The sequence below is a fragment of the Scyliorhinus torazame genome, chromosome 8, assembly GCF_047496885.1.
Source record: "Scyliorhinus torazame isolate Kashiwa2021f chromosome 8, sScyTor2.1, whole genome shotgun sequence".
NCBI lineage: Eukaryota > Metazoa > Chordata > Chondrichthyes > Carcharhiniformes > Scyliorhinidae > Scyliorhinus > Scyliorhinus torazame.
In genome coordinates this window covers 192,318,861-192,463,039 of record NC_092714.1, presented here as the reverse complement: position 1 = coordinate 192,463,039, position 144,179 = coordinate 192,318,861, and the positions used below count along the sequence as shown (strand labels likewise).

The 144,179-nt window shown below is 49.3% G+C and overlaps 1 protein-coding gene across 1 annotated transcript; it reads right to left on the bottom strand.

Annotated features, from left to right (window-relative positions):
- Positions 1-28,788: 28,788 nt before the first annotated feature.
- LOC140428313 (protein-glutamine gamma-glutamyltransferase 2-like) lies at positions 28,789-136,018 on the bottom strand. Its single transcript, XM_072514652.1, has 13 exons — positions 135,844-136,018; positions 135,353-135,532; positions 101,774-102,016; positions 100,294-100,412; positions 95,363-95,491; positions 83,750-83,927; positions 65,806-65,941; positions 57,883-57,986; positions 53,106-53,348; positions 51,044-51,316; positions 49,753-49,913; positions 41,901-42,037; positions 28,789-30,725 (listed from the first exon to the last, which is right to left on the bottom strand). Exons 1-13 carry the CDS (start codon positions 135,851-135,853, stop codon positions 30,569-30,571), a joined length of 2,070 nt encoding a protein of 689 aa, XP_072370753.1. The 5' UTR covers positions 135,854-136,018; the 3' UTR covers positions 28,789-30,568.
- Positions 136,019-144,179: the final 8,161 nt, after the last annotated feature.

Here is a 144,179-nt window from a genome sequence, read left to right as displayed (position 1 = left end):
TCCCAGAGCCAATCACATCCCATCAAGCTCGGTCCCTGTCCTGACACCACCATCAACAGAAGCTGTGTTGACTGCTGTCCATAACTTACTTGAAGTAAACTCTCCATAGTCCACTGGAAAATGGCACAAGCTAATGAAACCTCAAAGGATAAACATGTTGATTGATACAGTCCTTTGTGGGTATTTATGGTGACATAATGGGAAAGCTGGGTATAGAGGGTTATGGGTCAAATGTGGGCAATTGGGACTAGATTAGTGATAAAAACTCGGCGGCATGGACAATTGGACTGAAGGACCTAAATTCATGCTGTAAACCTCTATGACTCTAAGTCACAGGGGTTGTAGTTGTTACTACTGTCTTTATAGTCTTTCTGGCAATTTTGCTGTGGTGTTTAGCAAATTTAGGGGTTGAACGCATTCTTTCAGAGAGTGGTAGGTATGTTCATTTGTAATAGTAGTTGATGCCTCTGTGTGCACCTCCATTTTTAGTGGCCAGCCGTTTACTATCAGCATGACTGTGATGTTGGCTAACTTTCCCTCTTCCACATTGTTTATGGACATGACTTTACGTTCTCCCACTGATCAATTCCTATGTCTACCAATGCTTGATCATTGCTCTGTTTGTACTGGGCTGGCCCTGCATGCTCCTGCATTTGTGCCTTAGATGGCCTCTTTTCCCATACCCATAGCGCTCGGGTCCTTTAGATTCCCACACTGAAAGTACTTTGTATTCCTCCTAGGCTGCTTAAATCTTCAGTATTTACTGATTCTTTCTGCTAGTGTGCTCACTTCACTGCCTGAGCCTGATCCCACACCCTCATTTCTGGCACCATTACTATCACGGTTTTCCACCCTTACTGGTGGATGTCAAAACTTTGTTCACCTTGTAACTCATGGGCGGCCTTTTCAAAGCTCTCAATTGCTGTCCCCATTTTGAATGCCTTCTTGAATGTCAATTTGGACTCAGCCAACAGCTTCTTTTGTATGACTACGCTATTCAAACCACATACTAGCTGATCTCTTAGCATATCATTTATAGCCGGTCCAAAGTTGCAGTACTTTACAATTTGCTTTCGCCTGGCTGCAAATGCTGTGATGGTCTCCCTTGGGGTCCTCTCCATAAAGTTAAATTCATATCTTTGCAGTGTCACAGAAGCTTTAGGGTGTTAATGCCCCTTTGCTTGTTCCACTAGCTCTTACGACTTAGTATCAGTAACCTCTGGAGATATTAAACTATGAATCTGATTATAACTCTTGGTCCCACACGCGGTAAATAAAATCACTTTCTTTCTACCTGCCCCCTCTATTCTGGAGAAAATACTCCAGTCGTTCGATATACTGCAGCCAATTCTCAGTAGTCGGGTTTAAGGCTTCTAGCTTCCTGAAGAGAGGCATGTTCTCTTTTCCTCAGGCCTGGAACAATCTGATTCACTGTGCATGTTTTTTTTGACAGCGCTCTCAATTAATTCCTCGCTGCTAACAAAGTTGCTCCGATTTATCTAATTGCCAATGTAGAAAAGGAAAGATTGGCAACCACCAGTCAGTATGTATAACAAATTATAATGATTTATTTACATAGTCTTACATGATGTTATCGCTACTAGCTCTTTCTGCTACAGCCCACATACATGACCAAACATGATCTTGTGCTGGTCAGATCATTAAATATGCATCCATGTGGAGCACAGTGAATCTCGGACAGGAAGTCGCTATCCCCATTGTTACATTATGGGATTGAATATCTGGCGCCATCAGGCAGCTATTCACTTACTGCAAGCCAGGAGCTTTGATCTGGCAATCCTTAATTGACCCAGAGAAGAAAACAACCTGCAGCCTCGTGATCCAGCGAAGCCTCCCTGGAGACTCTCTTTCAGGCTGTCCAGGATAGGCGGGAAGTGTTGTTTCCCCAGGATGGAAACAGGAAATCCGCCTGACTGTGTCCAAATTGACAGCTGAGGTCTCCGGCACTCAGAGGACTGCTGGAGGCAAAGCCCTTGATCTGATCCTTGAGGAAGATAAATCTCTGGACTTGACCCTAAGAGACATGTTGGAGATTCAAAGACAGGCAGGGGAACATCGGGTACAGTTGTTCGAGGCTGGAGGAGTCCGTCTATATTCTGCCCTATGTCCTGCTCCGCAGGCAAGCACATAGCTGCCTCGATGGCAAAGATGGCGGCCTCCTTGACGACCCATGTCCAGCAGAACGCACAGTGGCTGCCAGATGTGTGGTCACACCTAACCATGATTGCAGTACAGCAGTGATTAGGTGAGAAGGGAACAGGGAACTACAGTTCAGCGGAGGCCATTCAGCCCATAGAGTCTGCACCAACCCTCTAAAAAAGCACCCTACCTGGGCCCGCTATCCCACCCGATCCACACCTAACCGTTAGATACTAAGTGGCCATTTAGAATAGCCAATCTATCTAACCTGCACATGTTTGCACCTGTTCCCTTCTCACCTAATAAAGCAGCGGGAATTCACAGAGAGTCCATAAAGCATCGGGAGTTCACAGGGAGAGCGTCTATAAAGCAGCGGGAGTTCACAGACAGAGTCCATAAAGCAGCGGGAGTTCACAGAGAGAGAATCCATAAAGCAGCGGGAGTTCACAGAGAGAGAGTCCATAAAGCAGCGGGAGTTCACAGAGAGAGAGTCCATAAAGCAGCGGGAGTTCACAGAGAGATTTTAGACCCGGAGTGCTGAGTGGAACAGAGTGCATCTGAGTTTAGGTGAGTGACTGAGTTCGGGTGAGTGGCGAGAGAGGGCTGTGTTTTTGTTGGTGTTCGGGTTTATCCTTGAGGTGCTATAAAAAACAAATTTAAATTATTTTAATTAATTAACTAGTTGAATATGGTTGGACAGGTGATGTGCTGTTGCTGTGTGATGATGGAACTGGTGGATCCCATTGAGACCGTCAGTGACCACATCTGCAGCAAGTGTTGGCTGCTCGAGGAACTTCGGCTCAGAATTAGTGAGCTGGAGACCGAGCTGCACACACTGCGGCACATCAGGGAGGGGGAAAATTACCTGGACGCTTTGTTTCAGGAGGCAGTCACACCCGGTAGAATAAGTACTGTTAATTCGGTCAGTGGTCAGGGACAGAGTGGTGTGACTGCAAGGGAGGCAGGTAGGGGGATCCTGAGTTTAGGAGTTGAGGAGCCTCAGCCCTTGACCTTGTCCAACAGGTATGAGGTACTTGCTCCCTGTGTGGATGAGGAAGAGGGCTGTAGGGAGGATGCGTTGACTGGCCACTGCACCGTGGTACAGGAAGCCATTCAAGAGGGGGGAGCAAAAAGACAAGTGGTAGTTGTAGGGGATTCTATAATTTGGGGAATTGATGGCATCCTTTGTAAGCCAGGTCGTGAGTCCCGCATGGTATGTTGCCTGCCTGGTGCCAGGGTGAGGGACATTACTGATCGGCTTGAAAGGATTTTGGAGAGGGAGGGGGAGGATCCAGTTGTTGTGGTCCACGTTGGGACTAACAACATAGGTAAGACTAGGAAAGAGCACCTATTTGGGGATTATCAAACACTAGGGACTAAGTTAAAGAATCTCTCGATTACTACCCAAGCCACGTGCCAATTGGCATAGGGTTGAGAAAATTAGGGAAGTTACCACGTGGCTAAAGGAGTGTTGCGGGAAAGAGGGATTCCATTTCATGGGGCATTGGCATCAGTACTGGGGCGGGAGGGACCTGTACCGTTGGGACGGTCTTCACCTGAACCATTCTGGGACCAGTGTTCTAGCAAATAGGATAAATAGGTTGGTCACAAGGACTTTAAATTAGCAAGTTGGGGGGAAGGGAAGGGTAAAGCTATGGACAGTATAATGGTTAATGGAGAGCAAGGCAACAGGTTACGTGACAGGTTATTATGTAGAGATATGGGTTCAAAGACAAGGAAAATTAGGAGAAAGGGTAAGAGGAAAAATAATTTGCGAAAAGTTACTGATCAAGGTGTGAGGATTCATAACAAAGACATAAAAAACAGCATAAGTGTACTTTACCTGAATGCTCGTAGTATACGGAATAAGGTGAATGAGTTGATGGCGCAAATCATCGTGAATGACTATGATTTAGTGGCCATTACTGAAACATGGTTAAAAGATGGTCACGACTGGGAGTTAAATATCCAAGGGTATCAGACTATACGAAAGGATAGAATGGACGGTAAGGGCGGTGGTGTAGCTTTGTTGTTTAAGGATGGCATCCGGGCAATAGTAAGGGATGATATTGGTGCTATGGAGCACAAGGTTGAATCAATTTGGGTGGAAATCAGGAATAGTAAGGCGAAAAGGTCACTGATAGGAGTAGTCTATAGGCCACCAAATAGTAACAGGATGGTAGGGCAGGCAATAAGCAAAGAAATAACGGATGCATGTAGAAATGGTACAGCGGTTATCATGGGAGATTTTAATCTGCATGTCGATTGGTTTAACCAGGTTGGTAAAGGCAGCCTTGAGGAGGAGTTTATAGAATGTGTCCGGGATAATTTCCTGGAACAGTATGTAATGGAACCTACAAGGGAACAAGCGGTCCTAGATCTGGTCCTGTGTAATGAGGCAGGATTGATTAATGATCTCATAGTTCGGGATCCTCTTGGAAGGAGCGGCCACAATATGGTGGAATTTAAAATACAGTTGGAGGATGACAAGGTAAAATCAAACACTAGTGTTTTGTGCTTAAACAAAGGCGATTACAATGGGATGAGAGAAGAACTAGCTAAGGTAGACTGGGAGCAAAGACTTCATGGTGAAGCAGTTGAGGAACAGTGGAGAACCTTCCGAGCGATCTTTCACAGTGTTCAGGAAAGGTTCATACCGACAAAAAAGAAAGACAGTAGAAAGGGGAAAAATCGACCGTGGATATCTAAGGAGGTGAGGGAGAGTATCAAATTGAAGGAAAAAACATACAAAGTGGCAAAAATTAGTGGGAGACTAGAGGACTGGGAAGTCTTTAGGGGACAACGGAAAGCTACTAAAAAAGCTATAAAGAAGAGTAAGGTAGAATACGAAAGTAAACTGGCTCAGAACATAAAAGCAGATAGTAAAAGCTTCTACAAATATATAAGACAAAAAAGAGTGGCTAAGGTAAATATTGGTCCTTTGGAAGATGAGAAGGGAGATTTAATAATAGGAGACGGGGAAATGGCTGAGGAGCTGAACAGGTTTTTTGGGTCAGTCTTCACAGTGGAAGACACAAATAACATGCCAGTGACTGATAGAAATAAAGATATGACAGGTGAGGACCTTGAGATGATTGTAATCACTAAGGAGGCAGTATTGGGCAAGCTAATGGGGCTAAAGGTAGACAAATCTCCTGGCCCTGATGGGATGCATCCCAGAGTGCTAAAAGAGATGGCTAGGGAAATTGTAAAAGAACTAGTGATAATTTATCAAATTCACTGGACTCTGGGGTGGTCCCAGACGATTGGAAAGTAGCAAACGTGACACCACTGTTTAAAAAAGGAGGTCGGCAGAAAGCGGGTAATTATAGGCTGGTAAGCTTAACTTCGGTTGTAGGGAAAATGCTGGAATCTATCATTATGGAGGAAATAATGGGGCACCTGGAGGGAAATTGTCCCATTGGGCAGACGCAGCATGGGTTCATAAAGGGTAGGTCGTGTCTGACTAATTTGGTAGAATTTTTTGAGGACGTTACCAGTGCAGTAGATAACGGGGAGCCAATGGATGTGGTATATCTGGATTTCCAGAAAGCTTTTGACAAGGTGCCACACAAAGGTTGCTGAATAAACTAAAGATGCATGGCATTGAGGGTAAAGTGGTAGCATGGGTAGAGGATTGGTTAACTAACAGAAAGCAGAGAGTGGGGATAAATGGGTGTTTCTCTGGTTGGCAACCTGTAACTAGTGGGGTCCCTCAAGGATCAGTGTTGGGCCCGCAGTTGTTCACAATTTACATAGATGAATTGGAATTGGGGACCAAGTGCAATGTGGCAAAGTTTGCAGACTAGTGACGTTATGCTGAAATTGTATAAGGTGTTGGTGAGGCCACATCTGGAGTATTGTGTTCAGTTTTGGTCTCCTTACCTGAGAAAGGACATATTGGCACTGGAGGGAGTGCAGAGGTGATTCACTAGGTTGATCCCAGAGTTGAGGGGATTAGATTATGACAAGAGGTTGAGTAGACTGGGACTGTACTCATTGGAGTTTAGAAGGATGCGGGGGGGATCTTATTGAAACATATAAAATTATGAAGGGAATAGATAGGATAGATGCGGGCAGGTTGTTTCCACTGGTCGGGGAAAGCAGAACTACGGGGCATAGCCTCAAAATAAGGGGAAGTAGATTTAGGACCGAGTTTAGGAGGAACTTCTTCACCCAAAGGGTTGTGAATCTCTGCAATTCCTTGCCCAGTGAAGCAGTTGAGGCTCCTTCTTTAAACGTTTTTAAGAAAAAGATAGATACCTTTCTAAAGAATAAAGGGATTTGGGGATATGGTGTACGGGCCGGAGAGTGGAGCTGAGTCCGCAAAGATCAGCCATGATCTCAATGAATGGCGGAGCAGGCTCGAGGGGCCAGATGGCCTACTCCTGTTCCTAGTTCTTATGTTCTTATGTTTGGACTGTGGGAGGAAACCTGAGTACAGGGAAAACATGCAAACTCCACATAGTCACCCGAGGTCGGAATCAAACCCAGACTCCTGTCGCCATGAGATAGCAGTGATAACCCTGTGTTATTCTTCTTCAACATTATCAGCATAGCGATTACTCAATAAGCCTATATGGGCCTGCTTGACCATAAATCATGAAAGCCATTACTTGCAGCTCACCGTGTTCTGACCAGTGAAAATGTGTTCAGTAAAGTCATTGCATCTCCTGCAGATGTTGGCCTGCTGTCAGATTTGGTGGGTGACATGAGTCTCAAAATCAGTTTAATTTGCTTTGTGAGTTTCAAGGTACAATACAAGTGTGATCTCACAGCTAAGAGAGTTAGGCCGGGATTCTCCCGCAACCGGCGGGGCGGGCCATACCGGCGCCAAAGAGTGGCGTGAACCACATCAGTGTCGGGCCGCCCGGAAGGTGCGGAATTCTCATCACTTCTGGGGCTAGGCCGGCGCTGGAGTGGTTGGCACCGCGCCAACCAGTGCCGAAGGACCTCCGCCGGCCAGCACGAGACGGCGCATGCGCAGGAGTGCCAGCGTGTTCTGGCGCATGTACAGAACCACTGGCGTGATCCCTGCGCATGCGGAGGGGGTTTCTTCTCTGCGCTGGCCATCGTGGGGCCTTACACAGGCCGGTGCGGAGGGAAAGAATGCCCCCACTATCAGATTGGCATGGGCCTATCTGCCATGTCATACTCCTGCTCGGCCTACGTGCATGGCTCGGTGACATCCTGATCTTTGTGCATAGATATGTGCAGGCACATTACAGGACATTATAAGGTACCTTATAAAGCATTGCTTTTGGCTCATCTGTAGATAGGTGCACCACCTGCAGTATACCCATGGTCAGGCTAATGCTTGTCTTTACAGTGGACTCTGTTCGCCAGCATCCTGACTTTCTTGGGGTCCCGCTGCCTCATGCTGTTCTGGGCATTGCTCCTCCTGGTCTTATTCCAACTTGCAATAGGGCCTCCTTCTCCTCATCTGGATGAGAGCCAATAGAAAGGCAGGGTTGCCTGGATTTGTATCATTTAGGCTTCAGTGGCCATGTGAACAAATTGAAGTAATAAATGTAGTAAGCATATTCCAGGTTCGCCTCCATCTCACAGCCAACAAGTCAGTGCTAAACGCTGTGCCTGGCTTCCTCCTGGACTTAGTACCCAACCCCACCCCTTCCAGGTGAAGGACATCCTGGAGGATCAGAGATGGGTGTTCTTCCCAACCGTGTATGGAGACTTGACTCTTTTGAACAAATTAATGATAGCCAAGTCCAAGAATCCCCCATCAGACATTATTCAGTTTGCATCCACTACGCTCAGAACTGCATAAAGAGACCATTACCTCCCAGGAGGATAGATGTTTGGAGTAGCAAATTTGCTGCTGTCCACCAGCTTTGTCCACCTCCCTCAACTGTTGCCCTCCCCCCCCCCCCACACACACACACACTCCCCTGCTCCCTCCTTTCAGCGCTGTCTCTGGCAACAGCAGGTGACGAAATGAACAGCAGCTTCACACCTTGCTGGGATCTCACGAAACCCACGAGTCGGGGAGCAAAGTTGCTGCAATGAGGGCTACACCATGGTGAGGAAGGCGCAACTGAGGAGAGTCCTTACACAGTTTCTTCATGATTATTAGAGTAACGCTTTGGTTGATCAATGATTCTGTCCTTGAGCTCCCCTTCCACTTCAGTATTACATTGCAGTTTTACATCGACTGCATTGCATTGCTGAGAATCACAAAATGGTGCCTGTTACTTGCTCCACAATTTTCTACCCTCTCCCTGTCATTCATCAAATTTTCCCCATTACCCTTAAGCCACCAATATAACTATTCCTTTCCCCTCTGTCACTGGTACCTCCTCCCTGGTATATTACTCTTTGGTAATATCGTTACTCTTTGCTTCATAATCCAGAATGGTCTGATGGTATGATTCTAAAGAAACCACCAATCTCCAACAAAGTAAAACTGATTTATTGAATAACGATAAATTATATTGAGTTTGCCCACTCCACAGAACTATAATTATTAATAAAGTAATCTATGTTTAAGTAATAACTAATGTACTACATGTGCTACTTCTACCTAGTCTTAACTATTCTGTGATCTATCTCCCTATGCTGCTAACACTTAACTGACGACCCAAGATTCCCTGAGTTCTTATATTTATACTGGGAACCACTGGCGCCCTCTAGTGTTTTTATTACACTGAGATGGAATATTTAACCCTTTGTTTGTATACATATATACATATAATTAAACACCCCATTACCCTTAAGCTGCTGACCATCCACATGCCTTCACTCCTCTCTGAGCTTGCATCCATAGGGAAGGATTTTATGGTCCTTCTGGCTGGAGAGATCTTCTCAAGTCAACCACCACCGTAAATTCCCCAGGGCGTGACAGGCAAACCATGCAAATTGCCATTGACTTCATCAAGACTGGAAAATCCCACCGGCAGTCGATGGCAAGCCCCCTCCGCCACAGGAAAACCCGCCTGGGGGGGGAGGAAAATTCTGGCTGTTACTTTTCACATGCCCAGCCTGAACTTTCTAAATTTATAAAACAGTTTTTCAATGCAGCTGAAACTGACGTCAAACTGTACTAAACCTTAACGCTGGAAATAGTTTAGTAGTTTGCATGGCTGCACCGATTGGTGTTTGGCTGCACTTCTTTAGTCTCTCACAGGGACTAAAGGCTCCATGACATTATGACATTCATATTCTCCATTCTTCATTATCTGAGCTAGCTATTTAAAACCCTCCTCCACCCAAATGAAACTTTGAGCTACCTAATATCCTGGACCTGTCACCCTACTGCATTCTGCTGCCCAACTCAGTGTGACTGTGCCCTCCCCTCCACTCCACAATACCCTCAGTTCAACATTCAGAATCCCACAAAGAGCAGCACAGACCCCATCCTCATAGACCAGTTCTATCCCACCATCTTTGTCGAGAAACCCACTCCTCCCCACCACCCAGCCAGCCGCAGTAGTATCTGACTCAATAAGATCGTCCTTTACCTCCATCTCACGTCACTGTGCCCTTGCATTCCCTTTCTGCTTCACCCCCAGATAGTCTATCACTTCTCTAATAAGTCTCCTTCCCTCCCCTCTCTGCCTGCATCCCTTGTACCACCTCTCCGTCCAGCCTCCACTCCCTCGTACTACCCCTGCCTCCCATTGTCCAGCCTGCACTCCTCCGTATTAGCCCTCCCCCCCCCCGTCCAGCCTCCACTTCCCCGTACTACCACTGCCTCCCCGTCCAGCCTCCACTCCCCCGTACTACCCCTGCCTCCCATGTCCAGCCGCCAGCCCCTTGTGCAACCCCTGCCTCCCATGTCCAGCCGCCACTCCCCTGAACTATACCTGCCTCCCATGTCCAGCCTCCACTCCACCATACTGCTCCTCCTTCTCCTGCCTCCATGTCCAGCCTCCACTCCACCGTACTACCCCTGCATCCCATGTCCAGCCTCCATTCCCCCGTATTAGCCCTGCCTCCCCATCCGGCTCCACTCTCTCGTACTACCCCTGCCTCCTCATCCAGCTCCACTCCCTCGTACTACCCCTGCCTCCCCATGCAGCACCACTCCCTTGTACTATCCCTGCCTCACCTGTCCAGCTGCCACTGCCCCAAACTATATCTACCTCTCATGTCCAGCCTCCGCTCCCCCATATTACCGCTGCCTCCTATGTCCACCCTCCACTCCACTATACTGCTCCTCCTTCTCCTGCCTCTCATGTCCACACTCTACTCTACCGTACGACCCTTCTTTCACCCGCCTCCCTTGTCCAGTCTTTGTGTAGCTTGTCCCACCAGCACTCAATGTGAGTAAGGTTGTGAGAAACATCCCCTGCTCCCTGCCAAGGCCAGAGCTGTGTGTACTCACCTCAAATTTGTGGAAGTGACGTTCGCCTAGTGCATAACGCTTGTCTACAGTCTTAAAAGTGAAGGTTCTAATTTCTGACTGTGGAGAACTTCATCCCATCAGGGTAAAATTTTAATGAGAATGCATGACATACGAGTGCATGCAAAATGGTGTCCTGACATTGTCATGAAGCTTGTCCTGCCTTTAAAATCTCAAGACTACCTAAAGTTCATCCCAATGTCAGGAAAATTATTTTTGGCTTCACATGATGTTTCCCTGCCGGCCAAGCTTCCTGGTTCTGTCAGGGCTGGAAGTTACCGTCCTATGTTACTCTGAATTACACAAATGCACGGTCAGTGCAGTAACAATAATGATCATGTGCTAAAACTGTACAACTTTTTATTGAGATAGCACCCACAAGTCTGAACGCTGGAAATAGTTTAATACTGTTTGATTGCACTTCTTTAGTCTCTCAGAGGGATTAGAGGCTCCATGACATTATGACATTCACATTCACCATTCTTCATTATCTGAGCCAGCTATTTAAACCCCTCCTCCACCCCCCCCATGAAACTTTAAGCTACTTAATACCCTGGACCTGTCACCCAACTGCATTCTGCTGCCCAACTCAGTGTGACTGTGCCCTCCCCTCCACTCCTCAATACCCTCAGTTCAACATTCAGAATCCCACTGCTAACAGCACAGACCCCATTCTCGTAGACCAGTTCTATCCCACCATCTTTGCCTAGAAACCCCCTCCCCCCACCACCCAGCCAGCCACAGGACTATTTGACTCAACAAGGTCGTCCTTTACCTCCATCTCACGTCACTGTGCCCTTGCATTCCCTTCCTGCTTCACCCCCAGATGGTCTATCACTTCCCCAAAAAGTCCCCTTCCCTCCCCTCTCTGCCTGCATCCCTTGTACCAGCTCCCATGTCCAGCCTCCACTCCCCTGTACACCCCTGCCTCCGCTAACCAGCCGCCAGCCCCTCGTACTACCCTTGCCTCCGCTAACCAACCTCCACTTCCCCTTACTACCCGTATCTGCCATGTTCAGCTTCCACTCCCCCCATACTATCCCTGCCTCCCATGTCCACCCTGCACTCTCCCATACTACCCCTGCCTCTCATGTACAGCCCCGCTCCACCATACTGCTCCTCCCTCTCCTGCCTCCCATGTCCTGCCCCCACTCCCCCGTACTACCCCTGCCTCTCATGTCCATCCTCCACTCCCCGTACTACCCCTGCCTCTCATGTCCATCCTCCACTCCCCGTACTACCCCTGCCTCCCATGTCCATCCTCCGCTCCCCCGTACTACCCCTGCCTTCCATGTCCAGCCTCTGCTCCCCGTACTACCCCTGCCTCCCATGTCCAGACACTGCTCCCCCGTATTACCCCTGCCTCCCATGTCCAGCCTCCGCTCCCCCGTACTACCCGTGCCTCCCATGTCCAGCCTCCGCTCCCCGTACTACCCCTGCCTCCCATGTCCAGACACCACTTCCCCGCACTACCCCTGCCTCCCATGTCCAGCCTCCACTCCCCCGTACTACCCCTGCCTCCCATGTCCAGACACCGCTCCCCCGTACTACCCCTGCCTCCCATGTCCATCCTCCGCTCCCCTGTACTACCCCTGCCTCCCATATCCAGCCTCCACTCCCCCGTACTACCCCTGCCTCCCATGTCCATCCTCCGCTCCCCCGTACTACCCCTGCCTCCACTCCCCCGTACTAACCCTGCCTCCCATTTCCAGCCCCCACTCCACCATACTGCTCCTCCTTCTCCTGCCTCCCATGTCCTGCCCCCACTCCTCCGTACTACCCCTGCCTCCCATGTCCAGCCTCCAGTCCCCCATACTACCCCTGCCTCCCATGTCCTGCCCCCATCCCCTGTACTACCCCTGCCTCCTATGCCCATCCTCCGCTCCCCTGTACTACCCCTGCCTCCCATGTCCAGCCCCCACTCCCCTGTACTACCCCTGCCTCCTATGTCCTGCCTCCACTCCCCCGTACTAACCCTGCCTCCCTTGTCCTGCCTCCGCTCCCCCGTACTACCCCTGCCTCCCACGTCCTGCCTCCACTCCCCCGTACTACCCCTGCCTCCTATGTCCATCCTCCGCTCCCCTGTACTACCCCTGCCTCTCATGTCCAGCCCCGACCCCACCATACTGCGCCTCCTTCTCCTGCCTCCCTTCACTCCACCGTACTATCCTTGCTTCATCTGCCTCCCCTGTCCAGTATTTGTGCAACTTGTCCCAGCACTCAATATGAGTAAGGTGGTGAGAAACACCCCCCGCCCCCTGCCAAGGCCAAAACTGTGTGTACTCACCTCAAAGTCGTGGAAGTGATGTTCGCCTAGTGCATAACGCTTATCTACAGTCATAAAAGTAAAGGTTTAATTTCTGACTGTGGAGAACTTCATCCCAGAGGGGGAACCTTTTAATGAGCATGCATGACAATGTCCTGACATTGCCGCGTTGTCGACGCCATCTGTCACGGACGAACAAAAATTGAGTCTCCTCCATGCACGGATGAGTCACCGCATTTCTGTGCATCTCGAAGAGGCCACCTCATATACCGCCGCTCTCGCAATCCTCGAGCGCATCTACATGCGGCCTGTGAACGAGGTCTATGCACGACATATTCTCTACTCGCCGTCAGCGCCCCGGAGAGTCACTCGACGACTATCTGCGCGACCTTAAAGCCGTCACGCGCAACTGCAACTATCAGGCCGTTACGGCCACTCAGCACACGGAGCTCGCCATCCGAGACGTCTACGTTGCGGGGGTCAGATCAAATTACGTGCGGCAGCGACTGCTCAAGGGGCCCAGGACCTGGACGAGATGGTGAAACTGGCGACGTCACTGGAGGTCGCTTTCCAGAGCCTCACTGCATTTCCGGCCGAATACTTGACCCCCTCGTGGACTCCCGACCAGAGACTACACCAGGCCTGTGCTGCGCGCCCACCCGCTCATCATGCGGGGTTGCCTTGTTATTTTTGCGGCCAGCCTCAACACCCTCGACAGCACTGCCCAGCCCGCAATGCGCACTACAACAGTTGCGGCCAAAAAGGGCACTTCGCCAAGGTCTGCCTCGCCAAGCCTAAGCACGCAAACACTCAGACCCGGACTACCGACTCTCAGGCCCACAGACCTCGCAATGTGGCAGCGTGCCTGCCGACTCTGCACAGCACGTGCGACTCACGGGGGCCGCCATTTTGGCTATCCTCCCCCACACGACCGGACAAGTGCAATCCATGGGGGTCGCCATCTTGGGTGCCATCTTGGACGCCATCTGCTACGCCGCTCGATGCGTACGACCTGCTCGGACAGTCACCGGGGGGCCGTCCCAGCACAGCCAACCACGCCACCAGTTACCCTCAACTCAGCGCAGCCACCTTGGACCTGTCGCGACGCAAGCACCTCAAGAGATCAATGATGTCCGTCCGGGCTAACGGGTATGAAACACCTTGCCTGTTCGACTCCGGGAGCACCGAGAGTTTCATCCACCCGGATCTGGTAAGCCGCTGCTCACTCCCGTTATTCCAGGCGCAACAAACAATTTCCCTCGCCTCCGGGTCGCACTTTGTACAAATCCGGGGGTCCACTATTGTAACCTTAGCGGTACAAGGCGCTGAGTACACTAATTTCCAGCTGTACGTGCTCCCAGACCTCTGCGCCCTCCTCCTTTTAGGGCTCGATTTTCAATGTAATCTCAAGAGCCTGGCGCTTAGCTTTGGCGGACCCCTGCCCCCACTCACTGTGTGCAGCCTAGCCACTCTGAAAGTCGACACCCTCCTTCTCTCTTCGCTAATCTCACCGCTGATTGCAAGCCAGTAGCCACTCGCAGCAGGCGATATAGTATGCAGGAAAGAATATTTATTAGGTCTGAGGTCCTGCGTCTCTTGCGGGAAGGAGTCGTAGAGGCCAGCAATAGCCCCTGGAGAGCTCGGGTGGTGGTCGTCAAGACCGGGGAGAAGCTCCGGATGGTGGTTGATTACAGCCAGACCATTAACCGGTTTACGCAACTTGATGCGTACCTCCTTCCCCGGATTGCAGACATGGTCAATCAGATCGTTCACTACTGCGTGTTCTCCATGGTGGATCTGAAGTCTGCATACCACCAGCTCCCAATCCGTCCGGAGGATCGCCACTACACGGCGTTTGAGGCAGACGGCCGCCTTTTTCATTTCCTCTGGGTCCCTTTTGGAGTCACGAATGGGGTTTCGGTGTTCCAACGAGCAATGGACCGAATGGTGGACCAGTACAGGCTGCGGGCCACATTTCCGTACTTGGACAACGTCACCATCTGCGGCCATGATCAGCAGGACCACGACGCCAACCTCCACCGATTTCTCCAAACCACCCAAAAACATAATCTCACCTATAATAAGGAGAAATGCATTTTCCGCACCACCAGGCTAGCCATCCTCGGCTACGCCGTGGAAAACAGAGTCCTAGGGCCCGACCCTGACCGTCTGCGCCCCCTCCTGCAACTCCGTTTCCCTCACTGTCCCAAGGCCCCCAAGAGGTGCCTTGGATTATTTTCCTACTACGCCCAGTGGGTCCCCCAGTATGCGGACAAAGCCCGCCCACTATTTAAGGCCACCCTTTTCCCTCTGGCAGCCGAGGCCTGCCAGGCCTTCAACTGCATCAAGGCGGATATCGCCAAAGCCAAGATGCGTGCGGTGGACGAGTCCGTCCCCTTTCAGATGGAAAGCGACTCATCAGAGGTCGCTCTCACCGCCACTCTCAATCAAGCAGGCAGACCGATTGCGTTTTTTTCACGCACCCTCACCACCTCTGAACTTTGACACTCCTTGGTTGAAAAGAGGCTCAAGCTATCGTGGAAGCCGTACGGCACTGGAGGCACTGCCTCGCTGGTAGGAGGTTTACCCTCGTCACCGACCAACGATCGGTAGCCTTCATGTTCGACAATATGCAGCGGGGCAAAATCAAGAACGATAAGATCTTGAGGTGGAGAATCGAACTCTCCACCTATAATTACGATATAGTATATCGCCCTGGGAAGCTCAATGAGTCCCTAGATGCCCAAGAGGACCGACTACGAGCTATCCACGACAACCTCTGCCACCCGGGGGTCACCCGGCTCCCCATTATATCAAGGCCCGCAACCTGCCCTATTCCACCGAGGAGGTCAAAGCTGTAACCAGGGGCTGCCAAATCTGTGCGGAGTGTAAACCGCACTTCTATCGAACAGATAAGGGCCACCTGGTGAAGGCGTTCCGGCCCTTTGAACGCCTCTGCATCGATTTCAAAGGGCCCCTCCCCTCGAATAACCGCAATACCTACTTTCTCAATATTATTGATGAGTTTTCCCGTTTGCCATCCCATGCCCCGATATGATCACCCCTACTGTTATCAGAGCCCTGCACAGTATCTTCACCCTGTTTGCTTTCCTCAACTGCGTCCACAGCGACAGGGGCTCGTCGTTCATGAGCGACGAACTGCGTCAGTACCTGCTCAGTAAAGGCATCACCTCGAGTAGGACTACCAGTTACAACCCGCGGGGAAACGGACAGGTGGAGAGGGAGAACGCGACGGTCTGGAAGACCCTCCTACTGACCCTACAGTCCAGGAATCTCCCAGTTTCTCACTGGCAGGAAGTCCTCCCCGATGCGCTCCATGCTATTAGGTCCCTCCTTTGCACGGACACAAACCAGACTCCTCATGACCGCTTGTTTATTTTCCCGAGGGAGACTACCTCAGGGGCCACGCTCCCATCCTGGCTGATGGCACCGGGTCCGGTTTTCCTCCAGAAACACGTTCGGAGCCATAAGACCGATCCCCTGGTAGAGAGGGTCCAGCTCCTGCACTCAAATTCGCACTACGTATATGTTGAGCACCCCGATGGTCGACAGGATACCGTCTCCCTCCGAGGCCTTGCGCCCGCAGGCTCTGCCACCACTACGTCCACAGTATCCCCCGCGCTGTACCCTGCTCTTTCTCCCATGCCCAGCGTCCCCGCGCCCATTTGGCCCTCGCGCTCCCTTCCACCCAGCACACCAGTCTGCAGGAATGAAGCTCAGGAAGAGCCAATCCTGGAGTCCACCCCTGAGGCTGCACCGGACCCACTTCCACAGCCACCTGAAGCGGCTGCAACACCAGTGCTTCGGCGGTCGCAGCCGGACCGGCTGAACTTGTGACCCATCACCCCTGCCGGACTTTATTTTTTTACTGGGGGTGAATGTGGTGAATGTAAATAGTCAATTCACCAGTTATGTTCTATGTTTGTAAATACAGTCAATTCACCAGTTATGTTCTATGTTTGTAAATACTGTTAATTCACCAGTTATGTTCTATGTTATTAACCCTGTGGGTTTTATCTGTGGGCCATTGTATGGCTTCACCCACAGGGGGAGATGTTGGAGGATGTTGGAGCATGTACGAGCTCCGCCCATGGCTCCGCCCCTTTGAAGGAGTATAAGAGAAGCTGACCTGTGGGACTGTCCTCAGTATGTACCAGTCGCAGGCAGGCAAAGTTTTTTTAAAAATATAGTTATTAACGTTTTTTACCAACACAATTTTTCCCCCTTACAAACAATAACCCCCCCTCCCCCCCCCATAACAAAATAACACAAAATCGCACTGAGCAAGATATATACATGGCAAAATGGTATATTTACATAGCTTTATACACTGGCTCTCTCCCGCACGTGCCAGTTTCCCCCACCCTTCATGTTATCTCCTGCTCATCCATCCCCCCAAGCAATCCCCCATTCCCCCCCACCCCCCCCCCACCCCCCCAGGGTTCCTGCTGCTGCTGACCGACCTTCCTCTAACGCTCCGCAAGATAGTCTAGGAACGGTTGCCACCGCCTGTAGAACCCCTGCGCAGACCCTCTCAAGGCAAACTTAATCCTCTCCAGCTTTATGAATCCAGCCATGTCGTTTATCCAGGCCTCCACGCTAGGGGGCTTCGCCTCCTTCCACATGAGCAAGATCCTTCGCCGGGCTACTAGGGACCGCAAAGGCCAGAATGCCGGCCTCTTTCGCCTCCTGCACTCCCGGATCGTCCACTACTCCAAATATTTTTAATATTTTTAAATTAGTGTTTTAGGCGGGAACAGGAAGTCGACCCGCGGACGTCTGGGAAGACCCTCACCAATAAATTCTGGTGGAGAGGAAACCCGAGACACTACACGAGTAGTGTCTCCCACCTGCCCTCCTCCTCTAACCTAATAATAAAACCCATTGGTCTGAGGTAAGTACCATATTTTATTATATTATTATTATTTTTTATAAAAAATTTAATTTAGTTGTTAGCCAGATCTTGGTAGAAAGTTAGAGGAATGGCAGGGAAGGGAGTGCAATGTTCCTCCTGCAGGATGTTTGAGGTGAGGGATGTAGTTAGTGTCCCTGCTGATTTTACCTGCAGGAAGTGCTGCCATCTCCAGCTCCTCCAAGACCGAGTTAGGGAACTGGAGCTGGAGTTGGAAGAACTTCGGATCATTCGGGAGGCAGAAGGGGTCATAGATAGCAGCTTCAGGGAATTAGTTACACCAAAGATTGGAGATAGGTGGGTAACTGTAAGAGGGACTGGGAAAAAGCAGTCAGTGCAGGGATCCCCTGCGGTCGTTCCCCTGAGAAACAAGTATACCGCTTTGGATACTTGTGGGGGGGGGGACTTACCAGGGGTAAGCCATGGGGTACGGGCCTCTGGCACGGAGTCTGTCCCTGTTGCTCAGAAGGGAAGGGGGGAGAGGAGCAGAGCATTAGTAATTGGGGACTCTATAGTCAGGGGCACAGATAGGAGATTTTGTGGGAGCGTGAGAGACTCACGTTTGGTATGTTGCCTCCCAGGTGCAAGGGTACGTGATGTCTCGGATCGTGTTTTCCAGGTCCTTAGGGGGGAGGGGGAGCAGCCCCAAGTCGTGGTCCACATTGGCACTAACGACATAGGTAGGAAAGGGGACAAGGATGTCAGGCAGGCTTTCAGGGAGCTAGGATGGAAGCTCAGAACTAGAACAAACAGAGTTGTTATCTCTGGGTTGTTGCCCGTGCCACGTGATAGTGAGATGAGGAATAGGGAGAGAGAGCATTTAAACACGTGGCTACAGGGATGGTGCAGGCGGGAGGGATTCAGATTTCTGGATAACTGGGGCTCTTTCTGGGGAAGGTGGGACCTCTACAGACAGGATCGTCTACATCTGAACCTGAGGGGCACAAATATCCTGGGGGGGAGATTTGTTAGTGCTCTTTGGGGGGGTTTAAACTAATGTAGCAGGGGCATGAGAACCTGGATTGTAGTTTTAGGGTAAGGGAGAATGAGAGTATAGAGGTCAGGAGCACAGATTTGACGTCGCAGGAGGGGGCCAGTGTTCAGGTAGGTGGTTTGAAGTGTGTCTACTTCAATGCCAGGAGTATACGAAACAAGGTAGGGGAACTGGCAGCATGGGTTGGTACCTGGGACTTCGATGTTGTGGCCATTTCGGAGACATGGATAGAGCAGGGACAGGAATGGATGTTGCAGGTTCCGGGGTTTAGGTGTTTTAGCAAGCTCAGAGAAGGAGGCAAAAGAGGGGGAGGTGTGGCGCTGCTAGTCAAGAGCAGTATTACGGTGGCGGAGAGGATGCTAGATGGGGACTCTTCTTCCGAGGTAGTATGGGCTGAAGTTAGAAACAGGAAAGGAGAGGTCACCCTGTTGGGAGTTTTTTATAGGCCTCCTAATAGTTCTAGGGATGTAGAGGAAAGGATGGCGAAGATGATTCTGGATAAGAGCGAAAGTAACAGGGTAGTTATTATGGGAGACTTTAACTTTCCAAATATTGACTGGAAAAGATATAGTTCGAGTACAATAGATGGGTCGTTTTTTGTACAGTGTGTGCAGGAGGGTTTCCTCAAACAATATGTTGACAGGCCAACAAGAGGCGAGGCCACGTTGGATTTGGTTTTGGGTAATGAACCAGTCCAGGTGTTGGATTTGGAGGTAGGAGAGCACTTTGGGGACAGTGACCACAATTCGGTGACGTTTACATTAATGATGGAAAGGGATAAGTATACACCACAGGGCAAGAGTTATAGCTGGGGGAAGGGCAATTATGATGCCATTAGACGTGACTTGGGGGGGATAAGGTGGAGAAGTAGGCTGCAAGTGTTGGGCACACTGGATGAGTGGGGCTTGTTCAAGGATCTGCTACTGCGTGTTCTTGATAAGTATATACCGGTCAGACAGGGAGGAAGGCGTCGAGCGAGGGAACCGTGGTTTACCAAGGAAGTGGAATCTCTTGTTAAGAGGAAGAAGGAGGCCTATGTGAAGATGAGGTGTGAAGTTTCGGTTGGGGCGATGGATAGTTACAAGGTAGCGAGGAAGGATCTAAAGAGAGAGCTAAGACGAGCAAGGAGGGGACATGAGAAGTATTTGGCAGGAAGGATCAAGGAAAACCCAAAAGCTTTCTATAGGTATGTCAGGAATAAGCGAATGACTAGGGAAAGAGTAGGACCAGTCAAGGACAGGGATGGGAAATTGTGTGTGGAGCCTGAAGAGATAGGCGAGATACTAAATGAATATTTTTCATCAGTATTCACTCAGGAAAAAGATAATGTTGTGGAGGAGAATGCTGAGCCCCAGGCTAATAGAATAGATGGCATTGAGGTACGTAGGGAAGAGGTGTTGGCAATTCTGGACAGGCTGAAAATAGATAAGTCCCCGGGACCTGATGGGATTTATCCTAGGATTCTCTGGGAGGCCAGGAAAGAGATTGCTGGACCTTTGGCTTTGATTTTTATGTCATCATTGGCTACAGGAATAGTGCCAGAGGACTGGAGGACAGCAAATGTGGTCCCTTTGTTCAAAAAGGGGAGCAGAGACAACCCCGGCAACTATAGACTGGTGAGCCTCACGTCTGTAGTGGGTAAAGTCTTGGAGGGGATTATAAGAGACAAGATTTATAATCATCTAGATAGGAATAATATGATCAGGGATAGTCAGCATGGCTTTGTGAAGTGTAGGTCATGCCTCACAAACCTTATTGAGTTCTTTGAGAAGGTGACTGAACAGGTAGACGAGGGTAGAGCAGTTGATGTGGTGTATATGGATTTCAGCAAAGCGTTTGATAAGGTTCCCCACGGTAGGCTATTGCAAAAAATACGGAGGCTGGGGATTGAGGGTGATTTAGAGATGTGGATCAGAAATTGGCTAGCTGAAAGAAGACAGAGGGTGGTGGTTGATGGGAAATGTTCAGAATGGAGTACAGTCACAAGTGGTGTACCTCAAGGATCTGTTCTGGGGCCGTTGCTGTTTGTCATTTTTATCAATGACCTAGAGGAAGGCGCAGAAGGGTGGGTGAGTAAATTTGCAGACGATACTAAAGTCGGTGGTGTTGTCGATAGTGTGGAAGGATGTAGCAGGTTACAGAGGGATATAGATAAGCTGCAGAGCTGGGCTGAGAGGTGGCAAATGGAGTTTAATGTAGAGAAGTGTGAGGTGATTCACTTTGGAAGGAATAACAGGAATGCGGAATATTTGGCTAATGGTAAAGTTCTTGAAAGTGTGGATGAGCAGAGGGATCTAGGTGTCCATGTACATAGATCCCTGAAAGTTGCCACCCAGGTTGATAGGGTTGTGAAGAAGGCCTATGGAGTGTTGTCCTTTATTGGTAGAGGGATTGAGTTCCGGAGTCGGGAGGTCATGTTGCAGCTGTACAGAACTCTGGTACGTCCGCATTTGGAGTATTGCGTACAGTTCTGGTCACCGCATTATAGGAAGGACGTGGAGGCTTTGGAGCGGGTGCAGAGGAGATTTACCAGGATGTTGCCTGGTATGGAGGGAAAATCTTATGAGGAAAGGCTGATGGACTTGAGGTTGTTTTCGTTGGAGAGATGAAGGTTAAGAGGAGACTTAATAGAGGCATACAAAATGATCAGGGGGTTGGATAGGGTGGACAGTGAGAGCCTTCTCCCGCGGATGGATATGGCTGGCACGAGGGGACATAACTTTAAACTGAGGGGTAATAGATATAGGACAGAGGTCAGAGGTAGGTTCTTTACGCAAAGAGTAGTGAGGCCGTGGAATGCCCTACCTGCTACAGTAGTGAACTCGCCAACATTGAGGGCATTTAAAAGTTTATTGGATAAACATATGGATGATAATGGCATAGTATAGGTTAGATGGCTTTTGTTTCGGTGCAACATCGTGGGCCGAAGGGCCTGTACTGCGCTGTATTGTTCTATGTTCTATGTTCTATGTTCTATTGCTAGCCCCAGCTTGGCTTGACCCGAACTTTCACCACCTGAGATATTGCTCCCGCCACTCCTCTCCAGAACCCCTCCAGTGCCAGGCATGACTAAAACATATGGACATGGTTCGCCGGACTCCCTGAACACCTTCCGCATCTGTCCTCTACCCCAAAGAACCTACTCAACGTCGCCCCCGTCAAGTTGGCTCTGTGAACCACCTTAAATTGTATCAGGCTGAGCCTGGCACATGAGGAGGAGGAATTAACCCTACCCAGGGCATCAGCCCACAAACCTTCCTCGATCTCCTCCCCCAGCTCCTCCTCCCATTTACCCTTCAACTCTTCTGCTAACGCTTCCCCCTGTTCTTTCATCTCTTGGTGTATTGCCGAAACCTTGCCCTCCCCGACCCATACACCCGAGATCACCCTGTCTTGAATTTCTTGTGCCGGGAGCAACGGGAATTCCCTCACCTGTCGCCTCACAAAAGCCCTCACCTGCATATATCTAAATGTATTTCCCGGGGGGTAGCTCAAACCTCTCCTCCAGTGCCCCTAGGCTCACAAATGTCCCGTCAATGAACAGGTCCCCCATTCTAATCCCCGCCCGATGCCAGCCCTGGAACCCCCCGTCCATCTTCCCCGGGACAAACCGGTGGTTACCCCTGATTGGGGACCACACCGAGGCTCCCACTGCACCCCTGTGCCATTTCCACTGGCCCCAGATCCTTAACGTTGCCGCCACCACCGGGCTCGTGGTATACTTTGCCGGTGAGAACGGCAGCAGTGCCGTCACCAACGCCCCCCAAGCTCGTTCCTTTACAGGACGCCATCTCCATCCTCTTCCATGCCGCTCCCTCTCCCTCCATAACCCACTTGCGGATCATCGCCACATTTGCTGCCCAGTAGTAGCTCCCTAGGTTTGGCAACGCCAACCCTCCTCGGTCCCTACTGCGTTCCAGGAACCCTCTCCTTACTCTCGGGGTCTTATTCGCCCACACAAACCCCATAATACTCCTACCTACTCTCTTAAAAAAGCCCTTGGTGATCACGATGGGAAGGCACTGAAACACAAACAAAAACGTCGGCAGGACCACCATTTTGACCGACTGCACTCTACCCGCCAGCGAGAGCGGTAACATGTCCCATCTTGTGAAGTCCTCCTCCATTTGGCCCACTAACCTCGTCAGATTCAGCTTATGTAGGGCCCCCAACTCCTGGCTATCTGGATCCCCAGATACCGAAAACTCCCCACCGCCCTCCTCAGCGGTAGGTCCCCTATCCCTCTTTCTTGGTCCCCTGCCTGTAATACAAAAAGCTCACTCTTCCCTACATTGAGCTTATAGCCCGAGAACTCCCCAAACTCCCTAAGAGTCTGCATGACCTCCACCATCCCCTCCATTGGGTCCACCACGTACAGCAACAGATCATCCGCGTATAGCGACACCCGATGCTCTTCTCCCCCTCGGACCACCCCCCTTCATTTATTAGACTCCCTCAGTGATATGGCCAATGGTTCGATCGCCAATGCAAACGACAGGGGGGACAGGGGGCACCCCTGCCTCATTCCTCGGTACAGCCGAAAGTACTCCGACCTCCGTCGGTCTGTCACTACACTCGCCACCGGGGCTCTGTAAAGGAGCTTAACCCAGCTGATAAACCCTCCCCCGAACCCAAACCTACGCAACACCTCCCAGAGGTACTCCCACTCTACTCGGTCAAAGGCCTTTTCCGCATCCATAGCTGCCACTATCTCCGCCTCTCCCTCCTCCGATGGCATCATTATCACGTTCAAGAGCCGCCGCACATTAGTGTTTAATTGCCTGCCCTTTACGAATCCCGTCTGGTCCTCATGAATCACCCCCGGGACACAATCCTCAATCCTCGTGGCCAGCACTTTTGCCAATAACTTAGCGTCCACATTGAGGAGCGAGATCGGCCTGTACGATCCACATTGCAGTGGGTCCTTGTCTCGCTTTAGAATCAAGCAAATTGTCGCCTCCGACATTGTCGGGGGCAGGGTCCCCTCCTCTCTTGCCTCGTTAAAGGTCCTCACTGGTAGCGGGGCCAACAGACCTACGTACTTTCTGTAGAACTCCACCGGGAACCCGTCCGGCCCCGGGGCCTTCCCCGCCTGCATACTCCCCAAACCCTTGCTCAGTTCCTCCAACCCGATTGGTGCCCCCAAACCAGCCACCTCTTGCTCCTCCACCCTCGGGAACCTCAGTTGGTCTAGGAATCATCTCATCCCCTCTTCCCCCCCCTTGGGGGCTGGGATCTGTACAGCTCTTCATAGAAGGCCTTGAATACCTTGTTCATTTTCGTTACACTCCGAACCGTGGCTCCCCTTCCATCTTTGATTTCCCCTATTTCCCTCGCTGCCGTCCTCTTACGGAGCTGGTGTGCCAGCATCCGACTAGCCTTTCCCCGTACTCATATGTCGCCCCCTTCGCCTTCCTCCACTGTGTCTCTGCCTTCCCTGTGGTCAACAGGTCAAACTCCGTCTGGAGCCGTCGTCTTTCCCCAAGTAATCCTTCCTCCGGGGCCTCTGCGTATCTCCTGTCCACTCTCAAAATCTCCCCCACTAACCTCTCCCTTTCCATGCCCTCTGTCTTCTCCCTATGAGCCCTGATGGAGATTAGCTCTCCCTGATCACTGCCTTCAACGCCTCCCATACCACCCCCACGCACACCTCCCCGTTGTCGTTGGCCTCCAAGTACCTTTCGATACACCCCCTCACCTTCCCACACACCACCTCATCTGCCAGCAATCCCACATCCAGCCGCCACAGCAGGCGTTGGTCCCTCTCCTCTCCCGGCCCCATTTCCACCCAGTGCGAGGCGTGGTCCGAAACGACTATGGCCGAATACTCCGTCCCCTCCACCTTTGGGATGAGCGCCCTGTCCAGAACAAAGAAATCTATCCGGGAGTAGGCTTTGTGCACGTGGGAGAAGAAAGAAAATTCCCTGGCCTGCAGTCTTGCAAACCTCCATGGGTCTACTCCCCCCATCTGATCCATAAACGCCCTGAGCACCTTGGCCACCGCCGGCCTCTTTCCCGTCCTTGATCTGGAGCGGTCCAGTGCTCGGTCCAGCACTGTATTGAAGTCCCCTCCCATTATCAGGCCTCCTACCTCCAGAATGCGTCCCAACATGCTTTTCATGAATCCAGCATCATCCCAGTTCGGGGCGTATACATTTACCAACACCACCCACGTCCCTTGCAGCCTACCACTCACCATCACATACCTCCCTCCATTATCCACTACGATAGTCTTAGCCTCAAATGACACATGCTTTCCCACCAAAATTGCCACCCCTCTATTTTTCGCGTCCAGTCCCGAGTGAAATACCTGTCCTACCCATCCCCTTCTTAACCTGACCTGGTCCGCCACCTTCAGTTGTGTCTCTTGGAGCGTAGCCACGTCTGCCTTCAGTCCCTTCAAGTGCGCGAACACTCGAGCCCTCGTCACCGGCCCATTCAGGCCCCTCACGTTCCACGTTATCAGCCGGATTGGAGGGGCTCTCACCCTCCCACCCCCACCCCCTCCCCCGCCGACTAGCCATCTCCTTTTCTGGGCCAGTCCCGTGTCCGCGTCTCCCTCGCCCTCCAGTCCCCCAGCCGGGGGACCTCCGTCCTGACCACCTCTTCTGTGTCCCATTCCTTTTCGGCCAGTGCAGCAGCAACCCTTTTTCCCACCCCCTTCCCCCCCTCCCCCCTCTCCCCTTCCCCCCCTCCCCTCCCTCTCCCCTCCCCCCTCCCCCCCCCCCCCCCGCTAGACCCCTGTCTAGCTTTTTTGCTCCCCCCATATCACTCCCGTAAGTCAGCTGACACTTGCTGACCCCGGCTTCCCCCATTCGAACCTTTGACCCCCCCCCGTGTGGGAATCTCCCAATCAATCCTTCGTTCCCCTACCCGCCTTACTTCCCGTGCGCTGGGAAAAAAAACCCGCGCTTTCCAAAGCCTGCCCCGCCCCCTCTGGCGCAGCTCCTGTCACGGCCTAGTCTCTCTCCCCCAGCCCATATAACATTTCCCGCGCGTGATTTACCCCCTATATACAACAACCATCATACTTCAACCCTTAAACACCCCCCACCCTCACAAACCTTCAGTTAGAGTCCAACTTTTCAGCTTGTATAAAGGTCCATGCCTCTTCAGGCGTTTCGAAGTAGTAATGTTGGTCCTTGTATGCAACCCACAGTCGCGCTGGCTGCGCCCATCATCGCCCCGATCATCGTGCCCGCATATGCCGCGGCATCGGCCCCCTCCACTCCTTCTGGGAGACCCAGGATCCTCAGATTATTTCTCCTCGACCTGTTCTCCAGGCCTTCGAGTCTTCCCGCCCACCTCTTGTGTAGCACCTCGTGCCGCTCTACTCTCACTGCCAGGCCCAAGAGCTCATCCTCATTCTCACTCACTCTTTTCTGGACCTCCTGGATCTTCACCTCGTGGGCCTTCTGGGTTATCCCTAGTCCTTCAATTACCGCCAGTATAGGCGCCAGCATCTCCTTACGCAGCTCCTCGAAGCAGCACTTGATGAATTCCTGCATCTCCTCTTTGTCCCCGGCCGCCGCCATTTTGCTTTTTTTCCCTCGCTTCTCCCGCTGCTCCAATGCCGCTTTTTTGGCCGTTGCACTTCGGGTCCGGTCCATAAAAGTCGGTAGGGGACCTCTCTCTTCTCTTCCCCACGGGTTGTCTGTAAAAAAAATACCGTTGGGGCTCCTCTAGCGAGCCCGAAAGTCCATAATCGCGGGAGCTGCCGAATCGTGCGGCTTAGCTCCGCATAGCCGCAACCGGAAGTCCAGGCAGGCAAAGTTGATAGTTAATTAAAACCACTGTTTTACTCCGACACGAGTCCTTGAGTGAATTGATGGTCGCATCAAAAGGGAGTGTACTGAAACTTGATTGCGAGGTAGAGAAATAATCAATCAGTTCTTTGGCTTATTAATCTCATTCTGACATTGAATAACTTTTGTGGTACCTCACGATATGACCCAGAGCAAGTTGTCAGAAAGATTGTTGGAATGTTGCATTCCATTGGAGTTTTCTAAACATGATCAGCAATATGGTTGACCCAGAAAGATCAAAACCCCTTTGCAATCATCCCAGCCGTGTACCCTGATGCCCGATCAATTGCACAAAGACTAAAGTTGGGTACAACTGTGGCTTTATTACAGTCAGATGTGTGGCCTCCTGCTGCAGCTGGCAAAATGGCAGGGCACTGGAGGTCATGCATATTTATACAGTTTTCCGTGGGGGGAGCCAGCTGGCAGGAGTTACCGGCGAACCTGTAGTGCAGGTCCTACCTTACATCTCCTATTACAGTGGTTCACCACATTCATCCCCTGTTAAAAATGAGTCCGGCGGGGCTAACGTGAAACTATATACAATTAGTGCAATTATGTACAGTGGCAGGGAAAGAAGAGTCTATGTTGACGGTCCGGAGTCCGTCAAAGGTTCAGGCGGTCCAGTGCTTTGGTGCTTCGTTGGGAGCGGCGTAAAGGTGGCGGCCAAGTCGGTGCTGGCGGTGGTGGAGGTGGCACCGATGGTGGTGGTGGTGGTGCTGATGCTGGTCAGTCATCGGGGAACTCCGGGAGCATGCAGAAGTCCTCTTCGTCCTCTTGTGCGGAAAAGGGGAGGGGGGGTGGTCTGGTGGGGTCAATATTGGCAGCGCGGTGGGGGCGCATTGGTGGTGGTGGGAGTGTTGGGGTGGAACCTGACGGTGCCAGGTCCCTGATTGAGACAGTATCTTGGCGGCCATCGGGGAACTCAACGTAGGCATCGCGCATGAGGAGATTCGCGTGTTCGGCAGCCGCGACGGCCTGACAGTCACAGTCCCGGACGAGTGGGATTAGGGCCCACCAGAAGTCTTTGATGGATTCACCAGGTAGTTGCGAGCGGGTGGCAAGTACATGCCTGGCGAAGAGCGTGTTCGCCTTCTGCGCGTAGTGTTCTTTGAGGAGTTCCATTGCTTTTGTGTAATTTGTGGCGTCTTGGATCAACGGGAATACGCTGGAGCTCAGTCTGGAGTACAGGACGTTTATCTTCTGAGTCTCCGTTGCCGCGGGGTCTGCCGCGTTGATGTAAGCCTCGAAACATGCTAGCCAGTGAGTAACGTCTTTCCTGGCGTCGGGCGAGTGCGGATGCAGCTGCAGGCGATCGGGCTTAATTCGGATATCCATTCTATGGAAAATCTGACTGTAATAAATTGATGCACGATCAATTGCACAAAGAGTAAAGTTGGGTACAACTGTGGCTTTATTACAGTCAGATGTGTGGCCTCCTGCTGCAGCTGGCGAAATGGCAGGGCACTGGAGGTCATGCATGTTTATACCGTTCTCCGTGGGCAGTGCCAGCCGGCAGGAGCTACCGGCGAACCTGTAGTGCAGGTCCTACCTTACATCTCCTATTACAGTGGTTCACCACATACCCAGAGTTACAGAGATGGGTAAAATGGAGACATTTTATGCATACAGAGAAGAATGTCAGCTCAGAGGTGTCAGGCATGCAGTTTACAATTCTTAAAAATTAGTCGAGATCAGCCCGCCTCAGAAAAAAAGGAAAATTGGAGGCTTATGTGGTCAGGTGGGTGGGGGGGCGGGGGGGTTCCAAATTGTCCTGGATAAGTTTACAAGTGGCAAGTAGAGGCCTTGAAACAGGACTACTGCCTTCTCTCTTAATAAGACACAAACCTGAAGATTAGCAGGAAAGAAATGCAAATAAAAAAGGAAGAGGTGCCTATTTAAAGTTTGAAAACATATAGCAGAATGGGGCAGCCCAGTAGTTAGTACTGCTACCTCACAGGGCCAGGGACATGGGTTCAATTCTGCCCTTGGATGACTGAGTGGAGTTTTACTTTCTCGCTGAGTCTACGTGGGTTTCCTCCGGGTGCACTGGTTTCCTCCCACAGTCCAAAGATGTGCAGGTTAGATGGATCGGCCATGATAATATTGCCCCTGAGTATCGAAGGATGTGCAGGTTATGCAAGGTTGTGGGGATAGTGTGCGGGAGTGGGCCTAGGCAGGGTGCTCTTTCAGAGGGTCAGTGCAGTCTCGAATGGCCTTCTTCTGCACCAATTCTAACAGTTTTGAAGGAAACCACAGTACACCAGCCTATTATTTGCAAAATATTTTATTGGTGATATAACAAGTACAATGCATTATACCACTGTATAAAAGTTTGATAAAAGTTTGATGTTGATGAAGGTAAAGTAGCTTGTCCAAGCAATAGGGATTGTAAAGAGCCATTGGCAGCCTGGTTTCATGTCAATTCGAAAAAATGCTATTACAATTAAAATGGCAAATATGATCACTTGAAAATTCTTTACTTTGATTGTCATCCACTCCCAAAGAATCACACTGTTCAGTTCATGAAGCTGACTCAAATGTCAACAAAGGATTTACATTTATACAGCTACTTCTTTGTAAATTGAGTGGCACGGTAGCACAGTGGTTAGCACTGTTGCTGCACAGCTCCAGGTTCCCAGGTTTGATTCCCGCTTGGGTCACTGTGTGCGGAGTCTGCACATTCTCCCCGTGTCTACGTTGGTTTCCTCGGGTGCTCCGGTTTCCTCCCACAGTCCAAAGATGTGCAGGTGAGGTGGATTGGCCATGCTAAATTGCTCTTAGTGTCCAAAAAGATTAGGTGGGGTTACTAGGTTACAGGGATAGGGTGGAGGTGTGGGCTGAAGGGCTGGTGCAGACTCAGTGGGCTGAATGGCCTCCTTCTGCACTGTAAATTCTATGATTCTATGAATTACAATGTTGCGGAATCTTTTATATCGATGTGAAAGGACAAACAGGACTGGAGTTAAATGCCTCATGCAAAATAAAGCACTTCCAACAGTACCACACTCCCCAAGTACTGAACTTTATAACTCAGGTTGCTGGAGAGAGCCTTAAATCCACAACTTCGGATTCAAAATTAAGGCTGCCACCACTGAGCTAAGTCCAGTACCTTGTGGTTCCAGTGGTTCCATTACTGGTTAGTTAATGGGATGGATTCTCTGATCCCCCACCCACGTATTCCTTGGCAGCGCCATTCGCTGGCGGCAGGATCATCTCTTTCTGCCACTTGTCAATGGGACTTCCCATTGAAGACATTGCACGCTGACGGGAAACCGGTGGGTGCTGCTAGGGAGAAAAGAGAATCCTTTAAAAAAAAATTTTGAGTAGCCGATTATTTTTTTTCCAATTAAGGGGCAATTTAGCTTGGTCAATCCACCTAACCTGCACATCTTTGGGTTGTGGAGGTTGAACCCACGCAGACACGGGGAGAATGTGCAAACTCCACACCGACAATGACCCAGTGCCGGGATTCGAACCCGGGTCATCAGCGCCATCGGCAGCAGTGCTAGCTACTGTGCCACATGCCGCCCCCAGGAAAAGAGAATCCTAATGGCTGGAGAATTCCGACCAATATATTTCATGTGATTGATGAAATTAATTAATCCAATCTATGGTTGCTTTCTAATCTACATGCATAGATTTATGAATCAAATACCATCCAATGCCTGTGTCATGCCACCCATATACAAGGAATCTTGTCTGTATTGGGTTGTGGTGGACCATTAATGAGAAGAGATGACAACATTTCAGATCATTTGGAATTTGAGTAAATGCAATTGTAATGAATAGAAACACAGCAAGCGCAAATATGGAATATAGAGAGTGTAAGGCATATTTAAGTCCTTAGATTAATATGAAGCAAAATGGAAAATAGCTACACAGCAGTGGTTTATTTTATCAGTTAAATGCTTAATTTATCATCAAAAGTTTTGAAGGAACAGGGGAATGCAGAACTAAAATCTCGATTGTAAATCTGTGCACTTTCCCCTTCTCTTCTGAAAAGCACTGGCTCCAATTCAACACTTCTTGAAGATGGCTAACAGGTCCATTATCTTTTCATTGGTCTGACAATAACGTTTTGGAAACCCTTCACATCCTTGAGTTTGTTACAGTCAAGATCCACGGTCAATTTCCTCAGTCCTGATTTCTGAGGAGTAAAATTTACCCTCAACTTCACCTCCTGACCTGGTGCAATCGATTGTACCCTGAAAGAAAAAGAGAGGGAGGTTGCCAGATATCTTTATTCAGTCAATTAAATGTGTGGCATCCATTATTGAGCGGGCAATTGTTCAAATTCAACTAATGCCAAGCAAATAGAAAATCCATCAGCCAACCAGTTTGGTGTGCTCAATATTCTGCTTCGTGACATTGGGGCTAGCAAGATGTGAGCTGCAGTCACCCACCTATATTCTCAGGGAAATTAGGAGTGAAAATTAATTGTGACTGAGACATCCTGAGAATGCATTTTTAAATAAAAGACAATGGGAAAAAGCCAACAGGGCGGCATGGTAGCACAATGGTTAGCACTGTTGCTTCACAGCGCCAGGGTCCCAGGTCCAATTGCCGGCTTGGGTCACTGTTTGTGCGGAGTCTGCACGTTCCCGCCGTGTCTGCGTAGGTTTCCTCCGGGTGCTCCGGTTTCCTCTCACTGTCCTGAAAGACGTGCTGTTAGGCAATTTGGAAATTCTGAATTCTTCCTCTATGTACCCGAACAGGCGCCGGAGTGTGGTGACGAGGGGCTTTTCAAAGTAACTTCATTGCCGTGTTAATGTAAGCCTACTTGTGGCAATAATAAAGATTATTTTAAAAAATTAAACAGCACTATGTGTCACCTTTATCTTAGCATGGGTTTTGTCTCAAAATGTCACAAAATTCTTCCACATTCTTTGTGGAAGCAAATAGCAGCGCAGGAAAACGAGGTACCAGGAGTTTGGAAATCTGCATTTTCCTTTCCTCACCTCATGTGCACTGAGAGAATACTTTCTACAGAATGGCATTTGTACAGTGAATGCTCGGTCTACTTCAGTCTAAATTCATCTCTGCTATCACAGGGTGCCATGGAAGGTAAGTTGCCATTCTATTCTGCAATTTTAAGAGGGAAATAAAGGTTGTAAGGCCATTTGGGCCCATCTTGTTGGTGCTGGCTCTCTAAAAGACCGCTCCAATTGGTTCCACTTTCATTCTCTTTCTCTGTCGCGGCAATTCTTTCTTCTTCATGTGTGTGGTGAATGTATTCACCATAGTATAAGCCGTCTGTGTAGCAATGTGGCCCAATGTCAATGTGATCTCCTTCCAGGTATTGTACTGGAACCTGGTGGGCTCCGCCCCCCTCGGACGGTATATAGACCAGCCGCCTGGGGGCAGCGCTCATTTGTACAGCAGACACAGGCAGGCACGTTCTTGGGAAAGAAAAAGCCTATGTTCACTCACTCTCATCGTCTTGCAGTGAATTAATGGTCCATCAATTTATTAACCAAAGACATCACTATGGAAGCCGCTCTAAAGCCTGATAAACTGGAACTCGACGCACGAGCAGCAGAAGCTAAGGAAATCTTCTCCCACTGGCTCCGCTGTTTTGAGGTCTACCTCGACTCCTTCGAAGCACCTCTCTCCGATGCCCTCAAGCAGCGCATCCTCCACGGCCGGGTGAGCCACCGAATATCGGGTATTATTCAGGACGTGGCCACGTACGAAGCGGCGGGCGCGATCCTAAAGAGACAGTTCGTGAAGCCTGTAAACGAAGTGTTTGCATGGCAACTTCTCACTACCCGCTGTCAACGTGCCGGGGAATCGCTGGACGAGTACCTAGAGAACCTGATGCTACTCGTCTGCAACTGCAACGATGTGACAGCCGATGAGCACATGAAACTGATGATCCAGGACACCTACATGGCTGTGGTCCGGTCTAACTACATCCGGCAGCGAATGCTGGAAAATGGGGCCACTGACCTACAGGACACGGTAAAACTAGCCACATCGTTGGAGGTGGCCTACTAGAGCCTCAGCGCATTCCTGGCAGACCCAGCGAGCCCCTCGTGGGCACCACAGACACGGCCGTCACCGGACCCGACTACATCTCAGGCCTGTGCCACGCGGCTGCCCATGCAGCCCGGGGGACCGTCGTGCTACTTCTGTGGTCAGGGCCAACACCCCCGGCAGCGTTGCCCAGCCCGCATCGCGACATGCAGCGACTGCGGCAAAAAGGGACAGTTTGCCAGAGTCTGTCTGGCCAAATCCAAAGCCCCGAAGTCGAAAGCTCACCAGGCCCGATCCACGGACTCACAGGCCCACAGACCCCACAAGGTGACTGCGTGCCTGCCGGTACCGCCTCCTTCAGACGCGTCACCCACCTCGTGCAGCTTGTGGGGGGCGCCATCTTTAACTCAGCCCGAAACGTGCGACCCGTGGGGGCGGCCATATTGGCCGCCATCTTCAACACCAGCCGACACATGCGACCGATGGGGGCGGCCACCTTGGCCGCCATCTTTGACTCAGCCCGAAGCGTGCGACTCGTGGGGGGCCTCCATCTTGTGACCTCGATATATCAGACCACGCAGACTACCCGCAGCTCGGCGCAGTAACCCTCGACCAGTCGCGACCAAAACATCTGAGGAATTCGATGATGGCCTTCCGGGTTAATGGGCACGAGATCCCCTGTCTTTTCGACTCCGGGAGCGCAGAGAGCTTCGCCCACCCCAACACGGTAAGGTGCTGCTCCCTCCACATCTACCCCGCATCCCAGACAATCTCCCTCGCCTCCGGATCCCATTAGGTACAGATCTGGGGGTGCTGTGTCGCGAACCTCACGATTCAGGGCGCTGAGTACGCCCAATTTAAACTGTATGTCCTCCCTCACCTCTGTGCACCCCTACTGCTTGGACTCGACTTCCAATGCAGTCACCGAAGCCTGACGCTAAAGTTTGGCGGACCCCTACCCCCCTCACTATCTGCAGCCTCGCGACCCTTAAGGTCTCCCCCCCTTCGCTCTTTGCGAACCTCACCCCCGACTGTAAGCCCGTCGCCACCAGGAGCAGGCGCTACAGTTCACAAGACATGATTTTTATCAAGTCGGAGGTCCAGCGACTCTTGAGGGAGGGGATCATCGAGGCCAGCAACAGCCCCTGGAGAGCACAAGTGGTGGTCGTCAGGACCCGGAAAAAGAATCAGATGGTTGTGGACTACAGCCAGACCATTAACCGGTTCACGCAACTTGATGCGTAACCCCTCCCCCGCATAGCGGAGATGGCCAACCAGATCGCACAGTACCGGGTGTTCTCCACGGTCGATCTGAAGTCTGCCTACCATCAGCTCCCGATCCGCCTGGAAGAGCGCCACTACACTGCTTTTGAAGCAGACGTCCGACTTTTCCACTTCTTCAGGGTCTCTTTAGGCGCCTCTAACGGGGTCTCGGTTTTTCAGAGAACGATGGACCGAATGGTGGACCAGTATGGGTTGCGGGCTACATACCCGTACTTGGACAATGTTACCATCTGCGGCCATGATCAGCAGGACCACGACGCCAACCTCCAGAGGTTCCTCCAGGCCGCCCAATCCCTCAACCTGACATATAACAAAGAGAAGTGCGTTTTCTGCACTACCCGGCTAGCCATCCTCGGCTATGTCGTTGAAAATGGGGTTCTGGGTCCCGACCCCGACCGCATGCGCCCCCTCATCGAATTTCCATTTCCCCACGTCCCAAGGCCCTCAAACGCCCAGTGGGTCCCCAACTATGCGGACAAAGCCCGCCCACTTATCAAAGCCACGACATTCCCCCTGCCGGCCGAGGCCCGCTCGGCCTCCAGCCGCATCAAGGCAGATATTACCAAAGCCGCGATGCACGCGGTGGACGAGTCCATCCTTTTTCAGGTAGAGAGCAATGCGTCAGACGTTGCGCTGGCTGCCACCCTCAACGAGGCGGGCAGGCCAGTAGCCTTCATTTCTAGAACCCTCCACGCCTCCAAGATTCGACACTCCGCTGTCGAGAAGGAAGCACAAGCCATGTTGAAGCTGTGCAGCACTGGAGGCACTACCTAGCCGGTAGGAGGTTCACCCTCTTCACCAACCAACGGTTGGTAGCCTTCATGTTTGACAATGCACAACGGGGCAAAATAAAAACGACAAAATCTTATCGAGCTCTCCACCTATACTTATAGAACATAGAACATTACAGCGCAGTACAGGTATGATATCAAGTATCGTCCTGGGAAGCTCAATGACCCCTCAGATGCCCTGTCCCGCGGCACGTGCGCCAGCGCGCAAGATGACCGACTTCGGGCCATCCACAATGACCTCTGTCACCCGGGGGTCACCCGGCTCATCCACTTTATTAAGGCCTGCAACCTGCCCTACACCACCGAGGACGTCACGACCATGACCAGGGACTGCCAAATCTGCGCAGAGTGCAAACAGCACTTCTACCAGCCAGACAAGGCCCACCTGATAAAGGCCTCCCGGCCCTTTGAGCGCCTCAGTATCGACTTCAAAGGGCCCCTCCCGTCCACCAACCATAATGTATGTTCCTGACCATCATTGACGAGTACTCCCGCTTCCCCTTCGCTATCCCATGTCCCGACATGACCTCGGCCACCGTTATAAAGGCACTGCACAGCATCTTCATCCTGTTCGGTTTCCCTGCATACGTCCACAGTGACCGGGGCACCTCTTTCATTTTAAAAATGTATTTATAAATTTAGTGTACTCAATTATTTTTTTCCAATTAAGCGACAATTTAGCGTGGCCAATCCACCTAGCTTGCACATCTTTGGGTTGTGGGGGCGAAACCCACGCAAACACGGGGAGAATGTGCAAACTCCACACAGATAGTGACCCAGAGCCGGGATTGAACCTAGGACTTCGGCGCCATGAGGCTACAGTGCTAACCACTGCACAACAGTGCTGCCCCGGGGGGCACCTCTTTCATGAGCGAAGAGTTGCGTCAGTACCTGCTCAGTAAGGGCATCGCCTCGAGCAGGACTACGAGCTACAACCCGCAGGGAAACGGGCAAGTGGAGAGGGAGAACGTGACGGTATGGAAGGCCGTCCTACTTGCCCTTCGGTCGAGAAGTCTCCAGATTCCCCACTGGCAGGTGGTCCTCCCCGACGCGCTCCACTCCATTAGATCGCTCCTCTGCACAGCCACGAACGAGACCTCTCACGACCGTTTGTTTGTCTTCCCTAGGAAGTCCATCTCCGGGGTCTCACTTCCATCCTGGCTGACGACTCCGGGACCTGTCCTTCTCCGGAAGCATACGAGGAGCCATAAGACTGACCCCCTGGTCGAGAGGGTCCAGCTGCTGCACGCCAACCCCCAATATGCCTATGTCGCGCACCAAGACGGACGGCAAGACACGGTCTCCCTCCGGGACCTGGCACCCACTGGTTCCACCCACCACCACCACCATCACCTATCGCCACCCCCTGAATCCCTTACATACACCCCTCTGGGGCTCCTGTACTGTCCCGAGCCTACACTGCCGCCATCCACCACCCCCCTGCCTACCCCCACCCCTCAACCGTCGCCGACACACCGGACCGAAGCTCCAGACAACACGCTCTCGGAGTCAACAACTGCAACGCCCGTACCCGCCGCACCGCCAGAGCTGAGGAGGTCCTAAAGAACAATCCGGCCTCCAGACAGACTGAATATATGATGATCCCACTTCACCCCCGCTGGACTTCATTTTTTTAACAGGGGGTGAATGTGGTGAATGCATTCACCATAGTATAAGCTGGCTGTGTAGCACTGTGGCCCAATGGTAATGTGATCTCCTTCCAGGTATTGTCCTGGAACCTGGTGGGCTCCGCCTCCCTCGGATGGTATATAGACCGGCCGCCTGAGGGCGGCACTCATTTGTACAGCAGACACAGGAAGGCAAGTTCTTGGTTAATAAAGACTATGTTCACTCACTCTCATCGTCTTGCAGTGAATTAATGGTACATCAATGTGTTTATCCAATTCTCCTCTGATAGTTACCGTTGAACAGGTTTCCATCACCCATTCCGGTTGCGAGAGGTTGTTTTCAATGCTTGGTCAATCAGTAACAAAAGTACAGATTTACGACAGAATTTACTGGCTGTTCACAACAGTGGGGTCCTCCGGTCCTACCGACCACAACGCCCCCCTCGGGTTTCCCGGCGACGAGGAGTGCATTCAACGGAAAATCCCGCTGACAACAGCGCGACCAGATGTTCCTGCTGGCGGGCCGCTTCTGCCACTGAAAATCACGCGGCAGGTTGCGCAGGAAATCCCGCCTCCGCCGCCGTAAAACACGCGGCGGGTTGCGCAGAAAATTCTGCCCATGGTATTACCACTAAAAAAAGCAATAGAGGAAGTTAAAATAAGCTTCTGCTTGAAATGGCTCGTTAGGGTTTTCAAAGCGTTATCACAATTATCTATTGAAGCAGAGGCTGTCACAACATTTTAAAAAGCATTTGGATAAGTGTCAGAGAAGGAACAATTTAAAAACAAATCAGTAAAAGGATGGGAAATTAAATTTGACTAAGTAGTTCAATCTGATACATGTGTGAATAAGTAATATTAAAAATGCGAACGGCAAAGGAGGCACTGCAGTAATTAGAAAATTATTTGAATTGCTCACAATTCAGAAATGTGACATTAATGATGGAAAAATTAGCTCAGAAATTATCATTGATCTTAACTTAGTTAATTTGAATGGGTTAACACCTCTGCTACAATCGGGAACATAAGGATCTTAAGGATTCATTTTCCAAGAACACTGGGCGGGATTCTCAGATCATGCGGCAGAATGTTGACGCCGTCGTAAATGCCGGAACGTTTTACGACGGCGTGAACGGGCCGCTGTGAGTAGCGATTCTGGCCCACAAAGGGGCCAGCACAGACGGCGCGAGAAGTGCGGGGGGCGCAGCGCCAGACCGGCATCGGATACGCGGGACGCGTCAATGAAGCGGGGCTGCGCCGCTTTAGGTGCGCGAGCGGTGCGCAGTCCCGAGACCCACAAGGTGGCCGCCACCCGCCGTGCCGCCCCGAGGTTCAGGGACCACGATCTAGATACGCTGCTGGACGCGGTCGAGGAGAGGAGGGCGGTCCTGTGCCCCAGACGAGGACACCGCCACCCACGCAGCACCGTCCAGCGTCTATGGAGGGAGGTGGGCAATGCCATCAGTGCCGTGGGGCACACCCCATGCACCGGCGATCGGTGCCGCAAAAAAAGATGCACGACCTAACGAGGGCAGCCTGAGTGAGTACACAGTGACTTGCCCCTGGCACGCCGCACCCCCCTCCCGCCCACCACCACCCACACATGTGAAAGGCGCTTCTCCCCCCCCCCCGCCCCCCCAGGAGGATGGCACAACCCCCTACCTGACCCACATGGGCTGCACCCATCCATGCCCCGTGTTCCCATGCCATCAAATAGCCAACAGCTGCGCTGCGTGCGTCGGACCGCCTACCACTGATGTTTTTTCCCCCCCAGGATAAGCCCACTCACAACCAAAGGGAATGGGAAAGAACTGGAGGGGGTCCACCTGTACTGCACCACCTCACGGACCATGAGCAGAGGGCACTGGACCTCGCAGATGGAGCCGAGGGCCGGGAGGTTGCCGGTTGCCAGGTCGGAGGCGTACCACCAAGTGAGACTCCCCTGGCTGATTCCACTCCCTCACCCCAGCCCCCCACTCCACACACTCACCCCAGCCCCCCACTCCACACCCTCACCCCAGCCCCCACTTCACCCTCTCACCCCAGCCCCCTCCAACCCCTCCCCATCCCCCCACTCCAACCCCTCACCCCATTCCCCCACTCCACCCCCTCAACCCATCCCTCCACTCCACCCCCTCATCCCATCCCCCACTTTATCCCCTCACCCCCATCCCTCCCACCCCCACTCCACCCCCGTCTGCCTGTCTAATGATACGTGCTGTCTTGTGTCTTCCAGGACCAGCCGCCGGTCGTCCCAGCCCGTTTGGCGTTGCAGGCCCACAGCCAGTGCCAGGCCCAGAGGCTCCCAGGGACGCAGGCCACGGCAGGCAGGGCAGACGTCAAGGAAGCCCTTCCACTGACACAGAGACCCAGGACACTGATGCACAGAGGGTGGATACCCAGGACACTGAAACACAGAGGACGGACACCCAGGACACCGACAGCCAGGACATAGACACCCAGGACACAGTTGCACACGACATCCAGGACATTGACACACAGAGAACGGGCACCCAGAGGACGGCAACCCAGAGGACCGACACCCAGAGGAAAGACAGATCGGACAGTCACTCACAGAAGGAGGCGACACAAGGACCATCGGGCCAAGGGTCGACGCAGGAGACCCCGGGCTTTGGCTCCGATGAAGACATTGACTTCTCGCCACTGCTGTCTCCCACACCCTCCACCATCACAGAGACTCCCGCGGTCGGGCACTTTAGTGATGATGCTTCTGGGACATTCACTGGTGCGCACCACACAGCCGTACTGGTACAGCAGGTGGAGGTAGGAGCAACCGAGGGGCTGGACGGTCAGAGAGCAGACCGGCCCCAGCAACCAGCTGCGCCCAGATGGTTCCCGGGTTCCTGGACTTACCAGACCCACCCATAGACCCGATGCAGTCAGACACCCAGGGACTGGACAACGGGATGACGGCCGGCTTCCAGCAACTGCAGACACAGGTGGAGGAGACCATCGGCGTCCAGGCGCAGGGAGTGGTGCCAGTCATGGCTGCCACCCAGGCCGACACCGCACGGGTGGCGTCCGCAGTGGAGGCAATGGGGGCAACGGTGTCGGCCATGGGTCAGGTCATGCAAGGCCTGGGGCTTCATGTGCATGCGTCATCCGTTGCCCAGGATGTGCCAGAGCCAGCTGGACTTGGCTTATAAAGCAGACCAAGGCATGCCAGCAGTACGATTCAATTCCTGTACCAGCCTCCCCGAACAGGCGCCGGAATGTGGCCACTCGGGGCTTTTCACAGTAACTTCATTTAAAGCCTACTTGTGACAATGAGCGATTTTAATTTCATTTTTCATTTCACATTGCAGCCACGCCCCGCAGTCTGGCCGAGTTTCAGCAGACCATCGCTGAGAGCATCGGCGGCCTTGCCCAGGTGATGGATGGCGTCACACAAGCCCAGAGGGAGGTGGCGCAGTCCCAGACAGGGATTGTCCACTCTCTGGGCTCCATCGCAGCTGATGTTCAGACCCTGTTCGATACCACAGCGGGCCTCCAGGACTGGCAGTGCATCGCAGAGCGGGTTGTCATCATCCTTCATGGCATCGACTACACTCGCTTCTACAAGCAACCGTGTGAGCCCAGCCCGTTGTGCCACAGGTGGATGTGTACTGGAGGGGTGTTGTGCATGCAGTTGTGTGGGAGCTAAGGGTGGTGGGAGGTGCGTCTCATGGGTGTTGTGGGAGGTGGGGGTGCGGGATGGTGAGGTGGTGCAGTACAGTGGGGTCAGTGTCCGTGGTCAGCGAGCCCCTACCCCCTAGTTGGTGAAATGTGCGGCAATCAACGCCTCCCGTGCTCGCTGGCCAAGCTGGTGGTATCATGCAGCCTCCAGTCCATATCCAGCCCCTTGTCGCATCCATTGACCCCCCTCCCCATCCTCCTCATCTGGAGAGGCGTGCCCTTCCTCGGGCTCCCCCTCTGCCTCCTCCTCCTCCTCTTCCACCAACACATTCCCCCTCTGCTGGGCTATATTGTGCAGGACGCAGCAGTCCACAACGATGCGGACGGCCCTCTCCGACATGTACTAGAGGGCCCCTCCAGAGCGGTCCAGGCACCTGAAGTGCATCTTCAGCAGGCCAAAGCACCCCTAGACCACACCCCTGGTTGCTGCATGGGCCTCATTGTAGCGGGTCTCCGTGTTGTTCTGTGGCCTCCGTATAGGTGTCATCAGCCACGAACACAACGGGTAACCTCTGTCGCCCAGCAACCAGCCCCGCAGCCGGGGGAGGTCCCTTGAACAAGGTGGGGATGAACGATTGTGCCAGGATAAATGCGTCGTGCACAGTACCTGGGTACCGGGCGCAGACGTGCAGGATCTTCATTTGGTGGTCACAGACCACCTGAATGTTCATGAACACGTACCTGTTATCTGCTGGTGGCCGCATGGCGACATGCACTCCATCGATCGCCCCCCTGTACCATGGGTATCCTGGCAACGGCAGCGAATCCCGCTGCCCGGGCATCCTGGTGGGCACAGTCCACAGGGAACAGAATGTAGCGCTCTGGAATGTCATAGAGGGCGTCCGTTACTGCACCGATGCCTGGGAGATGCCGGACAGGACCCCACTTGGCGACTGAACGACCTCGTGGCATAAAGGTTCAGGGCCACAGTCACCTTGACGGCCACCGGGAGAGCATGTCCTCCCCCAGTTCCATGCGGTGCCAGGTGTGCCATCAGGTGGCAGATATGGGCCACGGTTTCCCGGCTCATCCGGAGTCTACTCCTGCATGCCCTGTCCGGCAGGTCCTCAAAGGACATGCGGCGCCGGTAGACACGTGCCTCATTGGGCATCTCCGGCGCCGTGGAACCACGACCTCCTCCTCCTCTTCCTCTCCCCCAACCCCATCCTTCTCCTCATCCACATTGGTATCCTCATCCTGTGCTTCGCCCTTGTCGTTGTTCTCCTCCTCAATTCAATTCAGCACAGTTCAATTCCTGTACCAGCCTCCACGAACAGGCGCCGAAATGTGGCGACTAGGGGCTTTTCACAGTAATTTCATTTGAAGCCTACTTGTGACAATAATAAGCAATTTTCATTTTTATGGTGACCTGATAATTTTTTCAGATGATGTTGGCTGAGCAATGGCCAGGGCTCTGGGCAGAACTCCCTTGCTCTTATCGTAATTATAGAATTTACAGTGCAGAAGGAGGCTATTCAGTCCATCAAGTCTGCACCGGCCCTTGGAAAGAGCCCCCTACCCAAGCCCAAACCTCCACCCTATCCCAGTAACCCAGTAACCCCACCCCACCTTTTTGGACACTATGGTCAATCGAGCATGGCCAATCCACCTAAACAGCACATCTTTGGACTGTGGGAGGAAACTGGAGCACCCAGAGGAAACCCACGCAGACTCCGCACAGACAGTGACCCAAGCCAGGAATCAAACCTGGGACCCTGAAGCTGTGAAGCAACTGTGATAACCACAGGAGCTGTGAAGCAACTGTGCTCTTCTTTAATCTTTTTGTGCCCGTGAGAGGGCAGAATGGGTGCTGGTTTAACAACTAACCCACGAGACAGCACTTCCAAAAGTGGACTATTCCCATTGACACTGCACTTAAGTGTCAGCCTGGATTATACGCTCAAATTCATGAATTCAGACTTAAACCAACTTGTTCCGAAACAGAGGCAAAAATGTTACCGCTGAGCATCTTGCCCAGATGCTGAAAGCTGCCGGTTCTACTTACGGACAAGAAATATTCTGTTCATCAGTGAGGCCGGCTCCCTCCACCAGGAATGTACCATCACACAAGCTCACTGGCATCGGATTGGTGAAGCAAATTTCTGCTGTTAGTTTTCGATACTGCACTGGCTCTCCTAGGATCTGCAAGAATAATTTATTTTAATTCTTAATGAAGTGAATAAGTGGCAGATTTTGTTCTGTTGCATGAAGATAAACAATTTTTAAATGTGACTATTATAATCTTCTACAATTAATAAAATAATGGGTGGGATTTTCTGGCCCTTTCCACCAGCAGGAACCTCCAGTCCTGCCAAAGCCGATCCCCGCGTGGGTTCCTCAGCGGAGTGACGGGCGAGCAATGCAAATGACTATTGACGACAGTGGGACGGGAAGATCCTGATTACAGCCAATGGGGATCTGCCACCGCCATGGGAAACCCACTGCTTGGGGGAGGGGGTTGGGGCGGAGAGCCCTGGAAAACTCCAGCCGATGTTCCTTTCTTTTTGCACACAGGAGCAAACTACAACTACACTCTAGAGGTTGCCCTGTCAATCGTTTGCATGCTCCGTGTTTTTAACTTTTAGCTCCTTTGGTCTTAATTCCTACTCTGTTGGACAATATATAATGTTCCTATTTTAAAGTGGTCCATTATAAGATGTGCCAACGTATTTTATTAGGGGCGATCTAGGTAATATTTGAGATTCAGAGCAAACATGGGATGCCACAATGGATGGAAGGAGCAGTATGGTAGGAATGGAAAGTGGGAGTGTTACGGTCGGCCAGGGAAGGATAAGGTGGATCATGTGGCTGTGGCAACATAATAGTGGGGGCACAAAAGGTGGAAGCTGAATGGAGGGTGGGGGCTGGATCCAAATAGAAGTTTTCAGCTTCCTCAGGACACCGGCATTGAAGCAAAACTCAAGCCCCAGGCACCTCTGACAGGAGTTATAATCTTTTTTGGGTTTAAGCTGTGGATGGGCAAGAAAACACATTTTCAATAATGCATTTGGCAATTATTTAAACACCTTTGCATGTTTGGAACTAATGTGCTGTCACGGGGTTTATCAAAGGTTAAGGGCAAATGAATAATATCCAGATAAGAATGGGCATTGGGCTAATAATTGATGGAAGGTGGGTAGCATGTAATTATGCTAGTGGGATTGGAGTATGAGTAGATTAGTAGTGTTTTGGAGAAAAATGCAAGAATAAAAGTAAAAGTAAAATAAAAGCCTTGGGGTCACTGATTAATGAATGTATAAGTCATTGGCAGGAATCATGTGTATTCATTAATTTGTCCACTTAATGAGGCCTCACGGGCTTCTTGCTGCACATGAAGGCTTGCCAGCTGATTCGCCGGGACTGCGTTCGCCAGCCATTCACTAAAAAGGGTCAAGCAGCACTGAAGCTGCACTTGCACAGCAAGCCCCAGTCAGCTCACAACCATGGCCTCAAGACTCGGCGATGTGGACCTTGCCAGGCTCCTGGACATAGTGGAGAGCAGGAGGGATGTTCTGTTCCCCTGAGGGTCCCGGAGGGTGAGCCATAGGACAGCCAGTGCTGTCTGGGACGATTTGGCACCGGCTGTAAGCTCTGGGAGCATGACCAGGAGGACCGGCCTTCACCGACCTGCACCGGCAGCATGGGTGAGTAGGCACCAATGTCCTGCACCCTGCCCCAAGACTTTTCCGCCCCCACACGAGCATCCACCCCCTCCAACTTTCCATGTGGCCCAAAACCCTCCCTCCCTTCAACTCCCCCCCCAACACTGTGAACCACGTGTATAGTTAATGGTGCCCTCTCTGTGTCTCCACTGGAGAAGCTCTCGCACTATTGCCGGGAGGGGGCCCAGACTGGCGGAGAGTTGCCGGGCTTAAGAATTCTCATGACCTTAGAGGAACGGGTCCTGGAGGTGACGGGGTGGCCAAGGACAGAACGGTTACCAAGGCGGAGGCTGGCGGATGCCGCAGAGGTGAGGATCTACTGGGCGCCACCCGGAGGACTGTCAAAACAGGAGTTGTTATTGCCATAATGACAGACCGATCCATCCCATGTCCATTCTCCTGCAGGTCCTCCAGTCAACACCACCGGCTCATCCTGGGTGGTCACCTCTCCAGTCTCCCATGAGAACACCTCGGAGGAGAGCTCTGAGAAAGTCACAATCAATACGTCATAGTTGTCATCCCCACCTTCCACCAGCGCTGATACACGAAGCCCAGTGGGAAAAGTTTGTAGGGCTTCTCGGGAACAATCTAGTGAGCCCTGCACAGCTGCTGATGCACATCATGTGGAGGCAGGAACCCCCAGGCGGGACAGCAGTCGGAGGTCTGGTGAATCCCAGGACCCAGCTGATTAACAGCCTGATGCTGAGCCTCTGGTACAGAGTTACCGGAGCTGATGGAGACGTTAGGGTGTGGTCAGGACATTCAGAAAGAGATGCCAGCAACATTTCCAGCAGGTCCATTGCCGACTGGAAGAGTCCCTGATGGTACGGGTCCACGAGATGTCGCTGGAAATGCGTGGCACAGAGGGCAACACTGCTAGTGTGGCGACCATAGCGAAAAGCCTGGTGCACGACGTTGGCACTATGAGTGAAGGTGTCCAAGGCATCACGTGGTCGGCGACAGCCATGGCTAAGGGTCTCAGCAGAACGTCCCACTCGCTGGGGAAGTTACTCAGTATAAGGCTGACCTTGATGAGGTGCTACGGGGCATGTCCCACTCTCAGGTGGGAATGGCCGAGGCGCTGCAGAGCTTGTCCCAATCATAGGTGGGCATTGTCGAGGCGCTGCAGAGCATGGTTCAATCATTGAGGAGCATCACCAAGGGCATTGGCACCTTGGTGCATGCATCGGGGAACCGCCAGGCCTGGCAGAGCCAGGTGACGCAGGGGCAGCCGGGGCTCGAATCAACTGTCCCTCTGTACCAAGGTGAACCTCAAGGCCCCATCGGGAGGATAGGTGCTGGGTGCCAATCCCAATCCGTCCCATGGAGTGGGGATGGTGGCCACCAGCTCCCCAGAGTTCTTTCCCTCTGATGAGGCTGTCTTTCGAGGTCACATACCTGGGAGGGTTGGAAATGGGGACAGGGAGATGGTTAGTGGGTGAAGGGGTGGTGAGTAGAGTGGGGCAGCACCACCGGGAGAAGGGGATTTGTATGACACATGTGACACATTAAAAACACTTGAGCACAACCAGTATGATGCCGCTGTCACTTCCTTCCGCAATTCGGGCCGACCTCCAAACGCTTGGCCCATCTCTACAGGCATACACCACTGCCACCCCCCTCTCTGCCACCCCCCGGCACACTGCATGCAGGTGATGTGCGTGAGTAAGCACACAGCAGAGGTCAAGTTATGGCATAGATTGAGCACTGGCGTGTAGCTGCCTGCAGGTTAACATCACCATCACCCCCCTGCCTCAACATGAACCCGCTGATGGTGCTGACACAGTCCCAGCACCCTGGAGTGATGTGGCACATACCCTGGGATGGTGGGTAATGGGGTGGTGCGGATGGGGTGTTGGGTAACGTATCGATGACGGACCAGGCCACATCGGGTGGCATGGTGGCACAGTAGTTAGCACTGCTGCTTCACAGCTCCAGGGTCCCGGGTTCAATTCTGGCCTCAGGGACTGTCTGTGTGGAGTCTGCACTTTCTCCCCATGTCTGCATGGGTTTCCTCCAGGAGCTCCAGTTTCACGTCCAAAGATGTGCAGGTTAGGTGGATTGGCCATGCCAAATTGCCTCTGAGTGTCCAAAGGGTTGGGTGGGGTTGCTGGGTTGAGGGGATAGGGTGGAGGCATGGACTTAAGTGGGGTGCTCTTTCCAGGGGCCGGTGCAGACTAGATGTGCCGAATGGTCTCCTTCTGCACTGTAAATTCTATGATCCTGTACGTCCTATATGAGGTGAGCGAATATGAGGAGGGCCTCCCTGGCCTTCCGGGCTTATCGGGCCCACGTCACTGCCGCCTGTCCTGCAGCCTGTGACTGGTCCTCCAACACCTCCCTGGGACCGTCCTCTAGCTCCTTCTGGTCTGGTGCCACCTCATCATCCCCCTCCTCCTTGGAGGTAGTCACATGTTCCTGATCCGTAACCTCCAGCACATCCGGGAGGTGTACAACAGGGCACCCCCTTAGCGGTCAAGGCATCGGAACCGCATTTTGAGCAGACTGATGCACCGCTCAATGACAGCCTGAGTGGTTACATGAGCTTCTTGTATGGGCCTCATTGTACAGGTCTCTGGCCTCCTTACTGGTGTCATTAGCTAGGTCCTCAGTGGGCACCCCTTATCCCTCGAAAGCCAACTGCCCATCCTGGGATGATCCTCGAAGAGGCCCCAGGATGCAGCTGTTGTACGCACATCCCGGAAGACATGCACACGCGCGCATGATCGTCATGTGGTGGTCACACACAATTTGTATGTTCAGGGCGTGGAACCCATGCTTTTAACGTAGGGCACTCCCAGATGGCCCAATGAGCTCAAGATGATACGTGTGCAGTCTATCAGCCCCTGGGCCTGGGGCATCCAGGCAATGGCAGTGAATTCTGTTGGACTTGGACCATGTCAAAGTTTATATTTTTGTACGGCCGGGAAAACAAGGCATCTGTGGCATGTCGGATGCATCTGTTGTCTGTGGCCTGTGTGGTGCAGCACAAGTCCCCGCTCGAGCCCTGGAATGATCCAGAGGTTCAAAGTTTAGGGTTGAGATGACCTTGATGGCCACTGGGAGAGAGTGTCCTCCTCCTTCACTTAATGCCAAGTCCATGAGGACATGGCACAGGTGCTGCACCATCTTCTTGTTGAGGTAGAGCCTCCTGCAGCACGCGCCATCCGTCATCTGTTCAAAGGACCAGTGTTGCCTGTATACCCTGGGCCGTTACAGGCCTCCCCTTCTGGGTTCTTCCCTGGCCTGGTGAAAGGCTTAGCCCTCAGGATGTGGGGCGGGGTCCGGCACACGCACCGCCTCGAGAATCTGCAGGGACGGCTACTGCCGCCATCTCCGGTGTCTCGCCGCCCAGCCTAGCAGCATCACCACTAGGGCAAGTTCTGCAGGGTCCAAAATACTGTCCATAGCGTTCAATATGTTTAAGGAATTGGGTGAGGGTGTTAGACTGACAAACAATGGTGGCTCCCACCCTGAGACACCCCATTTCCCCATTGATCCCCTCCGCCAGGCCCAGAATGACCTGCCCATGCAACCTTGGCCGCAGCGGGTCCGCCTCACCTGACCCCAGGCCATGCACCACACACACCCGTTCATAGCTTCACCTGGACCGGATGCTGGTGCCCTCCCCATGGAACTCACACACCCTCCGGCCATGGACATGTCCCTGGAGCTGTGTCCCATCCTCTGTCAGTTCGAACGTTGGCGGCTACATGCGTGGTGTTGCCTCCCGCAGTGTTCAAGCACAGTGTCTAGGCGGCGTGATCTGATTGGGATGCTAGTCAATGATTCCCACATGTTACATAGCCTGCCCACCCAAGTGAATCCACTTGGGTTATGTTGAAGTGCTCACTTAACCACGTTTGCCAATTCCCTATAGGCAATAGTCTTCAGCCACACAGCCAGAGGCCTCGGCAGTCGGTGGGGGTTAAGGGCCGTTGGTGGAGCGGATGGTCTGGACAAAGGTTGCCCCTGGAATGGGTACACATGATCCAGGAGTTGACATGGTGGTGCTGCGCGCGGTCCCCTCCCCACCCAAGCACCTCCCCCCCACCGTCCCATGGCTGCCCACCCCTGCGGAGGGGCCCCCACTCCCCCAACCGATGGTCTCCCCCACCTCCATCAAGAACTGGGGTTGCAAGTCCAGCACCCCTGAGCTTTTTGCCTGTGAGCAAAGATGGCTATTCACCTCCTTGGCTCCCCGCAGAAGCCCTTTCGTCAGGTTCACTTTTTTGAAAGAAGTACTGATCTACGTCAGCATGACCACTTGCTGGGAATGCTGTTGGACATGCGTTCGCTCCTGTTAATTGTATGGAAATAGGGTTTAAGTGGTGATAATTGGTTTCTCTTTATGCGGACCAGTTTGCATTGCAAACTGTTTGGCGCCAGGCATGTTTCTCGTTTTCGGCCTCTCATTATTCTCCGGCCTCGTTTCGCTCGAGTGAGAGCGCAACGAGACCGGAGAATCGTGCAATTGTTATCATGGGCGTGATTCTCCGACCCCCCGCCGGGTCGGAGAATCGCCGGGGGCTGGCGTGGGGCGAAATTCTCCTAACCGCCCCGCTACATTTCTGCGCCGACCGGCCGGTGGGAGTCTCCGTAACACCGGCCGGTCAATGGGGTTTCCCATTGTGGGGCAGCCCCACGCCGTCGGGAAACCCCCGGGCGCCGGCAGAACGGAGACTCCCGCCGGCGGAGAATGACGCCCGTGAATCCCGCCCCCGCCGGTTGCCGAATTCTCCGGCACCAGAGATTCGGCGGGGGCGGGAATCGCGCCGCGCCGGTTGCCGGGCTCCCCCCGGCGATTCTCCGGCCCGGATGGGCCAAAGTCCCGCTGCTAGAATGCCTGTCCCGCCGGCGTGGATTAAACAACCTCTCTTACCGGCGGGACAAGGCGGCGCAGGTGGGCTCCGGGGTCCTGGTGGGGGCGCGGGGCGATCTGGCCCCGGGGGGTGCCCCCACGGTGGCCTGGCCCGCGATCGGGGCCCACCGATCCGCGGGCGGGCCTGTGCCGTGGGGGCGCTCTTTTCCTTCCACCTTCGCCATGGTCTCCACCATGGCGGGGGCGGAAGAAGCCCCCCTCCACTGTGCATGCGCGGGGATGCCGTGAGCGGCTGCTAACGCTCCCGCGCATGCGCCGCCCGGCAATGTCACTTCCGCGCCAGCTGGCGGGGCACCAAATGCCTTTCCCACCATCTGGCGGGGTGGAAATCAGTCCGCCGCGGGCCTAGCCCCTCAAGGATAGGGCTTGTCCCCTCAAGATGCGGAGGATTCCGCACCTTTGGGACGCCGCGATGCCGGACTGATTTGCGCCGTTTTTGGCGCCCGTCGGCAGACAGCGCGCCGATTACGGAGAATTTTGCCCCTTATTTCTTGTGTTGAGCTGTGTGGTAAAAACTGGCAAAATTCAAATGTCATATGGCTGAATATGAAAGTAAATGAGAAAGAAAAGCATACGGTTCGAGGACGTATAGGCTATAATGGGTGCAAATGCATGGGCAGCCACTAAAAATGTGTTGGTAGAGACACTGCAGGTCTCCTCATTTGCATGCTTGAACACATTCCTTGATTCAGTCAGGTAAACCCGACAATATATTCAAACAAAACTCAGATTCAGTGTTCTCAATACTGTTTTAGACTAGGGTCCACTAGTAAATGTCAGCTAAGGGGTGTGAATGTAGGTTAGATTCTCAGAAGTCACATTCCCCCTCTGTTTATTTGGAATGCATAACCAAATTTGATACATCACAAATGTCTTCTGATTGTGAGGGATAACATTTTGCAGCTCAGTCTGAGGATTTTGCACACGTGGGGTATTGGCATCACTGTCGCCTAAATTGGTGAAGAGCCAGATTCTTCGGTACTGGAAGTTAATAGAAAATGTGGAAGCTCAGCACTGTATCCAGTTACCACGGCCTATGTGTCTCTGTGGAAGGCATAGCTAGAATGCCAACAATTATAGCCCTAATTCAACAGGATGGCTAGAGAAGCAGTCAAAGTGGCTTGTTTATGTATTTTCTGTTGTAAGTATTCTGTTGGTTTTGTGCCCACGTTCATGAGCAAGCAGAGTATGCCAACTGATGGCCATTGGTCATTGGAAATTGACCAATATTATTTATTTTGTAAACCGTCTCAAGCACGGAACATTGTCACGGTGGGATGCTATTACCAACTAAATTCCTCAGTAATAATTACCTTAATTTGTAGAGATGGATTCTGGAGAGTAATCACTTTTCTAGCAACCACTAATTCTTCTGCCTCATATTCCATTGCAAGGGCCACAATGAGTATCTGATTGTTTTCTCTCAAGGATAGTCCATAGTTTGAGTAAAGTACCTGCAGAGTTTCCCTTTTTTCTGAAGAAAAGGAATAATGGGGGATTACTAAATTAACTTTTAAGTATTTTCCGTGTAAAAATACACGGGATCCATTTGCTCTCTGATTGGCTGTCAGCTCTGTAGTCCTGCCTGAATAAGATAGTGGCCACAGCTGTAACCGCAACAAGTTCCTGAAGAAGACGAATGATGGATCACGGACTTCGATGCATAAAATTCAGCCCTTTATCTCCAACAAAATCAGTCACCTCGATTAATTTAGAGTATGAATTTCACAGTGTGAAATGCATGGAGTTATGATAACACATAAGTGCAAATCTTTCTCATGAAATAAAATTGTTCAGGATTATCTTATTAACGTGTTTATTAAAATATTGTCCTATTCTTTCTATATGATAGCTTCTGAACATATGCAGCCTGAAGCTAGAGACTCCCCATTGATTTTCAAGGAATCAATTAACTCAGTAACTTCAGGTTTTCCTGGCTCCCAGTTGGCTGTGTTTCCTTTTGTTGATAGGTTTAAAATGATTCTCTCTTCCTCACAGCATCCCTGAAACCCATCTCACCCCTGCAACCTCTCTGACCACCTTCCCCCGGCGGTCACTCCCCCTCCCCCCAAACTTCTCCAATCCTTTACAACCCCTCACCATGCACCCACCCCCATTGCCCCCCATCTCCATTACAATCTCTCTCATTGTCGATGCCATGGTTTAGCTCAGTTGGTTTGACAGCTGGGCCGTAATGCAGAGCAAGGCCAGCAGCATGGGTTCAATTGCTGTAGCGGCTGAGGTATTTACGAAGGCCCTGTTTTTTTCAACCTCGCCCCTCGCCTGAGATATGGTGACCCTCAGGTTAAATCACCGCCAGTCAGCTCTCCTATGGTCATCTGGGACTATGGCGACTTAACAATGTTCAAACTATTGCCTTGTACAGATTTTCTTTGCATAGCTTTATGCATTAAAACCTGTTCTGGCTCTTATGGTGCTTCATCAGATTATCCATACTGAATGTCAGTTTAGGGTTCGAGGTGAAGTTGGAACCATTTACATTCTCTGGGGCTTACGATATCTTGGCTTCACAATGACAGATTTTAATCATTATTTATCCCTTTCTCAAAGTCAAAATACACTTTGATGCATATTTGGCATTACCTTCATGCGGTCCAATTGTGACGTTGGCGAGATCATTCCAGCTACATTCTTGAATTGATTCCCCATTGTACATGATTGTTTGAGCACACAGTATCAATCTGCAGTTCTTCATGGCCGACGTCTGGTTCGTGAGTACAGCAGAAACTTCAAAGTCGGCTCCATTCATATTGACTTTCTCCACTTTCAATTTCATGAAGAATTTCTTCTCTGGCTCTTCAGCCAGTTTGTTCTTCATGTCTGCTTTAGTGAAAGCCTCTCTTTCTTCCTTAGAACCTTTCGAAAATTGATTAATTGTGGATACATGAGGACAGAAAATATTCTTTCATTTTTTTAAAGCAAAATTTCCAAACTTTAACACATGCTGACCTCTTTCTGTCCCAAATATAAACCTAATAGAAATTGAAAATTTTGGGTGGCAAGGTTGGGCAGTGGTTAACACTGCTGCCTTACGGCGCTGAGGACCTGGGTTCAATCCCAGCCCCGGTCACTATCCATGATGAGTTGGCACATTCTCTTCGTGTCTGTGTGGGTCTCACCCCCACAACCCAAAGATGTGCAGGGTAGCTGGTTTGGTCACGCTAAATTAGCCCTTAATTGAAATTTTTTTAAAATTGAAAATGTTGTTCCCTGTTGAAATGTTCAGTTCTCCCATCAAGTATAATGCTTTCTTTTTTAAAATTATCCTAATTTTTAATGATATTAGGTTACAATTACATATAAATTTGGAAATAATTGTTTACCTGAAGCTCATTCAAGTGATAGCTGGCACCCAAGTGACACTGCCATGATGCCAAGCTAGCAGTGCCAGGGTTGCAGGCAGCACCAGCAGTGTCAGGTTGCCAAGCTGCCCAGAGGACAAGCACCTGGGGGCCTCCAATCGCCTGGAAGACCCTCACTAGTGTCGTTCCATCTGGTCCCCACTTGTGGTGACCAGCACTGAACGGCACGCGCCTGAGGTCTCCAGGGCGAAGGGGTTAGATTCCACTCCTTGGTTAGATCGTGGGAGTGCATATTGTGAGACTAGCTGTCTTGCTCTAATATGCAAATTTGCAAAATAGTGATTCAGATCGCAACATTTCATGAGATCGTGTTAGATTCCACGAGTGGCGGGCAGCGAAGATCCCATAAGAGGGACCTCCTGGCATCTACCAGCTGCACTGCCTTTCGGACGCAATGTAACCGGTAGATAGTGCTCAGTTTCCCTTTATTTACTCCATCAAAACCCTTGATGGTTTTGAACACCTCTATTAAATCTCTTCTTGACTTTCTTTGCTTTAAGGGGAATGACCTCAGCTCCTCTAATCACTCCACCGGAATGGAAGAACTCAGCAGATTAATGAGCACCTCTTCCTGCATTTCAGAAACTAGGCTTCATGCTTCAGAATCCAGGGTCAGATGATCATTTCCCTTCCATTTTTCGATTTGACAAAAAACAAAAAACGGTAAAGTTCCAGTTATTTTTTTTTTAGGTTGTTTGAATTTGGAAAGTGCTTCTGACAAAGTCATTCTTGTGTATAATGAATTCTATAGGGTACATGTATTAAAGGATGATCCTGAAGTTGGCATTTGGCAAAATCCTTCCTCAGTCTCGATTGTCCAAGGAGCCCAAGCATTATCACCCAATTACACCTTACCAGTTTTGATGTAGCAATTATCTGCTTTTTAGTGTGGTTTAAACTGTATGACAAATATTTGTATTCACTGTTTCTTCCCCTTACTATAAACTGTGCTTGAACCTGTTGTAACAACTGTATGTTAAGATGTGCAGGTTAGATGAATCGGCCATATGAAATTGCCCCTTAGTGTCCAGGGATGTTCAGCTTAAGCTATGGGTTATGGAAATGGAGGGCGGGTGGAGGGAGTGGACATGTGTAGGGTGCTCATTCAATGGGCCCAATGGCCTTATTCTGCACGGTAGGGATTCTATGTTTCTAAGGGTCATTCAGTCACTGAATTATCCACTGAGGGATGATTAAATAAAACTCATTAATCTTGTTTTCAATTATTTCCTTTAACGTTTGATGTTGATGCCAATTAGAATGCCAGCCTGATCACTGCTTACCTTCCGCATATTTGTAATTGTGTGTGATATCTTCACGCTCATCACTGCCAACAGCCTTTGTACTGATATTCTGACCAACTAATCGGTGATTAATCTCGATCTGCTTTTTTGTTCCATCTTTATAGAGGAGCCACGAGACGTAATCTGCATTGACTTCAGCAAAGACAAACGGGGTATCAAATTTCAGATTGACATCTCCATTTTTAATGGCTTTAACTGAAGCTGGTCCACAGCAATAGATTCCTGAAAAGAATAAAACTGAACATCACCACCATGTCAACCTTGCAACACTGCATTCTGTTCTTTTGAACATTTTTAAAATGTGCAATATCTGGAATTGTCAAAGCTATTGTAGCATTCTGCAGCTTAAATTTGTAATCAATTTGAACTATTTATTCATTAATTATGTTGTTAATAATGATTATTCAGAAGTGATTGCATCTTGGGTTCAGATGATATATGCTGTAAGAGTTAAGATTTTAAGGCAGTTGGCTACTATCTAAATTTCATATTTATGTTCCGAAAACATCTTGGGCGTCATTCTCCGACCCCCCAGTGGGTCGGAGAATGGCCGTTGGCCGCCGTGAATCCCGCCCCCGCCGGTTGCCGAAGTCTCTGGTACCGGATATTCGGCGGGGGCGGGAATCGGGCCGCGCCGGTTGGCGCCCCCCCCCCCCCCGCTCGATTCTCCGGCCCGGATGGGCCGAAGTCCCGCCGAGAAATTGCCTGTCCAGCCGGCGTAAATTAGAGTAGCTATTTACCGGCGGGACAAGGCGGCGTGGGTGGGCTCCAGGGTCCTGGGGGGGGGGCGCGGGGCGATCTGACCCCGGGGGGTGCCCCCACCGCGATCGAGGCCCACCGATCCACGGGCGGGCCTGTGCCGTGGGGGCACTCTTTCCCTTCCGCCTCCGCAACGGTCTCCACCATGGCGGAGGCGGAAGAGACTCTCCCCACTGCGCATGCGCGGGAAACTGTCAGCGGCCGCTGACGCTCCCGCGCATGCGCCGCCCCGAATGTCATTTCCGCGCCAGCTGGCGGGGCAACAAAGGCCGTTTCCGCCAGCTGGCGGGGCGGAAATCCCTCCGGCGTCGGCCTAGCCCCTCAATGTCGGGGCTCAGCCCCCAAAGATGCGGAGCATTCCGCACCTTTGGGGCGGCGCGATGCCGGTCTGATTGGCGCCGTTTTGGGCGCCAGTCGGCGGACATCATGCCGTTGGGGGAGAATTTCGCCCCTTGTGTTTAATTTAATGCATATTGTTTGCACATGTGCCCAATAGAAAAGCCAGTCAGCAACTCATCAACTTTAAAAAAGGCTTCCCCACACTGATAATATGCTGGATTTGGATTGAATTTTGTTTATTGTCACGTGTACCAAGGTACAGTGAAAAGTATTTTTCTGCGAGCAGCTCAACAGATCATTAAGTACATGAAAAGAAAGAAAATAAAAGAAAATACATAATCGGGCAATACAAGGTACACAATGTAACTACATAACACCGGCATCGTGTGAAGCATTCAGGAGTGTAGTGTTAATGAGGTCAATCCATACGAGGGTCGTTTAGGAGGCTGGTAACAGCGGTGAAGAAGCTATTTTTGAGTCTGTTCGTGCATGTTCTCAGACTTTTGTATCTCCTGCCCGATGGAAGAAGTTGGAAGAGTGAATAAGTCAGGTGGGAGGGGTCTTTGATTATGCTGCCTGTTTTCCCCAGGCAGCGGTACGTGTTGATGGAGTCAATGGATGGGAGGCAGGTTCGTATAATGGACTGGGCTGTGTTCACGACTCTGTAGTTTCTTGCGGTCTTGGGCCGAGCAGTTGCCATACCAGGCTGTGATGCAGCCAGATAGGATGCTTTCTATGGCGCATCTGTAGAAGTTGGTCAGAGTTAATGTGGACATGCCGAATTTGCTTAGTTTCCTGAGGAAGGATAGGCGATGTTGTGCTTCCTTGGTGATAGCGTCGACGTGGGTGGACCAGGACAGATTTTTGGAGATGTGTACCCCTAGGAATTTGAAACTGCTAACCATCTCCACATCGGCCCCTTGATGCTGACAGGGGTATGTACAGTACTTTGCTTCCTGAAGTCACTGACCAGCACTTTAGTTCTGCTGGCATTGAGGGATAGATTGTTGTCGCTGCACCACTCCACTAGGTTCAGGATCTCCCGCCACTATTCTGACTCGTCGTTATTCGCGATCCGGCCCACTATGGTCGTACCATCAGGAAACTTGTAGATGAAGTTGGAACCAAATTTTGCCACGCAATCGTGTGTATGCAGGGTGTATAGTAGGGGGCTAAGTACGCAGCCCTGTAGGGCCCCGGTATTGAGGACTATTCAGGAGGAGGTGTTGTTGTTTATCCTGACTGATTGTGGTCTGTGTGTCAGAAAGTCGAGTATCCAGTGGCAGAGTGAGGAGCCAAGTCCAAGGTTTTGAAGCTTTGATATGAGCATGGCTGGGATTATGGTGTTGAAGGCAGAGCTGTAGTCAATAAATAGGGGTCTGATGTAGGAGCCCTTGTTGTGGAGATGCTCTAGGGACGAGTGTAGGACCAGGGAGATAACGTCTGCTGTGGACCGGTTGCAGCGGTATGCGAATTGCAGGGGATCAAGGCATTCTGGGAGTATGGAGGTGATGCGTTTCATGACCAACCTCTCAAAGCACTTCATTATGACTGAAGTCAGGGCCACCGGACAGTAGACAAGAAAACAACATGCCTAACAGGCTTAGCCGAGTCTGGGGATTGAGGACCCTGGTGAGGGGTGACGATGAAGGGCGCTGAGGTCTGGGAGGAGGCACAAAGGAGGGGTACCATCTTGGGCCATGTCCCCAATGACTACAGGTGGCCCTCCAAAGGAAATATCTCTTTCCCAATTTTTATTTTATGTAAGCAAAGTAGACAGCTGGCCACTTTCCTTCCTCCTTTCCCATATTGTCTTCCACAGTACTACACTACACTTGTAGTGTCCCCCACCCTTCCACCTCCTCTAACCTAAGGGGTTGAGTGAATATCAGGTAAGCTCTTTCTTTCTTTTTCTTGTTTTATCCACAAGTTATCTAGAGGGGATGGCAGGGAAGTCAGTGCAATGTTCCTCCTGCAGAATGTTTGAGGTGAGGGTCACCGTCAGTGTGACCCTCACAGGCAGCACGGTAGCCTTGTGGATAGCACAATTGCTTCACAGCTCCAGGGTCCCAGGTTCGATTCCGGCTTGGGTCACTGTCTGTGCGGAGTCTGCACATCCTCCCCATGTGTGCGTGGATTTCCTCCGGGTGCTCCGGTTTCCTCCCACAGTCCAAAGATGTGCAGGTTAGGTGGATTGGCCATGATAAATTGCCCTTAGTATCCAAAATTGCCCTTAGTGTTGGGTGGGGTTACTGGGTTATGGGGATAGGGTGGCGGTGTTGACCTTGGGTAGGGTGCTCTTTCCAAGAGCCGGTGCAGACTCGATGGGCCGAATGGTCTCCTTCTGCACTGTAAATTCTATGATAATCTATGAGTGTCCCTGCTGATTTCACCTGTGGGAAGTGCACCCATCTCCAGCTCCTCAAAACTCACGTTAGGGAACTGGAGCTGGATGAACTTCGGATCATTTGGGAGGTAGAGGTGGCCATAGATAGAAGCTTCAGGGATGTAGTTACTCCGAAGAATGAAGATAGATGGGTGACGGTGAGAGGGGAGGAAGCAGTCAGTACGGGGATCCCCTGTGGTCGTTCCCCTTAGTAACAAGTATACCGCTCTATGTACTCCTATTTAGTGTTCACCAATGAAGTCAAATGAAACAAACTGGGGCAAAAGTTAAATGGGCAGCCCCTTAAAGGGATGCATTGAACAAAAAATAAATCAGAAAGGAAATGTAAAACTTCAGACCAAGATGGGATTAAAGGGGTCAATAAAGCTCTCCAGTTCCTGCAGTGACCAATGGGCATGTTCTCTGTACTATGATGCCAGGGATGGAAAGATGCCCTTAATTGGGTTTTCGTATGCAACTTAAGGGCCTCATTAGAATTAAGGACAGGCAGGTTTCCGGACCCACTACGTGTAATATGAGAGACAGCTCGGGGGATGAGTGGGAAGGCAGTCAGCCGGCCTCCCTTTTGATCTTATGCGCCTTCCCAGCCTTCAAGTATACTAGCAAGGGGGCGTTTGGTCAAGAGTGTAAAATTCCACCTCCTCTCCCCACCCCAAATTATCTTTTTCACCTGATACATTTCCTGTGGTGTAACAGCTTGGGACTTGCAGGGTAGTTTTTATAGCTGCTAACATAGCCCGCACCTTATAAGGTCAAGCTCAAGTGTTCCCTCAAGTACAGATCTAAATAAGCATGTCCAGATAATGAAAGCCGACTGCAAGCTCTGAAGGTCAGTCAGAGGGCAATTGGAACTGTTTGTAAATCTTCAGCTTCAGGTCAGAAAAGCCCAACTTAAAAAGATTGGCCTTTTTTTAAAGGAATGCTTTGCGTCCTCCGAGATAAAGAGTGAAAGTACAAGAGTTAGTTAGGGAGAATTTTTGGCAGTATTTATGCCAGGCGAGAAATTTGTAACAGCTACAAATAGACTTGGCACGCTATTTAGTTGAAGGATGAATTATTTCTGGTTTATTAGATGACACTCTGAAGTTGATTACGGTGCCTTGCAAATGTTTCTTTTGGAGAACCATTTACCTCACCCTCAGGGGACCATATCATTTTTGTTTGCCAAAGGAAAGTCTCAAACTAAGCACATCACAGTAAAAGGCACTTACCCAAAATTATTATTGTATACACCATGATATGCACCCTTACCATCACTTCTCTCCTGTGGTGTTGGGTCTAGTACTTGCCAACCATCACAGCCTGGCTTCAGATCAGGGCGTGTCATCCAAGACTCAGTCCAGCAGTGGAAATTCCTTCAGTGTTACAGAGAGTAATTATAGTTAATAACTGTTACCCTATTAATTGGATTTTTATAATTTAGTCGTAAAACTAGTTTTACAGGCATGCCTTCATCCTCTTCGGTTCTTAGTTTCAATGGTGAAATTAAGAACTGGCTTGGAAGGTGTAAATGTCAGAACTTCTCTATTAAAAAGTGATTAATAAATTATCTTTATTGTCACAAGTAGGCTTATATTAACACTGCAATTAAGTTACTGTGAAAAGCCCCTAGTCGCCACATTCCAGCGCCTGTTCGGGTACACAGAGTGAGAATTCAGAATTCTCAGCTGGTATGGGAATGGAACCCGTGCTGCTGGCCTTGTTCTGCATCAAAAACCAGCTGTCTAGCCCACTGAACTAAACCAGCCCCTTACATGTCACTCCCACCAGGCACTTAAAACTGCAGCAATGTTTTAAAATCCCATTTGGTCCTTCAAAAGGCTACATGCTATATAGCCTATCATGGACTCTGACCACCCATTTATTCTCACCTTCTCGAGGACAATTCAGGATGGACAATTAATGCTGGCCATCTCACATGGAAGACATTTTAAAAATTCTCCTGAATTTAAGTTTTTGCAAAAGTCCACAAATACACTTCAGCATATTTATACATCCCTTAATCCTGGCCTCTTGTCTTCAACATAGCAAATACAGATATTTTGGGTTGAAAATAAACTAATTTATTATTTTAACCAATTGTTGTTGATTCAGATTTAGGTACCTATTCTCCATCCAATAAGAAAGAAAGTTGGACCAGTACTCTTATTTCCCAGTTTATTGATGTTCCATTTTAAGGCATACAAGACAGCTTGAACCAGTATTCCTATTTCACCATTCATACTGTTTCTTACCTTCAAGGCACATGGGGCTGGGGCAGGGGGGGATCTGGGGCAACATTCTCCGACCCCCCGCCGGGTCGGAGAATCGCCGGGGGCTGGCGTGAATCCCGCCCCCGCCGGTTGCCAAAGTCTCCGGCACCGGATATTTGGCGGGGGCGGGAATCGCGCCGCGCCGGTTGGCGGGCCCCCGAGGGAGAAATATCTAAGGTAATTCAAAGTTTATTGGATCAAGGTTTAATTTGGCCCGTAGCCTCAACAAACAATGCCCCGATTTGGCCCTTAGGAAAACCAGATGGATCATAGAGACTAACCATCGACTATAGAGAACTCAATAAAGTAATTCCATTAGCAGTCCCCAGCGTTGCCACGAGTCCCGAGACAATGTTAAAGCAGGGACTTCAGTCAAAATATTTTACGGTTCTGGACATTAGCAATGGCTTTTGGTCCATTCCATTGGATAAATATTGCCAGTACAAATTTGCGTTCACCTTCCAGGGACAGCAATACATGTGGACATGCCTTCCACAAGGTTTCCACAACTCCCCCTCCATTTTTAACAGACAATTGGCGAATGGATTATCAAAATTTTCCCGACCCGAATGCCTCATTCAGTATGTGGACGACTTGCTGCTACAGACTGACACCAAGGAAGAGCACATTTCGCTTCTTTCCGAACTATTAGGTCTCCTAAAAGAAATTGGATGTAAAATCAACCCCACAAAAGCCCAAATTCTCCAAGAAAAGGTCATTTATTTAGGAACAGTTATAAGGCATGGTAAATGTGAGATAGAGCAAAGACGTATTGAATCAATTGTTAAATTAGCCTTGCCCCATAATGTTACAGCACTCTGGTCATTTTTAGGACTGGTTGGTTATTGCAGGAACCATATAGACGGTTTAGCCACAAAGGCAGCCCCACTTTCCGAGCTCCTTAACGAACAGGCCCCATGGAAATGGCTTCCTCAGCACACAGATGCCATCGATGCACTAAAACGGGTTCTAGGTACAGCTCCCGCTTTGCAGGCACCAGACTCACACTCCCCATACGCACTAGAGGTAGCGACCACCGACCGAACCCTTTCGGCCGTACTTCTCCAGGAAAGGCACTATCGTTTAGGACCGGTAGCTTATGCCTCACGAGTTTTAGATCCGGTAGAGCAAGGATTTTCAGCCTGCGAAAGGCACTTGCACGCAGTTTTTTGGCTGTTCAGTACTTCGCGTACATTACTCGATGGGCCGAATGGCCTCCTTCTGCACTGTAAATTCTATGATAATTCTATGAGAACAGGACTCAACCCCGTAACCATCTTGAATGAGCACACCCCAACACAGCTACTGTTAGACGTCAGGTTGAAAGACGGTACAGTTAGCCAAATTAGAGCAGCACGCTGGACCCTACTCCTACAAGGATGCAACATCACAGTGAAAAGGACAAAGACACACATGTTTTTGGCAGACAATTTACAGTATGCAGGAACCCCACGAGTGTGAAATCATTGCAGCCAGGCACAACACAGGATCCTTTATTCCTAAATCGTTACCGACAAAAGCAGGCATCAGACCACAGAGAACCCAGCCCACAGATAATTCTCTAAAAATTTATGTAGATGGCTCCTCCACCATTGATAATGGGAAAAGGATTACAGGATGTGGCATATATGTAGAAGAAGCGAAGGGACGCGCATTAGAAGAGATATCATTAAAGTTCCCAGGACATTTAGGTTCGCAGGCAGCCGAGTTAGCAGCCGTTGCATACATTGTGCAGCATCCAAATTCGTTCCCGACCCCTGCAGGAATATATTCCGACAGTCAATATGTCTGCAACAGTTTGACGGAATTCCTACCCATGTGGGAATCTAGAGGATTTATATCCGCCGACGGTAAACCCCTACCCTCAGCGCCATTACTAAAGCACATTCTCGAAGAAGCTAAAGATCGCAAATATGGCATCATAAAGGTTAGAAGCCATCATCGTTCCTCCCCACCCGGTAATGTAAAAGCAGACGCCCTAGCAAAAGCTGGATTATGACATGGTCACTTTTGGCAACCCCCCCGAGAGTGCCCCAGTACACACAGTCCAGGTCTCACAGACCAATTGTCAAGATTTAGCACAGGCGCAAAAAGCAGACGACACGCTTAAGGACATTTTAAAAGGTGATTACCCAGCACCCTACGACAAATTTAACTTTAATGATTCAGGACGGATTTATACTAAAGAATGGTATTTATGTGGTCCCCACCCAGGACAGGAACCAGTTTATTTGTCAATTTCATGACGGACACGGACATCAAGGGATAGAAACCACCCTTGCCCACCTAAGACCTCTCTGCTGGTGGCCCGAGTTAAAAATAGATGTCACCCATTACAACCCATTACATTGAAAACTGTTTAATTTGCGCTCAGAACCCAGACAGATACGCAAAGAGAGGTCAGCGAAGACACATCCACCCTGTTAATGGCCCATGGACGAACTTACAACTAGATTACATTGGTCCCCTTCCCCCCTGCAGAAATGGTTTTAAATATGTGTTGGTAGTGATCGACACATTCTCCGAAGAAAGGGGATTCGATTCCGGGCACTGGGTAGATCCAGTGTAGGCATAATCAAGTGAGCCTAACTGCTCACCTGTTGGAATGTCTCCCCCCTCCCCCCACAGGCTATCACTTAGGACGAGGGCTGGTAACATGCTGCAGCTGCAATAAATCCTACGGAATTCAGCCCAACTCCCTGGCCTGCATCTCATAGGTAGTCTCCACATGCGCTATTTAAAATGCGTCCAACCATACGCCAGTCCTCTGTAAGGCCTAGGATAGGGTGAGGGCCAACTTAGGAAGTCCCTGCTCGATCTGCATGACTCACGCTGTCATAGATTTGGATTTATTGTCATGTGTACGGAGATACAGTAAAAAGTGTTGTTCTGCGTACAGTCCAGGCAGATTGTTCCATACTTGAAAAAAAAAATAGGACATTCATAAATACACAATGTAAATACATAGACACAGACATCGGGTGAAGCATGCAGGAGTGCAGTACTGCTCAGTAGAGAAGATGTACGGAGAAATCAGTTCAGCCCATAAGGGGGTCATTTAGGAGTCTGGCAACAGCGGGGAAGAAGCTGTTTTTAAATCTGTTAGTGCGTGTTTTCAGACTTTTGTATCTCCTGCCCAATGGAAGAGGTTGGAAGAGAGACTAACCCGAGTGGGAGAGGTCTTTAATTATGCTGCTCACTTTCCCAAGGCAGTTGGAGGTGTAGACAGAGTCAAAGGATTGGAGGCGGGTTTGTGTGATGGAGCGGGTTGTGTTCACGACTCTGTAGTTCCTTACGGTCTTGGCAGACCAATTGCCATGCCAAGCTGTGATGCAGCCAGATAGGATGCCTTCTATGATGCATCTGTAAAAATTGGTAAGAGTCAATGTATGCATGCCAAATTCGCTTAGTTCCCTGGTGAAGAATAGGCGCTGTTGTGCTTTCTTGGTAGTTGCATCGACATGGGTGGACCAGGACAGATTGTTGGTGATGTGCTCACCTTGGAATTTGAAGCTGGCAACCATCTGCCCCTTGGCACCATTGATGCAGACAGGGTGTGTTCAATACTTCTCTTCTTGAAGTCAAATACCAGCTCTTTAGCTTTGCTGACGTTGAGGGAGAGATTGTTGTCGTCACACCACACCATGGGGTTCTCTGTCTCCCTCTTGAAATCTGACTCATCGTTGTTCAAGATCCGACCCACTATGGTCATGTCAACAGCAAACTTGACGATGGAGCCAAATTTTGCCACAAAGTCGTGTGTGTATAGAGAGTATAGTAGGGGGCTAAGTACGCAGATGTTGTTGTTAATCCTTACTGAGTGTGGTCTATGGGTCAGGAAGTTGAGGATTCAGTTGCAGAGGGAGGAGCCAAGTCCTAGGTTTTGGAGCTTTGATTTGAGCTTCACTGGGATTATGGTGTTGAAGGTAGAGCAGTAATCTGACATAGGAGTCTGTAGTGTGAATAGGAGTTTGACGTAGGAGTCCTTGTTGTCAGGATGCTCCCGGGACAAGTGTCGGGCCAGGGAGATAGCAGCTGCTGTGCACTGGTCTGGCATTATGTGAATTCATCGAATTTACAGTGCAGATGAAGGCCATTCAGCCTATCAAGGCTTGATTGGCCCTTAGAAAGAACATCTTACTTAAGCCCACGCCTCCATCCTATCCCCATAACCCAGTAACCCCACCTAATCTTTTGGACAGTAAGGGGCAATTTAGCATGGCTAATCCACCTTACCTGCACATCTATGGACTGTGGGAGGAAACCAGAGGAAACCCACGCAGACATGGGGAGAAAGTGCAAACGCCACACAGTCACCAGAGGCCGGACTTGAACCTGGGCCCCTGGAACTGTGAGACAGCATTGCTACCACTGTGCCACCCCTGCACCGTGCAGTGAATCAAGACATTCTGAGTGTATGGAGTTGATGTATCTCATGATTAACCTCTCGAAGCAATTGCTAATGATAGATGTCAAGGTCACCAGATGGTAGTCATTGAGGCATGTTGCCTGGTTCTTCTTTGGCACCGATATGATGGTGGTCTTCTTGAAGCAGGTGGGGAGCTTGGAACGTAGACATAGACACAGAATTTACAGTGCAGAAGGAGCCCATTCAGCCTATCGAGTCTGCACCGACCCTTGGAAAGAGCATCCCACACCTCCACCCTATCCCCGTAACCCTACCTAATCTTTTTGGACATGAAGGGGCAATTTAGCATGGCCAATCCACCTAACCTGCACATCTTTGGACTGGGGGAGGAAACTGGAGCACCCAGAGGAAACGCCGCAAGCACGGGGACAACGTGCAGACTCTGCGCAGACAGTGACCCAAGCTGGGAATCGAACCTGGGACCTTGGAGCTGTGAAGCAACTGTGCTACCCACTGTGCTACCATGCCGGAACGGAGTAGGAAGAGGTTGAAGATGTCCACGAGCACACCGACCAGTTGATCTGTGCAGGATCGGAGTGCACGACCATGGACTGTCAGGACTCATTGCTTTCTCAGGGTTCACTTTCAAGAAGGCCCAGCTGACTTTGGAAGCTGTGACAGTAGGTATGGGGTGTGTCCAAGGCTGCTGGGGCAGTTGACAACGGTTTGTTGGGTTCCTGCTCGAAACGAGCATAGAATGCATTGAGTTCATCAGGGAGGGGTGTGCTGCTGCTGGGAATTCTACTCGACTTTTCTTTGTAGCCCATTATGTTGTTTAAGCCTTGCCACAATCGACGAGAGTCCGTGTCGTTAGTCTGTGACTCTAGCTTAGTCTGGTATTGTCTCAATGAGCAATGAGGCTCCCTTCTTTACAAATCCCTTCAGTAACTCCCTGTGCTAACAGGGAGCCAGCTAATCAGGATTCCAGACCTATTTTCTGGGTCAACTGGCAGACTCCCAATAGTGTTTCAGCACTCTAAAAGTTAAGTTAGTGTGTCTGCTTCACGAGTCCTAATCTCAGGAAACCACTACACCAAAAATTATAATCATTTCCAGAAGCACACCAATTTTTACAAGCGCCATTTCTAATTAGAATCAGGTCTGAGAGCAGGTTTCCTCTCTGCACGGTGGTGAATGTAATTGAAGACCTGCTGTCTCGAAATAAAGGACAGGGGAAACCTTTACCCTACATGTTTAAAACTTTCCTGAGTAAAACTGCTTGGTGGAACTGAGCTGTTCAGTGGCCAGTTGTATTGTGAACAGTGAAGAAAGATGAGGGTAATGTGACTGTCAAGTATTTCACATAACTCCAAATGTTTTATTTATCATCATAGAATTTACAGTGCAGAAGGAAGCCATTCGGCCCATCGAGTCTGCACCGGCTCTTGGAAAGAGCACCCTACCCAAGGTCAACACCTCCACCCTATCCCCATAACCCAGTAACCCCACCCAACACTAAGGGCAATTTTGGACACTAAGGGCAATTTATCATGGCCAGTACACCAAACCTGCACATCTTTGGACTGTGGGAGGAAACCGGAGCACCCGGAGGAAACCCACGCACACACGGGGAGGATGTGCAGACTCCGCACAGACAGTGACCCAAGCCGGAATCGAACATGGGACCCTGGAGCTGTGAAGCAATTATGCTATCCACAATGCTACCGTGCTGCCCAAATTTAATTGATATTGCTGGAAAGGAAAATCGTGCACAATGTCTAATGGATGGTTGATCCCATCTTGCAGTTTGAGATTATTAACTAAAAACCTGTCTCAATGTCTGTTCCCGTGGTTACAGGGTGAAAAAAGTGTGATTTAATTTTGTAATGTGCACTTTGTGCAGGACATACTGAGCAGTCACAGAGGAATTAAGCTGCTAAATAACAAAGCACATGACACTTAGGCTGGAATATCTGAATCCATTGACACCAATGCAACTGGCCATTGATATTTGAGGCGAAAGATTTTCCTGATCCTGTGGTTTAAATCAATACAAGCAAGATGTCTAGTTGTATATTTAGAAATGTCTTTGCAAGGCATGTTTTATTAGTATTTGCACAAAGAGGAGTTAATTGATGTTTGAGGTAGTAATTAAGGTCGCTGTCGGGTCATGGAGTGCAGAAGCAGTTAAACAAACCCCCCCAATCTCATCCTTATAAATTCCGATCCATGGGGCAGCATGGTGGCGTAGTGGATTAGCACTGTGGCCTCATGGCGCCGAGGTCCCAGATTCCATCCCGGCTCTGGGTCACTGTCCGTGTGGAATTTGCACATTCTCCCCGTGTTTGCGTGGGTTTAGCCCCTACAACCCAAAAATATGCAAGCTAGGTGGATTGGCCACGCTAAATTGCCCCTTAATTGGAAAAAAATAATTGAAATTCCGATCCATTCACTGTTTCTCTGAAAGATCAGGCCATGCTTTTTAATTTCTATCATACTTTCTGAATAATTGAATGAATTGATGCAGTAAATGAAGTTTGGAACTCAACTCACCAGATACTATCTCCCGATTTTCTCACCCTTTTTCCATTCTCATCGATGAAGCTGTCAATTCTCAGATTTTGCTCTGTGTCGTGAGCAGAGTTGAAATTTGTAATCGGTCGAGTGGGAATTCCCAGACACCGCAAGACTAGAACAAAGTGACAAGTGTTAGTATGGGTCCGGTATGGATGGCATTTGAGACTGGGATAATCAAGTCAGGCTCCACTCAACACCAGTTATCCAATTTGTTACTTGTCGCTAAAAGATTGAAAGAAAGATAACGGTACACTTGGTTCAAAACAGCTCAGGAATGGGCTGCTTGTTGGAATGCGCCCTCATTACATCGCAACTGGTGGAAACTTGGTGGCGTTGGTAATAATTTGTGATGGAAAAAAAGTCAGTTTTCATATCAGATTTGGGCAGGCATTGCTCATTGGTTATTATAATCTATGCTTTAAAATACTTAATCGAATCACACGATTTATGATGACACAACTTTTCCAAACGAGAAAATAGTGAGGCAAGGACCCTCAATAACTGACTGAAATAAAAACAAGTACATCTCATTCTGTTTAGCACTGATGAAATATTGAGGGAGGAGAGAAAGTCCCAGCCATTTTAATTGCTAGATTCTTCAAATGTGTCCCTGTTCATGAGCAATGATCCCATGGGAAAACATTTGTTGCTTTAAAACATCAAACGTGGGAACAAGAAATGACAGGAAAGTTCAGTAAGGGTTGACTGAGACTTCAGAGAAACGTTAAAAATAGAAGTTAAAAATGTAAGTGTTAAAACTGGAAATTGCATAAGGGCTTGGCAGAAAATCTGGTTCACCACTATAGTTATATCTTTCAATGAATACATCACCATAAATAAAGGTTAAAAACAAGCCTACAAGAAAAAAAATGAGGGTGAAAACAGGCAAGAGTGGAAATTATTTTGAAGGGGTTAACTCCTGGATTATTATGACAAAGAAAAGGATGTTGTGTGACTCCATCAGATACTTACAATAGTAGTCTTGAGTCATGTCTACCTTTGAGATCTGAGGAAAAATTGTTGATTTTACCGTGTGTAGGATCAAGAGGCTTTCCACTGAGCTTATACAGCTGGCAGGATGTGATCTGTGCTGATTGTCTTGCGGGGTTCAAAATCCAAGACATCTCTTGTGCTCATCCTAAGTTTCAGTTATAAATTGATGTAAAAGTCATCACTGGTTATGTGGATTAATGAGTAGATGGTTGAAGAGTTCAGCAGTTCATTTTGTTGGAATTTTCTCTCTCTCAATATTTTATCATTCAAAGGAGATATTTTGTTTTTAACTTGAACCACTTTTTGAGTGTCCTTATCTCACTAGTTCCTCTTCTGGGAAATTAACCAGGGCTATAAATGTTACTTCAGTGTCTTTTGTTGCTAACTTCATGGTTCAATAGAATGATTAAAAATACAGGTCGGAATAACCAACAAAGACAAAAAGACAATGGGCGAGATTTAATCACCGTGTTGTGCCCAACGAGGATCCGGGCACGCCAGTCAAATAGCAGGAAAGGCCAAAATCGGGATCCGTCGGTTTGATATCTAACCAGTCTGCTGTCACTGGCGAGTTCCAGATCCCGCCCAAACGCGCTGAAAAAATCATAGACATCAATTAAGACCAATCTCCATCTCATTAGTGAGATGGAAGCCCAATGTAATGGCCTCCTGCGAGAGATCACGTGGGCGTCATTTATCTCTTCTTCTTAAAATGTGGAGCTGCCGCAATCATTGCTGAGGGGATCTGACGAGGTGAGTAGTAATTTCCATTTTCGGGCTGTAGCTTAAGGACACTGGAGCAATTTCCATTTTCGGGATTGTAGCTTAAGGACACTGGAGTAGCTGCTCGGGAGCGGGGAGAACCCCCAGGGATAATGAGCCTGGTCAGGCGGACTATGTGTCATAGGTCAGGAGTCGTGTCTGGGCTGGAGGGGTGAGGGGCTCATCATCTGCGGGGCCGAAAAGCAATCCTCCAATATTGTGTATACATGGAACAGGGGCATTTCTGCCTGTATGTCCTACCAAACAATTCCAGGACAAAGTCCTGCTCTTGGTTAGTTGCTGCAGGTCACTTTAACTCCCTCTGACTGTGAGCAGCCCCCACCTTCACAGCTGAAAGCTATTGCGAATAAGGAATTGGCTTTGTTAGTTATGTGAGCACTTTATAGCTCGTGGATACAGGTGCCATGTCTCAGATGAGTGTTATTTCCAGAATTCCAATTAAACTCTGAGGGCTGGAAACTTTGCCTGAACCCTGGATGCGTCAGCACCATAGAGGCAGCAGCCAACATTCAGACATACAAGAGCAGGGCTCTAGCACTGAGGATATCCCGCATGAAAAATATGAGTGTGTGGATCAGGGGAGGGTACTTAACCACAGTCACCCGGCAGGGGTCTGAGTCTAGGGGCTCCTGCTGTGGCCGGGGGAGAGGTATTCCAGCATAACTGGCTCGTTGGGTGGTACTCTGAGAGAAAGCAGGACCAAAAAGGGTGGCGGAGGCTTGGGGGATATCAGGGTCCCGGGGTGGAAGCCCAAACCGATTGTCGGTCTCTCTCCTTCTCCAATTCCTTATTGGTACCACAATGAATGGTGTTGTCGACCCCGTCGCGGCTGCCCTCATGGTGCTGGTGGATGCCCAGACAACCAGATGCTGGAGAAGGCGGCAGCAGCGTTGACCCAGGCTAGAGGCAGCACCCCATGTTCAGGGTGCCGCAGCGCACACTGCAGACCCGGCCGGCCATCAGGCCGAGGAGGGGTCCAGAGGAGGACGTCGGTGATGGCCCAAGGTGTACAGGAATTGTTGGTCATTCGAGAAGATTATGGACAGCATGTACCGCGGGAGGCTCCCTCACACCATGTGCCATGTCCTTGCTGACTTGGCAGCCCATGCAGGAGGAGGAGGCCCACTTTCGGTGGCCGTGAAGGTCGCCACAGCCCTGAATGGGAACGGAGGGCAGCAGAGTTGGGGGTATAGGCAGGCCAGCTATGAAGAATTACGTGACAGACGCTGCACATGTAACAGGTATTACATGATTTAATGGTGAGCATTTGAAATCCCGATTGCCCCAACCTACAGACAGCTCCCTCCACCTGCTGAGTGCCCACTCAGTGATCCTAAATATTCTTAATCTTTCATGCTCTACTGCTACATCTTCAGCCTGCTGCTTTTCGTGCCCTGTGGCCTGGGTGTCCTTGTCGGACATCCTATGGTGCTCGACGCTGAAAGGCCTCGGCCGACGTACCATCATAGCAGGCATCACCGTGCGACCATGTTCTGCCCACTGACCTTGAGACACACCTGTGTCAGGTCAGAGAGAGATTCGAGTGAGATGGAGACTGCCGTTGCCTCCCTGGTGGCAGGCACCGTGTTGGCCCCCAGCGCGTCCTCTTCCCGGAGGTGCCCTTAGTGCCCTGGGGGTCTCCATGGGATGGAGGGGCAGCTGGAGTGAGCTCCAGAAGCCTCTGAGTCATCTGGCTTTGCCAGCCCTTGCGGCTCCTCATTGTCTGCACCATGGTGTTGACGCCCTCAACGAGGTCCTCAGTGACTGGTCCATGCTCTGCAGTGGTTCAGCAATGTCCACCTGAATCTGGGACACGTCCCTCATTGACTCGGACATAATGTTCTTTTCTTTTTTTTTCTATAAATTTAGAGTACCCAATTCATTTTTCCCAATTAAGGGGCAATTTAGCGTGGCCAATTCACCTATCCTGCACATTTTTGGGTTGCGGGGGCGAAACCCACGCAAAGACGGGGAGAATGTGCAAACTCCACACAGACAGTGACCCAGAGCCGGGATTCGAACCTGGGACCTCGGCGCCGTGAGGCTAACCCACTGCGCCACCCATGCTGCCCGACCCGGACATAATGTTAAGTTCCTCAGCCATGCCTGTTACAGACTGAGCCATGCCTTGGACACCGCACTCATGACGCTGGCGTCGTGCTCCAGGCTTTCCACTGCAGTCAGCACCCGAGCAGTGTTGGCCTCGGTGCCATGCATCGCCAGCCCCATGTCCTGTGCTTGTAGCCTTTTGGACTCCTCCTATCAGTTATGCACTCGCCGGAGTGTCACTAACAGCCCGTCCTGGATCGCACACTTGTGCTCTAACATCTGTATCAGTGCCCAGAGGCTCAGCATCTGACTGGAATTCAGCTGAGTCCTGGGATCCAGCAGACCTCCGACTGCTGACTTCCTTGAATGTTCCTGCCTCCACCTGATGTGCATCAGCAACTGTGTGGTGTTCCCTAGGAGCATGTTAATTAATTAGGCCCACCAAGGTGTGTATCTCTGCGCTGGTGGAAGGTGGGATGACAGCTGTGATGCCTAGATGGTGGTCTCCTCGAAGCTCTCCTTCAAGGTGTTCTATTGGATTGGGGGGGTGGGGGGGATCGGGCGGCCCTGGATGTTCGGTCCCATCAGGTGGAGGTCCTGTGAGGGAAGAGACATGTGGTCAGTCAGAGGTAAGAATACTTTTGTCTGACATGATCAACTTACCTGAGGAAGGTCATCAATGTGAAGGGGGCAGTGGATCCTCACCTCTGCGGTGCAAGTCAGCCTCACTGTTCATGATTGCTCTTTCCTTGGTCAACCTGCAAACTCCAGGGATGAAAACTCTGATGTCGGGAACCCCGCCACCCACATTGGCCCTTTCACCCCTGTTATGGACTAACTTCTTCAGAGACAGAGAGATGGTATTGCGCGCCGTGCATCGGCCGGGGGGGTGGGGGGGGATCTATGTCAGGTGCTATGTGTGGGCACTGCACCTGGACATGGAGGGTTATGCTGGTGGGTGCCAGGATGTGCAAGGGCATGGGCATGAGTGCAGTTGTCAGATGTGGGGCAGGGGTGCGAGGTGCCAGGCGCTGTACTTGGTGGGTGCGGGGCGGGGGGTGGTGGCAGGCGGAACTAATGACAGGGTGATGGTGTTAACCTTTCCTTGCGGCTTGGTGGAGGTCACTGGTCTTCTTCCTGAACTGTATGGCGGCTCGAACGGACGTCTGCTGCCACTGCCTCCCAGGCGGAATTGGCAGCACTGCTGCTGGTCCTCTGACCCCCCCCCCCAGGGGGAACAGGGTGCTGGATTCTCCGTTTTTGGGACGATGTCCCCACGGCATCGGGAAAATTGGCGTAAAAAGGCCAGATTTCCCGTTTGGCTGGGAGCTAGCAGGCAGCTGTTGTAGAGCTCGCAGCTCTAGCTGCCGATACAATCCCCTGCATTTCCGGATCAGAGGCCGCGCATGCGAATGGCGGCGGCCTCCAGTGGCCACGCTCTGCTGTATGGCAGACTCAACCGCGGACCTGGACCGCCAAAATAGTGCCCCGCATCGGCCGCTCGCGCGCCCCGACCCCCCGCACACATTGCCCCCATCCCCGAATGAAACCCCCCGTGCCCGCCGATCAGCTCTCCCCTGACTGTGGCGGCCATGGACAGCCACCACGTGAGGATCACGGACGATGGGACCATGTTAGAACCACGCCGTCGGGAATTTGGCTGGTCGGAGGCAGAGCATCGCGGGGCAGGCCTCAGGCAATGGCCTTTGGCAGTGGATACTCGGCATGGCATACTCCACGAGTACGCCGATTTTTTTGGGTGGGCGGAGAATTGCGAAACAGGCGCCGGTCCCGATTTTGTGCGCCAAAACGGATTCTCCCCCCGTCGCCGAATGCGATCTTGGCATCAGAGTGCGGATAATCCAACCCAGGATGTCCCGTCTCGCATCCATAGCATCCAGAAGCCTGGCCAGGTCGGCACTGCCAAAGCAGGGAGCAGGTCTGCATGGTGCCATGCCTCTGTGCCTGTGTGCTGACTGGGAGTGAATTGTGAGCGAGCGCTTTCAAGCAGGTCTCTGTCATTGGAGGGGAACTGCCGAGGAGCGAGTCCGGTGAATCGGATGGTGAGGTAGCCAGTAATGGCATGAAGCTCGTGGGGACTCTTTTTCGGCACAAAGTGCCGTTAAACACAGCATGCGATCTCGCTAATGTGGCCGTCGGGAAGCACCCAGCCAATCACACCCATAATGACACTTAGAACTTTTTCTGTTAAATCACGCCCTATGCCGGACCAAACCTGGTTCGAAAGTAACGATTTTGGAAAAACACAAATGCAACACATTACTGCAAATGACGCCCAGAAGGTCCAAATGATGTAAACAAGTTCTCTGAAAAGCCACTTGCTACTGCTATGGGGAGCTTCGACCCCTGTGCTTCCAATCCTGGGAATATCCCATGTCTTAATTCTCATTGGTGGATGCAGGATGAGCAGCAACAGCAACACAGCTAACATAAGAAATGATTAGCGTGGAAGAGGAGGTCATATCTGCACGGAAATGTCTGGCACCTGAATGACAAATTTCTGAATGATCGCTGCTAATTTTTAAGTACAAAAGCTGAGCAATCCTTTTATTTATGTGACAGTTTAATTAGAATTCTCTTTTCAGAGGCCAAATCTGACAATGAGATATGCTGAATAAATAACCTGTAATCACCAGCAACAGGTTTACGTGACTTGCTTTTTCTAAGCTCTATCATTTATCAAGCCCTGTGCTAAAATTGGTGCTGTGCTTGCATGCTTACAGAGCATAATCTGCTACTGTGCATGTATAACCAAAAGCCTCTTTCTTTCCTCAACACTGCTGTGTAATGTGTGTGCTCTTTTTCTTTGTCACTGCAAAGTAACTACTGTTGTAAATATGCAGAATTGAGGCAGCAAATGTGGATTTGCATTCAACCCAATGGCTGATTCACCCTGAACCATTGACGTGCACCTGAACCACTGATCATTTGCAGCAAATTTTCCCCATTGTTCCCACCCTTCGCCGCTGGGGATCCTGTGATCCTGTGGTGGTGGTGGTGGTGTGGGGGGGGGGGGTTGTTGTCACCAGACCTGCCACACCTTCAGACTAATTCTTTGACTCTCCAATAAAGCTAGCACTAACCGAGACTGGGGACAGCCCCCATATTAATATTCAGTCACTCTCTCAGGCTCCGTTCAAGATGATATTTTGTCATAATTGGAATGGGTTAAGAGGAAGAATTAAATAATTCTTCATGGCTGCAATCATTCACAAGCTTTTGAAATAAATTATCGACAACTTCCCACAGATGGTTGTTACAAGTCGAAAGCTCAACTCTCCATGGAGAAATCAGGTTGACTCCATCACATTTTTTGGAATACAAACTACATATATGCACATGAATAATGACTTTTGTAAAAACATTTTAAAATCTTGTAAATAAACAAAGGATAATTTTAAATCCTCACAGGAACCTACTCTGGGACCAGATAAATTGAATTATAATTCTCATATCTGACAGAAGTCCTAGCCTTGTTTTTATTCATTCATGGGATGTTGGCGTTGCTGGCTAGGTCAGCATTTATTACCCATCTCTAATTGTCTTTGAGAAGATGATGGTGAGCCATATGGTTTAGGTGCAGCCACAATGCTGTAACGGAGTGAGTTCCAGGATTTTGACTCAATGACATTGGAGGAACAGTGTTATAGTCAGGATGTCATGTGATATGGCGGGGAACTTGCAAGTGAGAGTTTCCCATCTGCCTGATTCCCTTCAAGAGTCGCAGGTTTGGAAGGTGCTCTTGAAGGAGCATTGCCGAGTTGCTGCCATTCATCCTGTAGAGGTACACACCACTGCCACTGGTAGCTGAGTTCCCGATATAGCGGAGAATCTAGCATTAAGAAAATGGGATCGCTGCCTCCGGCCCCTGTTGGCGGCGGGATTGGGGTTCACGACAGAGGGAGGATGGAAATAGATACAAATAGGTCCTAATGACCCATTTGCATCCACTTAGCGTGCCAGGCATCATATTCTTCGGACCTGCATGATTCCCTGGTCTTTGGGACATGGGCAGGATTTACTAAAGGTATTTTTTCCAGGATGGCCCCGGCGTGGTGGATCTCAAGGTTGGCCAAGGAGGTAACTCTTTAAGGGAGTTGCCCCCAAAGTCCATCCAAGGACTCCCCACAATGCAAAACCTTCCCACCCCATCCCCAAGACCTCCTAGATAAAGAGGCACCCAGATTTTAAAATATTTTTTCAAAAGTCATTATTCATGTGCATCTATGTAGTTTGTATTCCAAAGAATGTGACCCCCCAGATAAAAGAACCCCCCGAGACCCCCTAAATAGGGACCCCCCCAGACAAGTTACACCTGTCAAAAAGCCCCCCAGAAATGAGAAACCTGCCAGGTAGCCCCCCAGAAAAGAGATACCTGGCAGGAAGCCCCCCCAGAAGAAGCAAACCCAGCTGTCAGACTTGCTTCATTCTCCAACCACAATGTCTGTAAACATCAATCAGTTCAAGGAGAGTTAAGTGCTGTTCATTTCCAGCTGAGCACTTCAAAGTCACTCAAGCATGAAGGGGGTGATTGGAATGCATTTAACTCGCTTTGAGTGTTGATGTTTATAAATATTGAGAATTCTGAATTCTGCCTCTGTGTACCCGAACAGGCGCCGGAATGTGGCGACTAGGGGTTTTTCACAGTAACTTCATTGCAGTGTTCATGTAAGCCTACTTGGGACAATAAAGGTTATTTATTTTATTTTATGTTGTGGTTGAAGTTCTTGAGAATTACTCAACCGTGAAGAAAGATGAATTAAGAAAGGCTGACAGCTGTGTGTAGGTGGAGACTGCCTCTGTGGGGGCTCTCCATATTTTGGGGGTCTCAGGGGAATCCCAGATGGGGGGGGGGGGCTGATTTGTTATGCGGGGGTAATTTGGAATGCAGGAGGATGTGTCACGCTCAAAATGGCGACCTGATAGCAGGATTCCCTCGTGCCCACTTCAAACAGAATTAAGTGCTTTCCAATCACCGTCGTTCACGCTTGAGCGATTCTGAAGTGGTCAGCTAGTAATTGACAGCACTCAATTCTGTTTGAAGTGGGCCAGGACCTGAGTGAAGGCAGCTGCACTTTTAAATGTCCTGCTGCCTTGATGAACTGCAGATGTGTGAAACACAGCCCATTCCCATTCCCCATGCCCCTGCCATAAATGGTGAGTGACAGGTTTGAGGGAAGGACTTATGGATCCTGGCCAAAGCGAGGATCCCTTCTTGTTTTACAAAAATTTGGACCATTGTTCCATGCGACACTTGGGCGCTTTACAAAACATAAATCTGAGCAGGGGGAAAAAGCGGACGGGCTCTGTTCCAAGTTTGCAATCCTCCTTGCCCAATTTCTTTCTTTTTGTTTTGTGCCAAGGTGCCAAAGATAACATCTGAATAAGCACTTCCCCTTAATGGTGTAAAGCAATTCTGGTTATACAACAAGTATTCAACAATTTCCCTAAATCAGGCCTGCTCCTGTTTGCTATCAAATTACACCTGCCAAAACGTTGGTGTAGTATGGTGAAGACTGCACTTGGCTTGACTGTGATGCCTCCAAATGCCAAATAGCCCATTATTCAGAAGCACACGTGGAGATAGCCAATTACAGAAGAAGAGAGAACAGAATTGAAGCAGAAGTGACACTGATTATCATGAAATGTAGCCTTGCAACATAACAGCATGGTTTCCTCTGACAACATAGTGGTATAAAATTTGAACTTTTCACATGCTGGGTCTTGGTTTCATCTGATCTTCAAACTGGAGGGAATCTTTTTTTACCACTTCCTTTTCTTTCATATAGTGAAGCCAATTTTACGATTCTCCTTGACTACTGATTATCTTGGCACGGGGATATTTCCACATGGCCCTGTGGACAAAGACAGGAATATTTTCTTTTACCTTATTTCTGCTTCAAAAGAAACAGGTCACAAGGCCAGTGGAAATATTGACATAATGAAATCTTCCTGGCTTTGTTTGCACTGCAGCTATGTGTAAAAAACACTACGAGCAGTCCCGCTGGTACATATTTTACTCTACTTCCCCTTTGCTGATAGATTTCGCTTCAGAGATTCTGCCAGCGCTATCCTTAATCAAGAGGCGTGTTTGATCCAATACCAACCTGAATTGCATTTGACTTCACCTGCCTTGTTCAGTACGGGCAGAATTGTACTGAGATGACTGGGATGTTGCCCGCCAGTGAGAGAGTTGGCGAGAGCCCAGTGTTGTCTCTATTCGGGCAGGCTCGCCAAATTTAGTGCCCATCAGGCACTTATAAGGGCAGCACGGTAGCACACTGGTTAGCACTGTGGCTTCACAGCACCAGGGTCCCAGGTTCGATTCCCGGCTGGGTCACTGTCTGTGTGGAGTCTGCATGTTCTCCCAGTGTCTGCGTGGGTTTCCTCCGGGTGCTCCGGTTTCCTTTCACTAGTCCCGAAAGTACAGGCTGTTAGGGAATTTGGACATTTTGAATTCGCCCTCAGTGTACTCGAACAGGTGCCGGAATGTGGCGACTAGGGGCTTTTCACAGTTACTTCATTGTGGTGTTAATGTAAGTCTACTTGTGACAATAAAGATTATTATTATTAATTGGGCAGTAATCCTTTACTGGGTCAAGACCGCAAAGGCGGGAATCTTACTCCCCCGAGAGTTACAGGCCAGTCAGAGGTCAAAAGCTGTTGTTGCAAGCAGTGCCACCAAGGGAGCACTGGCCCAGGATCACAAAGGTGCCCAGGCCATCAATGGTGAGTGATGGCAATGGGGGTTGGGAGGTAGTTCTGCGCGTGCAGGGGTTCAGCAGCAAAGGCAAGGGAGTGAATCTCAGTGGGCCTCCCTTTCCTTACATCAGTCGCTCAATCAGGCATTTAGTGCCTTTAAATGAGAGATTCGCCCCGGAAGTTCGCAAGCAGCCCAACAGGGTTTGCTTTTTGGGATTCCCATATGGTGAGTAACTCACTCGCCACTGGATGAAGACCAGTACTAGCAAGATAAGTTCCTTGAGTGGGCATTCATTGCTCTTCGGCGAAATCGGGATCTCACCGTAGCGTGGTGACTAACCAATAATTATCGCTTAAGCCCTATTTCCATAAAATTAATGGGAGCCACCCCTTATCCAATAGCCACCATGATCTAGCGGCCTCCCCAGCAAGTGGTTATGCTGGTACCGATTAGTACTCCATTTGAAAAACGTGAACCTGGTGGAAAGGCTGCTGCGGGGACCCTAGAAGGTGAGTGGCCATCTTCACACACAGGCAATGAATCCGGGGGCACTGGGCTTGCTGCCCCTGTGCTCGGAGGGGGTGGGGGGCACCAGGGGGGCTGCAGATCTGGTTGGGATGGACCGCAATGGGGGTATGGGAACATCCGGGCTGAGGGGAGGGACTCTCCGCTAGGAGTGGGGGGGGGGGGGGGGGCTGCCACCATGCGTGGGTCCTCCATATCAACCCTTGAATTGTTTGTGTGTATCCATTCCCGGGGTAACTCTCGTTCCTGCCTGTCTTCCCCACTGACCACCCATAACTCCCACTGACCGCGGGGGCCTCTGGTTGTATTGCTGAAGGCCATTGCTAATAGGGAATTGGCAATTGTGGTTAAGTGAGCACTTCACACATCCCAAGAGGATCCCCATGGGTGGCCGTGCCATGTAGCATGTGGGGCTCATTGCCTAGCATCCCAATCACAACATGATGCATGGACACTGTATCAACACTGCGGGAGGCAGCACCACAGATGCAGCAGCAAACCTCCGAACACCTAGAGAATGGGCACCAGCCCTGAGCACATGTTGGAGCCGGGGTTTGGTGATGTTCTGCTTGGGTGTCTAGGGTGCAGGGTGTGCAGTCGGTTGAGCGGGGCCCCCCTCTCGCCGTGGTCGGGAGTGCGTGGGCAGAGCGTGTCAGGTTGGGAGGGGGGGAGGGGGGCGGTGGCGAGCCAGGACCCCATGTTTGGGGGGATGGGGCATGGGACTGGTGGTTGGCGGACCGAAGAGCCAAACTCATCATACTGGTTGTGGTGAGAGATTTTTAATTTGTCTTGGGCAATTGTACACTGTCCCACTCTCCCGATCTTACCGCCCCACACTCCCCACCCTCCCCCCACTCCACTCCCCACCCCATGCTTCCCAAAGCACACTCCTTTCCTTACCCCTACCTACCTCCCCACCCCCCATTCCCATGCCATCTCAGTCATTGTACTTGGACTTCCTTGCTCTACCGCTGATTCTAAATGTATCTCCCAGGATGCTCATGAGAGGTGGCCTATGATGCCTCTGGCAGGCGTCCTCTGGGGGCTCGAGGGCCAGAGGGCCCGGCTCTGCAGTGCCTTGGCATGGGTAACCTCCAGGGCTTGTTCTTTGTAGGTAGTGAGGATTCTGATGATCGGCACGCCGCCGCCAGACTGGGCCCTCTCTCGACGGGTGTGGGACAACCTCTGCAGGGTCACAGAGGGCATCATTAGGCGCACATGTGGTTCATCTCTGCGGCTGGGTGAGAGGGAGGATTGGGAGGAGGGTGAAGGAAGGGTTTGAGGGAGGGGGGAGAAGAAAGCACTGGGGGGGGGGGGGATGCGAGGGAAGGAAGGGGTGGGGGGGATGAAGGAAGGCGGGTGGGGGGGCGGTGCCAACTCACAGGTGTGGCCCGGTGTAGGTTGTTGACCTTCTTGTGGCACTGGAGGCCTGTAGCTCACCCTACAGGACCCTCAGGGAACAGGACATCCCTCCTGGTCTCGACCACCTCCAAGTGCCTCCCCAGGTCTGCATCCCCAAATCTTGGGGCCGGTCGTCTCGGCGCCATGGCTGTGAGCTGAGTGGGGTTGGCTGTGCATGAGCTGTTTATGTGCTGCTCGCCCTAGAGAGCGGCGGGGGGGGGGTGTGTGGTTTGCTGGCGAGAGCGATCCTTGAAAATTGGCTGGGGAGCCGGCATTTGCAGCCGAAGGCCGTGGGGCCTCCTTAAGTGGATCAATCAATGTTGTCGCGCGCTGCCAGTCTTGCCGGCTGAGCGTTGGGAAGACCAACTTTCAGTTGCCTAAAACACCTCTTTGCCTGAGTGCCTGAGTACAGCAATGTATAAATCGTCAAGAGATGTCTACAAAAATCATGTACAAAGAAGGGATATAAACTGTAGATTTGCTTAGCTCTAGTTATCTGGCGATTCAAATTTACATTCAGCACCAAATTTCCACTTTGCTGTTTTGCAATTAAAATCATTTGATATATTTACTCCAAGAAATGGCTTTCAATTGTCTAGAAATGATTTCAATAATATGAGCAGTATATTATTTATACAGTATACTAAACTCTTAAACTGCCCCTTTCTAACAGGCAAGGTAAATTGCCAAATCTTTCAGGGCTGTTTTGAACCCTCACTAGACGTACACAGGATCGGTGATGCAGGCAGAAAATCTGCAAGAATTGGGAAACACAATTCTCGTAGGAGAGATTGCGTTTCCATATTTTCCCTGCCCCTGTCCGGCGACATCATGGGTTTCTTGCCCACCAAGAGTGTGAACCTCTTTTGAATAGAAGGCCACGAACTTTAATATTATTCACTGTCACATGATCCTCCCTCACTAAATATTCATACCTCGCCGGTGTGAGGTGTCGTCAGCAAGGTGTACAACAGGTTTGGCCAAGTGAGGAGCGGTTAAGGGGATCCCGCCGGGGTGCAGAAGTAAGTATCGCCCCCTGGGGGGCGGGTTGGAGTGAAGGACATACCCCTGGCAGTGCAAAGCTGTACCAGTGTCAATGTCAGGGGCGGGCCCTCGTCGGAGCCCCATGAGGGGACAAATTGATGTGTGTGTGGTGGTGGGGTGGAATTGTCGCTGAGTTTGTGTGCGTGTGGGGGGGGGGGGGGCTGATGAAGAATGTCAGGGGGGGGGGTTAGTGTCGGCAATGATTGTCAGGGGGCTGGGAGAGCCCCCGATACCTCAGTGATGGGGGTTGGGGGTCGTTAGGCTGCAGTGCTGATCAGGATGACGTTTAAAGATGGCACCCCGAACACTATGGAGCTGTGTACCGGCTGTATCTTGCCCGCATCACCAGAGTGACAGCGTAAACCATGCTTACTTTTATTTTCTTTAGAGAGGCTCAACATTTGGAGAGAAAAATGTGCAACTGGAGGGCTAAACTCCAGTTTCCAATCTGAGCGAAACTTTGCCAAATTCTGGTAAGGTTCCGCCATTTAGAACATAGAACAGTACAGCACACAACAGGCCCTTCGGCCCTCGATGTTGTGCCGAGCTTTGTCCAAGATCAAGCTATCCCACTCCCTGTCATTCTGGTGTGTTCCATGTGCCTATCCAATAACCGCTTGAAAGTTCGTAAAGTGTCCGACTCCACGATCACAGTAGGCAGTCCATTCCACACCCTAACCACTCTCTGAGTAAAGAATCTACCTCTGACATACCTCCTATATCTCCCACCCCGAATCTTATAGTTATGCCCCCTTGTAACAGCTACATCCACCCGAGGAAATAGTCTCTGAACATCCACTCTATCTATCCCCTTCATCATCTTATTAAACCTCTATTAAGTCGCCTCTCATCCTCCTTCGCTCCAATGAGAAAAGCCCTAGATCCCTCAGCCTTTCCTCATAAGATCTATCCTCCAATCCAGGCAGCATCCTGGTAAATCTCCTTTGCAACCTTTCCAATGCTTCCACATCCTTCCTATAATGAGGTGACCAGAACTGCACACAATACTCCAGATAAGGTCTCACCAGGGTCCTGTACAGTTGCAGCATAACCCCACGGCTCTGAAACTCAAGCCCCCTGTTAATAAATGCTAACACACTATAGGCCTTCTTCACGGCTCTATCCACTTGAGTGGCAACCTTCAGAGATCTGTGGCCATGAACCCCAAGATCTCTCTGTTCCTCCACATTCCTCAGAACCCTGCCATTTACCCTGTAATCCGCATTTAAAATTTTTCCTACCAAAATAAATCACCTCGCACTTATCAGGGTTAAACTCCATCTGCCATTTTTCGGCCCAGCTCTGCATCCTATCAATGTCTCTTTGCAGCTCTCCGCCTCATCCACTACTCCATCAATCTTGGTGTCATCAGCAAATTTACTAACCCAACCTTCAACTCCATCATCCAAGTCATTTATAAAAATCACAAATAGCAGAGGACCCAGCACTGATCCCTGTGGTACACTCTCTCCTCAAAAACATAGCCCCTCTCCTCGGTGAACACTGAAGAAAAGTATTCATTCAACGCCTCTCCTATCTCTTCTGACTCCATACACAAGTTCCCACTACTGTCCTTGACCGGCCCTAACCTCACCCTGGTCATTCTTTTATTTCTCACATAAGAGTAAAAAGCCTTGGGGTTTTCCTTGATCTGACCCACCAAGGACTTCTCATGCCCCCTCCTAGCTCTCCTAAGCCCTTTTTTTAAGCTAATTCCTTGCTACCTTGTAACCCTCAAGCGACCCAACTGAACCTTGTTTTCTCATCCTTACATACGCTTCCTTTTTCCTCTTGACAAGACATCCAACCTCTTTTGTGAACCATGGTTCACTCACACGGCCATTTTCTCCCTGCCTGACAGGGACATACCTATCAAGGACACGCAGTATTTGTTCCTTGAACAAGCTCCACTTTTCATTTGTGCCTTTCCCTGACAGTTTCTGTTCCCATCTTATGCTCCCTAATTCTTGCCTAATCACATCATAGTTACCTCTCCCCCAATTATAAACCTTGCCCTGCTGTATGGCCCTATCCCTCTCCATTGCAATAGTGAAAGATACCGAATTGTGGTCACTATCTCCAAACTGCTCTCCCACAAACAAATCTAACACTTGGCCTGGTTCATTACCCAGTACCAAATCCAATGTGGCCCCATCTCATCGGCCTATCAACATATTGTGTCAAGAAACCCTCCTGCACACGCTGTACAAAAACTGCGCCATCCGAACTGTTCAACCTATAGAGGTTCCAATCAATATTTGGAAAGTTAACGTCACCCATGACAACTACCCTGAGACCTCCACACCTATCCATAATCTGCTTTGCAATTTCTTCCTCCCCATCTCTATTACTATTTGGGGGCCTATAGAAAAATCCCAACAACGTGACCGCACCTTTCCTATTTCTAACTTCACCCCATATTACCTCAGTAGGCAGATCCCCCTTGAGCTGCCTTTCTGCAGCCGTTAAACTATCCTTGATTAACAATGCTACTCCTCCACCTCTTTTACCACCTTCCCTACTCTTACTGAAACATCTATACCCCGGAACTTTCAACAACCATTCCTGTCCCTGTTCTAACCATGTCTCCGTAATGGCCAGAACATCGCAGTCCCAAGTACCAATCCACGCTCCAAGTTCACCTACCTTATTCCGGATGCTCCTTGAATTAAAGTAGACACACTTCAACCCACCTCCCTGCCTGCTGGTACACTCCTGCAACCTTGATACCCTCCTCACTACCTCACTACTCTCAACACTGGCTTCTGGACTACAGCTCGTTTTCCCATCCCCCTGACAAATTAGTTTAAACCCCCCCGAAGAGCCGTAGCAAATTTTCCTCCCAGGATATTGGTGCCCCTCTGGTTCAGGTGCAAACCGTCCTGTTTGTACAGGTCCCACCTTCCCCAGAATGGCTCCAATTATCCACGTAACTGAAACCCTCCCTCCGACACCATCCCTGCAGCCAAGTGTTTATCTGCACTCTCTTCCTGCTCCTCAACTTGCTAGCACGTGGCACCGGCAATATACCAGAGATGACAACATGGTTTATCCTGGCTCTCAGCTTCCACCCTAGCTCCCTAAATTCCTGTTTTAAATCCCCTTCCCAACTCTTACCAATGACGTTGGTACCGATGTGTACTACGACTTGTGACTGTTCCCTCTCCCCCTTAAGGATTCTGAAAACACGGTCCGAGACGTCACGGACCCTGGCACCCAGGAGGCAACATACCATCCGTGAGTCTCTTTCATTGCCACAGAACCGTCTATCTGTCCCTCTAACTATCGAGTCCCCAATAACTATTGCTCTCCTGCTCTCTCCCCTTCCCTTCTGAGCCACAGGGATGGACTCAGTGCTGGAGATCTGGTCACCGTGGCTTACCCCTGGTAAGTCATCCCCCCTCCACCAGTATCCAAAGCGGTATACTTGTTACTAAGGGGGACGACCACAGGGGATCCCTGTACTGACTGCTTCCTTCCAGCCCCTCTCACCGTCACCCATCTATCTTCATTCAAGTATTTGTTATTATGCGATTGCATGACAAATGGTGATTTCCAACTAAACTGCAAGTGCATCATGAAAACGTGAAAGCATAAGCAGTCACAGTATTAAGCTAATGAAATACCTATACTTTGTTAAACTACAGATTCCTACCTTCTCCATTACTCCAAAGTCTGAAAGAAATTGAGCTTCAGGCTATAATTTAAATGCACTGTTCAGATTACATCAATAGGACATTAAATTAGAAATTACATCAATACCAGCCAATTGAGACCAGCTATCTTATAAATTGTTGCAAATATGAGAAGTTATCAGCTCCACCTCACTGTTTCATTTTACTTCACAGCCCCCATCTATATTTTAATCAATGTTTTTTTCCAAGAGTGATATTTGTTAACTAATGTTTTTATACTGACATAACTTCAAGCAATGCAATTATATATATTTTTTAAACCAGGAACAATGCCATTACATTTCTGCACTTTATGCGTATTGCCACATGAAACCGGAATAGATTTACATCTGAACTGCTCAAAATAATTCTCATTCAATATCCAAACATTTACTTAAGCCCGGTTGCTGCAAGTGAACCGGTCTGATTATACTACTCCATTGAGCCCACATTGCTTACAAACTGGTAGATGCTGATGGAATAACATATCAGGAATTCATGAAATTGAGGTTTGAGGTTTTTTTAAGTAAGATATGGGACCTTCTTATCACAATTCCTGATCAGTTGAAATGCGGAATATTGGAGTTAGGCTATAAAGAGATCTGTGGATATGTCTTCGGTTCTCAGTAACTTGGAACCATTATTGTTTTTTCAATATATCCACAGTGTCCCATGCCAGTTAAATGTCCATGTTAGCGCCGTAAACCTTGCCCAGTATACTGCATACCTGTGCAGGCCACTGCCGCAAAGACCCAACACTGCCCATAACGAACACGCAGACAGCCCAATTTGTTCCATTGGCGGAGGATGGTGATGCTTCCATTCCACATTGTTGGACATACTCCATTTGAATAATCAGGGCCCCAGTTTCCTTCCAAAACCCCATTATCATCATTGCAATTCACCTGCAAAAAGATAGAAACAGCAAAGTATTACAGAGGAATGCTGAAAAATGAGTTACTTCTGCAAGAGCAGCTTCTTTTTTTCCTTCATTCTTTCATGGGATATGAGCATCGGCAGCAAGGCCAGCATTTGTTGCCCATCACTAATTGCCCTTCTAACTGTGTGGCTTGCTCGGCCATTTCAGAGTCCACCACATCGCTGTGGGTCTGGAATCACATGTAGATCAGACCAGACAAGGGTGGCAGATTTCCTTCCTGAAAGGGCATTAGTTAACTGGATGGTTTTTAGAAAATTGATGATAGTTTCATGGTCACTCTTCCTGAGACCAACTTAATATTTATTAATTGAATTTAAATTCCACCAACTGCCATGGTGGAATTTAACACACCTCCCCAGAGCATTAGCCTGGGTGCCGGGTTACTAGCTCAGTGACATTACTACTACACCACCGTCACCCAATAAAATGACCTGTTGGAGGTAGCTATATGAGGTAGCCGAAGAGCTTGATATAAAATGGTATTTCAAAGATTTTTATAGTTCTGATCAATTGCAATAAAGTTAAGCAAAACTGAGTTGTTTTTTGGTTTCCTGATGAACAGACATCAACCTGAATCATCAGCTCTTTCTCTCAAAATATGTGCTGAGGTGCTGAGTATTTCCATCATTTACTGTTATCTTTCCGGGCTGAGATGTTCATGTCTCTTGAGAATAATCATTTAAGTTTAGGCAGTGAGGTCACAGGGAGGGGTTTCGCCAGGTAAATGAGGGGAACTGGGGTTGAACGGTCGGCAGGTCTTAATGGGTCATTATTCCCGATGCTGGGTCTCTGGACCAGTCTGCAAACAAACATGTTTGCTTGTCAATATTTCCATCTGCTAAGTTCCCCACTCACCATGGGTTGAATAGCAGCAGTGGTAGGATAAGGCCCTTAAGTGCCCAGTTAAGAGCCTTAATTACTGTCAGCACAGGAGGCCACCCATGAACTTTCCTGCCTGGGCTCAATCGGGCAGAGGCAGGGAGGCAGGAAGGTAAGTACCCGACCCCCACCCCACCCCAGATGGTGCAATGCATGCACTCCCCCCTCCCAAGCCCTCCAAATCTGTCTATGGGAGCATTAGATTCTGCCCCTGACACGGCACATGTCAAATGTTTTCCCTTTCCTATGTTACTTCAGAGTCCGATCATGTTCACACAAATAAATTAATAAATTATTCATTTTGCAGTTAGTGTCATGTCCAATTCATATTAATGCAAATGAATCAGTAAACTCTTACATGGCAGCAAGTGATTAGTAGATATTGTTTCGGCATTACCCATTCAATATGATTTTGATCGAGTTTTTCTAAAGCTAGGTCATTTGCGAAGCTGTGGCAAATATTTACAATTAATTTCTTCAGTCCCTTGAGGCCTCTCCAGAACAAATTATGTTTGTTGTAATTATTTTTCAATGAATATATGAAATAAAACTCTTGGGGCTGCCTTGCTTCTGAATCGGTTTCAATTTAACATTACCCACTCTACTCTTTAAGGGACTAAATGTTTATAAATTCCTTTCAAACTTTGTTTCCAGATATTGTCATAGAAAAATCAATGGTTTCATCCTAACATAATGCATTTTTATTTATTCCGAAGTAATAATAGGAAACAAAGAAATGTCAGACAAACTGAATAGTTACTTTGCATCAGTCTTCACGGTGGAAGACACCAGTGAGGTACCAGAGCTCCAGGAGAACAAGGGGGCAGAGGTGAGCATTACTAAGGAGAAGGTTCTGGAAAAACTGAAAGGTCTGAAGGTGGATAAATCACCTGGACCGGATGGACTACACCCCAGGGTTCCAAAATAGATAGCTCAGGAGATTGTGGAGGCATTGGTGATGATCTTTCAGGAATTACTGGAGGCAGGAAGGATCCCAGAGGACTGGAAAGTGGCTAATGTAACACCCCTGTTTAAGAAGGGAGGGAGGCAGAAGACGGGAAATTATAGGGCTGTTAGCCTGATTTCAGACAATGGTAAGATTTTAGAGTCCGTTATTAAAGATGAGATCGCAGAGCACTTGGAAGTGCATGATAAAATAGGACTGAGTCAGTATGGCTTCGTCAAGGGAAGGTCATTACTGACAAATCTCATCTCCAAACTCATCTCCAAACACCATGGCCTTAGCTCCTCCCTCTGCAACTGGATCCTGAACTTTCTAACCGACAGGCCACAATCAGTAAGGAGAGGCAGCAACACCTCCTCCACGATCATCCTCAACACCGGTGCCCCACAAGGCTGTGTCCTCAGCTCCCTACTATACACCTTGTACACCTATGACTGTGTGGCCAAATTCCCTTCCAACTCGATTTTCAAATTAGCTGATGACACCACAGTAGTGGGTCGGATTTCAAACAATGATGGAACAGAGTACAGGAATGAGATAGAGAATCTGGTGAACTGGTGTGACGACAATAATCTCTCCCTCAATGTCAACAAAACGAAGGGAGATTGTCATCAACTTCAGAAAATGTTGTGGAGAACATGCATCAATGGGAACGAAGTAGAAAGGGTCAAGAGCTTCAAGTTTTTAGGTGTCCAGATCACCAACAATCTGTCCTGGTCCCCCCATGCCGACACTATAGTTAAGAAAGCCCACCAACGACTCTACTTTCTCAGAAGACTAAGGAAATTTGGCATGTCATTTACGACTCTCACCAACTTCTACAGATGCACCATGGAAAGTATTCTTTCTGGTTGTATCACAGCTTAGTATGGATCCTGCTCTGCCCAAGACGGCAGGAAATTACAAAAGGTCGTGAATGTGGCCCAATCCATCACGCAAACCAGCCTCCCATCCATTGACTCTGTCTACAATTCCCGCTGCCTCGGAAAGGCAGCCAGCATAATTAAGGACCCCACGCACCCCAGACATACTCTCTTCCACCTTCTCCCGTCAGGAAAAAGATACCAAATTTTGAGGTCACACACCAACCGACTCAAGAACAGCTTCTTCCCTACTGCCATCAGCATTTTGAATGAACCTACCTCGTATTAAGTTGATCTTTTCTCTACACCTTGCTATAACTGTAACATTATATTCTGCAGTCTCTCCTTCCTTCTCTATTTACGGTATGCATTGTGTGTACAGCATGCAAGAAACAATACTTTTCACTGTATACTAATATATGTGACAATAATAAATCAATTCAAAAAAATCTGTTTGAGTTCTTTGAGGAGGTAACAAGGAAGTTAGACAAAGGAGAACCAGTGGGCGTGATTTATTTAGATTTCCAAAAGACCTTTGACAAGGTGCCGCATAGGAGATAGTTAAATAAGTTAAGAGCCCATGGTGTTAAGGGTAAAATCCTGGCATGGATAGAGGATTGACCGACTGGCAGAAGGCAGAGAGTGGGGTTAAAGGAATCTTTTTGAGGATGGCAGCCGGTGACTCGTGGTGTACCTCAGGAGTTCTGGAGGTAGGAACTGAAGGCACTGTTGCTAAGTTTGCAGATGATACAAAGATCTGTAGAGGGGCAGGTAGTATTGAGGAAGCAGGTGGGCTGCAGAAGGACTTGGGCAGGCTAGGAGTGGGCAAAGAAGTGGCAGGTGGAATACAATGTGGAAAAGTGTGAGGTTATGCACTTTGGATGGAGAAATGGAGGCATAGACTATTTTCGAAATGGGAAGATACTTCGGAAATCTGGGACAAAGGGACTTGGGAGTCCTTGTTCACGATTCTCTTAAGGTTAATGTGTAGGTTCAGTCGGCAGTTAGGAAGGCAAATGCAATGTTAGCATTCATGTCGAGAGGGCTACAATACAAGATGTACTTCTAAGGGAACATAAGGCTCTGGTCAGACCCCATTTGGAGTATTGTGAACAGTTTTGGGCCTCGTATCTGAGAAGGGTGTGCTGACCTTGGAAAGGGTCCAGAGGAGGTTCACAAGAATGATCCCTGGAATGAAGAGCTTGTCGTATGAGGAGTGGTTGAGGACTCTAGGTCTCTGCTCGTTGGAGTTTAGAAGGATGAGGGGGATCTTATTGAAACTTACAGGATACTGCGTAGCCTGGGTAGAGTGGACGTGGAGAGGATATTTCCACTTGTATGAAAAACTAGAAGCAGAGGACACGATCGCAGACTAAAGGGACAATCCTTTAAACCAGAGATGAGGAGGATTTTCTTCAGCCAGAGGGTGGTGAATCTGTGGAACACTTTGCCGCAGAAGGCTGTGGAGGCCAAATCACTGAGTGTCTTTAAGACAGAAATAGATTGTTTTTTGATCAATAAGGGGATCAGGGGTAATGTGGAGAAGGCAGGAGAATAGGGATGAGAAAATATCAGCCATGATTGAATGGCGGAGCAGACACGATGGGCCCAGTGACCTAATTCTGCTCCCATGTCTTATGGTCTTCTGATATTTGGAAGCAAGTGAATTTTGACATGAATCCCTACAAAATATCATGAGTTAGAAACTTTATGAAGTCTGCTTCTGTGGTGTTGTGGAGATTTGCTCCCACGGTCCATTAAGTACCAGCATGTAATTTAATTAAATTAAAAATCTGACACATTCTATAAGAGACATGGATTGCTCCCTGCAAGATTTTATTTTTTATACCCAGGTAGTGCTTAACACCAAGCAGTAAGGATTTGAATGTGCCCCCAAGCCATTTATGTTATTTTCCTTTATTCCATCCCACTTTCCTCTATATCTTGTGCGCGATTCTCCACTCCCACGCTGGTTGGGAGAATCGCGTGGGCCGCCAAAATTTCCGGGGACGCCTGTCCGAGGCCCTCCCGTGATTCTCCCAAGCGGTGGGAATGGCCCGGTCGAGTTTCGCAGGCTGCAGGCCGGAGAATCGCCGGAGACACCCAAAATGGCGATTCTCCGGCATCCCCGCGATTCTCAGGCCCGGATGGGCCGAGCGGCCAGGCCAAAACGGCGGGTTCCCCCCGGCGCCGTCCACACCTGGTCGCTGCAGTCGTGGGCGGTGCGTGAACGCTGGGGGGGCAGCCTGTGGGGTGGCGAGGGGGGATCCTGCACCGGGCTTCACCTGCAATGTGGGGTGGCCCGCGATCGGTGCCCACCGATCGTCGGGCCGTCCTCTCTGAAGGAGGACCTCCTTCCGCGGCCCCGCAAGATCCGTCCTCCATCTTCTTGCGGGGCGGATTTGGACTGGACGGCAACCACGCATGCGCAGATGACGTCCGTTATGCGGCGCCGGCCGCATCATCTAAGCGGCGCCGCTTTTACGCGGGCGACAAGGCCTGGCGGGGTAGATGACGCGGCCCCGATACTGGCCCATTGTCAGGGCCTGAATCGGTCGGGACCGTTCTGCGCCGTCGTTAACCTCGTGGGAGCGGAGAATCGCGCCCCTTATATCCCTTTCCTTAGTTTGCCATCTTGCCATGATGGAAAGGCTTGAACATTTCACGGATCTCAAGAGCAACGCCGTTAGTAGTCTTAAACTTCTGGCAGGGTCACATTCACGCTACCCAAGTGCTAGGCATTGAGATTCTCCAATAAGAGAAAATCAAACAATCATCCCTTGATATTCGGGCGTCACTGTAGAACAGTGGTTAGCACAATTGCTTCACAGCTCCAGGGTCTCAAGTTCAATTCCCAGCTTGGGTCACTGTCTGTGCGGAGTCTGCACGTTCTCCATGTGTCTGCTTGGGTTTCCTTTGGGCACTCCGGTTTCCTCCCACAGTCCAAAGATGTGCAGGTTAGGTGGATTGGCCAGGCTAAATTGCCCCTTAGTGACCAAAACGTTTAGGTGGGGTTACTGGGTTAAGGGGATCGGGTGGAAGTGTGGATTGCTCTTTCCAAGGTCGGTGCAGACTCGATGGGCAGAATGGCCTCCTTCTGCACTGTTAATTCTATGTGTATGTCACCCATGACGGTAAGGTCGGGTGGAGGAACCAGACAAAGCGCAATCCAAAACAAGTCCTCAAAAGCGGATCGGGTGGAAGTTACTTGTATGGTATGAATGGCTGCGATGGTGGATGAAGCTGCAGCAGACGGGAGATCCCCAGTTGTCGAGGTTCCCTGGCTACTGGAACTGCCCTTTGTCAAGGACCTTGTGCAACGTCATACCCATTGTAATTATTGTAATAACCTGTATGTGACATGCATAGTTCATCCAGTTGGGGATGATTGTTCTCTTGTCCTGTTCAACCAGCATTTGTATAATAGGTTGGCCTCTGTAGTAGATGACAGAAAGGAGTAATGTGGTAATGTGCAACCGGGCCCTGTGTATCTGCCAGTGTAAAGCTGAATAAACATCTCCCTGTGAACTTGCCAGACTCCCCTTTTCATTAATAAATTAGCAACGGGGGTGGGCGGGGGGGGAAGTGGGATTGGAGCTGTTGCCCGTCTCCCCGGAAATTTTTTTTATGACTGTGCGGACTGGGGTACTGATTTACTTGGTGTGATGCCTTTTCCGGATCCTGTGTTGAGATGGAAGGTGAGCTTCGAGCCAAGGATTCTGGTGCCAGCTTGTGGAGTGCAAATGCTGCATATCTTCAGGGATCCAATGTATCCGGCAGTATTGGAAGTGGCATCGTCGGAGGTGACCCTGGTGTAGGTCGCATGAAGTTTTCGTTCGTCTCCATCTACAATCCTATTGAGCTGCTGACTTGCTGCGGTCCACTGGGGAGTCCGTTGTGAGTTTGCCACTGCCCACCTTGGACTGTCGTCTGGTGAAGTGCGGCGTTGGTTTTAAAAGACTGTTCCACGACCGCTGGGAAAGTGGGATGTACGACAGTGATGTTCTATATAACTGCTGACAGTTGTTGCATGGTTACAAGATTTGAGCCTAGAGACTCTGTTGAGTTGATATGTGTGTTACTGACTCTGTTGACGTTGAGTTGACTGGGCATTCCGGGTGTGAATGCTGGCCTTGTGACATTCTGCCCAGGCCTCTATTTTATGTTATGCTTAAACTACATTAATACGGTGCAAAATTTTGGAGCAATAGCTTTCTGAGCATTTTCGGTGGGCGTGTAAATCTCCCTCCCCGCTTTTGTAAGCTTACACTGTGGCAGGAATTAGGGGTGTACGGAGTGTGGAACTAGGCATTGTTTGTGTCCCCTGCACCTGGAAGTTACACTGTGCTGGTAAGACCTTGGATCAATAGTTTAGACGCCAAGATGCGCACTGTCCCCATGTTCGGCCGTCAGCTACTTCGCCCTGTGTGTGTGCCCAATGCAGGTGCAGGTGGCCCAGCCAACAAGATGGCAGCAAGAAGAGCAGCTCCATGCTTCACTTATGCCGAGCTGGAGACCCTCCTGGAGTGGAGGAGAGGAGGGTGACCCTGTACCTCGGCCCGGGAAGGAGGCTGCCAGCTGCTGCCGTTCATCATGCCTGGACACAGATGGCAGAGATGGTCAGCGCCACCAGCAACACCGTCCGGACTGGCCAGCAGTGCCAGAAGGAACTGCACAACCTCCTCAGGGAGGCCAGGATGAGTAGGTAACACTGTGCGCCTGGCAGCAAACCCCGTTCCACACACACGGAACCCGCCCCCCCAAGATGCCATCAGCCACGGCCGCAGTGCATAACCCCTGTTACTCAGGAGCAAACCCCCCAGCCAGGGAAGCATCTCAAATAATGTCAGGAATCATCGAGTGTGCCAAGTTGAAGGCGTCATGCACACTGCACGGGTATCGGGCACAGATGTCTATGCTGCACATTTATGGTCACATATCAGCTGCACGTTCATTGAGTGGTACCCCTTTCTGTTTCTATACAGCGGCCTATCATCTGCAGGTGCCCATAGGGGGCATGCATCCCGTCGATCACCCCTGGACCCAGGTCATCCCTTTGATGGCGGCAAACCCTGTTGCTGCCATGCATCCTGGTAGGCTTGGTCCACATTGAAATGGATATATTGAGCCGCCTCTGCATACAGGACCTCCGTGACGGCAGCAATGCACCTGTACACCGAGGTCTGTGAGATTTGGACAGGCCCCCACTCGAAGCAGGCGCTGCCGGCACACATAAGTCCTTATGTGGTGCCTCCTTGGCACAACCTCCTTCTCAGTCTGTTGGGCGGCTCGCTCTCCATCCTAGGTGGCTGTCACCTGTCCCACTGCAGCATGCTCCGCTACTGCAGCTTCCTCCTCCTCCCCGAGCAGCTCCAGCGCGTACGGCCGCAGAGCATTCCCAAGCAGTGACCTGCAGGAAGGTCACCATTGCTGGTTGAATTCCAATATCCATTGTCTGCAGGGGGCGAAAGGCTGACATGTTAGCATGGTGCATACTCCCATGCCCAACCAGGTAGACCGGACTACGTGGTGGCCCCAGTTGGCACTGTGGGCTCTGCCCCCACATGTTCTTCACCAACCCCCCCCCCCCCCCATACCCCGGCTCCGTCGATGGCCGGCACCACCATGGGGGCCTCTGGCCCTGGTGCCCGTCCCTGGTGCCAGGGCTGCCATCAGCTGGCATTGCCCCTGTCAGGGTTATGCACCATGGCCCCCGTAGGGACTACTGTGGATTTGCCCTGGCTAGACTGCCAGAGGGTGCGGGCGGGTTGGGGGAGGGGGATGGAGGTGCAGGGAAGGGTGTGGGAGGTGTAGTGGAGGGTGAGGCGCAGGTGGTGTGGGGGATGGTGCAGACACCCATATGGCCAGTGTCACACTGCAGAACCAGGGACCGAGGTGGGTGATCAGTGGGGTACGCAAGATAGCCGCGGTAATGGCGGTCCATGTCCGGGCACCGCCCCAGTCCAGTTGGGGGGTGGGGTCTCCCCAGCCACTCACAGCCCCCACACATACAAGCCCTTCGGCGATCAGCGAGAGCTGTCAGGGTCAAGACGGTAAGATCCGGAAGTTCCTAGCTTCGGACCAACACGTAGGCGGTGCCATAATAATAATTTTTTATTGTCACAAGTATGAAGTTACTGTGAAATGCCCCTCGTCGCCACATTCCGCCGCCTGTTCAGGGAGGCCGGTGCGGGAACGGAACCCATGCTGCTGGCCTTGTTCTGTATTACAAACCAGCAGTCTAGCCCACTGAGCTAAACCGGCCCATATCATCTCACTCTTGGAATAGGAACGGGAGAGCTTTTTTTCAACTTTCCTCATGACTGAGCAGCCCTCTTCAGGATCCACTGTGTTCATCCCGCATGGGGAAAGGGCTAGAAAAGGTGCCCGAAAAATAGTTTGTTCCATCCCCAACCTGACTGAAAAACCAAATCCAGCAGGCTCATCTAGCTGTGGTCAGAAAATCAAAGTTAAACTCAATTTCAGCTCCTGGAATGTACGAGCCTTCATGGATAATGAGCAAAACAATCGATTGGAATGGAGACAAAAGCAAATTACTGTGGATCCTGCAACAAAAACAGAAAATACTGGACAATCACAGTAGGCCTGACAGCATTTGTGGAGAGATGTGCGCTGACGGTTTGAGTCTGGATTACTCTTTGTCAAAGCTAGAGAACAGAAATAGGGTCAGATTTATACTGCTGTGGGGGGTGGGGGGGGGGGGGTGCGTTGTGCAGTGGGGCTGGATAGGGGGCCAGTGATAGGTGGAGAATGACAAAGATGTTGTGGACAGAAAGTCAAAAGGAGTGTAAATGGTGGTGATTAAGGCTAAGAAGGCTGATAGTGGCACATAAAGAGATTGGAATGTGTGAATGGCAGAACAAAGCTGAGCAGGGTGTCAAAGGGCAACTAGAAACAGATGGCCCGAGTGGGGTGGAGGGAGGAGGAACATTGGTGAGGGAAAAACAGACCAATGGGAGAAATGAAAATGAATGGATGGAAATAAAAATGGGGTGAAGGTGGAGGACAGAGTTCAGAGACTGAAGTTGTTGAATTCATAAGGCACATTTTTCCTTGTCTGTGCGTGTCTCACCCCCACAACCCAAAGATGTGCAGTGTAGGTGGATTGCCCCCATTAAATTGTCCCTTAGTTGGAAAAATTAAAAATAAAATCTGGAAGGCTGTAATGTGCCGAATAGGAAGATGAGGGGCGAGATTCTCTGATCGCCGGGGGCTGGCGTGAATCCCGCCCCCGCCAGTTGCCGAATTCTCCGGCACCGGATATTCGGCGGGGGCGGGAATCGCGCCGCGCAGGTTGGCGGGCCCCCCCCGCGATTCACCGGCCCGGATGGACCGAAGTCCCGCCGCTAAAATGTCTGTCCCGCCGGCGTAGATTAAACCACCTACCTTACCGGCGGGACAAGGCGGCGCGAGCAGGCTCCGGGGTCCTGGGGGGGACGCGGGGCGATCTGGCCTCGGGGGGTGCCCCCACAGTGGCCTGGCCCACAATCGGGGCCCACCGATCCGCGGCGGGCCTGTGCCGTGGGGGCACTCTTTCCCTTCCGCCTTCGCCACGGTCTTCACCATGGCGGAGGCGGCAGAGACTCCCTCCACTGCGCATGCGCGGGAATGCTGTCAGTGGTCGCTAACGCTCCCGCGCTTGCGCCGCCCAGAGATGTCATTTCCGCGCCAGCTGGCGGGGCACCAAAGGCCTTTTCCGCCAGCTGGCGGGGCGGAAATTCGTCCGGCGCCAGCCTAGCCCCTTAAGGTTGCGGCTCGGCCCCCAAAGATGCGGCGCGTTCCGCACCTTTGGGGCGGCGCGATGCCCGACTGATTTGCGCCAGTTTGGGCGCCAGTCGACGGACATCGCGCCGATACCGGAGAATTTCACCCGAGGTATTGTTCCTCCAGTTTGTGCTGGGCTTCACTGGAACATCAACGGCTGCATCTCCCAGGTCCCAGCTGTTCCGCTCAAACCTGGTGTGAAGGGGTGCTTGAGAGCAGCCTGAGCTGATGCTCTCCCGATCTATTCCCTTGGGTTGTGCACTTGCCTATCACACGCCATCTGGTTTTATGAATTCAGCCAGGGACACAAACCTAAGACTCCTTGTTTTGAGAAATGACATTTGCACACCCAGTGGGCCACTTAGTTGTCATGAGGCTTTGGGGGAGCTTTCATCTTGGGCGTCATTCTCCGCCGGCGGGAGTCTACGTTTTGCCGACGCCTGGGGGTTTCCCGACGGCGTGGGGCTGCCCCACAATGGGAAACCCCATTGACCGGCCGGTGTAACGGAGCATCCCGCCGGCGGGTCGGGGCAGAAATGTGGCGGGGCGGGATGGAGAATTTCGCTCCTTATCTCTATTTGCCTATCAATAATTATTTACTAAGTCGCTTACAATACCACCAACCCTTGTATATAGATAATGTGCAGCTGCTTCTTTGTTATAGCTACAACATTGAGAATGAATCCACAAATTCAATCTTTTCACTATTGTCTTTTACATAAACGTCATTAGAGTAATAAAGTTTTAAATACCTTACCAAATTAGGACAACTAAAAACAAAACACAGTCAAATCCATCCAATATCCATTTGATAACAGTGGACAAATGTACAGAGAACAGTTAATTTCCTCCCTGTGGAGATAATTAAATTATTTATGGAAGCAGAAGGCATTAGATTTCAGTTCCTACCATAGCTGCCACAATCCTGCTGATATAAACAGGATCATGCCTTTGAGAACCATCTTCATCCTGATTCTTCAGGCAGTTCGAGCTGTTATCCAACAGTTTCAGACAAATATCCAAAATTCCATCTTCAAACTGAAAGCAAGAATCAATAATAAAATGTACAGCATCCATCTATTTTGAACTGTGAAATTTACTGATGCTTAACAATCAATAATTGTTAGATACACACCCAGTTTGAACTTAGATCACACTGTGTGAAATCTTGCCTGATTTTGAGTCTTTTCTTTCATAAATAAGCCTTTGTCTCAATTATCTATATTTTTGTTATTGTTCCAATCCTAATTGGTGCCACTGGGTTTGCCAGTAGGAACATTGAAGGTGATATGTCTGGAGAGAGAGTAGGAGCTTCAGAGGGATGTCAGGTAGATCAGGCTGCCAGGTGGCCTCCGGCCCACATCCATGTATTCTTAGGGAGAAGTAACAAAGCTCACTGTGGTAGACATTGTGCTGGCCAGTACTTCTCTTCATAAAGGGGGACTGTTGAGATCTGAATGCTTGATTCACCATTGATGCTGCAAGGTTCTTGCAACCTAATCACAGTGTGTTGCTTACACTGCGACAGTGACAACACTTCATTGATTGGGAAGTGTTTTGGGGTATTCCAAGGCTGTGAGAGATGCCACCTAAAGTTCTTTCTTTTGTTAAATTTTGCATAGCACTGTGTGAAGAAAGTAGTAGCAGGGTGATAGAAACATAGAAAATAGGAGCAAGAGTAGCCATTCGGCCCATTGAGCTTGTTCCGACATTCAATGTAATCGTGCTGATCCTCGATCTCAACACCATACACCCACTCTCTTCCCATACTCCTTGATGCCTTTAGAGTCCTCAAATCTATCTTTTCTTTCTTAAATACATTCAGTGACTTGGCCTCAGGAAGTAGTGTTTCCTGTTTTTACAAGATACCACTAAACTACTTCTTCAAGCCCTATCAAACCTATGTGGTAATAACCAGCGAAGCCTGCCTTCTCCAGGTTCTTGTAACAGATGAGCAGAGGCTATGCTGCTTGATCTGGTGCAAGGACAGTTGCAGCTACTATGCCATCTGCATGTGCCCAGGAACATAAATGCTAACGCAAACGGAGGCACACAATTTGGCTGTGTACCCTTTCTGACATACTGTAGAACTGTTCTATGGTGGTGGTGCTATAGTGCGGCACAGCAAACAACTTTCAGAAGCTTTTTATGCCACACTTATTTCAGTTCAGCAATATTGAGAAAGGGAGGTCAGTCATTGTTGCCTACAGCTGGCAACAACTGCTAATACATTGGGACATCTCTTAGTAACCTTCACAGGTTTTCCGAGCTGTTGTTCCCCTCGGTAGGCTCCTCGTTAACTGTTACCCCTTTAAATTTCACTTGCAAAAAGTTTTGTTCTCCAACAACGGTCTGAGCCCCAGGCCCATTTAAGAGATTTTACCTCTAATTGTGAACCATTATACAAATAAGTTCAGACTGGGAAAATCAAATGCTACTTGCACTTGACACTCTGGCACATCTGAATTTCTAAAGCAAACACAAACCAATTTGTACTTGAAGCAGAGAATTGGCCCCTTGATCTTTCTTGTGCAGTTTGCACAAATCACTATCCAAGCAAAACATTTAGGGCCACTGGAACATGAGTAGACCACTCAGACCCCCGAGCCAAATCTAACATTTAACTAGATGACAGCTGATCTAAATCTCGTCGAGATTCTCCGACCCCCCGCCAGGTCGGAGAATCGCCGGGGGCTGGAGTGAATCCCGCCCCCGCTGGTTGCCGAAGTCTCCACCACCGGATATTCGGCGGGGGCGGGTATCGTGCCGCGCCGGTTGGCGGGCCCCCCTGCTCGATTCTCTGGCCCGGATGGGCCGAAGTCCCGCCGCTAAAATGCCTGTCCCGCCGGCGTAAATTAAACCACCTACCTTACCGGCGGGACAAGGCGGCGCGGGCGGGCTCTGGGGTCCTGGGGGGGGGGGGGGGGCGCGGGCCGATCTGGCCCCGGGGGGTGCCCCCACGGTGGCCTGGCCCGCGATCGGGGCCCACAGATCCGCGGGTGGGCCTGTGCCGCGGGGGCACTCTTCCCCTTCTGCCTCCGCCACGGTCTCCACCATGGCGGAGGCGGAAGAGACTCCCTCCACTGCGCATGCGCGGGAATGCCGTCAGCGGCCGCTGACGCTCCTGCGCATTCGCCGCCCGGAGATGTCATTTCCGCGCCAGCTGGCGGGGCACCAATGGCCTTTTCCGCCAGCTCGCGGGGCGGAAATTCGTCCAGCGCCGACCTAGCCCCTCAATGTTGGGGCTCGGCCCCCAAAGATGCGGACCTTGGGCGCCGTTTTGGGCGCCAGTCGGCGGACATCGCGCCGTTTCCGGAGAATTTCGCCCCTCAATCCCATTTTTTTGTCTTTGCTCCATATCCCTTACCAAACAAAATCTCTGTTTTGAGCAATTTAGATGCATCTTCTATAAAATACGTTACGGTTAAAGTCAACAATACAGAACTTCACCAAGACTTAGGGAAGAGGTCTCGGTAAGTCAAAGAGTATTAGCTAGGTGTACATGATTTATGAGGAGTCACTAGTAAACATTAACACAGAGGGAGGCAGTGGCGTAGTGGCATTGTCACTGGACTAGTAATCAAGAGACACGGTAATTCTCTCGGGTCCCAGGGTTTGAATCCCACAGTGACAGCTGGTAAAATTTGAACCCTATAAATAGAATCTGGAATTTAAGTCCAAAAACAATCATGAAACCATTGTTGTTAAAAACCAACCTGGTTCATTAAAAGCCTTTCGGAAAGGAAATCTGTTGTCTTTACCTGGTCTGGCCTACATCCAGATCCAGAGCATACCCACGGCGACCAAGAAAACACAACAATATTCTTCAGGAAACAAAGGAAATTCGGCATGTTCACATCGACTCTTCCCAACTTTTACAGGTGCACCATAGAAAACATCCTGTCTGGCTGAATCACAGCCTGGTATGGCAACTGCTCGGCCCAGGACCGCAAGGAACTTCAGAGAGTCACGAACACTGCTGAGTCCATCCCATGAACACGCCTCCCATCCATTGATTCTATCTACACTTCCCACTGCCTTGGGAAAGCGGACTGCGTAATCAAGGACCCCTCCCATCCGGCTCACTCACTCTTCCAACTTCTCCCATCAGGCAGGAGATACAAAAGTCTGAGAACTCACACGAATAGGTTCAAAAACAGCTTCTTCCCCACTGTTACGACTCCTAAAGAACCCTCTTGTAGACTGATCTGACTAATACTACACTCCTGTATGCTTCACCCGATGTCTCTGTCTATGTATTTACACTGTGTACCTTGTGTTGCCCTATTACGCTGTTTTTCTTTCATGTACTAAATGACCTGTTTGAGCTACACGCGGAAAAATACTTTCACTGTACCTCGGTACACGTGACAATAAACAAATCCATCCATGTGGGTGAGTCTTATATGTCTTCAAGGCAGTAAATGCTGCCAGCGAAGCCCAAATCCCATGAACACACTTTTAAAAAAATAAACAAAGTATCATGTAATCGCAGAATGAAAGGAGGCCATTCAACTATCCAATTAGTTACACTCCCTTGCTCTTTCCCCATTGCTGAAATGTTCTCCCCATCAAGTATAAATTCATTTTCCTTTTAAAAGTCATTGAATCTGATTCCACCACTCTTTGGGCAGCTCATTCCAAAACAGTACATTAAAAAAAATCTCCTGATCTGACATCTCAATCAATCTTCGCCCTGTGGCGTGGCACAGTGGGTTAGCACTGCGGCCTCATAGAATTTACAGTGCAGAAGGAGGCCATTTGGCCCATTCAGTCTGCACCGGCTCTTGGCAAGAGCACCCTATCCCACACCTCCACCCTATCCCCATAACCCAGTAACCCCACCCAACACTCAGGGCAATTGTAGACACTAAGGGCAATTTAGCATGGCCAATCCACCTAACCTACACATCTTTGGACTGTGGGAGGAAACTGGAGCACCCGGAGGAAACCCACGCAGATACGTGGAGGATGTGCAGACTCCGCACAGACACTGACCCAAGCCGGAATCGAACCTGGGACCCTGGAGCTGTGAAGCAATTGTGCTAACCACTATGCTACCGTGCTGCCCTCACGGCACCAAGGTTCCAGGTTCGATCCCGGCTCTGGGTCACTGTCCGTGTGGAGTTTGCACATTCTCCCCGTGTTTGCATGGGCTTCGCCTCCACAACCCAAAAATGTGCAAGCTAGGTGGATTGGCCACGCTAAATTGCCCCTTAATTAGAAAAAATGAATTGGGTACTCTAAATTAAAAAAAAAAAATCTTTGCCCTGTGGTTACTGACAATTCATTGCAAACAGTTGTCACTGAATAATAATAATCTTTATTATTGTCACAAGTAGGCTTACATTAACACTGTAATAAAGTTATTGTGAACATCCCCGAGCCGCCACACTCCGGCGCCTGTTATGGTATCCAGAAGGAGAATTCAGAATGTCCAATTCAACTCACGGCACGTCTTTCAGGACTTGTGGGAGGAAACCGAAGCACCCGGAGGAAACCCACGCAGGCACGGGGAGAACGTGCAGACTCCGCACAGACAGTGACCCAAGCAGGAATCGAACCCGGGACCTTGGCGCTGTGAAGCAACAGTGCTAACCACTGCGCTACTGTGCCGCCCACTTGTTCACTCCATCGAAAGCCCTCGTGATTTGAAACACTTCTAACTAATCTCCTCTTGACCTTATCAGCGATACATTCTTCTGAATATATAACGCGGGTAAAAGAAGTACACAGCAACAACAGAATTGATAAATTATTACATTCTGTCTGTCCATTCCTTGTGCTTAACAGTTACTTTTTTTGTTCCACTGACAAAATAAGTTCAGAATCTTTAGTACCTGCCCAAAATTCCAAGCAATGTGCGAAATGAATTTCCTTGAACCCCGATAGATCAAGCCCTGATCATTGAGCACATATTCCCTGCGTTGATGCTCACTGTCTAAGAAGACGTCATCACCTGAAATTTTAAAACAATATCAAGTTAGCTATCTTACAAATATCCACTGTTATTATAATTTGTGTCTTTAGATTACAATGTGAAACAGATAGAAAGATGAGACACTTTTCTGAGCTGTGTGTCAATAATAGTACTGTATGGCAGTCAATCTAATTCAATATGTCTCAAATATCCATTATAAATAGTACATGTGAATCAATCCTGTGAGGGGTGCCCTGACGAAACTGACCTGGAAGATTTGCATGTACAATATTGCCAAGCAGTTGGCAAGGTAACAACAACAGCTAACAACATTATAACAACTGCCAACATTACTGACATAATTTAACTTCATCACAGCACCTACTGATGTTAATCAAACACCCTCACACGGATGGAAGATACATTGGAGCTCAGCTATTTGGGGGTTTTAAACACTGCCCTTCCTCTCAATTTTGACCCAGTAGAGATTGGTAGGAGGTAAATTGGGATGTCAGATGTGAAATTATTGTGTGTAATAATCTGAAGCAAACTTGATGCAGTTCAAGTCCTTAATTCAAAACTTCATGGGCAGGATTCTCCGCAAACAGGCGGGGCGGGCAACAAAGGCGCAAAGGAGTGGCATGAACCATTCCGGCGTATGGTCGCCCCGAAGGTGCGGAATGCTCCGCACCTTCAGGGGCTAGGCCGGCGCTGGAGTGGTTTGCGCTGCACCGGCCGGCGCAGAAAGGGCTTGGCGCCATGCCAACCAGCGCCAAAGGGCCACCGCCGGCCGGCGCAAGTTGGCGCATGCGCGGGAGCGCCAGCATGTGCTGGCGTCATCCCAGTGCAGGGGGGGTTAATCTTCGCGCCGGCCATCGCGGACTGCTACACCGACCGGCGCAGAGGAATAGAGTGCCCCCATGGCACTGTCCCACCCGCGGATCGGCGGGCCCCGATCGCGGACCAGGCCACCATAGGGGCACCCCCCCAGGGACAGATCTGCTCAAATTGAGAACCTCAAATTAAAGAGATTTGGAGGATGTTTGATCTTGAGAGAGTAAAAGTACAGTACGGATCCCGGTTCTTAGTTTGCATTCGAAGTTTGCTTCTGAGGTAGAATTTAACACTATATTAGGGGCATAGCATTGTTGATTCCAGATGTATTTCATACCAACCCAGGCTAAATAAAGGAAAAATAAGTATTTTATCCCCCATGTTCCCATTAACTTCAATAAACATCATAAATACATTCTGAAATGACTAATGATTAATAATATAATTGTTCAAAACTGATTAAACCAAAATATTTAACTGTGATATTAGGCCGCATTATAATTCGACTCATGCAGTTATGTTATCACACAGATTTAATGATGGAAGCCATTTAAAAAGTATTATACCTGGGCACCATGGATTGAAGAGCAAGATGAATTCTCCGAGAGCAAGCAATGTAGATTGACCTTGTGTTGTGCACAGCAGTTTTAAAGCCTGGGGCCCGATCTTGGCATCGGCAGGTGAGCATATGGACAGGGAGAGTTGTTTCCCATCACTGCTTACGACAGCAGCGTTCCATTTCGCTTCATCCAATGAATCTGACAGCGGAAACTGGACTTTAGTTCCAGATGTTTCTAAAGGTGCCGGACCTGAAAGGAAAAAGACAGAATTTTATTGAATTCAGAAAATAAATTAGACTCTTAGCACAAATGATATTATTGAGTGTTTATTATGTAACTGCTCAAAAAGATTGCAACATTCTCTCACACCAGCTAATAACTGTCAGCTTTCATGAAAGAAAACTATTGCCTCGCAAATAAATTATCGTCCAACAATTGCAAATAAATATGGCTTCTCTTTTTCCTTTCCAACAACAATTATTTTTCCCCCCTTTTCCTTTAGATTTTTTTCCCATGAATTAATCAGTCCCCAGGCAGAAGAGCCAACAGGTTATTGTCTCAGGCCTATTGCTCGTTTGCAACTGAGGGGTGAATACTGGTAAATTTCAACAACATAACTCACTTACCAATTCCCATCCGTCAGTGTGAGAAAACATTTTACTTCTAATTGACATCTCTTCCAATACCTTGGCCATGGCCAGTTGTTTATTGAGTGAGACTTCAGGACCACGTACCTTCAGTTCATTATGCTGAGCCACCCGAAACGTCGTCTACCTTTCTCGTGTTTTGTGTGCCTACAGCAGCCACTGACCAAAACGCGATCCCACTTACCAAAAAAGGAGGAAAGACCCACCGGACTGTGGGTATGGTACTGCTGCTATCACCTGGTAAGACCATTGCTAATGTAACACCAATCAGTTGATTTCTCCCTCCCTTCTTTCTCACAATTTGAGGGTGATTGACCCACTTATAAACTACACTGGCTTTGGCTCAATCGGAGTCAGCTGGTCCTGACTTCAAGCCCCAGTTAACACACTTTGGCATACAATCTGCTGCACTTTCAGAAGTATTGTGCGCCATTTTAGGGCAATGCTGCGCCCAAAAAGCAGCTCACCGAGGCGCAGCGTGGCCAAAACAAGCCGGAGACCCCACTCCTGGGATCTACCCGGCTTATAACACATCGCAAGATCTAACGCGATCGTGCGAGACGTCGCAATGTCAATCCCATTGTGGTGGGATCACATTTTAGCAAATATGTATATTACAGCGAGACATGGGCACCCTAACACAGCCAGCCTGACACACTGGCAGTGCCACCTGGGTGCCAGCCTGGCATTGCCAAGCTGGCATTTTTTGTGTGCTGGTGATCAGGCCGGGGTGCCATGCATAGGTGTTGGGGGGGGGGATTTCTGGGGACCCTTCCATAGTGTGTTGCGGCTTCGGGAGAGTCACGACGGGGGCCTCGGAGATACTGAGGCGTACTAATGAGTGGAGCTCCTAAACGCACAAAACGGGGCTATGTGCGGCCTCTGCCACACATTCCCCGCTGAAGCTTCTTATCTAACGTGAGTGGCGTTTTATAGCCATAAGCTTCTCAGAGCTGTGAGCGCCAGGAAACACACAGCTAAATATGCTCGCTATGGCGCATTGTTACCTTTGAGTAAAATCGTGCCTATTATCCCTCAGATTGAGAATTAAGGCATTCTTTGCTTTCTCAGGTGAATCTGGTCGATCACTAGGTAGATAAACATGAGCAAAATAGGTGCTGTGGCATCATCAGCAACAAAGAAACAAAACTGGTTGGCATTGTTGCTTCACAGTGCCAGGATCCCAGGTTCGATTCCCACTTGGGTCACTGTCTGTGCGGAATGTGCACGTTCTCCCCATATCTACGTGGGTTTCCTCCGGGTGCTCCGGTTTCCTCCCACGGTCCAAAGGTGTGCAGGTTAGGTGAATTGACCAGGCTAAATTGCCCCTTAGTGTCCAAAAGAGATTAGGTTGGGTGACTGAGTTACGAGGATAGGGTGGCGGTGTGGGCTTAGGTAGAGTGGCCTTTCAAAGGGCTGGTGAAGACTCGATGGGCTGAATGGCCTCCTTCTGCACTGCAAATGCTATGATTCTATGATCAGAACTGAAATTGGTAGATGGAATTGAAATAAATGGCTGCATTTCTGAATTATGTAGAAAACAAGGCACTTTGGGGAATGCTACAAAGCAGTATAAAGTCTTGGGATTTAAGTGATTCAAACTATCACCAAGTTTACAATGCATGGCAAAGTCTGTAATACAACAACCACTTGCTTCATAATGCACCTACAATAGCAAAATACCCAAAGGGGAATTTGCAGGAGTGTTATCGACTGTTGCTTTTGCTTAGAAATAATCAGACATTAAAATATTTGGAAGAACAATTTATTTTGGAAACAAAGTAGAAAAGCATTAAAATTTTGCCTCTGACACCAGGCAGCTTTGAGACCACACCACCCACAGTACCAAGGACATAGTTAGTGCTTTATTCAATTCAGTGACCAGGCCTTGCCCCAGCAAAAACTGAGGTTGCAGCTCCGGCCACTAGGAGTGATCAATGTGTTTACAAGGCAGACTTAATCACTGAAACCACAAAGGGAAAAACATTATCTTGCAGGCTGATTTATTTATCCTCTGCTCAATGGCAAATTTCTAGGAAGAGGCCAGCAAGGGCTTGGAGAATGGAAGAACAAGCCTGCTGAAACCTCAGCCAAATGGATCTTTAAATAGTAGGCTGTCAAAAGATTGTGCCAGATTAATAATCAGAAAGGATCATAAAGGCCAGTCATCCAATGTAACTCTTTGAGTTTTGTCTTTTAAGCATAACACTCTAAGAATTGGACAAATTATTTACTTTGACTTTCCACTGTTGGAACTGCTATTTTGTCCTGTAGTTGGAATCCAATTAGGGTGCTTTGAGGTTTGACTACTCTCCTAAAGTAATCTGCTCGAGACTGTAATTTGGTGAAACCATTACATTTATTTACAGCTTCTATATACATATTGGGATCTCTGCATGATGTTGGAACTCCATCATCCTCCTGGAACTCAATCATAAGAGTCAGGCTTCTTCTCTCCCATTTTCAGCCAGCAGGAGAGCAGGTGAAGGTGACGGATGCAATGGGAATCCCCAAATGACTTGCACGCCGGTGGGATTTCCCATTCCCATTGTCCCCGTGACCCCGCTACTGATGTAATAATGGGGTAACTGCCCAGAAAGAATGGGAACCACATTACCATCTCATTAGCGAGTGTCCCCACTGTGTCCCCTCACGTTAGAGAACCCACCAGCTTTACACCTGGTCTGGACCAAAGGAGACCAGGCGAAGACAACCCCCACCGCGGGCACAGAGGTAAGTACAGTGCTCCCGGCATCATGTGCTTCTGATGTTAACCCTTTGTGGTAATACCAGGTATTGCGGTACCTGAGAGGTGGATGACCATTGGTTAGGCCCAGGAGTCTACCATTGGCTGATGTACATAGCTCCGCCCTGAGAGGCAGAGTATAAGAACCGATGCATCCCAGCAGCCTTCACTTTCTGTATCGAAGCTGCTGGGGAAGAGTTCTAGCAGGTTAAAGCCTATTAGTTATGACTCACCTTGGCTTGAGAGTAAATGATTGCGCATCAATTTAATCTGCTACAACTTCAGTTGAAAGGATGGATCTCCGTATCAAACCGGAGTGCCTTCAGCTCAGCCCCCACGCGGACAACTCTGCTGCTATTTTCAAACATTGGCTGGCGTGCTTTAAGGGCTACCTCGACACGGCCGCCGACACCCCCACGGAAGGACAAAAGATGCATCTCCTACGCTCACGGGTCAGTCCTGGGATCTACCCTCTTATCGAGGAGGCGGCGAATTATGCTGCCGCGATCGAGCTGCTTGAAGGACATTATATCCGCCCTGTGAACCAGGTCTAGCTCATCACCTGCTGGTGACTAGGAGGCAAAGCCCCGAGGAAACGTTGGAAGACTTCTACCGGGCGCTGCTGGTGCTGGGCCGAAACTGTGGCTGCCCGCCAGTTTCGGGGAACGAGCACACGGAACTTTTGATCAGGGATGCTTTCGTGGCCGGTATGACCTCCCCCGATATCCGCCGAAGGCTCCTAGAAATGGACACTCTGGGACTTGCAGAGGCACGGGCCCTGGCGGGGTCCATGGACGTTGCATATAGAAACGTGCTGTCCTTTGCTCCCGATCGCGTGGCGGCCGCCTGGGCTGCGTGGCACCCCATAGCGGCAGCCCCTCAGACCTTTCCCCTGGCCTCGCAAGCCTGCGCGGTGAGACGGCCCGCTAACGCCGCCGGACACCGCTGTTTCTTCTGCGGGCTGGCGAATCATCCCCGCCCGCGCTGCCCAACCGCACCGCCATCTGCAAAGGGTGCGGCAAGAAGGGCCACAATGTGGGGGTCTGCAGGCCCGCACCATGGCCGCGGTCTCCAGCGACTTTTGGCAACCCCCCTTTCAGGCCCCGAACGCTCAGCGCTCACCGCCACCCCCCTATCCTAAGGCCACGTGCGACCCGCGGGCGTGGCCATTTTGCCCCCCCGGACACCACGCTGGATGGGTGGGCGCCGCCATTTTGTCCCTCGCCGCCGCCATCTTCTTCATCCCCGGACACCATGTGCGACCCATGGGTGACACCATCTTGGATGGGGCCCCAGGCCCCCAGCACAGCCGACTATATGCTGCCCGACCAGAACTCTCCATTACTGCAGCTGGCCTCGATGACTCTGGACCAGAGTCGGCCCCGGACGCTGGCGAAAGCTACAACAACGATCTCCATCATCGGTAACGAGATGTCGTGCCTGATCGACTCTGGGAGCACGGAAAGCTTTGTTCACCCTGACACGGTAAGGCGCTGTTCTCTTGTCACCCATCCCGTAAATCAAAGGATCTCCCTGGCCTCCCGGTCACACGCGGTGGAGATAAAGGGGTTCTGCATAGCGAACCTCACTGTCCAAGGCAGGGAATTCCACAATTTCCGCCTGTACGTTCTGCCGCACCTCTGTGCAGCCACCCTCCTTGGGCTGGATTTCCAGTGCCATCTGCAAAGCCTGACTTTTAAGTTCGGCGGCCCTATACCCCCCTTACTGTCTGCGGCCTCGCGACCCTTAAGGTCGACCCGCCTTCCCTGTTTGCGAACCTCACCCCGGATTGCAAACCCGTCGCCACCAGGAGCAGACGGTACAGTGCCCAGGACCGGACCTTTATCAGGTCGGAGGTCCAGAGGCTGCTGAGGGAAGGGGTCATCGAAGCGAGCAACAGTCCCTGGAGAGCTCAAGTAGTGGTGGTAAAGACCGGGGAGAAACATAGGATGGTCATTGACTACAGCCAGACCATCAACAGGTTTACGCAGCTGGATGCGTACCCTCTCCCCCATATAGCCGACCTGGTGAACAGGATCGCGCAATACAAGGTTTTCTGCACGGTGGATCTCAAGTCTGCCTACCACCAGCTACCCCTCCATAATGGTGACCGCCAGTACACTGCCTTCGAAGCAGATGGGCGGCTCTATTATTTTTTCAGGGTTCCCTTTGGTGTCACAAACGGGGTCTCGGTCTTCCAACGAGAGATGGACCGAATGGTTGATCGGTACGGCTTACGCGCAACGTTCCCGTATCTGGATAACGTCACCATCTGCGGCCATGACCAGCAGGACCACGACACTAACCTCCGCAAATTTCTCCAGACCGCGAAAATCCTTAATCTGACATACAATAAGGATGAATGCGTGTTTAGCACCGACCGTCTAGCCATTCTAGGCTACGTAGTGCGAAGTGGAGTCATAGGCCCAGACCCTGAGCGCATGCGCCCCCTCATGGAGTTCCCCCTCCCTCACTGCCCCAAGTCCCTAAAGCGCTGCCTTGGGTTCTTCAGCTATTATGCACAGTGGGTCCCCAATTATGCAGACAAAGCCCGACCCCTGGTCCAGTCCACAACCTTCCCCCTGTTGACGGAGGCCCACCAGGCCTTCAGCCGCATCAAAGCAGATATTGCAAAAGCCACGATGCGCGCCATCGACGAGTCCCTCCCCTTCCAGGTCGAGAGCGATGCATCCAACGTAGCTCTAGCGGCCACCCTCAACCAAGCGGGCAGACCTGTGGCTTGCTTCTCCCGTACTCTCCATGCTTCCGAAATTCGCCACTGCTCGGTCAAAAAGGAGGCCCAGGCCACAGTAGAAGCTGTGCGACACTGGAGGCATTACCTGGCCGGCAGGAGATTCACTCTCCTCACGGACCAACGGTCGGTTGCCTTCATGTTAGATAATGCGCAGCGGGGCAAGATTAAGAACGACAAGATCTTGCGGTGGAGGATAGAACTCTCCACCTACAATTATGAGATCTTGTACCGCCCAAGGAAGAACGAGCCTCCTGATGCCCTGTGCCGCGGCACTTGTGCCACCGCACAAGTGGGCCGCCTCCGATCCCTCCACGAGGACCTCTGCCACCCGGGGGTCACTCGGTTTTTTCATTTTATCAAGACCCGCAACCTGCCCTACTCCATCGAGGAGGTCAGGACCGTCACCAGGGACTGCCAAATCTGCGCGGAGTGCAAGCCGCACTTCTACCAGCCAGAGATGGCGCACCTGATAAAGGCTTCCCGTCCCTTTGAACACCTCAGCATGGATTTCAAAGGCCCCCTCCCCTCCACCGACCGCAACACGTACTTCCTTAACGTGATTCACGAGTACTCCCGGTTCCCATTCGCCATCCCCTGCCCAGACATGACCACAACCACCGTCATCAGGGCCCTCCAGGGTATCTTTACACTGTTCGGTTTCCCCGCATACATTCACAGTGATAGGGGGTCCTCCTTTATGAGTGACGAACTGCGTCAATTCCTGCTCAGCAAGGGCATCGCCTCGTGCAGGACGACAAGTTACAACCCCCGGGGAAACGGGCAGGTAGAGAGGGAGTATGGAACGGTCTGGAAGACCGTCCTGCTGGCCCTACGGTCCAGGTATTTCCCAGTCTCCCGCTGGCAGGAAGTCCTCACGGTGGCCCTCCACTCCATCCGGTCACTGCTCTGTACAACCACGAACCAGACACATCACGAAAGTCTCCTTCTTTTCCCCAGGAAATCCTCCTCCGGGACCTCGTTCCCAACCTGGCTAACGACACCCGGACCCATCCTGCTTCGGAAACATGTGAGGGCGCACAAGTCGGACCCGTTGGTCGAGAGGGTCCACCTGCTGCACGCCAACCCCAGTACGCCTACGTAGCGTTCCCTGACGGCCGCCAAGACACGGTCTCCCTTCGGCACCTGGCGCCCGCCGGAGCCCCACGCGCACCCGCACCATTGCCCCCACCACCACAGCACCTAAATGGAGGGTCAGTACTCCCGCCGCCCCTGCCTAGGCCCGAACACACACCAACGCCCCTACAGGCGCCTTCCCTCCTGTCCACCTTTCGCCCCAACAGCACCGCCTAGGGGTGACAAAGCTGCCTGGGAGGACGACATCACGTTCCCGGAGTCGCAACCGCCGAGACCCCCATCAGAATGTCCGCCGAAGCCCAGACGCTCCAGAAGGACGGCCAGGCCACCCGATCGACTGATTGCTGCACCATGAACATTTTGTTATTACCCTCGACACCACATACTGGTCATACCATGCGAAAGGCGACTATTAACGCTGGCCATCACCCTGCCGGGCTCTTTTTTAACAGGGGGTGAATGTGGTAATACCAGGTATTGCGGTACCTGAGAGGTGGATGACCATTGGTTAGACCCAGGAGTCTACCATTGGCTGTTGTACATAGCTCCGCGCTGAGGGGCGGAGTAGAAGAACCGATGCCATCCCAGCAGCCTTCACTTTCTGTATCGAAGCTGCTGGGGAAGAGTTCTAGCAGATTAAAGCCTATTAGTTATGACTCGCCTTGTCTTGAGAGTAATTGATTGCGCATCACCCTTTACTTTACATCTCCCCAAGACTTTCTCATGATTATATACACCCTCCGACAGTCACCATCCTTCAAATGAGACCTTAAACACGAGAAGCATCCATGTTTGCCATGCCTAATGGTCCTGGAGAATTGTCAAGATCCCGTTACACTATTTGAATTAAAGCAGGTAGTTTTCCCAGTGGTATGGTAAAATATGCTGCCTGTTAACATCAATAACAGTTTTTTGTTTTGTAAAGATTTCTGTGGGCAAAATGGCTGCTGTTTTTGCTTAATAACAGTCTCTGCAGCACAAATGAATTCATTGTATGGGCAACAGGAACAGACATTTTCCCAGAGCAAGATATGTACTTTCTTTGTTCGTTATCCTCCCTGGCTTCTTCAAATTACCTTGATTCTGAACAGAATACAGATACGATTTAACCTAATCCTTAAAAAGCATGTTGAGAAAGATTCCAGTTGGTCAGGTTGTCATCTTAAACATAACAATATACCGGATGGAGCAAACTGTCTATACCTAAGCTTCAAACAAACTCATCTTAAATGGGAACGACAAGATTCTGGTCCCAGATCCACCCATCATCCTGGGAGGCAGACAGCCTTCAGTTTATGTTCATAGCCGAAAAATCCTGAAACACTTCCTCAAAAAAAAAGACTCAATTTCAGATTAGATTTCTTTTGGTGCTGTTGTTGTCTTGATCATTTTCAATGTAAGAGCTCAGTCAGCTGAATGACAAATAAAGAATAGTGTGATACGGGCAAACTGTTAACATTGCGACTGACTCACAAAACATTGACCACAATTTATATTCATCAAACAAAAGCAGGCAGTCCAAGTTAACCAAATTGGATATTGAAAAATATATCCCAAATTACTTTGTCTTTTTGCTGTTCCTTTAAAAATAAAATATTCATTTTGAGACGCAGAGAAAGTTCATTTGTGCAATTTGCCCTTACTAATGTGGTTATTCCATGATCTGATGAAGATCTCTGATATGTTCTACTTCGGTACTTCACACGATGGTGTGGATTTTCCAAAAACTGGTGAAGATCATTCTATGTTTTGATGTGGGCACTCAATGTTCTGGGGGTTGTCCATGTATTGGTGTAGGTTTTGGTCTGGAATTAGGATGGATACACTCAAATTTTACTTCCATAGATGAAGTTGGCACAGCGCTAAACAACAACAAAGATTAAATTTGATGTTGGTCCAAGTTTCAAATCTGTTTGTTTAAAGTGTCCGCTCGAGTCATTCTGGTGCAGCAGAACGCAAACACTAAGTGCAGACATTAAAGGTTAATGTTTTCAGTGGGATCTCGGCCAACTTCGTGATGTCAGGGATAAATATAGGCATGTAGTCTTTGGGAATAATGGTAATATTGAGGAAAGAGTGACCTGGACAGACTTGGAAAAGTTTCAAATAGAAATTAATAATCAAAGTGGACACCAAATGTACCAACATCATGGTGAGGCAATCGTGCAGACCCGTAAGGATTTAAAAATACCAGGAGATTGGGAAAATGCAGACATTTGCAGACCCTTTAAAAAAGGCGCACTGTTCTCTTCAAAGCTGGGCTTACTGGCACGTCCCTCTCAGTGCCGGTGCAAAACTCGCCTCTCTCCAAAGAAATTTCTACGTGAAGGTGGATTGTGATCTGGATCGCGCTGATACACCCGGTGGTAATCACACCGCTTTCTCTGTCGGAGACCACAATTCAAAATTTGAGAGAATTGTTCCGTTAACTCTGTTTCCCTCCACAAATGCTGAACTGCTGAAATTTTCTAGAATTTTCCTACTGGAATTCCACCATTTGCTTTTCTATTCGTGTTTAATTCACTGCCACTTCTCTCCCACGTATTCTCACCTTGAAGAAGTTCTGCTCTTCTCTCAAACGAGATTTACGTTTATCTCTTTTAGCTTGTTGACTATCATTGCTTTCCGTTTTCTTCCCTGTGTTTGATCAGTGGCGGAATTCTCTGGACCCCCAGCCGCCTGTCTCTCGGCAGCACGAGGTTCGTTGGCGGTGGGATTCTATCTTCCAGTCGCTTGTCAATGAGATTTCCCATTGAAGTCGCCACATGCTGTCGGGAAACCCAATGGCTGGAGAATTCCGGCCCAGGTGTCTCTCACACCTGGCCACACCTCCTTCATCAGAAATTATCTCCAGTTCCAGTTATTCCACATGGCTTCCAACTGAAATTCCACCTTTGGTGTTTTAAAAGTACCGAGGCTTCGAGATATCTCCCAACATTCCTCAGACAGCTTTTCTCATTACTTACTGAGGTCCACATTCAACACTTTGCGCCATCACATGATCACACGTTACCTGTTTCTTCAGCAGCACTGACTCACTCTATCACAATGCTATTCCTGTCTGCAGCTTCACTTCATCTTTCATCTCATTCAAGGCTTTAATGAAAAAACGTTCTTCCTTCCTTTCTGATGTGAAGGATCTCAAGGTTGAACAATTCAGCGGCAAAGGATGGCATGCTAGCACAGTGGTTAGCACTTCTGCCTCACAGCTCGAGGGACCCCGGCTCAGTTACAACCTTGGGTGACAGTCTGTGTGGGGTTTGTACGTTCTCCCTGTGTCTGTATGGGTTTCCCCCGGGTTCTCCGGTTTCCTCCCACAGTTTAAAGACGTGCAGGTTAGGTGTATTGACCACCGTAATTTTCCACTTAGCGTCCAGGGACTTGCAGGTTTGGTTATGGAGTTACGGGGATAGGGGGGGGCGTGGGAAGAGGTAGAGTGCAGATTTGAAGGGTTGGTGCAGGCGTAATGGGCTGAATGGCCTCCTTATGCACTGAATGGATCCTATGATAACCACCTCTTCTTTCGAGAGTAGTTCTGATTTAATATCATGAACCTGTTTCTCTCTGCACAGATGCTGCCGCATCTGCTCTGTATTTCCAGAATTTTCTGTTATAATTCTGAAATTAAAGAACTGTTCCATAAACGTGTTGGAACATTGACTATTCAGCACCCTGAGCCTGTTCGGTCATTGAATTAAATCATGCTGACATGTGTCCCAGCTCCATTTATATGCCTTTGATTTCTGTCCCTTCCCATTGCAATAAATCTACAAATCTCAATCTTGAAATTTCAAATGATCCACCATCACCCCTTACAGTCAATGGCATTACCATCATTGAATTGCCCACTATCAGCAACCTGGTGGTTGTCATTAACCAGAAACTAAACTGGGCGAGCCATATAAATACTATGGCTTTAAGAGCGAGTAACTCACCTCCAGACTCTCCAAAGCCTGTCCACCATCTACAAACCACAAGTCAAAAGTGCGATAGAATTCTCTCCACTTGCCTGGATGAGTGCAGCTCCAGCAACACTCCAGAAGTTCGACTACATTCAAGACGACCCGCTTGATTGGCACTCCATCCACAAATATTTACTCCTTTCACCACTGATGCACAGTGGCAGCAGTGTGTACCAACTACAAGATGCACTGCAGGAACTCACCATGACTCCTTCGGCAGCACCTTCCAAACCCATGACCACTGCCATCTAGAAGGACAAGGGCAATACCTGGGAACCCTACCACCTGGACGTTCCACTCCAAGTTACTCCATCCTGACTCGGAAATATCTCGCTGTTCCTTCATTGTCGCTGGATCAAAACAACACCCACGCTAACAGCACTGTGGGTGCACCTACACCACATGGACTGCAGCAGTTCAAGAATGCAGTTCACCATCACCTTCTCAAGGAAAATTACGGATGGGCAATGGCCATATCCCAATTTTTTTAATCCACAACTTTTTGGGGAAATTAGTTCTAAAATTCCTCAGGTAAGAAGTATTTCTGAATTTGACTGCTGAATGGTTGGACAGTTGTTGGATTGTGGTTCATTTATATGTACAAATATGTCTGAATAAATATGCCCATTTTGTAAACTAGGTTAGAATCTCAGACCTGTCACAGTGTGAAACCAGGACACCGTTGTAGCTCATAACAGCCAGAGAATCTGAATCAAAAGTCTTGAAATATAATTGGACTGAAAAACTGAACGTTTTAATCAGCTGGGAGTGCAGAAGCAAAGGAACATGGGTCTACACATGCATAAGGCATTAAAGGCGGTAGGACAAGGTTAATAAAGTGTGCAGCATCCTCGGCTTTATTAATGACTATAGGATAGAAGAGCAGGGATGTTCTGCCAAACGGCCGAGTAGACAGAGAGAAACTGTTTCCACTCAGTTGCGGAATGGCTGAGAGTGCCAATGCAATCATTTCAGATAATTGATAAAAGCTGCAATGGAGACATAAAGAGAATCGTTTTCATGCAACAAGTGGTTAGGATCTGGAATGCATTGAACGCATTGCCTGATGCTGGGATGGAGGTAGGTTCAATCAAGGCATTCAATAGGGAATAGGATCATTATCTGAAAAGGAAGAACATGCAAGGTTACAGGGAGAAGGCAGGGGACCGACACTGGGTGCAATCTGTTCTGCACTCTGTTCAAAGAGCCAGCGCAGACACAGTGCCTCAAATGGCCTTCTCTGCGGCAGAATTCTGTAATTAGTAACCTCTCACTTTTCTGTGTTATCCGAATATTGGGATAAATGTATTTACCCCACAGACACAGGGATGGTGCAGGCGGGAGGGTTTCAGATTTTTGGATAACTGGGGCTCTTTCTGGGGAAGGTGGGACCTCTACAGACAGGATGGTCTACATCTGAACCTGAGGGGCACAAATATCCTGGGGGGGAGATTTGTTAGTGCTCTTTGGGGGGGTTTAAACTAATGCAGCAGGGGCATGGGAACCTGGATTGTAGTTTTAGGGTAAGGGAGAATGAGAGTATAGAGGTCAGGAGCACAGATTTGACATCGCAGGAGGGGGCCAGTGTTCAGGTAGGTGGTTTGAAGTGTGTCTACTTCAATGCCAGGAGTATACGAAACAAGGTAGGGGAACTGGCAGCGTGGGTTGGTACCTGGGACTTCGATGTTGTGGCCATTTCGGAGACATGGATAGAGCAGGGACAGGAATGGATGTTGCAGGTTCTGGGGTTTAGGTGTTTTAGTAAGCTCAGAGAAGGAGGCAAAAGAGGGGGAGGTGTGGCGCTGCTAGTCAAGAGCAGTATTACGGTGGTGGAGAGGATGCTAGATGGGGACTCTTCTGCCGAGGTAGTATGGGCTGAAGTTAGAAACAGGAAAGGAGAGGTCACCCTGTTGGGAGTTTTTTATAGGCCTCCTAATAGTTCTAGGGATGTAGAGGAAAGGATGGCGAAGATGATTCTGGATATGAGCGAAAGTAACAGGGTAGTTATTATGGGAGATTTTAACTTTCCAAATATTGACTGGAAAAGATATAGTTCGAGTACAATAGATGGGTCGTTTTTTGTACAGTGTGTGCAGGAGGGTTTCCTGAAACAATATGTTGACAGGCCAACAAGAGGCGAGGCCACGTTGGATTTGGTTTTGGGTAATGAACCAGGCCAGGTGTTGGATTTGGAGGTAGGAGAGCACTTTGGGGACAGTGACCACAATTCGGTGACGTTTACGTTAATGATGGAAAGGGATAAGTATACACCGCAGGGCAAGAGTTATAGCTGGGGGAAGGGCAATTATGATGCCATTAGACGTGACTTGGGGGGGATAAGGTGGAGAAGTAGGCTGCAAGTGTTGGGCACACTGGATAAGTGGGGCTTGTTCAAGGATCAGCTACTGCGTGTTCTTGATAAGTATGTACCGGTCAGACAGGGAGGAAGGCGTCGAGCGAGGGAACCGTGGTTTACCAAGGAAGTGGAATCTCTTGTTAAGAGGAAGAAGGAGGCCTATGTGAAGATGAAGTGTGAAGTTTCGGTTGGGGCGATGGATAGTTACAAGGTAGCGAGGAAGGATCTAAAGAGAGAGCTAAGACGAGCAAGGAGGGGACATGAGAAGTATTTGGCAGGAAGGATCAAGGAAAACCCAAAAGCTTTCTATAGGTATGTCAGGAATAAGCGAATGACTAGGGAAAGAGTAGGACCAGTCAAGGACAGGGATGGGAAATTGTGTGTGGAGTCTGAAGAGATAGGCGAGATACTAAATGAATATTTTTCGTCAGTATTCACTCAGGAAAAAGATAATGTTGTGGAGGAGAATGCTGAGCCCCAGGCTAATAGAATAGATGGCATTGAGGTACGTAGGGAAGAGGTGTTGGCAATTCTGGACAGGCTGAAAATAGATAAGTCCCCGGGACCTGATGGGATTTATCCTAGGATTCTATGGGAGGCCAGGGAAGAGATTGCTGGACCTTTGGCTTTGATTTTTATGTCATCATTGGCTACAGGAATAGTGCCAGAGGACTGGAGGACAGCAAATGTGGTCTCTTTGTTCAAAAAGGGGAGCAGAGAGAACCCCGGCAACTATAGGCCGGTGAGCCTCACGTCTGTAGTGGGTAAAGTCTTGGAGGGGATTATAAGAGACAAGATTTATAATCATCTAGATAGGAATAATATGATCAGGGATAGTCAGCATGGCTTTGTGAAGGGTAGGTCATGCCTCACAAACCTTATTGAGTTCTTTGAGAAGGTGACTGAACAGGTAGACGAGGGTAGAGCAGTTGATGTGGTGTATATGGATTTCAGCAAAGCGTTTGATAAGGTTCCCCACGGTAGGCTATTGCAAAAAATACGGAGGCTCGGGATTGAGGGTGATTTAGAGATGTGGATCAGAAATTGGCTAGCTGAAAGAAGACAGAGGGTGGTGGTTGATGGGAAATGTTCAGAATGGAGTACAGTCACAAGTGGAGTACCACAAGGATCTGTTCTGGGGCCGTTTCTGTTTGTCATTTTTATCAATGACCTAGAGGAAGGCGCAGAAGGGTGGGTGAGTAAATTTGCAGACGATACTAAAGTCGGTGGTGTTGTCGATAGTGTGGAAGGATGTAGCAGATTACAGAGGGATATAGATAAGCTGCAGAGCTGGGCCGAGAGGTGGCAAATGGAGTTTAATGTAGAGAAGTGTGAGGTGATTCACTTTGGAAGGAATAACAGGAATGCGGAATATTTGGCTAATGGTTAAAGTTCTTGAAAGTGTGGATGAGCAGAGGGATCTAGGTGTCCATGTACATAGATCCCTGAAAGTTGCCACCCAGGTTGATAGGGTTGTGAAGAAGGCCTATGGAGTGTTGGCCTTTATTGGTAGAGGGATTGAGTTCCGGAGTCGGGAGGTCATGTTGCAGCTGTACAGAACTCTGGTACGGCCGCATTTGGAGTATTGCGTACAGTTCTGGTCACCGCATTATAGGAAGGACGTGGAGGCTTTGGAGCGGGTGCAGAGGAGATTTACCAGGATGTTGCCTGGTATGGAGGGAAAATCTTATGAGGAAAGGCTGATGGACTTGAGGTTGTTTTCGTTGGAGAGAAGAAGGTTAAGAGGAGACTTAATAGAGGCATACAAAATGATCAGGGGGTTGGATAGGGTGGACAGTGAGAGCCTTCTCCCGCGGATGGATATGGCTGGCACGAGGGGACATAACTTTAAACTGAGGGGTAATAGATATAGGACAGAGGTCAGAGGTAGGTTCTTTACGCAAAGAGTAGTGAGGCCGTGGAATGCCCTACCTGCTACAGTGGTGAACTCGCCAACATTGAGGGCATTTAAAAGTTTATTGGATAAACATATGGATGACAATGGCATAGTGTAGGTTGGATGGCTTTTGTTTTGGTGCAACATCGTGGGCCGAAGGGCCTGTACTGCGCTGTATTGTTCTATGTTCTATGTTCTATGTTCTAGACAACACAACACTAAATTATCAGGTGTAGACTGTTGACAAACCATTGTCTAATGTCAGATTGTTGCGTCAGACAAACATTTTCCACTCAGATGGGGTCACTTCTCTGGGGTAGAGCCAGTGAATGTTCAGTGCATTGGAAGCGAGAGAGTTGGTAATCTTTGGTTATGCTGTCTGTTCCAGATACGTAACATGTGGCACCATCAATTATACGAGTTTTCCTGCAGTCTCAGATCTACTAATCTGGCGAGTTTATTTTTTTGCCACTGATGCTGTCAAACGCAGACATCATGAGTAGTGATACCAGAACACTACAAGAGTTGACTTTGAGGTGTGTCATGCAGTTAATCCACTTCCTAATTCAAGTACTCAGAAACACAAGAGCCTGAATACTGTTTACACCATGCGTATAAGAATGTGTCAGACTTTTAGTACAACAGTAGGTGCTATTTTAATTTACTCATTTATTATGGAAACATTGGTGTGGCAATCTTGGATTGTCTATTATATGTACTTTATTCAACTTTCATTTGATGTATCACCTGTTTAAGCTGCAGCCTCAAGTTCGACAAGGATACCCAAGTAAGGAATTAGTGCAAGTGGATGTTCGAAACATTTATTTAAATGTAATGGGCTTGTTTTCAAGGGAGCGAACAACAAACTGGAAGATTAAAACCATATATTTAGTTGATGAGGACATTTCACCGCAGGGACTCCCGCTACGAATCGATTGACTGTTTTCTGTTTGTGTAATATGTTCTGTTTACACCACTGGCTGAGACTTGTCAGTTTAATGTCTCCTCTCAACCGCAACTAGAACAATTTATTTCAAACTGTCAGAGTAGGAAGCATTTAATGTTTTTATGCATTAGTTTTCTGCCTTATTTATGGTAATATTACTCAAAAGCACAGCAACGGCCCATACTGTCCAGCTAGCTTTTGTTTGTGTTGATGCTCCACATTAACCTTTTCCCAAACTACTTTATCCACCTCCCTCTGCATATCCTTTCTATTCCTTTCTCCCTTATGATCTTATCTAAAGGCATTTATACGCTTACTGTGGCAACTCCATGTGGTGCAACCTCCATATTCTAACTTCTCTTTGGGTAAAGAAGCTCCTCCTGAATTTTTTTTAAAATTTGGATTTATTAGTTGACTTTATGGTCCTTAGCTTTGGACTCCCCCACAAGTGGTGATATCTTCTCAACAACTATCGTAGCGAACTCCTCATAGGTCACCCTTCAGCCTTGTTTTTTTTCTGCAGAAAAGAATCTCAGCCTGTTATAACCTCTCAATATTGTTCTTGTAAATCTTTTCCAGTGCCTCTTGGCTATGAGTTCCTATCGGTCATGATAAAGAGAAATCGAGTCTTAGGATGTATTCTTAAATAATTTATCACCAGTTTGAGATAGTTATATATGAGGTCACCACAATGTCAAATTCTACCAAAAATACTGAGACATTTAATATACATTTCAACTTAGTGTAAATCTTATTACAAATCAAGTATCTTTCATAAAATGAGCACTTCACAATGTTGATATCAGGGGCATTTGATTTGTCATTGTGCTCAATATTTGGGTGATTTAAGCACATTTATACTTTAAATTGATGACTTATCAAGATGATCTGAATTAACACACAATTGAATAGTCTAGAACTTACCATGCAAATGTATTGTTGATTCAGCAATCTTGTGTTGTCAAGTGTCTTCAATGATTCTCAGCACTCAATCTTCTGCATTTTTTAAATCATTACCTCACAATTACAGAGGCAAACAGTCAATTAATCCTGCTTTTTATTACTTTGAAAGGGCACACTGGGAACTCTCTTAATACAGGTGCAGGTTTAAACAACAAAATATCATAAATGCTGCAAGTTGGAAATAGAAACAGGGAATGCTGGAACCACACAGTAAACCAATCAGCATCTGCACCCAAATAAAATAGACAAACATTAAATGTCAGTTCGACCCACATTGGTAGCTGTAAAATAAAAGAGGAAAGAGGGAGAAGCGGCCGGTATATGAATGGCATTCTCCATTTTTGAGGGTCCTTCCTGTTTATTCCCTTATTTCTCATTTATTTTATTTTGCTGTTACATTTTCGACCCATGGATGATTTATGGACATGTGTCTTTAAGGCAGCCTGTATCTTTAATTCAAGCAGACGGAAGCAGTGGCCTGTGCCTTTAATTTAAGCAGAAGCCTGTGCTGGTTTGAACAGGAAGCCATAGACTGACCGACACCAATGACAGAGAATGGCTGGGACTCAGTTTGGTTGATTTGGCTGGTGGTCAATCAATTGGCCCAAAAGGCTGTGCTCTGCCTGGTGACAGGTGGTGATTAGATCTGATGCCACTGGAATATTTTCCAGAGTCCCGAGTTTCCAGTTTAGATTCAGTTTGACTCCCGGCAGCTTAGAGAGAACTCCCACTCTCTCTCCTCTCTGTTTTTCTCTAGAAACACTGTGTTTCTGAGCTGGCAGAGAGTCTGGGTGAATCTGTTTACAGAAGAACTATTACAGGCTGTGAAGGCAAAGTTCAGAATCTGTTAACTCTACCCAGAAAAGCTGGTGTTAATCAACTATCTTTCTCCAGAAGGCCTGTTGCCTGTCACTACTACCTTTTCTACATGACAGAGGCGAGAAGATGAATCACAAACTGAAGGCAAGGTTTGAGGAAACAAAGTTTCTGCCTCTCCAGGAAAGATGTGAGTATGGTGCTTTTAAAAACTGCAAGAAAACCAGTACGGGCTGCAAAACAAAGGCTGTAACTGTGAAGAAAGCATGTTAGGAACCATCATCTGAAGCAAAAACTCTTTCCTCTTTCCAAACAGTGATGCCAGACAGTGGGTGGGGCTGAGCTCAGGTCAGCCATTTTAGCAGTTTAGTTTTGCAGTTTGGAGAAAAGAGCTGGATGTGTGTCTGTGTTTGCAGTGAGCTGGATCTCTGCCATGAAAGACTATCTCTGGATCATTTGGGTGATTTAAACTCATAATAGTAAACCTTTAACCTGATGTGATTTTGTTTAAAGGTGTTAAGTCTCTTGGAAGTTTGAAGGAACATTTTAAGGAATTATTTACTGTTGCAATATTTTCTGAGTTATCTTTGAAGTAAGGGGTGTTAGGAGATCCAATGTTTATTTAAGATGTTAAGTTGAGTTCATGGAATAAACAGTGTTTTGTGTTTAAAAACCCACATGTCCATAATTGTAATCCCACACCTAGGGAAAAAGCCGTGTGCTCGGAAAAGCAAGAAATCCATTAAAGGGAGAGGTTGGTTGAACTCCATGATACATTTTAGGGTTCTGAAAACGCCTCGCCCATAACAGGTGATAACGAGAGGTTACAGATTTAAAGTGATTGGCAAGAAAAGCACGAGCAACTGAAAGAATAAGTATTTTGCACAATGAATGGTTAGTGTTAGGGTCCCGGACAAGAACCCAACTATTTTCAATTTATATAACTGTGAGGAAATGTTATTGCACCACAAGAGGGAAAACACGGTCCAATAGATATATTTTATATTACAACAAACTTAAACTTAGTCACAGAATTAACCACATTAGCAACAAAGAAATACATTTACTGTTAATAATTACAACAGGTCTAAAGTGAAGAAGAAGAAACCTTAACTTTCTTCCTGGACCTGCAACTATATTCCAATTAAGCAAACCAATATATTTTGAATACCTCCCTTATGGCTAAGATCAAGTGTAGTAGGAGCCTTTTGGCTCAGATCTGGTATGTCTCTCTTGTGAGGACCATGAATTGGATTCAATTTGAATTTGAATTGTTTTTTGGAGCAGGCAAGGAGCTAGATTAGGGGTTCACCCCTGACCACACTCTGAGCCCTGGCTTTGTAACTCGTAAAAAGTAATAAAGTTAACAACCAGGATCCTTCTCTGTGCAGAATCGTTGGAGAGCACCTTTCAGGACCAAACTGAAACACCTCTGTTCAGATTAGAGTTCTAGAACCTACTGACTCTTCAGACAGACCTGACTCCTCCCATTAACTAGATCACCTGTACCCAAAGCAGAAGGTATTATTATGTCTCGTCTTACAATGTATTCCTTGACTTATTTAGCCAGGACCAAACACAATTACCCTCATACACTATCTACACCCCGGGGATCCTTCAAACTGAAACAATATTCCATTAGTTAGGCATCCGTAAACAAGTAAATGGTTCTCAAGATCTATTAGCCGAACGTTTCACATAACAACCAATGATTAGCTCACTTTTTTGACAGCTTAATCCCCACTCTTGCAGTCATACTGCCTGTATGCATCATAAAACAGGTTGTAGTAACATTATTGCAAAAAATATGATATATGACAATTTCTTACTTTCATCAAGTTAGGATTTGGAATACACTGGGCTGGATTCCCTGCTGCCCACCGCCTTTGTGGAGTTCCTGATGCGGCTGAGAATTCAGCATTACCCATAAAACGAGATTGGTGCCGGACACTGATCCCGTTCCGCTGCTTCAGTTCCTCTCTGGCACTGGCAGAGAGGTTTGCGCCCCGTGCCAGCAGGAGGATGCAAATGGGTCAATTTGACAGGCTGGGCACTGGATTCTCCAAGCCTGCATGAATCTCTGGTCGACTTGGCTGGATTTGCGTGGGCAAGAATTGGTGCAGGTATTTCCCAGCATTTCCCTGGTTCGGTGGACCTCACAGTGGGCCAAGGGGGTAACTCCTTTCAGGAGTTGCCCCCAAAGTCCATCGGAGGACACCTCTCCCTTCATATTGCAAATCCTTCCCACCCCAACAGACCCCCCACTATCCGCGAGATCGCTCCATAAGAGAGCACCCACCAGAAAGACCCCCATTACAGAGACCATCACCAGAAACCCCCAAATAAGAGAGTCCCCCACCAGAAACCTCCAAAAGAGAGCTACCACCAGAAAGCCCCCATTACAAGATGCCCACCAACCCACCCCCCCATAAGAGAGCCCCCAGCAGGGACCCACCCCCCCATAAGAGAAACTCCCATGAGAAACCCCTCCATTAGGGAGATGCTGCCCAAATGGAGACTTCAGCTCTCTCTGCTAGGGTTCAATGGTAGCTTTCAAAAGAGGGGTGGATAGGTCGTTGATGGAGAAATAAAATTGCTGGGATATGGGAGAAAGGCAGGGAAGTAGATTTTCATATCAAAAAGCTCACTTCTCTTCCAGTTTACAGTTCTGCTAAGAGTCTACATCCAAAATATCATCTTGACCTTTCTATTTGCATGCACAATGGAATCTGCAGTGTAGTTGCACCATTTTCCAAGGAATACAACTTGTTTCACCATTTATAATCCCGATTCTTTTACTCTACTTAGAAGTTTCAAATGTTTCCTAAATATAGAACTGGCAATGCACATGACTTTATAAAGTGTTAACCACCAGTGATTAATTGAGTCAGCAGCTTTAGCCACTTCAACTATTTTTAGATAAGTTATTTTGAAATCATTGGCAAATTCTTTTATGATGGATAAATTGGGATAGATCTTGCTTGTGCGATATTTGCCTTTATTCCACTGATTTCAATAGAAATAAAAATCAAGAGAGATAAAAAGGTCTGTTAATTTGCTATCACTCACTTTACACTATTGTAAAATGTCAAATATTACTCGTTTGTCATGCGGGGTCATTTTTTATTGTTTGAGAAACACCAACAATGAGCTGCCTCTGGAATATCACCATCATGTCTCAGGTAGATCTGAAATATTGCCCCCTCACTATTGACTTTTATAGTTTGCTGCTACTCCCTGAATATTAAGCTTAATCCATCTTGCTTTCAAGAAATGTACTTGTTCTGCTCTGCAGTCAGTACTGAGGTCGTTCTGACATTAATGAAAGAAAAGGAAAACTTGCATTTTAGAGCACCCGTCACATCCTCTGGATATTTCAAAGCAGTTTGCAGTCAATCTGTTGCTTTAAAGTGAACTAATTGTCATTTTGTTCAGTCATTTTGTAACTGTGTTGGATCTGTTCTATTTCTAGGTTTTGCCTGGCCTTCTCCAACTTCAAAGCATTAGTCTTACAGAACTATTAGTTAACACATAATCTGTAAATATTGGAGGTGCAAATGAATGGTAGATTAACTTCAAATCATTTTAAACTACAGAAATTACTTGCACAAAATCCATTAATAACAAAACATTTCAATGTTATAACTTCCCCTCTGAATGTAGTGTTACTGTGCACAAAGGGTTAAAATGATGACGCAATTTACTAAGGTGGACTGAGGCTTTAATGGCAAAAGAGCAGATCATAACTCAAAATGTATTATTTTTACTTCATTTACTTAAACGACAGAATTGTCTTACAGGCTTCGGGACCCCATTGTCGAGACAAATCGAAGATCTTCAGCCCACATTTGTAGAGAGGGAGATTAGTCAATCTTCCCTGGGATGAACTCCATTCTTGCCATCCTATTAAGGGCAGTGGGTAGCTCCCAATGCTGCCTTTCCAATCACAAAAGAATGCAACGGAGCCTCAAAATGGGGGCACATTTGGAGGCAAAGATCTAAATAAAAGTTTGAGACGGACCAAGCCAGCAGGCCCCTCGGATCTGGCAGAAGCATTTGGACTTCAGAGGCATTCTGATGGTAGCCGCCTTTTCTGTGGATTCTCCGCCATCCCCCACCAGGATTGGTTTTCCCAATCCGGCAGAAATTCGAATATCAGGCTAAAGACATTGATACCGTTCAGATGCTCTAGTCCCCACCCAGCAGCTGCAGCAAGCTACACACCCTGTGCCAGCAGGAGGATGAAAATGGGTAATTTGAACCCTCTTGCATCCGATTAATGGGCCAGAAGCCTAATGCTCCACTCCACCGTGATGCTCCAGCTCGCTTGGCTGCGATTCACGTGGATGTGGATTGGTGCCATTTTTTTAAATAAACATTTTAGCGAGGTATTTTTGGTATTTTCGCAACAACAAAATAATCAAATTACATGAAACTATAAACATAGTGCAAAAGCCGTCTCCCTCCCTTACAGGTCCCACCTTTATTAACCCCCTACTCTAAGCTAAACTAAACCCCTCCCCCCCACCTTCTGCTGACGATTAATTTTCCGCGAAGAAGTCAACGAACAGTTGCCACCTCTGGGCGAACCCTAACAGTGACCCTCTCAAGGCGAACTCGATTTTCTCCAAACAGAGAAAGCTAGCCATGTCCGATAGCCAGGTCTCCGACTTCGGGGGCTTTGAGTCCCTCCAAGGGCTAATAGTATCTGTCTCCGGGCTATCAGGGAAGCAAAAGCCAGAACGTCTGCCTCTTTCTCCTCCTGGATTCCCGGGTCTTCCGACACCCCGAAAATCGCCACCTCTGGACTCAGTGCCACCCTTGTTTTCAACACCGTGGACATGACATCTGCAAACCCCTGCTAAAATCCCCTAAGCTTCAGACATGCCCAGAACATGTGGACATGGTTCGCAGGTCCTCCCACACATTTTGCACACCTATCTTCCACCCCAAAGAATCTGCTCATCCGGGCCACTGTCATGTGAGCCCGATGAATGACCTTGAATTGTATCAGGCTGAGCCTGGCACATGTTGCGGATGTGTTGACTCTACTCAACGCTTCCGCCCATAGACCATCCTCTAGCTCTCCTCCCAGCTCCTCCTCCCACATGCGCTTCAGCTCCTCGGTCTGCTTCTCCTCTTACCCCATAAGTTCCTTATAAATGTCAGAAATGCTCCCTTCTCCTACCCACACTCTGGAAACTTCCCTGTCGTAAATCCCCCTTAGCGGTAGGAGCGGGAAGGTTGACACCTATTTACGTAGGAAGTCCCGCCCCTGCAGGTACCTGAATTTGGTTCCCCTCGCTAACACAAACTTCTCCACCAGCGCCCTCATACTCGGAAAGCTCCCCTCGATAAACATATCCCCCATCCTCTCACTCCCTGCTCTCTGCCATATCCAGAACCCTCCATCCATACTTCCCGGGGCAAACCAGTGATTATTACAGATTGGGGACCAGACCGATGCTCCCTCTGCTTCCACATGTCTCCTCCATTGCCCCCAGACTCTCAGGGCCGCCACCATCACGGGGCTGGTGTAGTACCGTGCCGGCGGGAATGGCAGAGGCGCAGTTACCAACGCCCCCAGACTGGTGCCCTTGCATGAAACCGCCTCCATACACTCCCATGCCTCCCCCTCCCCCACTACCTGATCATGGCTATATTCGCCGCCCAGTAATAGTTCGCCAGCTCGCCCTCTCCCCGACTCCGCTCAAGCATTACCTTCCTTACTCGCGGGGTCTTGCCCGCCCAAGATTTAATTTATGCAGTCGGTCCCATTCCCGCGCCACTTGAATGCCTAGGTACCTAAAGCTTCCCCCTACTAATCAAAACGGCAGCTCCCCTAATAGTCTCTCCTGTCCCCTCGCCTGGACCGCAAACATCTCACTTTTCCCCATATTTAGCTTATACCCTGATAACCGGACAAATTCCCCGAGAATCCTCATGATTTCTTCCATCCCCTCGATCGGGTCCGATACATACAGAAGCAGGTTGTCTGCATAGAGAGAGACTCTGTGCTCCACCAGCAAACCCCCCCACCGGACCAGCCCCATGAGGCTCTCAGAGCAATTGCCAACGGCTCTATAGCTAGCGCAAACAACAGTCGGGAGAGGGGCATCCCTCTCTCGTCCCCCTGTGCAGTCTAAAATAGTCCAATGTCCTATTCGTCCGTACGCTTGCCACAGGTACCTGATACAGCAATCTGACCCAGTCAATAAAGCCACGCCCAAATCCGAATCATTCCAGCACCTCCCACAGATAATCCCCTTCTACCCGATCAAAAGCCTTTTTTGCATCCATTGCGATCACTACCTCCACCTCCCTACCTTCCGGGGGCATCATGATCACGTTTAACAACCTTCTTACATTGGCCACCAACTGCCGACCCTTAACAAACACCGTCTGGTCCTCCCCAATAACGTCCGGAACACAATCCTCAATCCTGGAGGACAACATTTTGGCCAGCAATTTGGCATCCACATTCAACTGGGATATCGGCCTGTAGGAAAAACACAGCTCCGGGTTCTTGTCCCGCTTCAGTGTCAGTGAAATTGCGGCCTGTGACATCGTCGGGGGCATCACCCCTCTTTCCCTTGCCTCATTGAACATTCTCAGCAACACTGGCCCCAATATCCCAGAGAACATTTTATAAAACTCCACTGGGTACCCGTCCAGCCCTGGGGCTTTATCCGACTGCATGGCCTTCAGACCCTCCACTATCTCTTCCAACCCGATCGGGGCCCCCAGCCCTTCTACCAGCTCCCCGTCCACCTTTGGGAAATTCAGTCCCTCCAAGAAGTGCCTCATCCCCTCTGGAGTAGGGGGTTCCGACCTATACAGCCTACTGTAGAAATCCCTAAACGCCTTATTCACCCCTGCTGAATCTCCAACCGGGTTCCCATCTCCGTCATGAACTTTCTCAATGGCTGCCTCCTTCTTTCTAAGCTTCTGTGCAAGCATTCTGCTGGCCTTCTCGCCATACTCATAGATCGCCCCCCTTGCCTTTATCAGCTGCTCCACTGCCGAACTCCGCCTGTAGCCTCCTCCGTTCCCTTAAAAGCCCTGCCTCTGGGGTCTACGCATACATCCTATCGATCTGTAGTATCTCCTTTACCAGTCGGTCTGTCTCTGCCCTGCCACATTCTCCCTATGGGCCCGTATCGATATCAGCTCCCCTCTGACCACTGCCTTCAGTGCTTCCCAGGCCACCGCTGCTGAAATTTCTCCCGTGTCATTGACCTGCAGGTAGCTCTCAATCCATTTCCTCAGCCGCTCGCACACCCCTTCGTCAGCCAAAAGTCCCACATCCAACCTCCAGTGCGGGCGCTGGTTACTGTCTTTACTAACCTGCAGGTCAACCCAGTGCGGAGCATGGTCTGAGATTGTGATCGCCGAGTATCCCGTGTCCACCACCCCTGCCAGTAAGGCCCTGCTCAAAATAAAGAAATCAATCCAGGAATACACTTTATGCACGAGAGAGTAGAAGGAGAACTCCTTCACCCTCGGCTGCCCAAATCTCCATGGATCCACCCCCCCCCCCCCCCCCCCATGTGCTCCATGAACCCTTTTAATTCCTTTGCCATTGCTGGCACCCGGCCTGTTTTCGAGCTTAACCGGTCCAAGCCATGATCAATAACTGTGTTGAAGTCCCCTCCCATGACCAACTGTCATGAGAATGTCGCTTTAAGAAATGTTTGACTGCTCATATTACTGCAGTGGTGTCAGAGTGTGGGTGGAGCTGGGCTGTCTGTCAGTTTTTTTACTTTTGTTTTAGGCTGTTTGCTGCAGGGTGTGTTTTAGTTTTGTTTTCAGTGTTGGAGCTGAAGCCAGACCAAGCGGATGCGCTGCTGTTCTCTCTACCATCAAAAGACTATCTCTTGATCATTTGGGGAATTCAGAATTATAAATGTTTTCAGTAGTGACTTTAAACTGATGTGCTTCTGATAAAGGTTTTATTTTTAAGTCGTATAGATGTTAAAAAGGAAAGCTTAAAGGTTTACTTAGTGTTGTATTCTTTGGGAGTTGTATTTGAATTAATGGTTGCTAAAATGTTCACTGTATGTTTTAAAAAGGTTAACTTGAGTTCATAGAATAAACATTGTTTTGCTTTAAAAAATACTTTTCCAATTCTGCTTTACCACACCTGTAGAGTGGGCCGTGTGCTCCCCATACCACAATCTAGTAAAAGTTGTGGGTCAGGTGAACTCCATGATACACTTTGGGGTTCTCTAAACCCTGACCCATAACACCAACCTGTGCGAATCCAGGTCCAGTATCTTCTCCAGCATCCTCTTTATCAACTTCACATCATCCCAATTTGGCGCATACACATTTACTAATACCACCTGCACCCCCTCCAGTTTCCCATTGACCATAATGTACCGACCTCCCACATCCGAGACTATTCTACCCGCCTCAAACACCACCCGCTTATTGTTCAGGATCGCGACCCCTCTAGTCTTTGAATCCAGTCCCGAGTGAAAGACCTGACTGACCCAGCCTTTCCTCAATCTAATCTGGTCAGTTACTCTAAGGTGCGTCTCCTGCAACATTATCATGTCCACCTTCAGTCCCCTAAGATGCGCGAACACACGTGCCCTCTTGACAGGCCAATTTAACCCTCAAACATTCCAGTGCTCATTGCCCCCCCCCTTCGCCGATCAGCCATCCCGTTTATTGAGCCCGCTCCAGCCCATGCTTCACGCCTCCACCGGCTGCCCCTAGACAGCCTCCGCCCCCAACCTCCTCTCTGTCCATTAGCCCAAGTCCCTCCCTCATCAGCAGAACATTTACTCCCCCTCCCCCCCCCCCTAGTAACAACACTCTGTAATCCAACCCCTTTACTAAACCGAACATATGCACACCCCCCACTGCGCTTCCGTGAGCTTGCTCGCCCAGCTAGCTTGGTGGCCCCCATCCCTGGCACCGGATAGTCTCCCACCTATTGTTCCCCCCCCCCCCCCCACCGCTCATACAAACATACTCCAACATCAAACAATCCCCACACAATTGCCCGACAGAAAAACACCAAGATCTAAACAAGCAGACCTCCATCCCCCAACAGTGCAAATTAAAACCTTTACTCACTCAGCTCTACCGCTGGTCCCAAATCAATACAAAAGTCATTACAAATAGCTTCCACAAAATGAAAAACGAGAAACTTTTTTGTAAGAGAAAAAAAAAGCATGACCGTTGCAGCAAAGTTAAAAAGTTCTCAGTCCACCACCTGTCCTTTCCTTTTCGTGAAGTCCAGCGCGTCCTCAGGCGACTCAAAATAAAAGTGCTGTTCCTCGTGCGTGACCCAGAGACGGGCCGGATACAACAGTCCAAACTTTACCTTTTTCATAAAAAGTATCGACCTAATATGGTTGAAGCTTGCTTTTCTCCTGGCCACCTCCACACTCACGTCTTGCAAACCTGCAGGATACTGTTGTCCCGCTTACAGCTCCGCGTCTGTTTGGTCCACTGTAGAATGCGCTCCTTATCCAAGTACCTGTGGAATCTCACCACCATTGCCCTCGGGGGTCTCCCATTCGCGGCTACCTCGCGAGTGCTCTGTGAGCCCTGTCCATCTTCAAGGGCCGGGCGAATGCCCCAACCCCCAGCAGCTTCTCAAACATGTCTGCAATGTATGTCCCAGCGTCCGTTCCTTCGGACCCTCCGGGAGCCCAACGATTCTCAAGTTCTGCCGGTGGGACCTATTCTCTAGGTCCTCCACCTTCTCCAGGAGCTTCTTCTGCTGGTCTCTCAGCATCCCCATCTCCAACTCCACCGCAGTTTGATGTTGCTCCTGCTCAGCCAGCGCCTTCTCTACCTTCTGGATTGCCCGATCTTGGGCGTCCAATCTAAGCTCCAGCCGCTTCATTGACTCTTTTATTGGGTCCAAACAGTCCCGTTTCTGCTTAGCAAAGCCTTCCCGGATAACTTGCATCAGCTGCTCCATTGACCGCTGGGTCGACAAACCAGAGATCCGGTCCTCCGCCATGCTGTCTCCTGCTGCAGCTTCAGTCCAAGCCTTCTTTGACTTTCTGTTTCTGCTTTTACGAGCACTTCTAGTCCTTCTCTCCATGCACCAATGTGGGAATTCAGTACACAATTGCCTCTGTCACAGTTTTACAATTCAAGTCCGGTAGAAAATTGGGGGGAAAGGTCCAAAAGTCCGACCCAAGCGGGAGCCACCAAATGTCAACTTACTCCTTCATAGCCGCCAACGGAAGTTGGTGCAAATATTTGCGAGCGTGGCCCTGGCGCGGTGGACCCCACGGTGATCAGGATGCAACGGATGTAATTAGAGGCACACCAAAGTGCATCAGAAGGCCCCCTTCCCCCCATAATGCAGACCCTGCCCACTTAAGCCCTCTGTCCCACCATCAGACTCCCACAGGGACACTACATTCAGAGGGTGACATAGGCCCCCCTATCAGATCACCTCCTCCTTTTCACAGAAGGATGCATTTAGCTGCCTTTGATGTGATGAGGTGCCGTCAATCATAGCAAGAGTGTTTATATACATTGTGGTTAGCATCAAAGCAGGGGTATGGAAAAGCATTCAAGCAGGATGGGAAAAATCAATGAACATACCACTAAGCAGCTTGTCTCTGGGGTAATAAATTTGTCAATCACTGACTAATGCAATGTGAAATTGAATTGGTGATCTGCATTTCAAAGGCTGTCAAGAAATGTCAAGCCCTTTGAAGTGTACTTGGCATTCCTGAAAGCCTCTGCCACCTATAACAGCTCCTGGAAGCCTCTGACACCTGTAACAGCTGCTGCTTTAAACATTTCTACCTGAAGCAGCAGATTTAAGAAAGGGCAGGTGAAAAAGCAGGGATTTTTCAACCTACTGCCTGGAATGCTCTTCAGCTTTCAGGCAGGGGTTTCTGATGGGGGGATGTGGGGAGTCTGATCGGGGGTTTCTGATGGTGGGGTCTGATGGGAGGACTCTGTTGAAGGGGGTCATCATGTCACTGTCATGCGAGGGCCCTGTCGGGGGGGGAGGGGCTGTGTTGACCCATCATTCCCATGGTGATGGGGGGAGGATGCCCCCCATCTTGTCAGCAGGGGGTGGGCAGGATTTATGTTGTGAGGGGCAGGGACTCAGTACCGGGCTGCCAATTAAAAATGGTGACCCAAGAGTGGTATTCCAATGTAATTCCACGAGCTCCTCACTGTGTCTAGCCCAGGCGACGAGCAATTCTACTCTGGCGGGAGAATCGTCTCTTGAACTGAGAATCCAGCCCTCTGTTCCCACTGGACCTCCATCTTGTGCAGGAAGGCCACCTTAATGAAGCTGGCACATGGTTGGGGGACTGCTCCACCACTGGAAAAATGCCAGCAGACCCACAAAATTGCCCCATCTGTGACCTTAAGTGTATGGATCGCCTGTCCTGCTCTATGCAGTGGTTAGGCAATCTGCTTCCCAGGCTATCCTAGGAAAACATATACGGTGTTAGGAAAGAATTAATGTTCCCTAGTACTTACTTTGGAATTTTGGTTTTAATTGTTAAATAGATTGCACTTATTGCACCAATATATAAAGAGGATACAGGTAGCACTGTTTTGTTGTTGAAATTCTTACTGAGCACAATGAACCGGGAGTCGAAGAAGTCAAGACATGCTCCCTCGTTCTTATTATTGAGTTACCATCGGAGCTTAACACCGGCTGCAGGAACACATCAAGGAGCTGTTCCAATTTGGCTCCCCTCTATTTTCCAAGTTTCCCCAACTCCAAGATCAACATCACAGGACCAGGAAAATTCAGCCCAAAATCTTAAAAGCATGCATGATATTAGGAATGAAAGCTCCCATATATTTATCTAAAATTCCTCTATCAGATTTTCATCAAGATAGCTAACAAAGGAATTTCTTACAATGGGTTTATATATTTGTTCCTAATATCGCACTGTGATTTGAGCTCAATACTCCAGGGTTTTCTACTTCTAGATCTACATACATCTTCCGTTGACAAAGTGGCTTCCCTTCGAAGGGACAGTGTAATTGTTTTGGAACCAAATATGACCTTCTGTAACTTTGGCTTCATCATAACGTGGTCAGTACCAAGTGAAGGTTGAAATGTTGTGATGGATTACCAGAAAATTTTCAAATTTCATTTTCAATTGTTAATGGAAGAGCTCTGACCACATTTTTCTTTATTCATGTTAAATCAAATCTTTTTAGCCCCTCCAGGCTAAAAAAAAGTCAAACCGGATTGTGAAGAACAGTTACTACACCGCCAAAATTGAAAAGAATAGCTATATAGACAAACAGAGTTAATTTTAAAAATACACAGAAAGTTCCTCATTGTGCAATAAGGATCTGCAGATTAGCCAACATTTTATACAAATGTTCAGGACGCTCTTTAGGAATTTTGAAATGTTTGTGCAGAATTATGCAGCAACAGAATATTTTACTCCAGGTTGGACCTGGAGTAACCAAAGATAGCTGACAGAACGTTCAACACCAGCGAGGCAGAAAATGAGCATTATCAAATGCCTCGTATAAACCCACAAGATCTTCATTCAGATAATGAAGAATATTAGGTGGGAGGTATAATCAGTAAACTTTGCAATATTGCTCATTTTACAAGCCCCATTGACCTTTGGGAAAAATATCACTTGCTGGTTTTGTGACCCACTTTGCCACATTTAAAAACAAAACAAATCTCTCTGCCTTGCCGTCTGCATTCTGCTCAATTGCACTGGCACAGGCTCACATTGCCTGGGCTGCACTGTTGATCAAACATTTACTTCTCCTGTTAGTCAGGGTAAGATACACAATTACCCATCAATTCAGGAGTTTACTGGTGCTCACAAGTGCCACAAAATGATTCACATGTTTATCTAACTGCTTGAACTGTCTTTCCTTCTGGTCAGGTTGCCAATCTATCAAATCATATCAGACCATATCTGAAACCAGCTGGCTCACAATAATCAAGCCTCATGATCTCTTACACTTTATTCTGCGAAACGCAATTATTAGAAGCCACCAGCTCCATTATTAATTCTGTGCACATTTCATCAGATATTTTCCATAACTTTTAACATCTCTGTCTGCAAATTTAGTGAAGCAAGTCGTGAATCAAATGATCTTAAAAGAGTTGAACGGCAACAGCAGACAGAAATAAAAATAACCTAAGGGGCGGCACGGTGGTGCAGTGGTTAGCACTGCTGCCTCGTGGCGCTGAGGACCCAGGTTCAATCTCCACCCCAGTTCACTGTTCATGTAGGTTTTGCACATTTTCCCCATGTGTGTGTGGGTCTCATCCCCCACATCCCAAAGATGTGCAGGGTAGGTGGATTGGCCATGCAAAATTGCTCCTTAATCGGAAAAAAAGAATTGGGTATTCTAAATTTATTTATTTTTAAAATTTATTTAAAACCTAATCTATCAAATGAGTTAAGACTGGGAAGTGTTCATCAGGTCTTTCTGTTTCTCTGGTGCTCTAAGGGAGCAAGTGTCCATGATTTCCTCTTGTAATCTAAAACTCTAACTACAGGTCTCGGGGCTTATACTCGTGCAATGTTCAAAGTCTAAGCGAGTAATACAGATTCAGAGGGAAAGATGATGTGTGTACACCCCTTATTCATTTTGTTTGACCAGGAGTTCTAGTTCACTCCCTCCAAGTCTTGGAATTGATCTTGATGTCCTCCCAACTACTTAAACACATTTTTGCTATTAGTCTCTCGGCGCTCTGCTGCACTCCACTCTGGCTCTGAAGTTATATCATCAAGCAAACTACTTCACAATTATGCAAGTATATCAATATAATTCAGCATTGAAAAGCAATGGGTTAACAGCATTCATCGCCTTTTGCCTAATGTTATGTCTATTACCTTATTGCTCTGCAGGCCTAGTGAATATATATATATATCCTTTTTTTCTGTGGGCTGTGCAATTTTAATGGATTCTGAATTCCTGAACTTACTTGGGGCGGATTGGATCTGCGTAGGCACTTGGGAGGCACAATCCTACAAGTCTCTATCCATAGTGCGAACACCCCATCAATATGAATACTGCCAATTTTGCTCCAAATGGCATTCTAAACAATGAGCATAAACGAATTCTGGTAAGAGATTTTCACTTTGTGCTGAGTGTTGAGTAAACACAAATCTTTCCTTTAGCAATGACTTTATAATTTCATTGCAAGCAATGGGTTTCCTCAGCAGTGGGCTTTGTCTGATGGGAGCATGGATTCGAGACAGGACTGGAATAATGTAACCTCGATTCTCCACTCTTGAGTCTTCTGTTAGGAATATGGGGAGAATTATGCACTGTGCAGATGAGAACTTTGCACTTATATTTCCCGCAGATCCTTTCAAAAGTACAACCAGACAAGCAAAATTTAAAGAATTTGTCACATGGAAATTGCTTTGAGCAGATATAGATTAATGTTTAACAAATGCTTATATCCGATGTCCCTCTGCTACTTTATTAGATGATTTAACCAGCTTAAAGAAATTTGGAGCACAGTAAATCACCTAACCCAACATCGCTGGCAGTAGTTAGGATAATAACCTGCCATAAAATATTTTTCAAATTAGGCTTTCAGATTGAGACCTCGGGTGGACACAATGCTTCCTCTGGCGCCAATTCATCCAAACAGCAGGAGAGTTCTCCAGCAAATAAAAGCTAAATACTCAGATGCTGAAAATCTGAAATAAAAACAATGTTGGATAAACTCAGCTGGTTTGGAAACATCTGTGGAGAAAGAATCAGTCAACCTTCCGGATCTAAATGATCCTTCCGCAGTTGATCCAAAATGTTATCTGTTTCTCTCCACTGATACCTGCTGAGTTTATCCAAAATGTTCTTTTTTATTATTATTACAGGAGAGTTTCCCCCAGTGGCTTGACCCATATATATCTCTCAATCAACTGACATAGATGATCAGGCCATTCTTCCACAAACTGGAGCTTGCTGTGCTGTACTACAGGGGCATGGTGACACAGTGGTCAGCAAAGCTACCTCTCAACTCTAGTGACCTGGGTTCGATTATGACTTGGGTGATGGTCTGTGTGGAGTTTGCACATTCTCCCTGTGTCTGCTTGTGTTTCCTCAGGGTGCTCTGGTTTCCTCCCACAGTCCAAAGGTTTGTGGGTTCGGTGGATTGGCCATAATCAATGCATTGGGGTTTAGGGGGATAAAGCAGGGACCTAAGTGGAGTGCTCATTTGGAGGGTTGTCACCGTTGTACACCCTCATTGGGCCGAATCGCCTCCTTCTGCACTCGAGGGACACCATGGATGGGCGCGCAAATTGGCTGCCAACTTTCCTTACCTCATAGCACTTCAAACAAGCACTTGAATGGTTGTAAAGCACTTTGGGGTGCCCTTTCTTTTGGGAGGGGCGGACATTTATTTTCTTTGACTTCTGAACAGGTCCAATAACCCTTATCCCTTCCTACCTGTTTCCACAATGACGGAGATCTGATCCTCTCCTCGTTGGTACGGCCTGCCGGCGAAGTGCACGGTGATCGTGAAACGATCCCCCCGTCTCACAATGAGCCGGCTGGAACCGAAATCGGCGGTCCTGTGGGCCTGACCATTGGACTCACACTGAAAATCTGTAGTTGCCACAGCCAAAGCTAAAGGAAGGAACCAAGGAGAAAAGATCACAGCAAAGGGAATCCGCAATTATTCATAAATTCAGCTTCAACAAATGGCAAGCATCAACTATTCTATCCGCTTCAATTTTGAACAGTAACAATTTCTACGACCCTGAACCGGTAATGTGTCAGTGACAGCGAGCGTTTCATAACATTGAACGCTAAAGGAGACAGTATTCGCGCCTTCAGGATTGAGATACTAAGTTCACAAATTGTTTCACGCACTTTTGCCACTGCAGCAACTACATTCATTCACTCCAACTTTCGCTGCTCCTTGCAAGTTCCCTGACCTTGTGCCATGTTCTCTCTCCCCTGTGATGTTCTCAGCTCTCCTCACACTCCTCACGCCCTCTGCTCCAACTCTGAATTGCCACTGACCACTTTGCAAACTTTTATAGTCCACCCAGACACGTCACGCCGAATCATCCCGAAATCGAAAACGCCAGGGAACCGCGGAGAGTGAGATCCGACATATGCAAATTTAAGGGTGGCTGAGGTGATGAAGGAGTTTTTTGTTTCGCTCTCCCTTCACTATTTTAAGCAAACACAGCAGAGCACCCCCTGTGGGCACAGGTCATACCAGGGGAGTCAAATCCAGCAAAATCCCTGAAGTTTGCTGAATGACTCGGAGTCAGCAGTTCCTGTGTCGGGTGGAAGGTGATTTTAGTATTCTTTTAATCGAACGAAACAATTTTTTCCATCCAATCGCTTGACATGAAAGAAAAGACGGCAATACGGGAAAACGTGTTACATCAGCCCTCAGAGAAGGAGCCTAAATTCAAGTGAGGGGCCGGACTGTTCCACTGGGTGGAGGCTGCACAGCTCATTTGTGCCGCGCCAATTTTCCAGCAGAAAAGGACATCGCAGTCACCCCGGGCAAAACGGCCTCAGATCTTCAGCTTTCCACACAACCGATGCAATTGGCTCCACACAAAATAGTATAATTTTGCAGAGCTGTTCTCTCCCACCTCAGCTTAGTTGTAAACAATTTATTTTGTTTAGCCCTTACCACTGAAATCCACTGCTTTATATTGTTGTCTACTTTCGTTCAAAATGATCAGGCAGGGGAGGATATGGCCATCAGTATCTCTGCCATGCGTCAAACATTTAGAAAAGCAAAGCCCACCGTGCCCATTTGGGTGGTGTTGGGAGTAACTCACTTGCCTCTGCGTCTTCGAGTCCTGGTGGCGTGAGGTGGCTTCAATAGGAATTCCCCTTGACAGCAGGAAGAACAGAAAATCCCGGTGTCAGTGAATGGTGCGCCGCCTCCCGCTGCCGAAGAACTTGCGGCTGCGAGGCCAGCGGATCCCACCTGCCCTCTCGGCGATGTGGAAGTGAAAGATCCCATGGTAATGTTTTGAAGAACAGGGGAGTTATCCCAGTGTTCTGGACAATACCTATCGCTCAATCAACATCACAAAAAACATTATCCGGCCATTATTACATTGTTGCTTGCAGGAGCTTACTGTGCGCCTATTGGCTGGTTTTTGTTAATATTTATTCATTCCTCAGCGGTAAGGGATCACTTCAGTATTGACCCCTGTAAATCTATAGCACATTATTTTGTCTAAGTTAGAATTCAATGAAAAGATGGAGCCCACCATTTCTGACAAACAACAAGCATCACACACCTACAATGCAAATAAGATCCATAATTTGGAGTGAAAGCTTTGATAACTCTAAAGTCTAACATCAATGGTTGAAGAATTATTGGAAAAAACTATGAGGGTCAGAATTAATCTCTCCTTGGAGAGGTAAGGAATGATCCAGTATAGCCAGCATGGCTTTGTCAAGCGGAGCTCTTAGGTGTGATTTAATGGCTATGTTGCGCTTCAGCGACAGCGCAACGAGGCCGTTAGGTCATAGGAAAGGCCAAAATTGAGAACTTGCGCCAGGCTGTTTGCGAATTAACAGGTCTGCCCCCTTTGGTGAAATCAGGATGCTACCGTAGCGTGACGAGAAACCAATATTCACTGCTTAAGGCCAATCTACATACAATTACCGGGAGCGACCCCCTACGTAACGGCCTCCCTTGATCAAACCACCTCCCCAGCAAGTGGTCACGTGGGTGCCGATTAGTGCTCCTTTTTAAAAATGTGAAGCTGCTGAAAGAGCTGCTGCAGGGACTCCCAGAGATGTTTCACCAGCTTTGCTCCGGACAATGAGCCCGGGGGCACTGGGGTTGCTGCCTGTGCTTGGTGGGGGATGGGGGAGTCCCTGGGGGGACAGCCTTTGTGGGGTGGGCCGCCATAGGGCAGGCGGGGTTGAGGAGCGGTAGGCTGTGGCTGCCCATGACCTCAGCTGAGGGATTGGGGGAGATGGGTGCTTCAGCACCTGCAGTTCCACTATGCCACACCTTAGACCTTTTGCTCCCGTTCCTGCAGCAATCCCAGCCTGCCAGCCCCAGTATCACCCATAACTCCCACTGACCAAAGAGGCCTCTGGCCACATGGCTGAAGGCTATTGCTAATTGGGAATTGGTAATCATAGTTAATTGAGCACTTCGCACCTCCCAAGTGGATCCCTGTGGGTGGGTGTGCCATGTAGCATGTGGCCGTTATTGCCTAGTATTTCACTGGGAGGAGACCAGCACCCGCTCTAGGTAATGTTACGTGTGGGTGTCTGGGGTACAGTGTATGGGACCACATGAGCAGGGGGCCCCGCTGCAGCTGGGGGTGCGTGGGCAGGATGTGTCGGACGGGAGGGGATGTGGGGGGGGGGGGGGGGGGGAGAGGGAGGAGCAATGGGGTAGGGAGCAATGTGGGGCGGGGGAGTAATGGTGGAATGGGGGAGCAATGGGGAGAGGGGGAACAATTAGAGGAGGGTGGGCAATTGGGTGAGGGGGAGCAATGAGGGAATGGAGGGTCCCAGGGAGGAAGACACTGCTGGTTGTCTGTCTCTCACTCTCTCCCAATTCCTCACAAATATTACACAGAATGGATGATATCTTAGACTCCATGGAAGCTGCCCTCGTCATGCTGCTGGCAGGCAAGGAAGCCAGACACCGGAGTAGAAAGCGGTAGCAGCATTGACAGAGATTCAAGACAGCGGCCTCTGTGCAGGGCCCTGCCCCACACCCTGAGGACCTGGCCTCCCATCAGGCCAGGAAGGGACCAAGAGGGAGAGGCCAGCGGAGGGAGATGGGTGTCTGCGGATCCACTATGCCAGCAAGGTGTACAGGCGTCGCTGGTCTTTGGAGAAGGTTACGGACAGCATGTGCCGCAGAAGGCTCTGCATCAACAAAGGAATGCTGCGGCATCTGTGCCATGTCCTCACGGATTTGGCACCATGTGGAGAAAGCGGATACCCACGGCCAGTGGCCATCAAGGTCACCACAGCCATGAATCTCTATGCCTCAGGATTATTCCAGGGCTCAAGCGGGGACTTGCATGGTATCTCACAAGGTAAAGCCCATAAGTGCATCCATGAAGTCATGGATGCCCTGTTTGCCCGGGCATCGAATTATATGAACTTTGACATGGACCAGGCCCAACAAGATGCCCGGGCAGCAGGATTCTCCGCCATCGAAAGGATGCCCCACGTCCGGGGGCTAATAGATGGCACGCATGTCGCCTTGTGCTCACTGGCTCTTCAGGGAGTGACCAACATCAACAGGAAGGAGTTCCACTGCCTGAATGTCCAGCTTGCATGCGACCACCACATGAAGATCATGCATGTGTTGCACATTTCCCAGAGAGAGTCCACGACAGCTACATTCCGGGCAGACGGACACCCCGGCCTCTTCGAGGACCGCCCAGGATGGCCAGTTGGTTCTTGGGGGGGAATGGAAGCCTGGTTGATGATGCCAGTACCAAGGCCAGTGACTGAAGGGGAGACCTGATTCAACGAGGCCCATGCGACCACCCGGGCTGTCACTGAGCTGTGCTTCAGATTCCTCAAGCTGCGGCTCTGATGTCTCGACCGTTCTGGTGCACCCCTGATGGATCTTCATAGAATTTACAGTTCAGAAGGAGGCCATTCGGCCCATCGAGTCTGCACCGGCTCTTGGAAAGAGCACCCTACCCAAGGTCAACACCTCCACCCTATCCCTATAACCCAGTAACCCCACCCAACACTAAGGGCAATTGTGGATACTAAGGGCAATTTATCATGGCCAATCCACCTAACCTGCACATCTTTGGACTGTGGGAGGAAACCGGAGCACCCGGAGGAAACCCACGCACACACGGGGAGGATGTGCAGACTCCGCACAGACAGTGACCCAAGACGGAATCGAACCTGGGACCCTGGAGCTGTGAAGCAATTGTGCTATCCACAATGCTACCGTGCTGCCCCCTATGTGTCTATTTGGAACCCTGGGTATCCATTATCCCTTGTCAGTTCCCAAATAACAGAGGTCAAGTCTGTGTTTTTTGGCAAAGTCCACTGGAACTTTATTAGTCACCTGTAGTGCCCACTGGTAACTTTATTTTCAATACAACATTAAGAGAATTCCAACTCGCCCTTTATCAAGTTTGTCAGATTGATTGTCTTTAGCGAATACAGTGGTTGTGTCTCCAAATACAGATCGTGGTAATACTTCAAATCATAAAACACAGTATAAAATGACTGAGTAATTTAAACAAAAGAAAGATGGCGACTTAGCAAAAGAAAGCAGCAAGGAAACAGGTTTCAGAAAGAGATAGATTGATTCCGGATTGAGTTTTTCCATCCCGGGTAAGTTATACTTAAGGAGTATGTTATCTTAAGGTCTTGCCTTCTTTTTACCTCTGATTAGCTTTGACTAATTTATAATTCACTCAATTCGGCCAAACTGCCCGTCTATTAATTTTAATAGATATATGTATTTAAATATCTTGGTGAGACTTTCCCATCCACCTGCATCTATCATTAATTAGATAAACACAGTTTTTGCTGAGAAATCGGGGGCGGGATTCTCTGATCCTGAGGCTAAGTGTTGACGCCGTCGTAAACACCATCGCGTTTCTCGACGGCGTCAACATGTCCTCAGGAGCAGCAATTCTGACCCCCTACCCGGGGCTAGCATGGCACTGGAGCAACCCACGCCGCTCCAGCTGCCGATCCCCGGCGTCAGATGGGCGCGGCGGGTCTGCGCGTGCGCAGTGGCTCCCTTCTTCGCGCCGGCCCCGACGCAACATGACGTAAGGCTACAGGGGCCGGCACAGAACAAAAGAGGCCCTCAGCCCGAGAGGCCGACCCACCGATCGGTAGTCCACGATAGTGGGCCAGGCCACAGTGGAGACCCCCCCGCTGGGGTCAGACCCCCCCCCCCCCTCCCCGCAGGCCGCCCCCGGATGCATCCATGCCGAGGTCCGGCTGGATAAGAGAAGGTGTGAACGGTAGCGGCGGGACTCGGCTTCTTCCATCCCGGGCCAAGAATCTTCAGGGGGCCCCGTAGAGTGGCCCACGAACGGCGCCGCGCCAACCGTGCCGGCGCGAATGGCACCGATTCTCCGGAGAATCGGCAGACCAGCGGCGTGGCGCAATTCGCGCCCGTCCCGCCGATTCTCCGGCCCGGTTTAGCTGTTTCCATAGAAATGGAGCTACTTGTACTGGACAACAATGGGGCCTTTTAGCTAGTTGTCGTCAATGACCTTGCAGTTTCAAGTGGCTTGAAAATGTAAAACCTGAGAAAGAAATTACAGAAATGAAAGAGTGTTATCTGGATTAACTATTAGTGCATTCACATCTAGTGAAGCACTGAATATGATTATAGTTCATTTATTCTTAATGAGTTCTCAATTAAACATCTATCATCTCCCCTTACTCTCATGGCTATAGCTGATGAGAATAGTCAATTTCTATCAACCCCCCAGGGGGTGGTCTGCTGTGACCCCCACAATCCTGGACAACAGTAGGGTGACGTGCTGGAGCTGAAGGAGGAGGAACATGTAACCATCTCTGAGGAGGAGGATGAGGACGAGGAGGCGCAGCCCAGGAGGGGCTGGAGGATGGGCCCGGGGTGGACCTGCAGGACCATCCGGTGGATGAAGGGCACGTGGCAGCGGTGAGGGTCTGGCAAGTCCAGAGGCCGGGGAGGCCCCCATCCTCGCCCGATTCATTTGGATGTGACATTGTCTGTCATTTCCCCCTACCACGATACCCCCATCCCTCAGACTTCCCCCTCACATCCCTATACATTCCGCACCCTCTTCCCACTCAACCCTCCTCCCACTCCACCCTGTCCCACCCTCACAGGGCCTGCAGTAACTGCACTCCAGGGTGATGGGAGTGTGCTGGCACTGTCAGCGGGTCACTTTCGAGGGCAGGGGGTGATAATAACCCACTGGTACTTCTCAATCTATGCCACAGTCTGAACATTACCTGTCTGCTAAGTGCACACTCACACCCATCACCTGTACAAGTGTCTGGATGAGGAGGGGGGAGGGGGTGTACAGGGCGGGAAGAGGCATCCAGGGCCTCCATGTCAGGGAGCCAGGGCATTGGATTGGTGCTCAGCCCGCAAAGTGCTAGAGGCATCATAACACACCTAGCACTTCCTCCCTCGTAACAACGAGTTCTATAGTGGTTACATATTCCTCTGAGACACCACCAATCAGCGTGTCCCTCTCCTTTCTAAATACCAATACAAAGTACTCACTAAGGATCTCACCTACTTCGTTTGGTTCTACACATAATTTCCTTCCTTCTTCCTTGAGTGGACCAACTCTTTCTCTAGCTACCCTATTGTTCCTAATCTGAGTATAAGATGTGGAGATGCCGGCGTTGGACTGGGGTGAGCACAGTAAGAAGTCTTACAACACCAGGTTAAAGTCCAACAGGTTTGTTTCAAATCAATAGCTGTTGGAGCGCTGCTCCTTCCTCAGGTGAATCTTATACTTCGTATAAAATGCCCTGGGATTCTCCTCAATCCTCAGTGCCAAGGACCTTTTTGCCCTCCTAACTCCCAGTTTGAGCTCTTTTCTACATTCCCCGTATTCTTCAAACGCTTAATCTGTTTTTAGTTGCCTGGATCCTTTTTCTTTTTGGCTAGACTCGCAATTTCCCTGATCACCCACGGTTCCTGAATCTTGCCTGTCCTGTCTTTCCTTTTCACCGGCACATGCCTGTCCTGCTGTTCCATCAACTGCTCCTTAAAAGACCCCCACTCCCGTAGGTCCCCGATGGCTGGACAGGTAGATAAGGTGGTTAAAAAGGCTTGTGGTGTAGCCATCTAAGATATCCACCTGCAAAGGACCATGGGAATTATGGCCAACCCAGGACTCAAACAGATACAGAGCTTCTGTGTATCTGAAACACAGGTAGCTAGACATGATCGAAAGCCCCGCTCGTTTGCATTCTTAATGGCCCGTTTCCGAGGCCAATAGGACTCCAATCAAGAAACCGATACAGCCACAGACTGATCGGCGCCACTCCCTTTACTCAGAGAGCCCAACTGCCAGGGTCAATGACCGCTAAGGACCCGCCCAGCTACCAAGGCACCCGCCCCTTTATTGGCCGAAATCAAAGACAGTGATCAGAGCCTTGTCGAACTATTGGGTCCAAGGTTAAGGACCGCCCCAAAGAGTGCAAAATCCCAGAGGGATAAAAGAGGACACAGCCATGTGTTCTGCCTCTTTTGAACCCGGCCTGTGCCAGCCTCTTTTGGGATCAGCTTGTGCCCACACCAACTGCAGCATAATGACCAGACAGCCAAGTTAAAGACCAACGATCGTTACCTGATGGATGAGCCCAGCAGAGACAGAGCCACTTCTTAAAAGCCACGTGAGATTAAGATAAAGGCCTGATCCATCTGCACAGTGCCGGTCGCCCTGAAGTTAAGTATAGGTTATTGTAGCTGATAGGTGTAGTTTAACTTGTAGTAGATACTGTTTGCATGTCAAAGTAATCCTTGTGTGTGTAAATAAACCATCTTTTGAACTGACTCAGTGGTTGTGTGGTCATTTGACCGATATAAGGGAAAGACTTGTGGTTCACCGAGATAAATAGAAATACCCACAGTATTGGCGACGCTATCGGGACATAACATCATGCTATAAATAGAGCCTCCTTATCATAAAGAGCGACTCTGATGGGATTCGATTAGAAGTGACTTTGTCACTCCAAGAGAACCCACAAACTTTAAGTCCAATTGTGTGAAAGAGAAAGAACCCCAAGTGCAAGCCTCATCGACCAAATAACCGAATTTCGGAAGTGTGTACTAACCTGCATGTGTACCTAACAGGGAAAGTAAGGCAAACTCGCTAGCATTGTGTAAAACTGTCGAGAGAATTGTGAACCGGAAAATAGCTTAGGCCATACCCACTGTTCGAATCGTCACCTTATTCCCCTGTCCCAAATTAAAGGTAGGGAAAGAGAACTTAAAAGTAGAGCAAGATATATTAGAGGTAGAGCAAAAGAGATATTAGAAGCAATGGCCACTAAAGCGATGGAACGTTTAATGAACTCCCAGGAACTCGAGGTCGCAGCGACCAACAGAGCAGAGCAATGCGCCATATGGGAGGAAGAGTTGAGGAAGTATTTAAAGGGGAAAGGATGGCCCCATTGGTCCAATTTCTATGCAAATGATGAGTCAGGTCCAGGAAGCAGAGGACAAACTTGGTGGGACAATCTAAGTGAGGCCCATAAGAAAAATGTAGCAAAGGTCCGAAAGCCAATGCAGTACTGTCCTGTTTGGCACAGT

Bases quoted from the DNA above. Each gene is read 5' to 3' on its own strand.
- LOC140428313 (XM_072514652.1), bottom strand. The intron at 102,017-135,352 runs GTAGGAAGGGAT...TTTTCCTTTCAG, and splicing joins CTCCGTCATTGTGGAAACAG to GTCCGGCACCTTTAGAAACA. The intron at 42,038-49,752 runs GTAATTATTACT...TTATTCTTGCAG, and splicing joins ATCCATCTCTACAAATTAAG to ATCCTAGGAGAGCCAGTGCA.